This window comes from Cupressus sempervirens, chromosome 7 (assembly GCF_028749045.1).
Source record: "Cupressus sempervirens isolate cs-2001-9-10 chromosome 7, ASM2874904v1, whole genome shotgun sequence".
In the NCBI taxonomy this organism is placed as follows: domain Eukaryota; kingdom Viridiplantae; phylum Streptophyta; class Pinopsida; order Cupressales; family Cupressaceae; genus Cupressus; species Cupressus sempervirens.
The window spans coordinates 604,538,647-604,682,825 of record NC_143124.1 but is presented as its reverse complement, the minus strand read 5'-3'; the positions used below and the strand labels follow the sequence as shown (position 1 = coordinate 604,682,825).

The window sequence follows — 144,179 nt, the reverse complement described above, 5'->3', positions numbered from 1 at the left end:
ACCATTTTGATTTTTTGAATAGAAGGAAAGTCTATCAAAGTTTCAAAATTCTACACTTCTTACAAGTTCAAAAAAAATTTATGAGTTTTTGAAAAATTAAGGTGTGTTGCTATGCTAAATTCTAAGCTATGCCTTACTTGTGAGAAAGTGTGCTTCTACAGAGGTGCACTTTTTCTAAAATTGATGCAAACTAGAGGATCTTGATCCAAAATCCCCATTTTAGTGAGCTTTGAGATCTTCCCCAACTGAACACAAGTTTCTCGAGCTTAACCAATTCTGCAAGCCTCGCACCGATAAAGGAATACCTCAAATTCAACCACTTCCCTTCAACATCTCATCATCTTCTTCAACTCCACCTCCACAGCAACCACACTTAGGTCCAACAAATATTCCAATGGACTTTTTTGAAAATGTTGTAGACTCACCAATTAACTTGAGAGGTGCACTCCATGACCTCCCTAAGAATCCCAAGAATTTTTTCCCAAGGTTCAATTATGGACAAACACGAACTACTAAAGACCACATTAAGGTATTCAAAGAAATTTGTAACTAAAAATAGATTCCCAACAAGGATGTGCTCCTTCATTTATTCCCTACTCTTTGGGGGAAATTTCCTACAATTGGTACATCAGTTTTCCACCTGGATGTATGGAGATTGGGATACCTTTGAAAAATTATTCTTAGAACAATTCAAAACTTTTCTCAACCCAGAGGTGATAGATCAACAATTCATATCAATCAAAAGGGATCCAATAGAGATAGTTTCACGCTTCAATCATCACTTTCATATGGCACATCACAAATTGGAAACATCATAAACTATACCAGTTGAAGTAGCTATTCAAATTTGCCTAAATGCTATAGACCCTCTTACTGCTATCTTTCTAAGAAGACTTCCCACAAAAAATATTGATACATTGGAAAAGGTTTTTGCAGAAGCAGTACTTTTACTAAGCAAGCCAATCCTAACAAAGAAGGATTGATGCTTCCAACCCAAGCTATCACGGCAATGCCAACATACCCTATTGGAGTACCTATGTTGCCTTGCCCATTCATACCTATGAATCTAGTTCCATTACAATAGGCACCTACTCTATAGAACCCCACTCTAACATATCTAGGGTATGAACCTTTGAAAGTTGTCTTCTTTGATCAAAAGGCAGCAGTACCCACTGAAGCACACAATAGCTTTATTTTTTAATTTGGTCAGATGAAAAAGACTGTTACAAATGAACAATGAGCTGACTTGTCTAAGGTTGTCACAAAGATAGAATAATAGTTTTCAAAGGAACAACATTGATCCCTACAAAAACAATTATGGTCAAAATCATAACAAGAACTTCAGTGGGAACAACAACAATGGGAACAACACTACAGGAAACAATAATGGAGGGAATAACTTCAATCCTCCTGATCGCAATAATGGCTTCCAAAGATAGAACTGACAGTGGAATACCCGTCTGAATAATGGAAGAATTCTTGCAAACAATAACAACAACAATATTTAGTTCACAGATATCAATCAATATGATGATGGTCAAAATGCATCTAACAACGATGGTTTATATTATGATGGAAATCAAGAAATGACTCAAAATCCACAAGTAAACAACAATGTTCCTCCTGTGCAATTCAATGCTATGTTATTAGAATCCTATGATTCTGCACAAAGTACATAGGTACAGCAACCAATCAACAAAGAATTCTCATTCCCATTTAGCCAAGAACCTGACCTTCACCATGAAGAGATGTTTTCTTTTCACAATGACAGTCATAATACATACAACTTGAGAAGTAGAAAGGAACCTCTAACAGATGGAATTCCCCTAGCACTACAACCAACTCCTTCCAATCCAAGAGTGAGTAACAATCTAGCACCAATTAAGCCACTGTATGGAGGACAACAAAATCAAAACCAAGGAAGTGTACCAACAATATTGAAAAACCCTACTTGGTCTACTAGAAAGTATAGTGTTGTAGAAGACCTAAAACAAACAAAGGCCAACATGTCCATGTTTGACATGTAAAATTATCCACAATAACGAGAAGTGATCATGAAGACCCTACATCATACCAAGGCACCCCACAATATGAATACTACCTCTCAAAAGACAACATCCCAACAAGTTAATGTTCTTGAGGCATTTCCCACTATGTTTAAAGACAAGGTTGAGGTGCCCCCATTTTTGCTTAGTATCAAAATATATGGGAAGAATCTTCACAATTTTTTGATTGATTCGGGAGCTTCATGTAACATCATGCCATTTTCCATAGCTCAAAATTTGCAAGTCAGCCCTCAACCTACCAAACAAATAGTGATATAGTTGGACAAAATAGAGGTGAAGGTCATTAACATATTAAAGGATGTTCAGATACAATTAATAGTCGACCCATGGATTCAAGATGTCATTGATATACATGTGGTTGATATCCTTGAAACATATGGATTACTCCTAAGTAGGGAATGGACAAAGTACCTAAGGGGATGGTTTTCCATAGATTTCACCCAGCTATGGTTACCATGGAAAGGGTTGAACAATCAAATCAAAATGGATGCAGAGCCAAAGTTAAAAAAGAAGATTATAGAATATAATGGTCCTAATGAGGTAGCCTTCTTACAAATAGATTCAGGCTCCTACAAGGTAATGGTTTTTGATACGACTTCAACTAAAACATCAGTGGATCAAGATATGGACTCCCTAATTTCAACCCCAAAATCTAAGGTTGTAATGTAATTCATAGACCATATGATAGCTAATTTACAATGTTTAGGAGAAGAAGCTAACCCTAATATCCTTCTCCTCCTAGCATTTTGTTGGTTACATAAAGTTAGCTAGTCAGAGTTTGAATGTTCATCATGTCAAGAAGTAGTTGCTAAGGTGTTAACACAAATGATGGGAGTAGAGAAAGTCAATGATTTACAAAATGAACCCACATGAAACCAAAGTCATACAAATATGTCTGATGTTGTCAAAAAGATATAAGAGGAAACCAAAGATCTAAACGTGTCATACAATGATACTTCTTCAGATGGCGAAGGTTTGTCTTCTCCTGCACCCAAAATGATCAAAGTAAAAGAAGAAGATGATACATAAAAGGCGAAGGATTGACTTTGGCAGTCATCCATCCTAAACCCAAACTGGATGAAATCAAAGAATTGATAGATGAAATTTAAGTCAAATAGGAAAAACATGCTCTCCCATTTTCAAAGAACGACAATGGAAAATCAATAAGCCCACCCTGTGGAAGATTACAATGGGTACCCAAGAGACAACCCTTCCAATCTTAGGTAAAGGAATAAGCATAAGGTTAGAAAACCCAAGGAACGCCCAATTTGGATGCTTCCAAATGCAAATCAGGAGTCAATGTAGGTATTGATTTGATCAATCAAAAAGGTAAGTCTTTCTATGCAGCATATCAATTGCAATTTAGATGTACTAACAATGTTGCAGGATACAAACCATTGATTTGAGGACTTCTTTTTGCACTTGAGAAAGTAGTCATAGCTCTAATAGTCAAAGGAGATTCTCAGTTGGTTATTAGACAAGTGAAATCATTATATTCTTGTAATGATAAGATATTTCTTGCTTATAGGAAAAGGGTATGGGATCTACTAGATGATTTTGAAGCTTTGAACATAAAGTCTATCCCCAAGAAGGAAAAACATGGTAGCAGATGCCCTTGCTATTTTAGCAAGTGCATTACAACCATTTGAAAGAAAAAAATTAAAATAATTTTTTTGTCGAATTGGTTGTTGCTCCATTTATTCCTGACAATATCACAAACTTTCAAGTTTTTCAGGATGATCAACATATTCTTGAATTTATTATGTGTAGTAGCCACTTTAAGGGACAAGAAATAAATGAAAGTCTAGACAACACACCTAAAGATAGTGCAACTCAAGATGAAGATGGAATCTTGAATTTGAAAACTAATACTATTCCTAAGGGGATGATCAAGTTGGAGTGCATTTTTTATCACGATGAATCAGCATTTAATAAAAGAACCATCAAAGAGAAAGGAACCAAGGAATGTGATTCATACAATTTGGGAACAGAAGATGATCCCAAGATGGTAAGGATTTGCAAAGTGTGCAGTCCACAAGAAAGGGAAGATATGCTCAAACTACGTATAGAATATAAGGATGTCATTGCCTAGAGCTATGAAGAACTGAAGACATATGACACTGAGATTATTACACACGATATTCCACTCAAATATGACACCAAACCTTTCCAAAAAAGGAAAAGACATGTCAATCCTATCCTAGAACCTTTGATAATGAAGGAATTCAAGAAGTTACTAGATGCCAAGATTATTTTCCCTAGGTGTGTGGCTAATTTGGTTCATGTACAGAAGAAGACCGAGAAGATACAACTTTGCATGGATTTTTGTAATTTGAACCTAGCATCTCAAAAGGACAACTACCCATTTCCCTCACTGGATAAGGTCTTACAAATTGTCAATGGTTCAAAAATGATGTCTTTCTTGGATGGATATTCAAGATATAATCAAGTAATAGTAGAAGAAGAAGATAGGCTAAAAGTAGCCTTTATGACAAAATGGGAAACCTTTGCCTATAGGAGAATGCCATTTGGATTGATTAATGTAGGGGCTACATTTTAGTGAGCCATGGATGAAGCTTGCAAAAGATTGATTATTCAATGTATAGTTATCTATATGGATGACTTGACTATCTTTTCAAAGGATCGAACTACCCACATTATCGATCTGAGATAGGTATTCAATAGATGTTGCAAATATGACATATCTCTCAATCCCAAGAAATATTCATTTGGGATCACTAAGGGGAAGCTCCTAGGTCATGTCATTTCTGAAGCTAGCATCTCCATTGATCCTGATAGAGTTGAAGCCATTTTGAAGCTATCACCCCCCAACATTCGAAAGGAACTCAAGTCTTTCTTTGGAAAGATAAATTTTGTACAAAAATTCATAAGCAGATTTGCAAAGATAGTGCATCCCCTTAATGATTTTTTCAAAAAGTGGGCTAAAACAGAATGGGTTCCTAAGGTAAAGAAATCATTCAAAGATATCAAGGTAGCCATTTCCATGGCTCCAATACTAGTAAGTCCTGATTACAACCTTCCCTTTAAGATATATTCCTTTGCTTCAAAACATTCATGCACTGGGATCCTAACCTAGAAGAATGAGAAGAAAGATGAAAGATCTATTTCTTTAATGAGCTACCCTCTAAGAAATGTTGAGTTGAACTATTCTAACCTCGATAAATAGTCTTTTGCCTTGATTAAAGTGGTAAATAAGTTCCACCATTACATACTAAGGAGCAAGGTGTATGCTATTGTACCAAATCTAGCAGTAAAGATGTTATTGATGCAAAATGAACTTGGTGAAAGATGAGGTAAATGGATGGCAATATTGCAAGAATTTGACTTAGAGATCCAACCCATAAAATTAGTTAGGGGTCAAGGATTATCAAGAATGATAGTTGATAACCAAATTGGCAATGAAAAGAAATTTAAGTTTCAGAATGAAACAAATACAGAAGATCAAAAGAAAATGATAGTATCTCAACTTGACATTGGTCAAGGAGTAGTGACAGATGTCTAGTACTAGGATATTGTTTACTACCTTCTACAAAACTGGTGCCCCAGTTGGATGAATAGTTCACAACATAGAGGACTTAAAATGAAGTGTGAATCCTATATGTTGCATGATAACAAGTTGTATAAAAGGAAATATGAAGGAATCTACCTAAAATGCTTAGGACGTGATGAAGGTTCTAGAAAAATTTCACAATAAGTATGGTACAGGGCATGGTTCAGTAGAAGTGACTGCTCATATGATTTTAAGATCGAGTTATTTTTGGCCCACGATATTGAAGGAAACTTTTGAACATGTTTTTTCTTGTCATGTTTGTCAGACTAGTGCTAACAGATAAAGGCATCTAGGAATGCCATTACAACCAGTCTACAAGGTACACCCTTCGCAAAGTGGGGGTTGGATTTTATTGGGTCAGTCAATCCACCATCATCTACTGGACACACTTATATCCTCACAGCCATGGATTATTGCACGAGATGGACAGAAGTAGAAACTTTCAGGAATTGTACTGCTAAGGTGGTAATGGACTTCTTAGAGGAACACATTGTTACTAGATTCAAGATGTCATTCACTTTAGTGTGCAATAATTGGTCAGATTTTGCATTAGTATTCTTAACTTAGTGGGCATTTGAAAATTAGGTTATTATCAAGTTCTCTTTGAATTATTACCCATAGGGAAATGGTGTAGCAAAATCTACAAACAAGAACTTGATTTTAGTAATAAGATGGTTATTAAAGGAGAATCCTAAATATTGGCATACGTAACTCAAATATGCTCTATGGAAGGATCGATTAAGGATCAACAATGCTTTGGGGACTTCTCCATATTTTCTTGTCTACAAACAAGAGCCAGTATTTCCACTCAAGCTCACAATTCCTATTTTGAAATTCATGAGTGGGTATGCTGAAGATACTAACAAGTACAGATGAGATTGATGAATCTTTTAGAGATGGATGAGAAATGAACAACTACATTGGAGCACATGGCCAAACATCAAGCTATTGTGAAGAGATGGTTCAACAAAAGGGCCATGAAAAAATCCTTCAGGATTTTTGACCTTGTTCTACTATGGGATAAGGAAAAAGAAAAATTAGGTAACCACACCAAGTTTCAACACTTGTGGATTGGCCCTTATCAGATAGTACAAATTCTCGAAGAAAATACTTTTAGGCTCAGTTCCTTACAGGGGGAATTAGTTCCATTTCTAGTCAATGGGAAATTTCAAAAATATTATTTTGAAGCCTAGAAGGTCTTATATATATATAATTTTATTTTTACAAGTGTGTTTATTTTCTACAAGTGTGTTTTCTTTTAGTCAAGTATTTTCTTTCAAAGTTGTGTCAATCTAGGGGGTAAGGTGAACTCAAGATTTTATCTTGACATATCTTACTAACTACTCTTTTGGTTCTAATTTCAGGAAGAGGTATTTCTTTGTCAAAACATTTGGACGATTGTGTGTCTTATACCAATTGAGGAACAGATGTTACTCGCAATAATAAGGTGATTTTTAGTCTTGAATTCAAGATTCTAGACCAACAAGTTCTCAACACTTTAAAAATTTAAAGATTGATCATCTTAGATGTTGTCAAAACAAGGTTGAAAGAAGCAAGGGATGATCCAAACCCCTATTGATTCAAATAGAGGAGTCTTCTCAAAGGAATGCTAAGATCATTGTTTGGCATGAGAGTTTCTAGAAAGTTCTAAAAGAGGAACACAAGGGATTTTCACAAAAGGATTGAATCCAAGAAATGACATTGATGTCCTGGCTACACAGTCTAAGCGTAGTCAGGATACAGAAGAAAATAAAATAAAATGAAAGAGAGAAAAAGAAAATAAAAAAGGAAAGAACGGTGCTAAGACTGAAGGATTCTAAAGGATCTAAAAGGGGTAATCTGATCAAATGGTGATATTATGAATTACATGGAGCAATTACCCAAGGGATTACCAAGAAATTTAAAAGAAAAAGTGACATCACTAAGAGCCCTCAAACTAATTCTCTCATCTGGTCAAGCGAAGGATTGACAAATGACTTTTGTGAAGATTCTTGATGGATGTGCTAAGAAGGGGTGGAAGATTGTTTTTGAGTTGTTGGAAGATTTTGATAGACCATATCCTAAGATGTTGAAGGGAATGAATACATGAAGCACACACTGAGCTTGGAGGTTTTGGATCTTAAAATTTTGATTGTGAAGTCATTCAAAATTTTCTTGCAATCTTAGGGATTCAATTAGTGTTTGACACACGTTGAAAGAATGTTTGTTGATGAAGAAATGCCTTTGTCATTTCTTCCTTTTGTCGGGTCTATTTGTTGTGGGTTACACAACACATGCCCCATTTCTTAAAGGAAATGGGGACCCCCTACTATATTTTATGTTTTTAAGAGCCTTTTTCTAGGGTCCAAGTCCTTTTGGGTATTTTTCTAGTGTTTCAATTCATGATCAGATCCTGATTCAAAGATTCAAATCCCAAAACAAAAGTCCTGGAGGGAAAATAAAAAGGCACACCAGTGCACAAAATCAGGTGCGCTAGTGTGTCAAAAAACAAAGAAGTAATTTTCTATGCAACTACGCAAAACCCTATTGAGTCGGGGTCTATAAGAACCCCCACCATCCTCTTCACTCCTTAATTTGTTTTCATTTTCCATTATCGAAGCCTCCTATGCTACAACTCTCAACAAACTTGAGGTCCAAAGAAGACACCTTTTTTGTGCAAATGCCACACCTCCAAGGTGCACTCTTCTAGCTCCTCTTGCTCTAACTTTCAAAACCCAAGTACGAGGTGCACACTAATCCCCCATGCGCACCAATCCCCCAAAATACATTGAAAAAACTTTTTTAACTCAAAAAAAAGAGGGGTCTTAAAACATTAAGGTGCGCACTAGTGCACTTGATTTGGTGCACTAGTGCACACCTTAGAATTAGAACTTTATTATGGAAATATGTGCATCTGGCGCACCTATCAGGTGTGCCTAGTGTGCTAATTTTATTTTATTTTCATTTTAGGACTTTTAAGCCAATTTTTTTGTGTTTTCAAATAATTTAACATTCTAGGTTTTGTGCATGACAGTCTTTAGGGTTTAATTGATTCATTTTTCTCCAATTCCAAACTCATTGGCATCCTTTTTATGCAAAATATAATGGCATCTTCATCAGGTGAGAAAATAGCTCCAAATCCTGTAGTTTTCAAGTTCCAAGGCATTCCTCCAGCAAAATCAAGGTTTCATGATGATTACTCTGAAATAAAAGATACAAAGTTGGGGCACACAGATTTCGGAGAATTCTTGAAGATAAGTAAAAAACCCACTGAGAGATCTGCGATGATTTCCACTTTGATTCATTCAGGTTTAGTGAATGCAGCATCTCACTCGATGTCAATGCAATCCTTAGAGATCTTTATGACATGTGCACAATATTTTTCCCTAGAAGAAAGGGTGGTGAAGAGTTTGATAAGAGAGATCATTCTCGATCTATGACCCAACAACATTGGGAAAGTATTCCATCTCCCGAGGGCAAATCAATTTATTAGGTTAACTTATGAGGCGGTAGAGAGATGGTATAGAGATCACTTAAAAGAGGCTTTTGAGATCATCCAATCCTCTTATCTTATAGAGAAGACTCCTTTAGGCAAGACAACGAGTAAAGTGGACATGACAAGGAGATATATGAAGGAAGATATCAGGTACTCAATCATACTTTTGAGTAGAGTAATGGGTTTTCCGGCAGCCAGACACCTAAATATCTTCATGGTACATTTTATTAAGACTATCAAGACGGCTAAGATGCCACTTGAATGGGCCACCGCTTTGAGTGAAAACTTGTGTGAACAATTGGAGGCAGTTAAGGACAAAAGGAAGTTCTACATGACATCCTACCTGGTGTACTTATTACCCACAAGGGCAATAGACTACCCAAGGCTATACAAAAGAGGTAGCATGCAGGATCCCAATGCTTGGTCATATATTTTTTATCCATAATTGATGAAGAAGAGAATCTCAAGGCAAAGCAAGGAATACAAAATTGTCAATGATGCCTTCATATTTGCCATAATTAGATTCATAGAAGGAGATTATACAAAGAGGTTATTAGAGGAGGCAGTGGCACAAATAATAGCACTTGGTGCATATTACATTCAATTAAAAACATTCGCATATCTAAGGGTAGATGGTACCATGGTCAATTCGAAGAAGCTCCCAAGATATCCTAGTGATAGACTTGTTCTCTTAGAGATTGTTCGACAACTCTCATCAACATATGACCTCGATAGAAAATAGTGTAAATAGTGTTGGGCATGGCCTCTAATCATAGGGCCTTTTCAAGTAAAATGAAAGTAAGATATTCCTTCTTTTGAGTATGAATGGGATCAGTATCCCTTGGAAGAATACAATTCTCCACAACCATGTTTTGATAATATTAGGAGAATAAAGTATCTAGCAGGAAAAACATTCACATATGAAGAAGATATCGAAGACCATTGGATGAATGCAACAAATGACTATGATGTCTGTATCAGGGATTATTGTAGGATGACTTTTTATTTGGAAGAAAAGGCTTTAAAGATAAATATTTCATTGTAGATATTGCAACAACACTTAGGGGAGCTACTCGACCCTTTGCTCAATGAAGATAAATTTGGGGAATAGCCCATTATGAATGTAGAGGTTGACATGGAAGAGAAAGATAATATTAATCATCAGGCATGGCACGTCATCAAAATGAAGCAAGATTGGATCAGGAAACCATTTAAACTTGATCCAATACCTAAGACAATGGTTTTTCATGCACAGGCCCACCCAGCCAAAGGTAGAGGGAAGAAGGTCACTATCCCTACCTTTGCAACTCAATTGTCCATTAGGCCCTAAATAGTATACCAACTGGACAGACCAGTTGGATACTATCACCCTAAGGAGAGAAAAGGAAAGGGAAAAATAAAAAGGAGTTCTCCTTAAAGAGTTGAACTAGAGGAGGGTGAAATCCCAACACCTCCACAAAAACAAGAAGAAAATATACAAGGGTTGAAAGATACTAGAGCTTCCCAAGTCTAGGTAGACCCACAAGTGTCACCAGCTACACTCATCCAAGTAGAAATAGAGGTTGAAATTTAAGAGGTTTCTCCTCCTCGGAAGGCAAAAAAAGTATCCCCTTTCGTGCCTAAAAATGGAAAAAGGATTAAGACTCCTATCAAGAAAAGGAAAGCGATGATCAGGAGGGTAATGCCTTTCTCATCAGTCTTAGAATCCATTCCTGAAGAGGAAGAAGAGGAGGATGAGGAGGATGATGTACCTTTGAAAAGAAGAACATGGCTAGCTAGAGCCACAAAACAAGAAAGAAGAAGAAGTTCCACTATTACACTACCATCAATTCCAGAAGAACCTCTGTAGACAACTACATCCAAGGATGAAATCCAACAATGGATTGATGAGAAGGATGTAGAGGGAAAAAGGATTAAGACTCCTATCAAGAAAAGGAAAAGGGTGATTGGGAGGGTAGTGCCTTTCCCATCAGTCCTAAAATCTATTCCTGAAGAGGAAGAAGAGGAGGATGAGGAGGATTATCTACCTTTGAAAAGAAGAACATGGATAGCTAGAGCCACAAAACAAGAAAGAAGAAGAAGTTCCACTATTACACTGCCATCAATTCCAGAAGAACCTCTACAAACAACTACATCCAAGGATGAAATGCAACAATGAATTGATGAGCAAGATGCAGAGGACACTGACATATTTAAAATTTTAGATTTTGATTTTATGCCTATAGGGACAGAATTGGTGGGAGACAAGATCTGGGATACCCTGACAAAAGAGCCCCAACAGAAAGATTGGACACAAACACCACCAGAATCATAGGGTCCAAATATGACTCCTTCATCCCCATTGTAGATCATAGTTGTTGATAAAGGCTCTGGTACTCCCTTTCCTCTAGGTATTGAAGAAGAACAAATTCAAAAGGAACATGAAGAAGAACAATAGTAAATATCAATCGATGAAGTGTTTGGGGAAGGGAAAATGGTTCAATATCCTCAACAAGCTTCCCAAGACACCAAGGTAAGAATTGTGGACTCCACAGAAATAGAAACTATGAAGGAAGAACCTTCACAAAGGGAGAAAACTCCAGAAAGGAGGGATAAGGGAAAAGGGGTGGAAGAACAAACTCCTTCAACCTAAAGAGGTAGGCCTTCAATGGAACGAGTCTCAAGGTGGTTACATAAGAAAATGTTCAGAAGTAAAAGGCCACAATTCGATGCCAATGAAGATAAGATGACTGAGTTGATTGACATTCTAAGGAAACCTGAGTCCCCTTCAAGAGAAGCAAGAGCATTGGCATTCATCAACAGTGACTGAAATCAAGATTTATTCTCGCAAGTGGCTATCTCTCCTCTTGATTTAGAAATAGAAGATCTGGATCCCCAAGATTATCAGATCGGAGAGGTTATGCTTAGAAGGCCCACACTAGATATAGCCAAGTTGATGGTTACAATGGGAATAAAGGAGGTGTTTAGGAATTTGAAGCAAGAGGGGGTAGAACTAATGACACTTTGTAGGAAAAATAAAATCCTGAAAGGATATTTGGCCAAAGTTATTGGTCTCTTGGATCTCGAACATCCCAAAGATTCTTTAACTGCAAAAATTGAAAGGAGATATAAGGGAGGAGTGTGTTTGGATCCATTTTTGAATGCTTTTCAGTAATGGTGGGAAAATTTTGAGGAAAGGGGTGTGCTTATTATCCAAGGAAACCTAAAGCTACTACATGCTATGCAAGAAAATGTAGATAAAATGGTAGCAATTTTGAAGCAGGATTTTAGTATCATGGATGAAGTACATGCATGGGGCAAAGATTTACAGGTACTATAGTCCATAAAGGGGTAGAGGTATAGATTGCTTATAGATCTATATTCAATAGAGGAGCTGGATTTAATTGATGATTAGATTGAAAAGATAGTAGATAGTAATAAAGTAATGGAAACACTACATGCAGAGATCTACTGGCTCAAGGACCAAGCCCAAGAGCAGATTTTGTAGGCAAAGAAATATTATAGGGATGCATTTCTCAACATATTCAAAGATAATTCATTGGAGAAATTGATGCTAGTAGAGGTAGTAGTACAAAAATTCAGGAAGATTTTTGAAGAAGCTTCTAGTGATGAGGATATTTGGCAAGTATTTAGAATAGAAGAAGCCTTGTTAGAGCTAGATACCAAACTCGAGGATTTTGTTGAAACCCAAATAGAGGTAGATAACTATAGACAAAAGGTCAAGGACAAGTATAATGCCTTAGACCTACTAGATGTAGCCAAGGTCTCCGAGATTATTAAGAAATTCAAGAACAAGCATCCAAACATAGCTTTGGTATGAAGGGGAACAAAACCTAGAAGCCAGAATTTCAGTTTTGACACTTCGTGAAATTTTTGCATTTTTGACCTTCGAGGTGAGTAGGTGTGTTGGTGAGTTGGTGAGCTAGTGCGCTAGTGTGTTGGTGCATCAGTGCACTTTTTGGCATAAAGTGTTGGAGTATTTTTGGAGAGGTGAGTTTTACTATTTAAGTGTGTGTGTAAATGGCACATGGCCATTTCTTTAACACGTGATTCTAGTATTGAGAAATATCATACAATCTTAGACTATAGGTAGACTATCCTAAAAGTGTTGAGAAACACTTGATGTTAAGGGGGTAGTGTCAAGAAACAATTTTTTGAATGAGTTTCTAAAGAAACCCTAACACACAAGAAGACCCTTATAAGCTAAGTAATTGTGCCCTTGAGATGAGGACAAAAGACAATTCCAAGCAAGGAAATTTTTTGTGGAGTAAATGAGTGAGACTGATAAACATAGGTGCAAGGGTCTCAAGTAGTGTTTTTTTTTACATTTTCACAACTTCGTAAATTATTTTTTATGGTGAAACATCAAAGAACCTATTGCTAGGTTTTCACTGAGATGATCATTTTTCCAATTTCTGATTTTTGGGATTTTTTCAAGATCAATAGATATATACAAATAGCTTAGTTGTGAGCCTTAAGCATAGAATTTCTTCAAATGTAGAATGTTGATAGGCTCAACAAGTTGTTCCCCTTCAGGAGTAGAAAGTTAATATGCACCAAATCCAAATGTTGTTGTGACAATGTAAGGACACAACTAGTTAGGCTCAAATTTCCCTTTCTGGTCTCTATTTTGCTAACTTTTGGGATTTTCTTCAAGCACAAGCTCACCCACTTGGAACTCATGAGGATGAACCTTTTTTGTTCTAGGTCATAGACATTCATTTTTGATATGCCCTCATCTGATCAAAAGCATCCTTGTCGCACTCATCAAGGGTTTCTAGCTCTTGTATCCTCATAGCCCTATGGTCTTCATCAGTTATCAACCCAGATAGTGAGACTCATAGTGATGGAAAATTGACTTCTAAGGGTAAGACAGCCTCATAACCATAGACTAAATAAAATGGTGTAGCCCCTAAAGTACATATGGTGGTCATGAAGGCCCATAGAATCGGATTGATCTATAGGTGTCAATCTTTACCTAATTTGTGAACCATCCTATGTAGGATTTTGAACAATGTCTTATTAGAGGCCTAAGCTTGGTCATTCCATTGGGGATAGTAGATTGAGGATCGATGTTGTTTGATTTTGAATTTCTTACATAGTTGTTTTAGGTCCTTATTTTTTAACTATCCTCCATTATTAGTAACGATGGAGGATGGGATGTCATAGCAATAGATAATTTGGCTAAGAATAAATAAGGAAACATATTTTATTGAAGTAGCAAATAAAGGTACAACTTCAACCCATTTTGTGAAATATTTTTTTGCTATAATGATAAGCTTGTGACCACTAGACAAACTCAAATGAATCTTTCCTACCAAGTCAATGGCACATTGTTGAAATGGCTAATATGTAACAAAAGGTATGAGCTCATGTCTAGGAGCATGAATCAAGTTACCATGAAGCTGATATTTCTTAAAAGATTTAGCATATTGAGCAGTGTCATCCTACATGATTGGCCAATAGTAGACCCCCTTAAGTAGCTTCCTAACAATTGCAAGGTCATTGGAGTGTGCCCCACAAATGTCATCGTGGACTTTGAATAATGTCTTTTTGGACTCTTCTAGTTCTAGAGATATTAGGAGTGTTCCATCTAGACCCTTCCTATACAAGTTACCAAAGACCATGGTGTAATGTGTGGCATTGTGAAGGAGTTGGCATTTTCGATTTCATGTGAGATTTTCAAGAATGACCTAATCATGCAGGTATTAGAAAATGTTGGAGTAACATGAGGATTCATGGCCGAAAAGAGTGCAGATCACATGATTGTTGGAGAAGTCATATAGGGGTGACATTATTCTTCCACCATGAACTTAAAACATGATTCATGTTCTTGTAACTGAAGAATAGATGCTAGGGTGACCATAGCATCTCTAACCTTATTTTTTGCTCTCAAGTTTTGTCGAGATGTCACAAATGTGAAATAGTTTCATAGAGCATCAATCAATTTCTTATAGGGTACCAACTTGTCATCTTTGGTTTGATAATCATTATTTACTTGGTTTATAATAAGTTAGGAATCTCCATAGATATGCATCCATGTGATCCTCCATTCTAAACCCATTTTAATCTTGTTTGTTAAGGCTTCATACTCTGCTATATTATTAGTGCAAGGAAACAAGAGTTTGTAGGACTTACAGATTTTGTAACCATGAGGTGTGAAAAATAAGATGCCTGCACTAGCCCCATTTTGGGTCTGAGAACCGTCAAAGAACATCTTCTGGGTTCTTTCAGTGATATACATGATGCAAGCATCAGGAAATTCAATCTGCATAGGAATTGTATCTTGCAATGGAAAATCAGCAAGTTGGTCCACTATGGCTTGATCCTTGATAGCTTTGTGTTTGACGTATTGGATGTCATATTCAAAGAGAAACATCATCCATTTTTCCAGATGACTGGTAAGCATAGATTTACTCAATAGATATTTGAGGGGATCTATTTTTGTAATTAGATGCATTGTGTGAGCCAACATGTAGTGTCTAAGATTTTGGGAGGCAATTACCACTACAATGCAAGCCTTCTCAATTTTTTTGTAGTTCATCTTATAAGCCACCAAAGTGTGACTGATATAGTAAATACAATGATCTTTTCCAATTTCATCACTTTGTGCGAAGAGTGCTCCTAGGGAAGAATCTGTAGCTAAGATTATAGAATCAAAGGTTTTCCTAGGATAGGTGGCATTAATATTCAAGGTTTTGTCAAATACCCTTTGATCTGATCTAATCATTTTTGAAAATATTCATTCCAAACATATGTGGAGCCTTTATGCAAGTTCTTATTGAAAGATTGAGCTTTATCAACTAGTTGAGAAATGCACCACCTACTGGATTACAGACGTCCATTAAGACTTATTAATTGACTAATATTTCTACAAGGAGGCATTTCCATGATGGCTTGCACCTTTTTGGGATCAACTTTAATGTCATTTGTTGATATAATGTATTCTAACAATTTTCCTGACATGATACCAAAGGCACACTTTTTTGGATTTATCCTAAGCTAAAATTGTTCCATATAGTCCAATATCAAACTAAGGTCATCAACATGTGTATTTCTTTTTTTAGATTTGGCCAATGTGTCATCAACATAGTCTTCCATATTTTTGTGCATCATGTCATGGAATATGGTGGCCATGGCTCATTGATAGGTAGCTCCTACATTTTTTAACCCAAAGGGCATGACATTCCAACAAAAGGTACCCCATGCACATGTAAAAGCTAGTTTTTTCCTAATCTCCAAGGGAAATTTTGACTTGATTTTAACCTAAGAAGTTTTCCATTAAATAATACATTTCATATCCCGCAGTCATATCCACTATCACATCTATGTTAGGTAGTGGAAAATTATCCTTAGGGCATGCTTTGTTTAGGTCTCTAAAATTAGTGCACACTCGAATGGACTTGTCATGTTTAGACATAGGTACAATGTTAGAGATCCATTCTGCATAACCAATAGCTTTGATAAAGTTTACATCAAGAGTTTTTATAGTTCTACCTTGACCAAAAGAGCCACATGTGGATGCATTTTTCTCAAATATCCAAGTAGGTCCAGGAAAAATTGATTTTCTTGTCCTGAAATAATTTAGTAAAGTTCTTCTTTTCTTTAGCTAATAAAGACTAGGCCACGTGAATGATTTTAGAAGAATCTTTTGTACCCAGGTTAGCAGGCTGTGTGGGTTTAATGAGGACATAAGATCTATCCTAAAAATAGTTTGGCAGACTACCAAGTACCTCATCTACAAGTGCCTCAAGGAGGTTTTCACCCTTAGATACATCTTTACTATTTTTAGGTTCAAACACCACCAAAAAGTGGTTTTCACCATTTAAATGTTCATTTTTTCTTTTCTTTTGATTTTATGACTGAGGTACTTGATATCTATTTATGTCATGTTAACTGTGGGTTCATTGGTGGAAGATATCTGTCATGTCCCCTTTTCAAATAATTAAAAATAATAATCTTTGTTAAGGCAGGCAGACCCAAAAAGGTGAAGTTTTGGAAAAAGGGGATAATCTTTGGAAGCTAATGGACTAAAATATGAAGATTATTATTAAAATATGTTTTATTAACCCCTCTTGGAAGTGAGTTAGGGTTATGCCCTCTTTTAAGGGGTTTGGAGGCATTTTGGGCTGATTCCAGAACTTGATTTTTGTGCATTGCTTTGTTGTTCTTCAGAGGTTGCCAAACCTATGGAGAAGGAGACCCAAGAATGGGAGTTTTTAGGTTTCCAAAAAGGCTAAGGATGGGAGTTTGAAGCCATTCCATGTGCATGCTCATGTAGAGTTTTCCTTTGTGCTGAACAGTGCAGATTTGTGAGTTTTTGGTTGTGTTTTTTGTAAGAGTTTGGTGTTTCCAGTTGAGTATTTCATATCAGTTTGGGTTGCTGCTGTATTTCTGACTTTTAGATGTTAAAATAGAGCTGAATATATGTATTTGGTCGTTATTATACTTCTGTGATAGATTATTAGTGTTTTTGTGGTGTTTTCAGGCTATTTTGTGTTGTTTTTGGGAGCCCAATGAGCATTGTTTTTATCCTCTATTTGGGAGTTGTTGTATAAATTTTATACAGATCTGAAAATTTCATTTTGTAGGCTATTATGCTGCTGAAATTTTTATAAAAAATTTCCACTTTCAGATTTATTAATAATATGTGAAGCTGTGAAGTTTTTGGCACTATTTTCGGCATACCCGATTTGGGGTTTATTGAGAAATTGGTGGATCTTTGAAATATTGGTTGTTTGATCTTAAAGATTTGATTAGAGGCTTGAGAAATCATATAAAATCAGAAAAGGGACATTTCAGTGGTATCAGAGCTATGATCTTGCCAGCCTGAGGGTTTGTAGAAGTTTGCATGTCAGTTTTGACAACTACCCAAATCTTGCATGTCAAAATTTATGGTTGCATGCTACTTCTAATCATTTGCATGTTAGTTCTTGGTGAATTTGGTGGTTGCATGTTGCTTCTAATCAGTTGCATGTCAAAATCTATGGTTGCATGCTACTTCTAATCATTTTCATGTTAGTTCTTGGTGAATTTGGTGGTTGCATGTTGCTTCTAATCAGCTGTATGTCGAAATCTATGGTTGCATGCTACTTCTAATCAATTGCATGTTAGTTCTTGGTGTTTGAAGAAGTTATAACCTATTTGGGTTACACTCTACTTTATCTAGAATGGACAAGTATAGTACAGAGTCTCAGAGGACACGATATTGGACAATTGATATCCAGAGTCAGAATAGTAGAAAGGATGGTTATTTAGACATTCGAGATAAACTTAGGAAAATAAGCCATAACATGTCTGAACAGGTGGTTGAGCACCACCATATAATGAATGACATGTTGTCCAACCCAGCTAAGGTGGATAAGTTGACTGGATTTCTATTTGGAAAATTTTCTCACAAGGCAGATGACACAATTACCAAGAACTTGCATGAGGAGTTTGAGAAACTAGCTTATAGCCAGGTAGAGGTCTCAGATTCTACTCCACCACAGGAGGTAGTGAGAAAGGATATTACGCAGATTGATAGTAATGGTCAACTTGATACTCAAATTGAGAGAATTGTATATAGGTCGTTAAAGGGTGATATCACAGGTATTCAGGATGGTATAGTTACAATAGGTAGTGACTACAGCGTAGTGGGTTCAGATGATGATTATGAAGATGTTGTTGTGCATGATGGTGAGATACCTGGTAGAGATGAGCAGACATTGAGCATTCATGACTTTGCTGAGAAAGAGTACCAGGCACAGTTAGATGCTTCGACACATGAGGTTGAGGCTGGTAGTACTTCACATGATTTGTCCAGTCGGTTGAAAGTGAACAAAGACAGTGTTGTGACTTCATTATCTCATCATGATAGGTATGTGGAGTTAGTTGGTATTGGTCATATTACTCAGGTAAGGAGTTTTCTTGAGTTATCAGTTGATTCTAGTTTACAGATATGGACTCGAGATTGTTATATTGGCGTTTGGGATTCAGTTGACTGGAGATCTTTAACACTTTTTGGTAGCAGTTTTTTTTTGGGTGCTATCATGGATTTGATTAGCAGATTGCACGGTGTTGTCTTTTCTTGTGCCAGTAGCTTGTCTGATGTTGGTATTAGTTTTTATACACCGGTGTTGGGCTTTGTTCATATATCCATTCGACCATACTTGCTGGAATGTGTTGATGATCTTTCATATTTGGTAGTGTGTACAGATGAGTCCCAAGATCATATTGGCATTGATGACATCCAGGAGGATGCAGTGGGCAGTTTTGAAGACTTAGTTTCCTTGGGTAAAAAGGAGTTAGATAGCAGTTCTACAATTTTTGATACTATGTATGTTGATATGAGCTTTAGAGTTGATTCACAGGATATGGATGGTAATACTCTAAAGACTAGTAACTTTGAGGATACTCCTTTAGACAGTGCATCAGAGGAGGTTTGTAGGAGACAGTCAAGCCAGTGCCATCATGTGTCTAATCAGTTGAGAGTTAGTGAGTGAGACATTGCTATCACTTGCCAACATTTTGATGCTGCTCGTCAATTGTTAGCAGTTTATGGATGGGGTTCTCCTACTAGTGATGAGCGGGGAGGCAGTTATCTTTCCTTGATAGAGTTCCACTTTATGGGAGGCTATCTAGATTCTGAGACAGGATTATATGCAATTGGTAGCTGACAGAGATTATCTTATGGAGTGGGGCAATACAACATATGATGCATTGTTGGCCAAGGAAGATGAGGTAAGTGAGCTTACTGAGCAGCTTGAGGTGACTTCTGAGATTCTTGAGAGTACACAATTTGCTTTCAAGGAGTCGCAGTTTCATTTGGCTAAGGTGACCATGGAGTTAGAGCAACTACAGTCTTTACTAGATTCTGTACAGTCACAAGCTGTAGTGTCTGATGATCTGAGGATGTCCATGGTTGAGATTGTCAAATATAGTGGAGATGGGGATGCATCCATCCTTGATACAAACATTGGCATATCGGGTTCATCCCCACTAGAGTCAGGTTTAGTTGAGTTGGGTGTTGTAGTAGATTGTTGTGGTATGCCTAACATGGTGGTGACCTCTAGCACTAATGGAACGAAGACTAGAGATGTTGTATCAAAGACCATGTGTGATGTTGGTGAGCCGATAGTTGGCATGGTTCCTGCTAGTAATACTACTCCCTTGGCGATGTCTTTAGAGCTAGTAGTCAGTTCCAACTTGGTTAGTGATCAATTGCAGTCTGATCCATTGATTGAGATTGGCGCATTCTATCCAAATTACATTGTGAGGTATGCTCATCAATTTACCTTTGATGACCATGTTGATGAGATGATGATACAGAGATGTACTTTGGTTCCTAGTGCTTATCATCAGTTATGGGATAGTTTGATGCCTCAAGATGAAAGTTGTGATGGGCACGACATGGTGATAGGTTCTGTAGTTGACAGCTTGATAATACGTGACTTAGAGCAGGAGTTTCGGAGTGATGCTTCAGCGGGTGTTGTTATTGATTCTACTCATTTGGCTATGACATCTCCTGACTTAGCTGGTGATCAGTCACAGTGGGTTGTATCACTTGTTCATGGTGAGCTGTTGACTGAGGTTGGTTTTTTTTATCAACATTATATTGCAAGGTATGTACATCTGTTAGCATTTGATCCTTGTGTTGAGGAGTTGATGGCAGGAAAATTTGGTTTGGGTTCCAATTCTTGTTGTTTATCTTGTGATGGTTTTTTACCATCAGGGGTGCATGGGATTTATGGTTATGAGATAGTGGTTGGTGATCTACAGAGTTGTGTTGACTGCAGGAGTTGTACAGTGTGTGGATTCTCCATACTTGGTATAGTTTCATTCAAGAGCATTCACCATTGTTGCAGAGTTGGATTGTACATTCCGTATAGGCCAGTGGAATGCGTTGATGGTATTTACTATGTTGGTAGTTTGATTTGTCCACTTTACTTGGGTTTTGATGTTCTAAGAGTTTGTGTCTCATGGGTTTTTGACTGTGGAAGTTGTGACTTTGGAGTTTGGTTGAGCAGTAATTGTCAGTTTGATTATGGATTCCTCTTGGTTATATTGCAGAGGATATTGCAGGAGCCTGTGTTAATTGAAAATAGTATAGTTCATGACTACATTTGGGATCCAGGTGGATTGATTGGTTTATTGTTCAGCCATTTCTTGAGGACAAGCAATATTTGGAAGGGGAGGACTTGTCATGTCCCCTTTTCAAATAATTAAAAATAATAATCTTTGCTAAGGCAGGCAGGCCCAAAAAGGTGAAGTTTTGGAAAAAGAGGATAATCTTTGGAAGCTAATGGACTAATAAATGAATATTATTATTAAAATATGTTTTATTAACCCCTCTTGGACATGAGTTAGGGTTATGCCCTCTTTTAAGGGGTTTGGAGGCATTTTGGGCTGATTCCAGAACTTGATTTTTGTGTATTGCTTTGTTGTTCTTTAGAGGCTGCCAAACCTATGGAGAAGGAGACCCAAGAATGAGAGTTTGAAGGTTTCCAGGAAGGCTAAGGATGGGAGTTTGAAGCCATTCTATGTGCATGCTCATGCAGAGTTTGCCTTTGTGCTGAATAGTGCAGATTTGTGAGTTTTCGGCTGTGTTTTTTGTAAGAGTTTGGTGTTTCCAGTTGAGTATTTCATATCAGTTTGGGTTTCTGCTGTATTTTAGACTTTTAGATGTTAAAATAGAGCTTAATATATGTATTTTGTCATGATTATACTTCTGTGATAGATTATTAGTGTTTTTGTGGTATTTTCGGGCTATTCTGTGTTGTTTTCGGGAGCCCGATGAGCATTGTTTTTATCCTCTGTTTGGGAGCTGTTGTGTAAATGTTATACAGATCTGGAAATGTCATTTTGTAGGTTGTTATGCTGCTGAAATTTCTATAAAAAATTTCCACTTTCAGATTTATTAATAATATGTGAAGCTGTGAAGTTTTTGGCACTATTTTCGGCATACCCGATTTGGGGTTAAAGATCTGATTAGAGGCTTGAGAAATCATATAAAATCAGAAAAGGGACATTTCAATATCATGGGTTCGATGGCATTGAGGTAGTAGGTGATCTCATAGTCATTTTGGAAAGAAGGTATTTCAGGTCTTTGAGTAGACCAATCTATGAGATCAGGATGGATTAATGAGAGGGACGTAGAGACTTCAAGGTTGTTGATAGGATAGGAGTCATCTCTAGTGACATGAGAAGTCAAGCCTATAGTGAAAGTTCCAAAAAAGAATCCAAATCAAGAATAGTTTGAGAGGGATAAATCAAGAATAGTTTGAGAGGGATCAACACGATCCATTGAAGAAGTTTTTGAACCAAACTTGTCAAACCCTAAACTAGACTCTTCAACCATGTTTGGTTGGGTAGCATAGGCATGGATGAAATCCAGTCCTAATTCACAGGATGCATTTGAGGGACTTTCTCATTCATACTCACCAGAATCTGTACTCTAGTTCCTAGCAATCAAGCAAGCAATGTTCTCTATTATCCTTCCTCTATTTGGATCTTCATGATTAAGTTCATCAAATTGGTGTTGTCAAGAGGTGGAATCCTCAACATTATTAGAGGTAACCATATGTTCTTCTCCCTAAAGGAGGGATGTAGGAGGCATAAAATCCTCTTCTTGTAGAACAGTTGTAGCAAATGATTGTCCATCATCCTCTGATTCACTAAATATGGGAGCTCTTCTATCAAATCTTGGTAATTCATCTTCTAGCCCAAAGCCTAGGCCAGCAGCATCTCTATTTTTGTGACCCTTGGTATGACTTAGGCATTCTATGAGAGCTTTCTTGTTACTAGTTAAGGATTTGTGGCCCTGATAGCCCATAATTTTTAGAAATTTGTATCCTTTGACATAACACTTAGGAGAGATAGGAGTAGTGACTGTGACTTCCTCCATATCTTCCTCTTCCCTATATATCCAATATCTGATAGCTTGGTCTTCTTTTTTTGCTTCTAAGGGAATCGAGGACTGAACAAAAGTGCCAAAAATGGTCATAGTGGAAGCTGAGGGTTTCAATTTTTAAAAAAGGTTTCCCATAAGATCGAGGAGAAACCAGTAGAGAAGCAATAAAATATAGAGTGTACTCACCCATAACTAGGCTCATCATTTTCAATTTTTGTTCCCACTCTTAGAGGGACGGTTTGAGCTCATGAGAAGATTGATTGTGAGGGATGAGTGTTTCGGCAGTAGAGTGTATTGAGAGACATAAAATTGTCTCCAAGAATGACTATTTTAGTACCATTGAAGGGAAACTTTATGCATTGATGGTACCTAGAAAACATTGCCTCCAAGTCATCAATCCAAGGTCTTCTAAGTAACAAATTATATGCTAGTGGGATGTCTAGAACTTGGAAGACAAAATATTTTTCAATAGGACCAACGTGGATTGGTAGCACAATAAGACCTTTAGAAGGCCTTTCAACCTCATCATAGGCTTTGATGGTGATCTTTCGCCTAGGTTCAGTAGCGAATTCATACATGTCAAGTTGTTGAATAACATTGAAAAAGATAATGTTTAACCTTGCACCATTGTCTATAAAGACTCGGCAAATACGAGTACGAAAGTTTTGGACTTCTATGTGTAGGGCTAGATTATGGGGATGACTAAGGGATCTATCATCTTCTTCAAAGAATGTGACATAATATGGTGAAGAAATATGATTCACCGGAATCACTTAGCATCAATATATGTAGGAACGTTGCCTATGCATAAAGATTTCTCAAGGATCTCGTTGTGCAAGGGAGATAGTTCTAACTCAAAGATTCATATTTGTGATGGGATTCTTTGCAACTAACCGACAAGGTCATAGTTAGAGATGGATGAGGTAGCTTCTTGTTTAGATGATGAGGCATTCTTAGGATCATTGGAAACTTTAAGGATGACTCTAGATTACCCCCTAGTGACAGTGTTAAGTGTCTCACCGTGTGAGGAGGAAGATTCTATGACTCTAAGAACTACCTTAGGTCGATTGTCCCTATGTTGTTGTGAAACATTGTATGTTTTGAGGACTACCTTAGGTCTTCCATCATTTGTATCGTAATTGGGTTGTTTGTCAAACTTAGGACCCATCATGCAAAGATATCCAATAGGTTTGATCATGTTTATGACATTGTCAGTGTCAATGTATGTATAGTTGATCTTTGTATCATGATTTTTCTTATTAGTCTCAGATGACTCCCCTTTTTCATATTTCAGTAACAATTGTTTAAAGGCTTTGTGATCAGATTTTTTGATTAAGCCATCTGTTATGACTTTTCCAGCATTGATGAGATCTTGGATAACATATTTGAGCTTGAATCAGTTTTTAGTGTTATGGCCTTTGCTCCTATGGTAACTTTAGACATGATCCTCTCTCCACCAAGTAGGTCTAATGGGTGGGTCAAAGGGTCGGGAGTTATCTAGAAGCATGACTAGTTTATTTGCAAGTAGAGCCTCAAGACCACTTCGTAAGATTCTACCATGGGTCTGTAAACACATCCTGGCTTAGAATTTTTTTTGTTTTTATCAAATGTTCGAGACTTTGAAGTCTCTTGTTGTTTCACAGAATAAATAACATTAGAAAGGTTAAAGGCATACTCTTTGGTTTTAGGGGCATCCACTACTCCATCATTGACAACATATTTCTTCTTATTCCAAGGCTTGTTCTTGTCTTTGCTATTCCCATCACCCTTTTTGTCCTTATTCAAGACAATGTCACCTTTTCTAATAGCAACATCCTCAATGTGGTATGCTCTTTCAACCATAGCATTGAAGGATGTGAACATTTTTCTTCTAAGGTTGAAGTAGAGTTCTAGTACAAGTGTATTGACAAAAATGTCAATCTTCTCAGCCTCATGAATTTGCCTAAGTATCTAGAATATAAAGATCGCAATCATTGGAGATACGTTGCAAAGGACTCACCTTGTTTTTGTTTAATGTTGCACAAATCCAACATAGTAATGGGATGTTGAATGTCGTAAGAATACTGTTGGATGAAGTGTTGTGCAAGTTCATCAAATGTTTTGAGAGGAGATGAGAGTTATTTGAACCATTACATGGCTTGGCCTCTCAAGCTCTTAGGAAATAACCTCATTAGGTACGTGTCTTCATTCATGAAATCCACAATACAAGTGTAGAAGTGTCTCACATGGTCATGAGGATCACCATTTCCATCATATTATCATATTTGGGAACCTCTATATACCTAGGAAATGGAAGCATGTAAAGACTCCTATCTAAAGGAAGAGCACATATAGATTCAACAAAGGTTGTTTTCAGTTTCTCTTTGGAAACTTGTAGTTTTCTATGTTGATTTCTAAGTTCTTGAACTTCTTCCCTCAAGATCTCACCTTAGGTAGGTTCTCATTTTGGATTATCCCTTGCATGCCAAAGTCTTCAGGGAGTTTCCTTCCCTTTGTTATCATGTATTGAAAGTCTTGGTCCCCATTTTGTTCCAAGGCTTTGAGCATTATCCTATGGGCGACCTCGTCTTGTTGAAATCTCATCAAGTCTTCAATAGTGATTTCATCATCACTTTTGTGATTTCATTGTGAACATCTGGGTGGTGATGGGAATGATCACGTGTTGTCTCTAGGAGTCCTAGGAGGCATATTGTTCCCATCATTGCCACCCAGAGGGATGTTATCAAATGGGTTGTTGTAGTAGCCTTTCCTATTTTCATCATTGTGTGCATGAGCATCAAACTCAACTTCATGATAAGCTTTTTCTCTAGTGGTCATGTGTATGGCCTCTTTGAGTCTTTCTTTTTCTCACACTTGTTCTTCTAAGCGATGTTTTATCTCCTTGGGATTCATGGTGATCGAGATGGTTTCTTCACCCCTAGGTGTATTAAAGGGTGTACCAAATGGATTCTTAAATCTATAGAGTGGGTTATGCTAAATATTAGCTTCTTGTGGCTTATCAAAGACAAGATCCTCCACACAAGGTTATCCAGGAAGGCACCTAGTTGGAGTTTTCAATTGTTCAAAGGTGAAAGAAGGATGACTACCTTTACCAACTTTGAACCTAATCACAACTGGCATGTAAGGAAATGTCCTCATTTAATATGATGAGAGAATCATTTCAGATTTGAATCTTGTAAGGCCAAGAACAATCACTTTTCAAAGATGGAATAAGTGAGTGGCTTGTCAAGAGTGCTCAAGCATTTATAGCACTAGTGACTCGAGCCATGAGAGTGATCAAGAAGCTCAATAGAAAGTAGCTAGCATAGAAAGCTAAATGGATTTTGAAAAGTGACCATTAGTGATTATTTTTAGATTACATCTGATAGACTAAACCCATCTTTTCAACTTAGAACAATACCTAACACGGAGATTTTTTACAAAATTCAAGTAGGATGAAGTGACGACACCCCTAGACTAGCTAAGACACAATTTTGACTCTATCTTACAAGAAGCAAAAACCAGAGACATTTCTCTAAGAGCCAAGTGATATTAGGACAGCGAACAGTGTCATATGATAGAGCTGACAATGGTGAGGCGATACTTTTCTTTCAGGTGATAATTTTCCTTGAGGACAACAGACTTCACTAGTATCAGGAGATAGACTTTATAGTAGGCAGGTAATATAATTTTAGCAAAAAAAATTTGCACGATATTTCTCAAGAGGTCGTACAATAGAGTGATAATGAAGTGCGAAAAAAGGTAATTTTGAGCAAAAAAACTTAAGTTTCAAGTTTACCGTCAATTTTTTTTAAACCAAAGTGTTATGCAGACAGTATAGGACCTTAGTTTTCATTAGAAAACATAGCTTGCAAACAATAAGGGCAATTTGCATGTCTCAAACAATTGAGCAAGGGACAAAACAACCTTTCCAACATGCAATTGTGATAGCAAAGCAAATTCCTACCAATGCTAATGATATGTTTGATTTGCAAGAATGTTTACACATGTCTAACATATTCAAAAACACTTGCCATGCAGATCTACCTAAGAGTCAAGTTTCATTAGTCAACATTGGCCCACACTAAGTGTCCCTTTGCCTCACACCAAGTGGTTGCCCACAACAGATATTGGCTTTGTCATGGAGATGTCATTAGCATAACGAAGGGGACACAAATGGTGAGTGTAAAATTTTGGGGTGGTTTGGGTAATCCACTAGGATCGATCCTTGCACCAAGAAGTTGAGCAGAAAAATAAGGTAGTTACTAACCTAGAGTGTTTATATTGGGCTTTCATTCATAATGCTCCTCTTGCACCCAATTATGGGACCCCTTTCCTTGAGGCAAGTAACAGACCTCACAGTCACAAGAGAACCTTAAGCATTTTCCCCATGGTCCCAATCCCACAAGTACTCACACTAAGTGAAGACAAGCACTACGTCTACCAAGGTTTTGTGTCCTTGGTAGCCTTGATTTTATATTGGGTCAGAATAGTCAGGTTTGCTTGTCCCCATTTGAGTCATTCCTCTTGATTGCTCAAGAGAAGGCCCTCTAAAGGATGCTAGACTAAACAGATTGGAACCACTCTTGGGGGTCAAGATTTTTTATTCACCGCGAGGGTGAAGAGAATATTCTCATATCCCTATTATTTCCCCCAAACATGTCAAACAAGTTCAATTAACCCTCTTGCTTTTGAAATCTAAAGGTGGGTCAAGATTTCTGATTCACTACAAGGGTGAAAAGCATACTTTCCTACCACCAAGAGACCACAATCACAAGTCTTATGTGCCTATGAAAAATAAACAATTAGTAAGATAGTTGAGCACAAAATAAGGGAAATACAAGAACTTGTTTGGGTTTTATGCTTTTAGGCTTCCTTGCAAATAATTGTTAGTAGCATTTTTGTATTTTAAGCTTTGGCATGTGTTCTTTTAAGGCAATTTTTCAAGCGTTTAGGGAAAACCTACAAGTACAACCATTAGTCCAACAAGAGTTAGTCCCAAAAACAATATGAAAACTTGCAATAAGACCTCTTTCAAATTGTAATGAACCTTAAAAACCTAACAAACAAACTGCTAAAGACTAAAAAATTGATCAAAGAACCCAAACAACAATCACTTTCAGGTTGGGCGATATTTCTTGCTAACAGAGTATTGTACAATACTTTTTAGTATAGTGGTACGATACTTCTGTCTCCTGGGATTTCAAATATACTTGAGTATTATCATTCCTAATCGGTTCGATTACATAGTTGTATAAACATGAAATTGAAATGAAAAATGCATTAAAGAATATGACTTGGCAAGTAGTTAGTGCAAGTAGGTGAGTCTAAATCCCCAAACTATAGGGTACAATTGTTGGTTACTGGCCTTGGATGGCACCTCAAAGTATGTTGCAAAATATTTACTATCACTGATTATGTCCATCGAGCATAGAAGGAAAAAAATGCAAATTCTTGAGTGACTAAATATTTTTTTCTTTTTCCAAGCAATGCTTGTTTTAAAGCTATAATGGCATCCAAGAGGAGTTGCATACATGGACGAATTGAAAGGTGGTGGTGTACACTAGAAATGTACACCACTCTAAACCCTTCTATCCAAGTTATTCCATGAATTGGAATGCTTGAATGTCGGCTTAGAGCTCCCTATACATGGAGTGCAAAGGAGTTTTTTTGAGCATATGAATAGCTCTCAGTTGAGCCTTAGAGACACGACCCTTGCTAGTAAACCATGGAATGGGAGGTTCTTGAGACAAGAGAAAGAATGCAAGTGTCCAAAAGAACTCTCAAATATGCAATGCAAGTATGATCTATGATAAAATGATATGCACAATGTAACTAGATTAATCAAAATGAGAGTGTTGTAATAGTCATTGTAGTTAAGCTAGGTGATTTAAACTATTATGCACATGAATCTAAGCTAATATGAGAGTGGTGATGAGAGAATTATACAATAAATGAGAAGTTCTCCACAAAGCTCCAAGAAATCTATGAAGAAACCTGAAACATAACAATACTCAAGAATATGGATCCTTTGAGGAGAGAGCTCTCTCTTTTAAACGTAGACGGATGGTTGAGATCAAGATCAAGGAAGTGGACAATCAATGGTAGGGGTTGACTTTTTGCATGATCCATGTGTAAGAGAAAGTCAACCAATGAAAAGGAGTTGACTTTTCATGTGAGACAAAAGCCTTTTCTTTAAATTTATAAATAAAAAAGAACTTTTTGTGTGCACATTGACTGCATTAGAAGAATGGGGTCTTTTATTTATTTAAAAGAGAACATTTTCTTTTAATCAAATATGGACTTAGGATACTATATTCAAACTATAGGTTAAAATCAAATTAATTGATTTTTAACATATTGACCTAGGCAAATAATTAATTAATTTGGCCAAAATGCTGAGAAGGGGGCTAATAGTCTAGATGACCATTTTAGGTGATTATAGGTGGCATGAGTTACAATCTTAATTTTTAAATGCAAAGGTCAAAAATGTGAGGCTGATGGACTCAAGGTAGTAATTCATTTTTGATAGAAGTTAATAGAATATAAAGTCCTTCTCATGATTCATTATAATATGCTTATATTAATTACACATGTTTGTACATCTTAATTTTATATATATATATATATATATATATATATATATATATATATATATATATATATATATATATATATATATATATATATATATATATATATATATATATATATATACACGCACACACACACACACACACACGTTATATTTTAAACATTATAATATGCTTATATTAATTACACATGTTTGTACATCTTAATTTTATATATATATACACGTTATATTTTAAATATGTGCATTTTGCACATATGCTATAATTAAATATGTGCATACATATACATAGATGTATCACGTACAAATGTGTGTAAATAATTATGGGTATCATTATCATTAATCATGTCCATGTAATAAGAAGGATTGTAGAGTCTTCCAATTCGCAATCAAGGTAATATTTTTTTTTTACTTTTTTTTAATGTTTAGTTAATATTTATGTATCTTATCAAACTTGATGACCTAGTTAGGTCATGGTGGACACCAGGTATACCCTTGCTTGCCTAGCTTTCTTTCTCGTGACCATGGTGGTTTGAACTCATATTGGTTTTCTTAGTGGTAGGATGGTGCCCTATTCCCTATCTAGCAATGCTTCCCCCTTCGTCACGCCACTACAAGAAGAATTAACATGGTGAAAGCATACATCATTCAAAAGAAAATATAGTTCATAGCTAATAACCAATTTGATTAACCATTTCCAAATCATGTAATAGCATAACAACTAACCTACATCTTCCATTTCACATTAACATAACAAAAAACCATTGTTCTCATTCATATGAAATCAAAATGAGTAACATATTTTAACCAGCCATTCTAAATTAGCTTGAAACATTAACAGGTAGATAATTTTTTTCAAAATCATAAAATAGGGGATGTAACGTACCCCATACCCCTGTGTTTCATTTTCCCTGATGAATATTGAAAATACACAAGAAAATATCCTTAATAGCTTATATAAAATTGTCATATAAACTTAATAACATTATACCACAATGTCTCTATTTCAAACACAAATTATAGTTCATGTTCTGAGAAAAAGATGAGGAATTTTCTAGAAGATTTCATCTTAATCTTCCCAAGTAGCTTTCACTTCAACATATTGGTCCCACTAGACTATGCATTGGGTGACATCCTGATTTTGTAAGCAAAGCTTATGCACCTCGAGTATTCTGAGTGGTTCCTTTTCCACCACCCCTAGGTCTTGCACTTGGGGTTTCTATGGGGCCTAGTGGATGTTCTTCTCGCCAATTGTCTAAGGTTGCATGGATCCTCATGCTGGAAAATGGTTTGTTGTGGTGGTAAGGGAGGTCGTGTTTATTGATTGTATGTGCCCTTACTAGGAGACCAGTTAGGACAGTGGCCTCCACCAAAAATGAAATAGCCTTTAGCTTATCACTTTTTTTCATTCCTATTAATGTCGTTGCTACTGTTAATGTTGCTTTTGAAATCCTTACTATTATTCCCCTTGAAATTTGGTTTTCTTTCCTTAAGGTTCTTGGAATTATTTTTATGAACCCCCGGTTCAAAACTAGATGAACTCCAATTGGCCTTTCTCTTATTATTGTGGATGGAATCATCCTTATTTACCTTTTGTTCTTGTCAGATAGTCTTTTCAAGGGTCTCCTCCATGGTTCTGAGTGTTAACAAAATTATGGCTCCTTCTATCCTATTATTCAATCCCATGACAAATTTTCAGACCTTGAATTCCCATGAAAATCTAACACCTTCTGATCATAGAAGGATTGAGGTAACCATCACTTCCTAAAGATAGTGACAAACTTATCTCATGTGATGTTAGTGATCTTCATATTCGACTCCATTTTGTTGTTTTCCCACCAGGTAGCAACTTCTCTAGTAAGTTGATAAATTCCCCAAACAGCCTTTGAGGATTTTGAGAAGCATCTTATGTCAAAATATTTCTCCATTTAGGTCAACGATGCCTCAACGGCATCACTGGACTTGAATCTTGAAAACTTAGGAGGCTTAATCTTCTATAGTCAACATATAACTCAATGATATTTGCTTTTTCTTTTGGATCTCCAACTATATTGGAGGGGGCATTTTTTTTGTTCACTATGAGCTAATGGGTCTGGCTCAATTCTAGGATGAGGTGAAGAGTCAATGTCTTCCTGCCTTACCCTAGTTGGGTTACTAAATCATTCATTTTCTTTTCTATTTTCTCCATTCTAGTTTGTCTGTCAAGTAAAACTTGGACCAACTGGTCCTTGGAACCCCAAGAGTTAACCTCCCTAGACATTCCATTTTGCACACGATGGTGGTTGTTTTTAGTGTTTTACATATCATTTGATTAAGGCTTCCTCAAATATAGTTGATTCATTTGTTAATAACACATTTAAATGCATATGTTTATCATTTGAAAGAAAGATAACAATTATCTGCTAAGAGAAGACAAGAATGAGTAAGTGCATAATGTCATTAGCTCTCACTAATCTCAATAATTAGGATAAGGAGTTTATGTTGCAATTGCAACTACATTTATTTAGAAAACTTCCCATCTATTGTGGGTACAAAATTGTCTAACATAACTCCTTAAGGAAATTGAACACCCTATCCCTAGGTATCTTGTATCTTTCCTTCCTTTGGCTTTTACTGCCCTTTACAAGGTGCATGATATATCATAAGTGGATCAATTTTTTTTGCATTCCAAGTTTGTATGAGATTACTTCTCATGATTTACTTCCTAGTAGGAGTCCATCTAACTCTTTCCCTCCTATTTTTGAATAAAGCATGGGCTAGTGTCTCGTCGTCTTTGGGCATGGAGCAATATGAGTAGTCATACTTAGGCATATTCTTAATTATAAAGAAATGAATGGCGTGGCATGATTTCTTTTGAGGTGTCGTATGGGTTTTCATCCTATTCCCATTCAAACATTACATTTCATTCTTGAAGACAATGATAAGCCCAAGGTTTAGTATCCAACCTAGAGCTCTAATACCATATGTAACATCCAATTTTTCCCTAACCCTAAGTTCCCTCTTATTTTAACAATCAAATAGGCTATAAATCATGTTCACATGCATGGGATTAACAATTATAACATAATAATTGATTCCCGTGAAATTCCTTAACTAACAAATGAAGATTACTTACTTTATTTGATTAAAAACACAAATAAATAGTCTGAATGAGAGATCATTAACAAACTGAAACATTAACTATCATTTCATATAGCTGAAAGGAGCAAATGAAACTACATATCTATATTTACATATATCTAATTGATCTTGAATTGAAGTATAAAGGAAAAGTAAATACCAGCTAAGTCTAAACCATATCAAAATAAGAAAATGCAACCCGAACTATCTTGTGCAAGTCTTGGATTTGGAGGAGAGGAGAAGCATTGTCAAAGGCTTAACCTCTCAACCATGGACCTAGTGTATCCCCTCTCACTCTCAGCTAAGAATGGTCCTACACTGCACAAGATAAGGCATGGGAATACCATCTCGTCCTACCACCTAACCATCTTGGTGTTAGAGTGTCAACTATACAACCAATTAGATTGTGGAATCCTTCCATCAGCCATCCAAATGACTATAAGCTATCCTGGCCTCTAGTGATCACAATAGCAACTTTTGCCACTAAACCTACTTTGGTCAAGGATTTACATGGACATTATGTACCTGATCACTGACCACTCGACTTAACAAACCAGACTATACCATATTGCTCGCCATGAGCTTACATGGTTTACAAATTTTGTTGTTGTTTTCTAATGCTTGATTGATCACTGATATCACTTCTTGACTTGTAGGGATATTACGCATTTCATTGTTCTCAGCCTAGACCTTTCATCTTGACCTTGCTTGGTCATCCTTGATGATCCTTGGTGTGACTATTTGTTTTTCACAAATAATTCTTCACGGTGGTATATTTTCTACCCAACCAAGGTCTTCCATTGATATTAAGGAATAGCATGGCTTACAAGTACATCATTATCGTATTGTATTGGTACTTCATCTTGTCTCAGGGGCATATAATGTCACACTTTTGTACAAGTGTGTACAACTTGTGCCATTTTAGAATTGTTTAAACATTGGAAGAGTATTAAAGATTGATAGAAAACATATATATCAACTTTGTACCAAACAAATTGCATGCATTCTCAATCATTTGAGTTTGGCGCTAAAATCCATCAAGTTGAAATGCTTATGAAAACATTTAGAAATCAAAGGTTTATGGTTTTAATTTTGACTAGCATAGATTTCAAATATGTTTAAGTATTATCATTCCTAATCAAATTGGTTACAAAGTTAAAATGCATTAAAGAATACGACCTGGCAAGCTTTTGGTGCAAGCAGGTGCGTCCAAATCCTCAAACTACAAGCTACAATTCCTAGTTACTAGCCTTGGATGGAACCTCTAAAAGTATGTTGCAAAATATTCACTATCATTGATTATGTCTATCCAGCATAGAAGGAAAAAATGTAGATCCTTGGGCGACTGTATATATTTTTCTTTTTTAGAGCAATGCTTGTTTTAAAATTATAATGTTGTCCAAAAAGAGTTACGTGCATGGACGACTTGAAAGGTGGTAGCATGAGTTACAATCGTGATCTATGAATGCAAGGGTCGAAAACGTGAGGCCAATGGACTCTAGGTAATAATTCTTTTTTTTACAAAAGGAAAAAGAATATAAAGTCTTTCCCATGATTCATTATAATAATGCTTACATTAACTACACATGTTTGTACATTTTAATTGTATATATACATACATACATATTATATTTCAAATATGTGTATTTTGCACATATGTTATAATTAAATATACGCACACATACATATACATTGATGTAACACGTACAAATGTGCGTAAATAATTATGTGTATCATATAATAAATCATGTCCATGTAATAAGAAGGATTGCAGAGTCCTCCAATTCACAATCATGGTAACAATCATTTTTAGTTTGCTTTAATGTTCAGTGAAAATTTATGTATCTTATCAAACTTGACGATCCTATGACCATGGTGATTTGAACTCATACATGTTCGCTTAGTGGTAGGATGGCGTCGTGGTGCCCTATTCCCTCTCTAGCAATGCTTCCCCCTTTCATCGCGCTACTACAAGAAGAATTAACATGGTGACAATATACACCATTCAAAAGAAAATTTAGTTATCATAGCTAATAACCAATTTGATTATCCATTTCTAAATTATGTAATTGCATAACGACTAACCAACATCTTCCATTTCACATGAACATAACAAATAACCAGTATTCACATTCATATGAAATCAAAATGAGTAACAAATTTTGACCAACCATTTCAGATTGGCTTGAGACATTAATAGCTAACTAATGTTTTTCAAAATTGCAAAATAAGGGATGTAACAAGGCAATTTCATCCAAGAGACTAATGATCACAAGTCCTATAGGGTTAGAAGAAGTTGTGCTTATGAGGGATGAAGAAATGACACAAGCGAACCACTAGAATTTTGATTTTTATATCAGCAGCAATATACCTTCACAATGTCATGAGGATAATGAGGAATCAAGAGAAATTAGTTTAAAGATTTCACTTCATGTTGAGCTCTTTTGTTGATGGAGGGGGAGATTTGATTGATAACATTTATGGTGAATCAAAAATTTCGTAGTTGTCATTAATGAACAATGAAAACTTCCACAATTCATGTAGAGATTTGTCAAGAGTCTTTATGGTATGGGAGTAGTTAATCTATTGGTTGGTGTTTTTTTCTTCATCCATGCTACAATCACTAGTGGTTGTCTTGCTTGGTCTACTAGTGCATTTTTAGATTTGGTTTTTCTTACAAGGGTTAATGAGTCACAGGTGCTACATACCTTATGAGATTATTATCTTTCTAGCATAGAGGCACAGTGACAACGATGTTGTCATTCTTATAGCTGACCTAAATTATGATAGTGTAATTTGGAGAGCTAATGAGTTATTTTTTGTGCATACTAGAGTTGTTTTTCACACCTTGTGGTGATCTACTTGTTATGTTGGCTAATACAGTAAGACAATGGATTAATGGGCACTTTTTCCTACTCCTAGGATCATGTCTCTAATTTGGATCTAGGAGTTGACATGATGAGAGTCTTGCGTTTTTGGATTGCTTAACTATTCGAGAAATGGAACATCTATGTTTAGAGTAATGCAGAAGGAAAATGCAACAGCTTTTCTTAGGTTGACATGGGATCTAAGGATCTTACTAATGAATAATTTGTAGTCATATTTTTTGTTTCCCGACATGATGTATTATAATATCACGAATACCAGTATGAGCTCTAGAGTGGCTTGCATATTGATATGGGATTCTGGTATTGATTTACTATTCATGATTGCTCGAGGGCAAGCAATTTCAAGGAGAGAATATTGTAATGTTCTCTTTTTGGGACATTGGGAAACTATAAAACAGTGAATAAAAATATTTTTATAATGACTTATGGGAGCTGATTGCAAACTCCTAAAAGACATTTTAATATTAAACAGAGAAAAATGTGACAAAAGGTAGAAAGAGGGAAGTTGAAGTCACTACTTGGGCATTAAAAGGAGCTGACTTGACTCATTTTCAGTATGCTTGGATATTGGATTAGATTTTCATATTCTTCTCTTGAAGAATTGGAAGCTCAACTCATATCAACTTTGAAGATGTAGACCCTCTCGTCGAAAGATTGTAGAAAAAAACCCATTGTCCGTGGAGACATCATATCAAGTGTCTCCTTTTGTGTAAACTCTATTGCTTATCCTCCAATATGAGAATTGTTTTATGTATATACAATTAGAGTTTATTGTTATTCTAATAAAGAATTTGATGATTATAATCATATTGTTATTCATCATTAATTTGTATTGTTATTCATAATTAATTTGTACCACTGAAATTTGAAATGCAATTACATATTTGGGTCCATTTTAATATGGTATTTATATTGCCTTTGTTGGTTAAAACCAAAAATTGTTGCATTATTTAGCTGTTGGTATTTTCTGAGAGTGTTTGTGTGAGAAAATGAAAAAAAACATCCAACTGGGATAATGTGGAATTGTTGCATCCCCTATTTTGTTCAATTTTAAATATTCTATATAGTCATTGAGACCTCAAGCAAATTTGAAACGGCTCGTTAAATTGGTTATTCAATTTCGATTTCATGTGATTTGAAAATATTGGTTATTCGTTTAGTTTCATGTGAAATAGAAAATATTGGTTAATCATTGTGATTTTACATGAACTCAAAATGGATGGTTAATATGGTTATTAGTTATGGCAACGAAATTGTACTTGAATGATTTGGATATATGCTTTCACCGTGTTATTTTCTCCTTGTAGGAGTACAGCAAAGAGGGGGAAGCATTGGTAGAGAGGAATACGGCACAAGTACCCACCCACTATTGAGTTACCAAGCATTCGTTAAAGTACCTTGGTCAAGCAAACACAATTTGAGATAAATTAGATAATACCAAGTGTCCATCATGAGTTGACTAGGTCATCAAATCTAAAAAGATACATATTGATATATTCATGTGAACATTAAGCAAAATAAAAATTGTAACCTTTGATTTGGAATGTGGATGCCTTGCATTTTTCTTGTGTCGATAGTTACGACTTATTATATCAATGATACCTATAATACTTATGTGCATTTGTACACGTTACATATATGTATGTATGCATATATTCAAATATAGCGTACATGTATGTATACGTAAATTTGAAATGCAATGTATATGTATATCTACGTATAATTGAAATATGACGAATGTGTATGTATAAGTAACATGTAAACATGTGTAAATAGCGTGTATTATTAATATAATAATAAATTATAGGGTAGGGTTCTATTTCTCTCTCTCATCAATTTAGCCTTATGCATGAAAGTCTATAGGCCTCTTGTAAAGTTTGATATTTCGGCCTTTTGCAACATTTCTATTATTTCCAAGATAGTAACACTCAACGCATGTCTTGTCACCTTGTAATTTCTCATGTAATTGGTAACTCCTTTTTTGTCCATTCGGTAACCAAACTTGAAGCTATATCCTACCCGAGCCAATAGCTCACTGTAAACAATCTCTCTTATCATGTTGTCGAAAAATGTTCATGTTATTCCATAGCGGATCTTTAAAACTTTTGTTCCAAATTTATTCTTCAAGCCTTTTAAGTCATACAACTATGATGGGACAGTCATTTCTTTTATTTTGTTGCTTAGTCGATAGTAGATTATTGTGCATAAGCTTTTTCACTGTTTTTATGGGCCAATTGGACCTAAATATTTATGCCAACAAGTACGAATGAATGAGGAATTGTCATGTCAGCCATGCATAAAGTCATGACTTGCAATATGCTACCAGTTCTTATTTTTTTTAAAACAAAAGAGGCTTAAATATCGTATTACGATGAATACCATGTATAAGTTGTATGCCCCCTAGTACACAGGGATCAATCTTACATCTCTGAGATAATGGAGGCGTACCAATTTACTGTATGGTGTTTAATTACTTAAAACTCATATCTTTTCTTACCCTCATCCACAAAAACTCCTTTAAAACAAAGAAACACTTTATTATACCATCTAGCTTGAGCACAATGGGAGATGGACAATTACACCAGGGATCATCAAGGATGGCCAAGAATGGCAGAGATGAGTGGTGTAGCCCACGAACATTGGATTGAGAGAACAACCTGTAGAAAATAGAAAGATGTGTCAGTATTAAAATAAGATTAAAGTCTAGAATTAGAAACTAAGTCAACTCTTGGTGGAGATTTGTTTTTGTTTGATCTGTCAATCCAAGCGATGGGTGATCGACCACAGTGTCCTTGAAATCCCTCTAAGGTAGGTTTAGTGGCGAGTGATGTTACTATGATCACTAGAGGTCGAGGTAACTCACAGTCAGATGGATAGTCTATTATGAGGATTTTGCAATCTAGCCAATTTTGTAGTTGACACTCTAACACTAGGATGCTCAAGCAACGAGATGGGATGGTGTACCCATGCCTTATCCCATGTAGGGTAAGGCCATTCTCATTTGAGAGTGAGTGATTAGGTCCACAATTGGAAGGTTAAGCAAGTGTTAATGCTTCTCTCCTCCCATGCCAAGACTTGCACAAGACAAATTGGGACTACTTCCCTTCACATGGAGTGGTTCAAACTTAACTGGTATTTTCATTTTCTTTCATATCTTATTTCAATTTAAGCTATATGTTATGCATTTATTTTCACTTCTTTCAATTATATTAAAATGGTAGTTTAAATATTTCAGTTAGATAATGGTCACTCATCATGTGTATATATTTGATTATTTTTAATTGAACAAAGGCAATAAATCTTCATATGGTAGTTAAGGCATATCGTGTGAATGCAGTTTAATTAGTTACAACCATTAACCCCATGCATGTGATCAAGTAGATAGCTTATTTTAACCGGTAGATTAAAGTGCATTCAAGGATTAGAAAATTTGGTTGTTACAAGAGTCCCACAAGATGCCGGATTGCAGAAAAAAACAAAGCACCAATAAATATAAGTAGAATCACTTTGGACAAGAAAAAAGTGTGCTATGACTCATACTACTCCAGGATCACACATTTGTACATTGAAAAACACCGAAGGATATAATAATGTCCTTCGAGTTTTGATCACAATGGCCTATGGTGAAACCTCCTATCAAAGCCCAAATGGATCAATTAGAGCTACAGATACTTCAAATGGATACCACATACGATGTTCTCTAGGATATAGATGCACAAACTCTCAAGTGTGAATTGAAGCATTGCGCATACTAATCCATAAATTCCAAGACCTACGGTATCAGACAAGGCATATATTCCAACAATTAAGGGAGGTATTAAGCTTGTGCTTAGCTCACATCATTGGAGTCCTTCAAGAGACACAAAAGTTGAGTCAACAAATTGAAACTTCTGACACCCTTACGCAGGCAGAGTGCTTGCCCATGCAGACTCAAGTGCAAAGTCAGCGGCTACAAGCTAACATACAATGGGGCAACATTTTTGCTAATCTCAAAGGAGATTTACAAGGATATTCTCCCAGAACAATCAACTTGAGGAAAGGCCAAAGTTTTGAAATACATGATGTTGGCAGGATTAGAGTAAGTTCAAACAGAGTCAATGCAGATCCTACAGCCCTAGGAATAGAAAATGCTTGCAGAATTTGATATTTAAAAGACATCGAATAGATGGATCACGTCCCATTAACTAGATATCTATATAGTGAAAGATGCAACTGAAGATGTGGGCGTAGATAGGAATTGTATAATGTATGTGTGTAAAATGTATACAGTCTAAGAAAGACAAAGATAGAACAAAGATATATAATGTTGTAGTCGGAGATTTAAGGACAAGATAGATGTACATGCTTGATCTTGATAATATCAATATACCAGAATTATATTCAATATCCATGCTTACATATTTTGAAAACTACTTGAGAGTGTTTTGTTCGGATTAACTTCACTCACTTTGTATTACTGAATCTGGGGTATAAATACAGAACACACAAATTACTTGAACTCACAACTTCGATCTGTGTTACTCATTTTCCTTGCTATCAACATGCAAACTAACAAATAAGAACCATGTCTAGGAAAGGTGTGAATGTAGATAATATGAAATTTTAAAAAGTGGGATGAAAATAGAAATCACAATTCAATCCAAGGGATGAAACCGTAGCTGCAAATCTATCTAGCAAAAAAATAAAAAAGTTTGGTAAGCGTATCAAGGATATTTTGATTTTAAAAAATGAGGTATACACTATAACCAGAAGTGTTGGAATGGGTCTTGCATTAGTGAGTGCATTAGAGGAACCCAAACTGAAGTCATCAACACAAGTGATATAAAACAAAAAGGGAAAAGCAAAACTGTACGAAATTCTCTCTTCCATACATCAACATCACTAGATTAACCCAGCTGCCAAACAATAAGACCTCAAACATCATCAATTTCCAATATAATTCAATGTCCTTTCTTACCATAGACATCGTGAAACTTTTTAAAATATTACTCCTAGCATAAAAGTTCAGGAAACCTTCTGCTGCTTTGAGAATAACTTTAAAATATATAGACTTTGAAAAGCTCGAAGTACTCTTTGAAAAGCTTGGGTTAGTCTTTGGTCAGAATCTGTGTTCTACATTTTGTGTTGGCACTATGCTGTCTTTCTGCTTGGGGGGTGGCTGGGTCTGTCTTGTTTAGTCTTTGTCCCTGTCCTTTGCTTTTTGTCTGGTTCTTGGTGATGAGCTTTATTGATTTTGTAAGTTCTTTGTAAAAGGTTTCGGGTCCCTTCAAAACCTGTTTTAGCCTTAATCAAAAGCTTTAACATATATAGACAAAAAACCATTGTGAAAAATCCTTGACATATCCTAAATATTAAGTCTTGTTTTTATATGCCTGATGATACTACTTTGAGTCTCAAAAAGCACCGAACATGGATAAGCCTCTAAACAACCTAGATTGTTAAAAGAACACCTTGCGTATGAAGACAAATCTAATTTTGAAAACCTCTAGCTAAAATTCCCAGAGTTAAACACATTAATCTTGACCCAGACAAATTACATGCAGAGCATGAAACATGAATGGTTTGTATGATGATGGTTCCTTGCTCCAATCAGAAGCTTTTTCCCCAACCTCACCACTCCTGAGATTTGTCCATTTGACTTTCATGGATGACATGTAATGTGTGTGGGCCCTTTCTATGCTTAATCTAATCAAAACGTCATATATCCTATCATAGATTTGATGCATTAAACATCAACCAAAAACAAAAGATCTCAAGAACAAAATGAAACTAGTATGATTGCATATCTACTAAAAATGCCATAAGTATAATTGTATCAAGCCAAACCAGAAGATACAATTGAATTTTCATTTAGGAATGTCAAGCATTTAAGATCCAACAGTGGCATACATTTACATATTTAAAAATCATGAAATATAAGAAAGAATTATCACATCAACATGGAGAAACATTTGAAAAACTTGAGTTGGTTGATATTCTTGGAGCACCATTCATTTGAAAACTGCACTTTTTTCTGAAGCATGTGATTGGAAAATAACAAAGAATGATCACATCAACATGGCGAAAAACATTTCAAAACCTTGAGTTGGTAGGTATTCTTGTTCCACCAGTCACCACAAAACTGTGTTTTCTTCTGTAGTACATAATTGGAGAACATATCAGCAGCAAGCATAAAACAATACCCTGTCAAAATGAAAATTGTTAAAAGTGGTCCTGTCATTAATTTCAGAAATGTACATCAACTCACTTCTTTGCAAGAGAACGTAAGAAGCAAAAAGAACTAGAGACCAAATTTTTGCCTTCTTTTGATTCACTTAGTGACACATGCTTACTTGACATTCAAAGAAAACATATCCCAGTACATGCACACATATACTGTTTTTATTCTCAAATTCAAAACAAATTGTAAGCACGCACTCATCTAATGTCTTGTAAAGAAGAATATACAGAAAACAATTATCTCTATAAACTATATTTTCTTAGAAAGGCCCATCACCTTCAAGAGAACAGCTATTGAAGTAATTACAAACAAGCAATTTGAAATTGATATGAGCAGAGTATTTTCACATTTAAAGGCCCAAAAATATACCAAAAGAATTTAAAATTTGTGAAACATATAACCTCAAAACAGTAAGAAGACCTTATTCCAACCACAATAACAGATAAAACCACGGGTTATGGGCATTGTTGGCCACTGCCCCAACAGTCCAAAATTCTCTAAGTTTGGAGAGGGTCGAGTGCTATTGCCAAGATTCTCACTACTGATAACCAGTCAAAGAATTCTTTCAATGGGTCCACTGGTCAAAACTCCATACATGTCACGTGTTTTGCACTCCCTTATATCTAGGTCATGTGCCCAAAGTTGCAAAAATTCAAAAAAGGGGTTGTCTAGGTCAATTTCTGCCTATAGACAAGTTTTTGAGGTTTTCCATATCATGATAACATTTCCTATATGTTTCACAGCCCCACTTTGCCTAGCCAAAGTTTCTTCTGGTAGTTTTCCTCTTTATCATTTCCCTATGCATCCATTATCCCTACTTCTCACTGGTCTTCTACCATTTCAAACCAAAACTTTTGCAGATTCATTTAAGCACAAAAACTGAACTCCAAAGTAGTGCCCCTATTTTTCACATCATCTTGTTTTGTGAACGTTGGCCAATTTTGGGTGTCTTCTTTGAATTCCCAGGTGTCTTAAGTGTTCCAATGTTCTTACCCAGCTCAGTTTACAGTCTTTTGGTTTCCAACAGCAGTTTGCATGCCACTTAGTGATAACTGGGCATGTTCTCCTCAGACCTCAAAGAACGCTGTAATTTATAGTAACTACTTGTCTGGTATCAATCTTTCTACTTATTTTTGGGTTTGTTCTCCTCAATCTTCAAAGAACATTGCTATTTACAGTAAGTTTTCATCTAGCACCAACCTTTCTAGGTTTGTTCTCGTCAATCCTCGAAGAAATGGTATTTGTCATGTTTCTAATATTTTGTGCTGCCATTAATGATGCTCACACGAGGAAAGGCATAGCCTCTATACACTCCATGTCCTTCATTTTGACTGAATCTGAAGTTTTCAAATGGGATAGTATGCTGCATGAAACTTTCATCATCTTGAAGACACCACCACTACATAACAGATGAAACAAAATCATACTATGCTATATGATGGATTTAGCTTAGTCATTGTGGAGCATTTGTGCAAAGGTCACCAGCTAGGCATATTGGCTATGATGACAAAAATACTATTCAATGGACATCAATGGCACAAATTCTCAAATTTGGTACAGCTGTCATCCTTTCAATAAGCTGCTACGCCCTTAATATTGGTGTATATAGGGTTATGAATAGTCAACTTGTGGCTATCTTAATCCTTAATTAAGTCATATTATAATTATTATATTATTATTTAGGGAGGTAGGTCGGCCTAGGTGTTATGTAGGGTTGTGTCTATTCAACCTAAGCATAATTAGGTATATATAGGAGGTTGTGAGTCTTATTTCAACATCATATTGTGTAGTGTGTTCTCATTGGAGATATTTGGAGGTTGCCCCCCTCGAAGTGGCCTATTACTCTCAGTTATTATCAAGTACTTATATAATATTATTTATTTTATTGTGCAAGTTATTTCATTACAAGTGGTATCAGAGCATGATCTTGGCACCATAGAGGCAAGATTTTTTCTCAACTTTGGGGCGATTTTGGGAAGAGCATAACTTTCAGATTTTAATGAATTTTTCAAAGATTTTTTAAGGGTTGTTGAAGACCATATTAAAAAAGATATAGTCCAAAATTTAAAGGAATTGGAGCAAATTTAAGAGAATTATTGCAAAATTACTATTTCTACACAATTTATTGAGATCTTCATATCTCTCACATCCTACCAAATTGGAGTATAACTTGTATTGCGTTTTTTAATACATAGTAGAGGAGCCTAAATTCAAAGCTTGGAGAACTTGAAAAACAAAAATAAGCAAGATATTGCAAAGTTAGGAAAATTCTTTCTCAAGGTAGCAAATTTGCTCAAAAAAATTTTGGGATTTTTTCCAAGGGTATCTTGGCCCTAGTAAGCTACAGTGAAAAATAAATAAATAAATCAGAGAATTTACATTTCATTTGTGTGATTTATTTCAAAAACATTGGTTTCCATCATGACGGGGACTTCAACAAGAGGCAAAAAGAATGCTACCACACTGGGAAAATCCTCTGATCAAGATTGGGAAGCAACAGAGGATAGTAATCCCAATGAGGAACTTAGTAAGTTCAAGGATGAGGTTAAGAGGGATATGTGTGACCTACAAGGAGATATATCAGATATACGAAGCATGTTAAGCACCTATATGAATGAAACAAGGAAGGAGCTCTCAAGCAATCAAGGTGAAGCCTTCAAGTCAACTAATAATGACACAAATTTTATTAATCCTACGGGATCTAGAAAAAAATTTCCAAAGGTGGATATGTGCAAATTTGATGGCAAGGATCATCTAACATGGATAAATCAAATGGAGAAGTTTTTTGAAGTACATCAAATCCCATATGGACAAAAGGTCATGATGGCTTTCTTATATCTAGAACCAGATCAATTCATTTGGTACCGTTGGCTTTGTACTCATAGGAGGAAAAAGGGACTCATTGTATCATGGTCAATTTTTACAAAAGAACTCCAAGCACAATATGGCAATAGTGTGATGGAAAACTTCTTTCGCCAACTTGCTGAGCTTCAACAAATAGGATCAGTTAAGGATTATATTCAAAAATTCCAAAATCTATCCTTAAGAGTGGATACAATTATAGAGGAGAACTTGCATGATTTATTCTTGGGTGGTCTCAAGGATCACATTTAACATGAGGTACGCATGTTTTGTCCCAACTCAATAAATGAGTCTTTTATATTGGCACGCAAGGTAGAGAAGTTCTTGATTCCTAGAAAGCAAGGGGATAATGTGACAAGAGAAGAAGGATATTCAACACCTTCTCTTCCTCAACCTACTAGGTTGACTCCACAACAAATTGAGAAGAAAAGAGCAAAAGGGTTGTGTTTCAATTGTGATAGCAAATTTAGTCAAGGACATAAATGTAGTGAAAAGAAATTGTTCTATATTGAAAGTCCAAGTGAGGAAGAAGAGGATGAACCCGTATCAGAGGAGAATAGGGAGTCAGGTAAGGAATCACGTGATTCTCAACCAATCATTTTTTGTCATGCACTTTCAGGTTTCAGTGCACCACAAACTCTCAAGGTAGTGGGCTTCTTAAAGAAGCAGAAAGTAACAGGGTTGATTGACTTAGGTAGTACTCATAATTTCATCAACAAAAAGTTGGCAACTCTTCTAAATTGTTTTATATATCCAGCCCCAGAGTTTCAAGTTTTGATTGTAGATGGGGGCACAATTACTTGTTCGAGGAAGTGTCATAGCATCAAATTATCCATCAGAGATTATCAACTTGATACCCCAATGTATGCGATATCCATGGGTGCAGCAGATATTGTTTTGGGAGTACAATGGCTTACTATACTGGGAACAATTGAGATGAACTTCCAAGAACTATTCATGTGATTTCAATCAAAAGGAAAGGTAGTGGAGCTAAGGAGATTGAAGGCAAAATCTGCACAGATGGTAAGCTCTCATCAAATGCAAAAGCTTCTTAAGAAAGGTGCGGATGGATTTGTGGCCCAACTATGTTCATTAGAAGTCTCTCAATCTAATGCTCTTACTCATCCAGATTTACTAGCAATAATTGATCGTCACTCAATGATTCTTGGAGATATGCCTAAAGGACTTCCTCCTAAGAGGGATCATGACCATGCCATACAACTAGTTCCAGGGAGCCAGCCACCAAACATCAGGCCTTATAGGTACCCACACATACAAAATAGTGAGATAGAAAAAATTGTTGAGGTATTGCTAGAGGCAAGAATTATCGGACATAGCCAAAGTGCTTACTCCTCACCTGTTGTGATGGTGTGTAAAAAGGATGAAACTCAACGCATGTATCTAGATTATAGAGTGCCCAACAAGTACACCATTAAACATAAGTTTCCTATTCCAGTCATCGATGATCTTCTAGATGAATTATCTCACCAAGTTAGATCTTAGATCGGGTTATCACCAAATTCAAATTGAGGAAGATATTTGTAAGACAGCATTTTGAACTCATGAGGGTCATTATGAATTTTTGGTGATGCCATTCGGTCTTGCCAATGCACCATCTACATTCCAAAGTTTGATGAATTCCATTTTTAAGTTCTTGAGAAAGCTTGTGTTAGTGTTTCTTGATGATATATTAATTTATAGCCAAACTTGGGAAGAACATTTGCAGCATGTAGATCAAGCATTACAATTACTCGAAGATCATCAACTCTATGCTAAGCCATCCAAGTGTAATTTTGGTCTTAAGGAGGTGGAGTATTTGGGACACATAGTTTCACATGAAGGAGTAAAGGTGGACCCTTACAAAATAAGGCTATCATGGAATGTCCTATTCCAAAAACTATTAAGAAGTTGAGGGGTTTCTTGGGATTCAAAGGATACTATAGAAGATTTGTGAAGAATTATGGGCGTATAGCAGCACCCCTTACCACTCTATTGAAGAAGGATTATTTTCATTAGAATGAATCTGCTAATGTATCATTTGAGCAATTGAAAAACGCTATGTGTACAACTCCAGTGCTTGCCACTCCAGACTTCACCAAGGAATTAATTGTGGAATGTAATGCTTCTAGAAATGGGATAGGAGGAGTTCTCATGCAAGAAGGTCAACCAATTGCTTTTGAGAGTTGTCAATTAAAAGTTAAAAATCAACTCAAACCTATTTACGAGAAGGAAATGCTAGCAATCCTTCATGCAATTAAAAAATAAAGGCCTGATTTAATGGGTCGACACTTCAAGGTTAAGACAGATCATGATAGCCTAAAATGTTTTTTGGAACAAAGACTATCGTCAAAAACGCAGCAAAAATGGGTCACTAAGATGTTAGGATGACTTTGAAATTGTATACAAGAAAAGGAAGGAAAATATTGTGGCCGATGCACTTTCCAAGAAGGATGAAAAAGATGAAGCCTTGTTGTGTGCCCTTTCAATATCACAAGAAAATTGGGTGGTACAAGCCAAAGAAGAGTGGCAAAATGATGTTGCAACAAGTAATCTCATCAAGCAAATAAAAAGTGACCCTAGTAGTTCAAATAAGTTTTGTTTAAAGGGGGATATTCTTTGGTATAAAGAGGGCTTGTATCTCTACACGAATTCCACTCTTAAATACAAGATTCTCAAAGAACTACATGAGTCCCCAATTGGTGGTCATTCAGGATTTTTGAAGACATATCATCGGGTCAAGCAAGATTTTTTTTGGGAAGGGCTAAAAGGTGATGTTCAAAAATTTGTGACTGAATGTTTGGTTTGTCAAAGAAATAAGGGGGAAACAATTAAGACACCGGGTCTCTTGCAGCCTTTATCTATTCCTAGCCAAAGTTGGGAAGAGGTATCCATGGACTTCATCACAGGGCTTCCCAAATCTAAAAGTCATAATGTTATCATGATAGTAGTTGATTTGCCTCACTAAATATGCACATTTCATTGCATTATCACATCCTTTTACAGCAAGTATAGTGGCAAAAGTTTTCTTGGAGAATATCCAAAAGCTACATGGTACACCTAAGGTTATTGTTAGTGATCGTGATCCTATCTTTACTAGTCACTTTTGAAAAGATTTATTCTCATGTTTGGGTACTCAATTGACTCATAGTTCTTCATACCATCCTCAATCAAATGGGCAAACTGAGGTTGTTAATAAATGTTTCGAAGGATATATACATTGTTTCACTTTAGAAAAGCAATCTCAATGGATAGATTGGCTACCTCTTGTAGAGTGGTGGTACAATACCTCTTTTCATAGCTCATCAAAAATGTCTCCACTTTTGGCACTTTATGGATATCATCCTCCTTCCATCACATCATCATTAAAGGTGTCACGTTCAAGCAATGGAGGACCACTTGCTTCATCAACAATAGGTACTTTCAAGACTGAAGGAGAATTTAGCTATGGCGCAAAATCAAATGGAACAACAAGTAGACCAACATCGTAGTGAAAGATATTTTGAAGTTGCGGACTAGGTCTTCTTGAGATTGCAGCCTTATAAACAAATCTCAACAAAGCAACAAAAAAAGAATAATAAATTGTCTCCAAGATATTATGGACCATACCAAATCATGGAAAAGATTGGTAGTGTTGCCTACAAGCTTGAGTTGCCACCAACAACAAAGATACATCCAGTTTTTCATGTTTCTTGTTTGAAGAAGGTAATTGGGCAAAATATTCCTACTCAAACAGTACTACCAGAACTTGATGAAGAAGGAAGAATAATTTTGGAACCAGAGTGCATTCTTCAAACACGCATGAAGAAGCTGAGGAACAGAACCCTGACTCAGTATCTCATCCAATGGAAGAAGTTACTAGTTGAAGAGGCCACATAGGAGGATGAGAAGTTCATTCAAAAGAATCCACACTTGGTTAGCAATGAGGACAATGCTTCTTTCAAGAGAGGGGGCAGGCTACGCCCTTAATATTGGTGTATATAGGGTATGAATAGTCAACTTGTGGCTGTCTTAATCTTTAATTAAGTCATGTTATCATTATTATATTATTATTTACCTAGGTAGGTCGGCCTAGGTGTTATGTAGGGTTGTGTCTATTCAACCTAAGCATAATTAGGTATATATAGGAGGTTGTGAGTCTTATTTCAACATCATATTGTGAAGTGTGTTCTCATTGGAGATATTTGGAGGTTGCCCCTTTGAAGTGGCCTATTGCTCTCAGTTATTATCAAGTATTTATATAATATTATTTATTCTATTGTGCAAGTTATTTCATTACATAAGCCATCAAACGATTTTAGTTGCTTGCATACAAAATGATTGGAAAAAAAAATTCAGTCAGGGAATGCACAATTTTTTGGTTGCAGTTTAATGATAAAGTGTATCCTATCTTTGAAGGAGCATTTTCGATCATTTCTATGTTCACATCTCATATACAAAGGTTCATTATTGCAGTTCCCATCCCAATTTCACATTGCTGATTTTGATAAAATCAGCTAATGATTTTGATTTGTTTTGAGGACTTACATGTAACATTGAAGACATTGGTTGACAAGGTAAGGTGTAAATGTTAGAAGGTGGTTGATGAGTCTTCTGAGAATGTCAATAGTAGGAGGCATTACCTTGTTGATACACTCATAACTAGGCATGAGATGGTGTTTATAGAACCAAGCTACAAACAAGCCCATGATAGTCCTACCATACCTTGCATCATGAAGACATCACTTCTTGTTATCTCATTGGCAGAACACAATGGATGTAGGGACTTTGAGATGCTTGATGACAATTTAGTGGAAGAATACGTTCCTATTGATTGCAATGTCCCCTTTCTAGTCTTATCAAATCTGGGACTAATTTCCTTAAAATTCAATTGCAAGTGACCCCTTTTTATCTACAAATTCGCTAAGTTTCTATGTCGCTTAAATGCATTATGGATGGTACATAAAATGGCAATGCCTAAACTTCTTCTTATCTCATTGGCAGAACACAATGGACGTAGGGACTTTGAGATGCTTGATGACAATTTCGTGGAAGAATACATTCCTATTGATTGTGATGTCCCCTTTCTAGTCCTATCAAATCTTGGACTAATTTCTTTAAATTTCAATTGCAAGGGACCCCTTTTTATCTAAAGACTTGTACACAACTCTTTTATTTGCTAAGTTTCTATCTGGCTTAAATGCATGATGAATGGTACATAAAATGACAATGCCTAACCTTCTTGTTATCTCATTGGCCGAACACAATGGATGTAGGGACTTTGAGATGCTTGATGACAATTTAGTGGAAGAATACGTTCCTATTGATTGCAGCGTCCCCTTTTGTAGTCCTATCAAAACTGGGACTAATTTCTTTAAATTTCAATTGCAAGGGACCCCTTCTTATCTAAGACTTGTACACAACTCTTTTATTTGCTAAGTTTCTATCTGGCTTAAATGCATGACGGATGGTACATAAAATGACAATGCCTAACCATTATATAGTTTCTTTGAATCCGCTCCAACAGTTCTAGTTCATAATTTGCTTGTTAAATAGTTTTCAGATCATATAATGGTTTCAGATTTATATTTATTCCAACAGAGCTTTTGTGTTTATGCAAACTCCTGTTTACAGATATGGTAGACTGTGATTCTAAATCAATAAGGATGGCTCTAACCACTCTTTTGGGTGAGGATTGAGTCTGCCTGTTGATTAAATGACCTTTTCCTCACAGACTGCTCTGCTAGGGTTCCAACCGAATTCTTGTATGACTTGATACAACTGCACACATGGACCAAATTAGCCATATTCACATAGAGTTTACTGGCTGATCTAATACTATCGATGATAAGATCCTCTTGTTCTTATCTGCTGTTGACTGAATTGGTATTGACTCTCCAATTATTATACATTTGTTGATTGTAATGTTTTCTCCTCAAAATAATTCACACTTAACAATAATTAATTCTGATCTACTCAAAGATTTCATACCGCTGCTATGCATATAAGATGAATTTAAGAAAAATAAGGCACTGGAGACCAAAAACTTGTTTGCACAACTATAACACTCAGAAATTATTATTGCAGCAAGTACAATTGATCCGCTGGCATTTATACATAGAATGCTCATAAGTAATAAAAATCACTCACAGACAGTAACCACCTCCCGGCCAATGATATAGAATGTGCCCAATATTGTAGCCATGGACAGGAAAGCGCACAAATCGTAAATGAGTTGCACCTGCAATGTCTTAGAACTGTTTGATTATTAAATTCTCTGTACCATGGATCCTTACGAGGATTCCCATGATAATAAACATGGTCAGGACTTTAGATTAGCTATTGCCAATCTTGACTGTAAGCCTCAATCATATTAGGCTTTAATATTAAAACTTATGATGCCCTTAGTGAATTGGCTCATTAAATATGGAGCCTTATAATATCAATCGCTGATGGAAGCAATCAATGTTTGAAGTTGAACACACAGGTATTCTGTAATCTCTACCTGCTCTGTTCTTATTTTTATTTCCTGCAGCCTAGAGCATAGATAAAGCACACCCAAATAAGAAGGAATAAATCACACATAACATGCAAGCTTAGAAAGTGGATCCTAAAAGAATATATATTTTTGTCTTTTAAAGAGTTCAAGCATAATTCTAATTACTCGTGAGGTTCAAACCCTGAATCAGGGTTAAGCTAAAGAAGGAAGGCAAACATTCTCCGGAATGATTTTGATTACTCATGAGGCTCCTATGATGAACAACTATTCCCAGTAAATGGTAGCTCGAACTATAGAGGCTACCGTTGGAGGAGAGGTCCTAGCTTAGCGCCCATAGCAAAAGGAAGGACATAATTGTCGTTGTTGAAACACATGAGCATGAAGGCTGTATGGAGTTCCGAATTTTGAAGGATACCCAAAGATATCAATATGGACTGAGATAACTAAAAACGGAAAAGGTCACAGAGGGGTAACAATTCCAATAAAAGAATCCTATGAAAAACTCATACAAGTTGAAAAAGTACATATGGATAAAAATAACGGTTAAAGAGCTCATATTTTATCTGGCAGCATGTTATTTTTCCCCTCATGAATCAAATTCTATAAAAATAAGTGTAGATAAAGAGGATTGATAAGCAGCACTGAAAAAGGATATATTTGTGTACCGCAGCAAAGGATAAATCATTCTAAGCGATTTAAATGCTAGAACAGAAAATAACCAAACTCTTTACCTTAACACAGAAGTGGGGATAAGTAACAACCCTTTAGGGCTCGTTGAGTTCCCGGCATAGTAACCCAAGGACACATCCCCCCCCCCTCTTTTTGCCGGACGCACCAGGGAGTTGGGGACTCTGTTCCCCGTCCCCAGTGATGCCACCAGATTCCACCACCTCCACCAAGGATGGGGGGATGTCCCGGTGTTAACTATTTGCTGATTTGACTATTTGTGTTCAATGTTTGATGTTCCCATTCAATGAAATGTTCAAGTATTTACTCTTTTACATCTTTATATCATATATTGCAATACATCTTTTCATAACTAGCATTTGAAGTACCATATTGATGCAAGAGCATTGAGCTTGGATTTTGGTGGAGTTATGCTTTTTATGGTTAGGGATGTGTTGGAGATACATTGGAGAACCTTTCCTCATGATTGCATAGAGATTGGATGGATTGAGTTGAAGTTTGAGTCGTTTTACCTTTCTATTGGAGATGTGTTTTTAGCAAGGTCACCGGGAAACAGGGAGACTTGGAGGTCTCTGGTACTGGTACTGGTACTGGTACGGCAATTTTTTTTAATTAATTTAAAGAGTCTCATACAAAATACACAATAGTAATACAATAAAACTAGAAGACTAAAGTAAATAATAATAATAATGTTACATTAATATAGAGTCAAATATTTCAAAACTTACATAATCACATTATTGTATCTCATAGTCATACTTGTGAATGTTAAGACTGCAAATAGGCAAATGTTGGTGGCCTAATTTAGTAGGAGTTGCTCAGGTTAGGCAAGGCCTATAGCAATATAAGGCAGGTCACTTCTCATTTTGATTATGTTATTAGGATTTGACAGAATGTTACCTTTTAATGATCTTAGTCTCTTTTTAATTGATAGTGTAGATAGTTCTCAATACCGATAATGAATTTTGGCATGTTCTTGATATGGATTGGAAAGCCTAATATGCTAATTTCTTCATATATCTATACAATATCTTGAGGGATGTGTTAGCACAACTTGCATTTCTATCAAAATATATTAGAATATCAGATATGATGCAAAAAGTCTACAGAAATCTTAATCTGAAAGTGCAGATTGGATTGCCGATGGAGAAGAAACACATTCATTTGATACTCAATTGTTTTGCTTATAGTGGCATATTTTATTTGATTGATAAAGTTTACGGTGACAGGCATAAGTTGATCTGTAGCTGGTTTTTTGTTTTCAAGTAGTGGTCTTCTGTTATGTAGAGTCTGAAAATACTTTATAGTGATTGAAATCTTATACATAAACCTGTTCTTAATCAGTTTGATATGTTTTTGTTGTGACAATAGACCTATTTGTGAAGTTTTGTGTTCAGAATGGCTAGGAATGAATGCATCAATTTGGTTACCAAAATGGCACCAAATGAATCCATCAGTCTACATATAGTGGTTGTATTAGACCGGTTTAAATTCTGGCTATACAATTAGAACTGTTACAACTGTCTTTACAATAAGTTGCAATTACTGTTTAATTCTACCATCTCATTCTTCAGCAATTAAAGGTTAGTTTTTGTTTATAATAATATGGTTGAAACTATCAACCGATTCCTATATGGTTAAAACTGAGAACTATCCAAACAGTTATTAACCAATTTGGACACCATACAAACAATGGATAAAAAAGACTGGTCTTACTTTTTGCATTAAAAAACATTAAAATGAGGGCTAAAACACAAAATAATTTGATATTATATTTTACATTTATTTTTTATAAGGAGACTTCGAGGAGACTTCACTTTTTGGATTAGGAGACTCCGAGACTTCAAGAGACTCCATTATGAAGTCTCAACCTTTTTTTAGGTCTCGGGAGACGCGAAAAGTCTCCGAGATGCATCTTTTAGGGGGGAGACGGGTCTCCCCGTAACCATGGTTTTTAGGTTCCTGTTGCAGGCCATATAACTAATTTTCCACAATGAGTTAGAGGATGCAAATTTCAAGGATTAAGGAGAGGGCCTAGAGTACTAACTACAATTCGGAGCGCGAGCTCTAATTCAATCAGAGCTAGGAGATATTGCGATTTTACTCGGATATCGATTTTGGGCATTTAATTGGTGTTGCAGGCCGACTTGTGGCATTTAATTTGAGTATTTGTATTTAATTTGTGTTCTGGGCCGACTTGTGGCTTAGATTGGTATAAGTAAGGGTTTTGGGGAAGTCTTTAGTCATTATTTCATCCATCGTGAAGAAGAGGAGTAGCCGAAGAGCAAGTTTTCCTGAGTCTGTGAACAGAGTGTCGAATGTGAGGCAGTTTACAGCAGGATTGTGATGGAGTTGTGAATGTATGGACAGAGCGCCGAATGTGAGGTAGTTTACACTTGGATCTTGGATGAAGTTGGAGCAGAGCTAGTAGCTACGGCTTGTAAAACAAGGAGATTGTTTGGTGGGCTTGCGAGCACAAGTTGAGATCTTCCTTGGAGGTTTTTACCAGAGTGTGGACCTGGACTAGCTAGTGTTTGGATTAGATCTTGAGGGATCTTGCAGAACTATTACTTGCTTTGTATTTGGCCGTAACCGGGAAGGCCTTACAGCCCAGCACATTGCATGTAATCAGTTATATTTTATGAATATATTATTGTAATTTGGTATCAGATCTTGCATTATTGCTTCTTCTTGTTGTGTTTCCGCAGCATGGTTGTATAGTTGGGGGCTAGGACATCTCCTTTGGGGATACTCCTGCCTTGCGCTGCATCACATATGTATAGTATATACAACCCGCCACCATTCCTTGCCCTCCCCATGTCCTCCCCAAATTAAGGCCCCTTTGTCCCCCTGTCCTAGAAACTTGTCTCCCCGTCCCCCAGAGTGGTGTTACTATGGTTGCCAGAATTAGAGATGCCAGAATTGTCTAAATTTGGAATTTGAACAATTCTGGAATTTTAAATCCGGATTACAGTTTTTGGAATATGGTTGGGAATGTTTGGTTCACCTAGAATTCATAATGAGAAGATACATTCCCTGTGTTTGGTTCCATAAACTTGAGTTAGAATACCAATTGAATAAGCATTACACTTCTCCAAGAATCCATTAATCTTTAAGATTTTGAACCTCAAAAAAACTCATATATCAAAATAATATAAAATAAAAATCTTTTCATAAGATTAGTATGGAAAGAAGAAAAAGAGAAGCAGTAAAAATGCAGTAGAAAATAAGACAACGGAAGATCCAAGATACCTATATTTATCATAGAAAATACAGTGAACATAATGAATGAAAAGCGAAGTACTTTTTCTTTTTTCTGTTACATCAATTTTGGTTATAAATGAAGATATCATCTTCATTGTCAGAAGATTTAAAACATAGCATTTTAAGTTCTCAAACTATCACTCATATTTGAATTGTTTTCATACCCATGATGAATCGAACTATTAATCATAAAAATTTCATACAAAATCAAATTCAAAACACAAAAATCTACATTTATCAAATAATAATTCTCCACCCAGAACAGTCAATTGTAAATATGTGATTTGGATCTTTCCTCACAAAATTGCTGCAAAAGAATAATTGGCTGTCCAAATCCAGGAATCTTCTACTGTCCATAACACTCGCTCTTGAAGCCAAATGGAACGTGCAGGCTCAAACCGAGGTTTCTCTGCTTAGATTGGAGTCTTCTCTTTGGAAGAAATCCCTGCAGAAAGGTATGATCCATTGTAAAAAAAAAGAAATTTTCAGTCCATTCAAACAGTGGAGAACACAGTAAATATATTGCAGGAGACATGGTAGACATGACTGTGATCTGGTCAAGGAAGGATGAAAGCAATGTTGCGAAGACAAGGTCAGGGATTGAAACAATCAACAATGTTGCCACCTCAAATCACTGCTCTCCAGACCAATAAAAGAAAAGAGAGATGCACAAAGCAGTGTGGTTTCCAATTTGGCAATCACACTAAAAAAATCAAACCAAACCTTGCCAGATTCAACAGTGAAAAATCCCTCCTTAATCTCTCTTTCATCCTAGCGATCTACACCATCTTGTATGAGAATGAAATCACCAAAGATTTGTCAAAACTGAAATTGAAAAAGATGAAAAAGTAAGGCAAACTTCAAAAAAGCTTACATTTCATTTCATTCTTCAATGCTCATTTTTGTGAAACTGGAATTAGAATGGGAATTTGTCCAATTCCACCTATTTAGATGGAAGATTGAATTCCAGTATTTGAGGTAAATGGGGATACCAAATCCAAATTAATCCAAATTCCAATTTCGGTTTGGCGCGTCCAAACTGCAGATTATAAATTTTAAGAATTAGTGATGCCAATTCCTGTCCTGATTTCGGCAACCAAACAAGCCCTTATGGTTGGAAGAAGAGGGCAATCAAAGTTCGGAAAGAATATCTCAAGATGAGGGAGGAGCTATTACACTATGAGGCAGAACTGTTAGAGATGTGCATCCTATATGACTGTATTATATGTAATGGTTTAAAAGCTTGGCAAAGCTCAGGGAACATTACATGACAAATTTAAAATGGTCAAAGCATAGTGGATTATGTTATAAGCTCAAAGAAACTTACATCGCAAACCTAACAAATTTAGAGGTACCTCCCCATGGAAATGAAATCAGACCACTATCCAATACATGTAAAGATAAATATTCAAAAAGATAATCAGCACTAAAAGAAAACACAACAAAATGAAAAGAGAGATGTTGTTCAAGGCACAATCCTTTTGACACAAGAAAACAAAGAAACTTTACAAATAATGCTTCAAAAGCAGCTTCAAGAAGTAGAAAACAGTGAGGGTACCTTGTCAAGCAAGAAAATCATAGACTGCACTAAAAGATAATCAGCACTAAAAGAAACACAACAAAATGAAAAGAGAGATGTTGTTCAAGGCACAATCCTTTTGACACAAGAAAACAAAGAAACTTTTCAAATAATGCTTCAAAAGCAGCTTCAAGAAGTAGAAAACAGTGAGGGTACCTTGTCAAGCAAGAAAATCATAGACTGCATCAATTTTAAAGGCTCTTAGCTCATGCAAAAATTTAAATGCTAAGCTAGCAACTAAAACAGTATGATGAAGAATGTAAAGCAGCAGACAAAATAAGCAAAACATGGGGGGAATAACAGGGAGTATGCAAAGATTGTAAAACTGAAAAAAGAAGAGTATATGCAAACTAGAAGGAAGGAATTGATTTTGCTTGGGAGGACCAACCCAAAAGGTATTTGGAAAGAATTGCAGCAAAGAAGCATAAATAAAAGGAATTATACCACAATTTCTCAATGGATAGAGTATGCAAAACAGTTGTATGAGAGGAAGCAAGATACAGACATCCACCCAATAATCACCCTGAGAACTAATCTCTCCTCTTCCAAAAACATTAGAGAAGGAATTATAAAACTTGCGACACGTAAGGCTCGTGATTTTGAGGGTCTACAAGTGGAATACTTAAAATGGGGTATTGAAGCCCTCACACCTCACATCAAAAGAATATTTAATGGAGTCATAAAAATGGGTTTAAAGCAAATTGGACAACTAGTGTTGTCATCCCATTGCACAAAAGTGGCGACATCAACAACCCTTCAAATTACCACACTATAATGACAAAAACCTCTTTTCGGTAAAAAATTTGGGAGCATGACAGAAAGGCAAATCGGCACTTGGACTGAAAAGAAAGGAAAGAGAGCCAAAGGACAAGCCAATTTTTGGCCAAACCACTCTATAATAGACCGTTGCATCTTACTCGGGCACTTGATCGAGAAAGTTTGGGGTACGCAAGGTGGAGAGGATTTTTGCTTCTTTGTTGACTTCACAAAATCTTTTGACATGGTACCAATAAGAAAATTTCGGAATAAAATGGAAGATTGAAAATCTCGAAGCATTATAAGGCAGTTGTTCATAGGTTATATGACCAAGTTTGGGCCAAAATCAAAACTAAACAAAGCTTATAAAAATGTTTCAGGAGTGAAAATAAAGTCAAGTAAGGCTGCTCTCAATCCCCTACTCTTTCGGGATGTACATTGATAGATTAGAGCAATGGCTAGAAAAGTTTGGTGGTGGTGGGTTCATTTAACCAGCTATGTAATTAAGCTGCTCCTATACGTGGATGGTCTTATTCTAATGGCAAAAACAGCACAAGATTTGAACAAACACTTGAAAGCCTTAGAATTATTTTTTCATGAGGTTGGGATTCAAGTGAACACCAACAAAACTAAGGTCATGATCTTTAGCTTGGAGAGAAAAGGCTCATAGAGAGTACCTCTTTGAAGGTAGCCCTTTGCAAGTGGTCAATGAATATAAATACTTGGGTCTTGATTTCCACAATAAACTTAGTTGGGAAACTTACAGAACAAAAAAGTTACACAAGGGACGGAAAGCATTTCTCACTACAAAATAGATGTAGAAGTGCCAAATATGGGATTGGAAAACTACAAAAACTCTTTTTGGGCTTCTAGTAGTGCCGATTGTGCTATATGGCTATGAAATATGGTTAGTTACACTTCGGCAAGTAAATGGAGACGGATAGAAAAGCGGCAAAAACATTTGATCACAAGTAGCCTTAAGATGAAATTGTCTATTCCGTATGAGATTTTCTTAGCAGAAGTTCGATTTTTTCCTATTAAAACGGCAACTATGTGATCATTGCTAAGAGAAACACCGTTGGCCAAAAATAACAATATATGATAAATTAGTATTTAGAAAGAACACATGGATGAACAAAAAAACGAATGGATGGATTAATGGGGTATTATAATTAGTCAATGCCCATGCAGCAACAAGGAAATTAAAAAGTGTGTTCAAGGCAAATTCACAAAAAGCATGTGGACTAGGCCAATCAAAAAAAATTATTTATTATTTAATAATTAGACAAATATTATGTATTATAATATTATTATATAAGTATAATATTGTTATTTATATTTATATTAATAATATTATATAATATAATATTATGAATTTATATTATGATTATATCATTTATTTTTATTTTATTTTTAACATAATTACTTGCTATGAAATCTTTATTTCAAAAGAGGGCATTATAATTAGGGATAAGAAATGAAGGGACATGACATTGATGGCTTGCTTTCTATGATGGGTTGTGATGAATGTGATCCAAGTATGGCACAATGAACGACTTGTGCATTAACCATAAAGTGAGGAGTACTGTTGTAACCTAGAAGGTGATGGGCATTGATGAATCCTCTGGCTCTACATCCCATCGTGCTATAGGGATCTTTTTGTACACACATGGCTTGCGATCATTCATACACAAGACACTATGTACAACCATTAGCTTCTCTGTTTTCTGAGAGGAAAGCATGTTGCTCTTAATAGAGTGGATGAAGCTATATGTAGACCAATTTCTCTCAAAAGATGAAGAACTAAATACCTGACATAGCAATCAAATGACTAGTGGGAGAAAAACTAAATAGTAAAACTCTTTAAGTTCCCTTAAAGTTAAAAAATAAAAACTTCAAACATTTCTTGAATTCAAATTGAAATATTATTAAATAGCTTCTAAATTTGAAGAACTAGATACCTAAGATGAAAAACGTATAGTTAGTGTGGTGGTTGTTGATTTCAGTCCATGACAAGTCCACAAAATCGAATCTTCATGTGCCATAGTTTTTAGGTCTGCCTTTTCTACAAACCTATAACCTCTAAGAGTAGCAAATTTGGTCCACTCAAGGCAAACCTTCCCAACAGTCTCAGAGTCAAACATCCTAAATGCACTTGAAGAACCCTTCCTTCACCTAGAAAAAAAATTCAAAAATTCAAAATATTGGCAAATAGAAGATGTTGGTTACGAAAAGGTTCATCGATTGAACCATTCAAGTACCAACATGTATAACAATATAGGACATAAAGATGGTTAAAATAAGTATCATAATATCGTTCACCTCATCATCCTGAATCGATGTGAATGTACCAGGCCTAGGCAAGTACCACTTTGGATTTAATGCATAAGCAACCATATATAGGGGAGTTTTTATGGTGTCCCATCCGCACTAAATGATAGGCCATGTGTGCTCATGGTAGAATGCTAAACTAGGATCAAAACTTATGTTTTAAGTTTAATTTTTCCAACTTCATTAAAAATACTAATTTTCTAAAATTTTAATACTTGAACATTGCATTGTGATTGAACATTGAACTATAAATATTAGAATTCCAAATACTTGAATCCACAAAGCCAAATAATAATAGTAATCAATATCAAATTTTCATAAGTATGAGTATTTCATCATTCACCATAGAGATGATTACATATAATCATAATGTCAACTCAATATATGATATTCAAAATCAATGTTCAATGTTCATATATAAAAATCAAAATGCCAAGGGCCAAGGTCCCAAATGTAGTGGAGGCCTCTAATCATCCCTCAAGAGGGCAGCAAGATCATCATCATCAGAACTATCACTCTGAAAGGGTAAGAGCCACAAGAGGAACACCAAACAGCCTTGCATCTACAGTATCCTCATCATCATCAATCTGTGATGACTCTTCTGCCTCTACATCCCATCGTGTCGCGGGGCTCTTCTTGTACACACATGTCTTGCGATCATTCATACGCAAGACACTATGTACAACCACTAGCTTCTCTACTCTTTAAGAGGTAAGCATGTTCTTCTCAATAGAGTGGATAAAGCTACATGTAGACCAATTCCTCTCAGAAGTTGAAGAACTAGATACCTAACATAGAAAATCAAATGACTAGTGTATGAAAAGCTGAAAAGTAAAACTCTTTAAAGTTCCCTTAAAGTTAAAAAATAAAAACTTGAAGTTAAAACATTTGTCAAATACAAATTGAAATTATTATTAAATAGCTTCAGAATTTGAAGAACTAGATACCTGAGACAAGAAACATATAGCTAGTGTGGTGGTTGTTGATTTCGGTCCATGACAAGTCTACCACAAAAACTGCCCTCATCTGGCCAAGTATAGAATCAATGCACTTTTACATCTCTCCAAGGCTAGGCACATCCCCATCCTCATATTTGATGACTTGGAAAACTGGAGTGATGATAGAGACTATGTATTTTGCATCACTCAAAAATACATCACCCTTCACTATCTCCTTCACCATCCTCCCCTACTCTGTCTTCAACCCGTCCCACCTATTCCACTCATTCGTCATCACCATGAGCTATAGTGGCTCTTGCAACTCAAACATTCTCTCCAAAAGAATGAAGTAGGATGCATATATGGTCTTTGTTAAAGTGTAGCTTCAATAGAAGTGAAGTACACTAGTATAAATCTATGAATATTATATATATATTCTCACTATTTTTATATATAATATACTTTGATAAGATTTGGTACATATATATATATATATAAAATTATAATGTTGCATATGTTATCAGGTCTCTTAATAAATTGATGCCTTTTATTCAAAATGAAATCATGCCCCGTAGGAACATGAACCTATGTGGCCAATGACCACGTAGGGTCATGTCCCTACATGATATGACTTCCCTTGCACATATAAGTATTGTGATCGCTACCTAGGTTAAATATCAAATAATAGCAGTAATATTCTAATCTTCAGCAGCAATTCAAGCTTGGACATTAATATAGATTGTTTACAAGAAACATTTTCAGAATACTTATACTAATATATAGATATATATACTTGCTCAATCTGGTATATATTCATCTATTATTATATATTCAGTCTGGACTGAATTATACATGTTTTAGTTCAGACTTATTAGTATTTCAAATACATTGTAATATTCTCTATCAGAGATCCTTATTTCTTTAGTCTCAACTAGTTTTAGGAACTCCTCTATGAAACTCCTAAAGGGGGTGCATGTGAAGTGTGGTGGTTGCAGATATACATCTGCACATCTCTAGAATCGTTCACCACTCCCTTTATCCAGCCATCCTCCCCATGTCCTTAAGTGCATTGTTTATGACATGCATACAACCTGGAGTCCAAATATGCCTATAGGCTGCCTCAACAAGCTTCCCTCTTGCTCTACACATAAGTGTTGCATCAGTCACCACTTGGAGAAACAATCAACCGCCGTGAGAAACAATGGGCCATCTGCACATGTAACAATGATATTGATCAGTGGACGGTTCCTTATGTTTGTCCACCCATCCATGATAATGCTACAGTCTGACTACTCCCAAACAACCCTCATGGTCTCCATCATTTGACTAATCTTGACATACTCATTATCCAAGATAGTAGTCCTCAATTTGTGCTCACCGGGGGGCACAAATGATGGTCCTCCCCCTTCGCAACCTTCTAAAACATCTCTTTATCATAAGGAGATCGAGCTATGTGAAGTGGTACGCTATTAGAGAAAAACAATCTATCAATGGCTTCCTCTATCTCCTCTTTCACGTGAGCGTTAAATAAATCTGCTACGGGGATGCTTTCAGTCGTAACCTTTTGTTTCCCCTTGCTCAGTCCTACTTCAAGCATATCGCTAGAAGTAGAAGGAGGCCCTAAGGGTGCCCCTATAAATGATGATGCTCTCAGCTGCGATCTAGGAGAAAAAACATGTGGCTGTCCATGTAATTGCTGCTCCTATGTCTGTTGAATAGATTGAATGTGTTGCCTACCAGAGAAGGTAGTAGGCATTGCAAACCCCAAGTCATTTGGAATGCCACAAAGCTTTTTGAATTTAATCCTATAATTCAAGTTTTTACTGCAGCTCAAAAACTCACATGGTCCCATACCTTTTTCTGCCCAAAAGAGGAAGTGTGCATTCCCCTAGTGATGCTACCAAACCATTTTGTACCACATATATTGTATTTCTACTTCCTTGTGCCGCCACCTTCTTGTGTAAGGAGCATCTATAGCATTTCCACTTCCTTGTATCGCCACCTACTTGTGTAGGAGCATCTATCCTCGCAAAAAATTGTCTAAAAGGTGATTTAGGATCATATTTACCCCTAGCCCACCTTGTCAAAAGTGTGGAGGGGCAATTAGTGGATGGAGGACCAAGTGGCCAAGTATCTATGGATCGAGACTCAGTTTGCTCACCCCCCTCATTGCTCTCGTGCGCAGCCTCAGGTACATATTCTTGGCTACTATGAGAATGAATTTCCATTTCCATCTCATCATCACTGCCACTTGTTTCATGATTGTGGGAACTCAGTTTGACACTACATTTCGCCAAATGAAAACAAACAAACAATATATTTATGGTTTGAGCCTATGCCCTTCTTTAAAATAACAAGATTTAAGTCAAAATTTAAGCAACAATAATTTATAATTGAAACAATAATCTACTTCAATCTAGAAATGAAATTCAAATAACTATAACAAAAATAAATATAAAACTAAAACATTGAAAAATCTATGAGAAACCCTTCCTTTTGCTTGAAAAAGTTCTTCAACAAGGTGAAGAATCTTCTTCCTCCTCTTCTTCTTGCTCCTTGTCACTCCTCTTTCCCTGGCAATGATTCTTTCAACCCTCACAAGCACCCTTTTCTCAACCCTTCACTCTTCTTCTTGCTGTTGTTGCAAACAATACCAAACCCAAATTGAATACAAATGAAGCCACATATTGAATGCAAGCAATCTAAGACATTTTATGGGTCCCACATGTCTTTTGTTGGAAAACGACCCTTTAAAACTAAAAGTTATTAAAAAATATTTAAAAAAAAATTCTAATGAACTTTTTGAGTGTCGCGGGAGACATATAGATGTCCCCTATAGGGGTTAGGGACATGTCTTGTTGCCTTGCTCCCTTAGGATATGCCAAGACCGTCTCCCCACCTCCTAGGGGATGACGACCACTTGGTGGCACTGCTGGAGATGTCGGAACGACGTCCCCCCACCCAAGGTGTGTCTTTGTCTCCAAGATGGGGAAATTTGGGGGAGGCACGTCCCCGGCTTTCTTTGAGAACAAATCTAGAAAAATTTAGAGAGATAGGTGCCAGACAAACACTTACTATAAATAGCAATGTTCTTTGAGAAATGAGGAGAACAAACCTATAAAGAATGGTGCCAAATAAGCACCTACAAGCTGTTTTCTATGAGAACGGAGGAGAGCAAACCTAGAAAACCCAAAAAGATCGATGCAAGACAAGCACTTACTATAAATAGCAGTGTTTTCCAATGACTGAGGAGAACAAGTCTAAAGAAACCCAAAAGATTTATAAAAACCTAGAACATTACAAAAAGTATTGTCACCAGTTGACACCCAAGAGTGTATAACTTGAACTCTCCAAGAACATTAGAACACTTCTTGCACACTTGGGAACTTAAGGAAAATCCTGAACCCTGATAAATTCTAGCAGAACAAGATGGTCTAAAATTGAGGGCATTACAGTCCTATTTTTGATATTGCTTGCCCTCAAGCAATGTTACTTCATAAACTGATTGATGCGGAATACATTCCAATGAGACAAGATCCCAAAAAGTTCAAGTCTGTAGCTCCACCTGCTTAGAATATTGTATTAATAAACACCTGCAAATCTTCTTCTGAACTCCTCCTGTGAGAAGAGAAAACATTGCAAAATCTTGGTCAAATCCTCTGCAAATTGCTCTCCATAATCACAAATATGTGGCACCATAGGGAAAAACTCGAGAAAGCTAATTCTGACTTCCTTATTGTCAACACCCTGTGCTCTAGCCTAATGGCTGTCACTGAGATGTAATCTGCTGTCTAAATCATAAGTGCAAGCTGAAAACAAGGAACAACCGCTAATTGATGCACAAATACCCATCCAACAAAGACCCTGGTTAGTTGCTACACCTTTTTGTTTTAGGTGAAACCAAGTAGCAACCCAATCAAGAGGTTTAATGGTTTGAACATGCTTAGACCTGCAGCTGTTCAAGTTTGATATTTTGAATTCCATTACCCAGAAAAGACAGTCAGTACAACATTGAAAATCGTTAGCCAAATAAAATTTTGATTATTCCTTTGGCTAAAGAAGCCTTCTCAACAGTAACTAACTTAAAAAGTTTACAATTTTTTTCTCAAAATTGCTCTCCAATCCACTTGTATGAATACAAATGGACTCATAAGATTTATTGTAAAGAGAGGCAACAACATCATTCTTTTCACCCTGTGTTTTTTTGTTTCACTGGTTGTTGAGTGTCTGCTGTTTTCTAGCGCCGTTTTGTCTTGGGAATCTTATTGATTATCTTTTTTATCTATGATGTAAAGGGTTTTGGGTCCCTTCACATCCTGTTTTTTCCATTAATCGAAAACATCATTCCTCTCACCTTTTTGATCCTTAATCCCCTATGGTATGTCTCTTCCATCATTTTCAATTCCTAACAACCCATGAATATGATCCTAGATACAGACTCACTTTCAAGGTGGTAAACCATGTTGAGATTGATGATGATGAGGACACTACAGATGCAGGGCAGGTTGGTATTCTTTTTGCTGCTCTTACCCTTGGAGAGTCTGATAGTTTCGATGATGACGAGCTTGCTGCCCTCCTAGGGAATAATTAGAGGCCTCCTTCGCTACATTTGAGACCTTGGCCCTTGGCATTTTGATTTTGATATATGAACACTGAACATTGATTTTGAATATCATATTGAGTTGACATTATGATTATATGTAATCATCTCTATGATGATTAATGAAACACTCATACTTTTGAATATTGATATCTATGACCATTATTATTTGGCTTTGCTGATTCAAGTATTTAGAATTCTAATATTTATAGTTCAATGTTCAATCAAAATGCAATGTTCAAGTTTTAAATCTTAAGAGAATTAGTATTTTTAATTTTACATCTGTATGCCTTATATTGTCAATGTTAAACATCTTTTCACAACTAGCATATAGTATATAAAACCCCCCACCCTCTTGTCCCCTGTCGCCATCTCCAACTTTAGGCCCCACTCTCCCCCTTGCTCGAAAACTTGTACCGACGTCTACTCGTCCCCCGGGGTGGTGTAACTATGGAACTTCTCCTCCGTCCTAGGAGAGCACTACTTTTATAGTAAGTGCTTATGTCGGCACCAATCAACATGTTTCAGCATCATTTATGTTCCAGCATTATTGACTTTTCCTTTATGGTCTCTTAGCAAGTTTCCATTAGGTGATGCATATTATTTTAGTATTTGCACTAAAGTAAATAAGTGGCATTTAAATATTAAAGTGTTATGTTTTGACTCCCAAAGTTGGAGGGTTGGATGATGTGAGTGGAGACTTGACATGGTTTTTATAACATATTGAGAGCTTTTAGAGGGAAAATTAAACATTTCAATTCTTAAAGTGTCCTAGTTTTCTCATAACTCTAAGAATTAGAGTTTTTGCCATTTCTACATTTAGAGTTTGCATACATGGAAAGATGTTCAAATAACTAGAGTTCTTATGAGTGTTGTTGAGGACGAAAATCCTCTCCAATCTTGTTGGCTTGTCTGGTGAGCTAGCATGTCCCCTTCTTGCACCTACCTTAGCATGAGTTTTCCATTAGCCAATACTCACATTACAGTAGGCTAAGTGGATGTGGTTTAGGGACTCGGTGTCCTAAGGTGAGCTCTAAAGTGATTTTTCAGAGCTTTCCAACAAGCTTTATATTTTTGGCATGTTGCTATTTTAAGCAAGTGCTACTTTTAGCACTTTTCATGGCCTCAATTCCTTCTCATTTTAATGCAATTGTTTCCAATTTTAACCTTATTGAATTCTATTGTCTTCAAAGAGATATTTGATTTTAATCGCCATGTCTTTAATAAAGTTGCTTTAAAACAGAAGTGACAACTTAAGTTGTTTTTAAAAGAGGGCCAGTTAGACATACTAAGGTGACACCAAGGAGGATATGTTATGTTTTATATATTATTTAAGCTTCCCCAAAATATGATGCTATGAGATAAGGAAAAGTGAATTTTAAATGTTAATTTTGAGAGATCCCAAAAAGCTCGACCCTTTTGGGGTTATTTTCATGAGCTATAGAGATACAATTTAGGAGGGAGAGATTTCAAAGTGAAGAGTGGCTACCCTAGTTTCTCTCACTCCTTACATTCATGTTTTGAGCTCTCATTGGGCATGCTTGCTTTTGACAACTCAAGGTTACATTGCTGGAATGCTTCCAGAATTTTATGATAATAGATAAGCTTCTACTATTAGTTAATGGTTATCTATTGTAAATATTAGAATGTTTCTAATATTAGATAGTCTGTAGTTATCTATTAGATTTCTTTTCGCTAGAATAGAATGTTTCTATTCTTTACGATCGTATCCTAAGGAAACTGTAATGTCCCCTTCTCCGTGCTAGACCTTATGGCGCCATGTTGGTCTATCTTTCCCTCTGGATAGGCTAACGACACTTATTCTAACGATGCCAGTCAGTCACAGGAGTCTTTGGTTTCGACAAGGAGATATTTAAGTGGGAACTTCCTATAGTTAAGTCACTTTATTTTATAAAGTTTTAGATTAAGGTAAAAACAAGTTTTGAAGGGGACCCAAAACTCTTAACAAGAAATCAAAAGATAAACCATTAAGTTCCACCAGGTTTTACAAGGACCTGAAACCTGCAATTTTTAAAAGACTTAAAATCAAGTTTTACAGGGACCTGAAACCACAACATAAAACCATAACACGAGACCAGGTTTTACAAGGACTTGGAACCTAGTTTTTAAAACAACAAAACCAAATAAAATACCTAGACAATCGACCAAAAACCAAGACAACTACCCAGACAGAGACCAAAAACCAGAAACACAGAAGAACTGCTATTGCAGTTCTTTGACCATTTGGACCACCTCTTTTCCAGCCTCTACGGTACTTTGGATGGTGTTAATTACAGATCCCACCGTGCCGTCAACAACTTTTTTCCTGGAGCTCTGTCTGGTTCTTTTACTTGGACCACCTGGAGATATGATTTCTTCGTTAGTTCTCTTCCCTAAGTTGGCAGCAACAGCGCAAATGCTGGAAGTAACTTGCTCCATCTTATTTCCGCTTTCTTTGATCAATAACCAAAGGTTGTTTTCATATTCCTTTAGTTTATCTAGTATGTTACCAATCAGAATTTCCATCTGGGTGGTCTTAGCACAATCAGTTTCTTGGTTCTGCTCAATTGTGGTGACTTTCCTTTTCAAGTTCATTAATTCGTTATACACCCAGGAGTCGGTTTGAAGAGAAGAGTCTGACTTTAGCTTAGTAGTATGCAAGAAAGAAAGCCTAGAATCTCTACCAGCATAATCATCCTTATCCTCTCCCATATCTTCCTTACTCCTAGAGTCATTTTTCTCTTTCCTTATGTCTTCCTTCACATTTTCAGCATCCTTATTCAAGAGTTCCTCCTTTCCCTTCTCCATTTCTTCTTCTTCATCCCTCTCTCCTAGGGAATGTTCACTCTAATTAGTTTCCTCTTCACCCATATTATCTGACCCAGTGTTTTTGTCATTGCCTTCATCCATTTCCTCCTTACCAGATTCACCCTTATCACCCGAGTAACCTTCCAAATTAGAGCTGAAATCTCCCACATCCATGTTTTCCTCCTCATCCACATTTTTTTCTTCATTATTTTCCGAGTTATCAGACTTAGTAATCTCTTCCACATTTTTCTGAGGGGTTTCTTGCTTTAGATTTCGTCTTTTGCCACAAACCCCTTCCGCACCTTTACTCTTCCTAGAGTAGGTTTCACTCACAGATCCCTTCTTTTTCTTAGGAGGGGAAGACACAATTGCCTTGTTCTTACAATAATTCTCAATCAGTAAAATTAACCCTTCATGAAGAAGTGGGCGGGAATTTTTTTTCCTATGAGCTTGGAGACTATGGAGTAAAGAAAATCTCAAATAAAAAGGAAATGAGATTCTATCTTCGTACCTAAAGTGGTTCAAAAACACAAAATAAAATTTGTGAACATGTTTAGCTCTACCATCAAGGATAAAGTACTCACAAATGCATGAAAGCACATCTTGCCAAATGACCTTGATTTGGCCTAATTCATAGAAATCACCATTCTTCTCCAAGTTCTTTTCCTCCTCATCAGTTTTCGGGAACTTCTTAAATGCTACATTTGAAATACTCGTTTCCTTACTAAATTTTATGCAAACCTTTGGCAATCTCATCACCTCAGCAATAAAGTCTTTCGTCAAATGCACCGTCACTCCATGTAGAGAAACCCTATCCTCCACCCATTTTTTGAAGAAAGCCATAGTGACATGAGGTTTACATCCATGAAGACGCTCCAGATAATTGGTGACCTTTCCCTTCTGCAGAATTTGCCATACAGAATTTTTGGCTTTCCAAGCCTTGCAATTGTTAGGCTCCTATTTACGTGGCTCTCCGCCCATTTCAGAAGACTTAGTTATGCTACGGAAAACCAGAGTCAAATGCAAAAAGAGGAATCAAGGAAAAGCAAGAACCAAGGTATTCATAATAACAGCTAAGGCGCTCATAAAAACAAATACATGCGACGCCAGGATTGAAGTCACATTAATGTACATTCTCGGGAAAATAATTCTGACATCTGTATCTACACCTCCAAATTTCATTATATTTATAATCTTGGCAAATCTTTCCCTCCATCGCGTGAGCTCTATCATAATTAATGAGAGATTTCAAATCCATATCCCTGCTTAAATCATCATGCCATATCATCTTGCATTCACGTTGGACTGCTTTGTTGGCAATCCAATCGGCCACAGCATTACCTTCACGGTAAGAATGGGAAATAAAAACTTTCTCAAAATTATTCATTAATGATTTAATTTCCTTTACACAACCTTCAATTGCCCACATGACCAAACTTTTACCATTTAGCATATTTACAATGTTTAAAGAATCTACTTCCAGCCAGAGATTCCAGAAACCAGTTTCCACTGCATTCCTCATAGTATATAGAGCTGGAGTAGCCTCTGCTTTATGGCTATTAGATATTCCAATAGGTATGGCTATAGCGTCTATAATATTTCCTGCATGATCTCTTAAGACTCCACCACACCCACTTTACCTGGATTTCCCTTAGCAGCACCATCAATGTTCCCTTTAAGCCATCCCGTAGGTGGAGCCTTCAATCTAGTCTTTAGTCTACAGTCTTCTTTCTTCATATTTGAATTAGTAGAAAGCATTGGGTTGTCAATTTGAAAATCTTTATTACAGTTCTTCCGAGCCTTAAAATTTTCCTTTATTGCCTTGGCAATGTTTTGTCCAAGTACCCAATCTAGCATTTTTTTATTTCGAAAGATTTTGTTATTTCTTTCTTTCCAAATGCCCCACCAAAGATGGGGGAGGGTAATTTTCATAGGAAAACAACATCAGTATCCTTAGAGGGACAGATCCAACTTTTAAAACATAGATCAGCATTGTTTTGATGGACCCAGGAAATATTCCAATAGTTAAGGATAGAGCTCCAAACTTCTTGACTGTAAGTGCAATTCAAAAACAAGTGATCTCTGTCTCCAAAACCTTCTTTACAAAGACTGCACTTATTAACCACATTAATGCCTCTCTTTTGCAAATTGTCCAGAGTCAGAATTTTATTTTGAAGCAGGATCCAATATAAGATATTTATTTTAGGTATAAGACCCTTAATCGATGCTTTTGTCCAAAAAGGTTGATTACCTTTCTCTTTTCAGTTGAAAACAGAGGAAACTTTGAACTATCCACTAGGATCAGCACTCCATATCATCTTATCCTCCTGAAGGGGATGCAACGAAAAGGCATTCAATATAATCTGGATATTGTGAAAAACCTAGTTTACATCAACAAGGTTGACCCAATTATTATTATGCCAATAGTGTTCCACAAGAGTCCGAAACAAATGTTTACATCTATCAATTTGTGTTCTATCCTCAAAGTCCTCAATCAGGGGGTGATCCTTTATCCAAGTATCATCCCAAAATCTGACTTTTAACCCATTTCCAATTTTCCAAGAGCAATCTTTACTAAGGGTTTCTTAGTTCCCTGAACAGCCCCCCAAATAGCAAAAGGGGAGAGAACATCAGGAGAAGATAAAAGTTTAAAATCAGGTAAAGAACGAGCATAAAAGAGATATTTATGTTTCCATATCGTACTCCATTCCTTATCATCATGATAAACTCTCCATCCCTGTTTAGCCAAAAGGGCTCTATTAATACTTCGCATTGATCTGATTCCCAAGCCTCCTTCCTGAATAGGTTGACAGATTTGAACCCAAGCTATCAAAGCCATTCTCTTTCTTTCCTCAGTTCTAGACCATAGAAAATTTCTTTGGATTTTATCAATAGTATCTGCAAATTTTGCTGGAATTCTAAAAAGACTCAAAGCATAAGTAGGAATACTTTGAAGACAAGCTTTAAGGAGGATTATTTTACCTGCTTGACTGAAAAGGTTGCCCTTCCAGCCTGCCAATTTCTTGTTAAACTTCTTTATGAGATCTTCCCACAAAGAGTCTGTAACTTTAGGTCCCAAAGGGAGACCCAAATAAATACAAGGAAAAGATCCTATTGAACACCCTAGAATTTCAGCAATTTTGTTCTGTCTTAGAACAAGGGTGTTAATAAAAAACAAGGAGCTCTTATTCCAATTAATCAATTGACCTAAAGCAGAGGAGTACAAATTAAGGGCTTTCTTAAGGTTCCTAGCTTCCTTGACATCAGCTTTTCCCATAAATAAAGTCTCATCAACAAATTGACCATGAGAACAAGTAAGAGGTTGAGAAGAGGGCTGCAAACCTTTAATATTCCCTTGCACAACCAGTTTCCCAATGTATCTTCCCAAGCAATCAGCCAAAATAATACAGAGGATAGGGGAGGATCACCCTATCTTAATCCTCTAGAGGTGCTGAAAACTTCAGAAGAGCAACCATTCACCAAGACAGCAATAGAAGAAGTGGAGATCAGCTGAGATATGACTCTAACAATCTTATGGTTAAACCCAAAAGCTTGCAAAATCTTAACAAGAAAACCCCATTCTACTCTATCATAGGCTTTGGCAATATCAACTTTCATGATGAATCCTTGTTTGTTAGAGCAAGATAAGGAATGAATAATCTTATGAGCAGTTATAACAAAATTAAGAATTTGCGTTCCTAGGACAAAACCATTTAGTTGATCAGCAATAAGAGAAGAAAGCACCAATAGCAACCTGGCTGTGAGAACCTTTGAAATAATCTTATAAAAGGAATTATAAAGACTAATAGATCTGAATTGGTCAGGAGAATCAGCCCCAATCTTTTTAGGAATAAGACACAAGAAGGTAGAGTTGATCTCCTCAAGCATTCTCTTAGCCCCAAAGAATTCCTTTACAGCATCAAATACATCTCTTCCAACCAAATACCATAACTTCTGAAAAAACAACATAGGAAAACCATCCAACCCAGGAGACTTATCCCCTCCTAATGAGCTAACAGCATTAAAAATTTCTTCTTCCTTAGAAATAGATCCTAGCAATTTGTTTTGTTCTTCAATAATTCAAGAAGGAATCACCTTTAAGAGATCTTCTTGATTGCCTACATGAATATTAGGATCAACTGTCATTAACGAAGAGAAAAAAAGGACCATCTCTTTTGAGATATACTTTTCGTCAGTTATCTTTAGATCACCCTTTTTAAGATATGCAATATGAGTTTTAGCTTTGTGCTTTAAGGTGGAAAGATGAAAAAACCTAGTGTTCTTATCTCCTTCATTCAGCCAAATCGATCTAGATCTTTCTCCAATAGATTTCCTCCTTAGTGACAATGTCATGAAGCTCAACCAATTTTTCATTCTCTACTCTAACAAGGTCAAAAGAATAGCCTTCCTTCTGAATCTTGCTCTGAATACTTCGGAGATCCTCCTTTAAAGTAGCTTTATTTTCAAAAATATTACCAAAACATCTTTTATTCCATATTTTAACCTCCTTTTTAACATTTCTTAATTTAAGAGCCACTCTGAAAAGAGCAGTACCCTCAACATCTATATTCCACCATTCAGCCAGTTTACTCTCAAACTGTGGATGTTGCATCCACATTTTTTCAAACCTAAAAGGAAAGTTTTTTTTGAAATTGATCTTATCCGCAATAAATATCAAAGGGAAATGATCAGAACCAAACTTCTGTAAAGCCTCCAATTTACAAGAAAACTCTTTGGACCAATCAGGGGAAATATGGGCTCTATCCAATCGGGCCTAAATACAATCATTACCAATCCTCTTATTACTCCAAGTAAACTCAATTCCATGAAGATCTAGATCCATTAAACCCTCTTTATTGATGAACTCCATAAGATCCAATCTACCATCCAGTTGACTCGCATTACCTCCCTTTTTTTCATGGTCATAGAGAGGGACATTAAAGTCTCCCAAAAAAATCCATCTCCCAAAGTAATCTTTACTCTTTATATGAGAAAGAGTCTCCCAAACCTTTTTCCTGGAATTCTTTAAATTTGGAGCATACATATTAGCAATATACCAAACATTTTTCTGGTCAATGCTAGTAAATTTGACCACCATAAAATGTTTACTAGCATTTAAGACAATACCTGAGTAAAAGAATTTCTTCCATAGCATCAAAGTATCTCCTGACGCTCCTTCTGAACTACTTGTTTTTATACAATAATCTTTAAAAGACTTAATTTCTTCAGCGTTCTCCTTTTCCATTTTGGTTTCTTGAAGCAACTGAAAATCCAGTTTATGCTCTCTTACAAAATTCCTAACAACGTAAGCTTATGACTACTATTCAAACCCCTTATATTCCAAGTAATAATTTTCATATTTGTTTTTTGGGGGTACAATCTAGAATTTTTGCTTGTCGTCCATCAGCAATATTCTGCATACTTTCCATTTCTCTAGTTTTCCTTGAAGATTTCCTTCCAGTTTTCTCTGGAGTTCCAAAATTTGGTTTCACCTTGGATTGCTGTTCCAATTTACTGCTACGAGTCTCCACTCTTTCAGGAACTGAGTTATTCTTCTTTTCTAGCTTTTTCCTTTGGTTCATTTTTTGTTTCAAGTCCTTGCCTTCCTCTTTTTTCTCCTCAGAATCATCATCATTCTTAAAGAGAACCATTTCTTTTCATAAAGTTGTCTCAAGGCATTTAGGGGAAGCAATGTGATTTTCAATCACATGAAGATTCTGGTCTTCTTCTTGCACCATTGGTTTGCAACTATCCAATAGAATTTCACCCTCCTCTAAATCCTCCATCTCTACTAGATCTTCCCAATTAGTCTCAGTTTTCTGATAAATAACTATTTGCTTCATCGTATCCATCAAGATTTATGTATTTTGCTCAGGTGAGGCAAAAACCAGTATTTCCCCAATCTCCTGATTTTCACTGCTCAAATTTTCCTTCAAAGCCGATTTTTGCATTTTACCAGATCCCAGAGAATCTGAGTTCAAGTTATCCTTCGCATCTTTAGCATGAATAACTTTAGGCTTCCACACTTTCTTCTGGACTTTGGCTTCTTTCTTTTTATCTTCCTTTTCAATCTTAAAGGTGTTCTTTCCTTTGTTAGGACAGTTTTTCACCCAATGTCCCTGTTTTTTATAGGCAAAACATGTATTTGGGAGATCTTCATAAATGACTTTCTGCATTCTTCTCCCCAATTTTGAAATGAGTTCCACTTTTTCAGGGAGGTGATTCAAGTTTGCCACTTTCACATATAACCTAGCGCTCTGAAGTTTAGTTTTCGAAGCCGTTGCCTAATCCATTGCAATAAGATCCGCAAAGGATCCAGCAATTCCTCTAAAGATATCTTCATGCCAAAACTCTAAGGGAAGGCCAGGAAGTCTTACCCAGATCAGAGTAGTTAAGAAGAAGGTATCGGATAAATCCATATTTGGCTCCCATTTTTTAATAGTGAGAGTACTTTTGCCGAATGCCCATGGACCTCCACAAAGAACCATACTCATATCTTCTTTGCAATTATGGGATCTGGAATAAAAATTTGAAACTCACCTTTCTCCCAGCAAGCATTCGATGTTACCAGAGGGAAGGATGATTTTCCACTTGGTTTCCTGCCAAACAGCGATGACCAAGTCTTTTGATCATCAACTCCTTTCCATGAGTCATGTGCATTCCTTTCAATAATAGCCTCCACACTGTCCAAAGGATTTTTCTCTTTCTTGAATACCTGGCCCGTCACGTGATTTGTAGAAGAATCCAAAGAAAGATCCCAGAGCCCACAACTAGTGGAACCAACATCCGTAGATTTTTCAAAAAAGGTCAGATTTTCCTCAAGTTGCCCTTTTGTCCCATTAGAACTTGGCAGATTTCCCTGAATTCGCCCTTATGTCCCGCTTGGATCAGTTCCTCCCGCAAGATTCTCTCCTACCAGTTTCCCGCCCAAAAGTGCACCAAACAATTCAAAAACGGTCAAAGTGCCAGCCATCCTGTTTCAATTTCCACTTATTTGCATATACTACTTTATTTTATAAAGTTGATTTATAAAGTACTTTATCATTTAAAGTCACTTTATGATAAAAATGACTTAACTAACTAAAAGACAAAATAGGCTTTTTATCCCACATTGCCCAGTTGTTTGCATCTTCCCTCGCATCGAGGTTACAAAACCAAGTATCTAGATTGGGATTTGCACCATGAGATATGTTATTAGGTTGCTTAAATGTGACTATGCTTCCTTAAGGACGAAACCCCTTAAGAAGTTTGGGAAGTTGGACATAGCCTCGATATTCCTTGTGAGATTACATTAGGTTCATGTATGGAAGGAGTTGAATAATAGTATTCCATCAATTTTCTCATTCAATTGAAATCGGTTGACAGTTTTGTTACATTATTTCTCTAGTAATCAGTGGGCAGTATTGTGCATTTGTTTCAATCAATATCCTTAATGTTAGTTGTAAGGAATCTTTGGGGAAGTTAGTGCTCATTAGCAAGAAGCCGCAAGACCAGGATCACGCTAGATGCAGCAAGGAGGAGTTGACATATCAGACGTGGTCCATATAATCCCTATCTACACATGCGTATTTTAGTATAAGAGAAGGTAGAAGCTCAGTTGCAGGAGGACAACAATAGTGTTGGAATACAATTACAAGAGGTCGGCAATAGTACTATTGCGGCAATCAACTACAAGCAATGCGGAGTTAAGTGTAGAGCACGGGTAGCTTCAGATACCAACTAGAAGCAAGCACCATCTTCGCACTCTAATGTATCAATGACAGAGGTTTGAACGTTATACAGCAAGATTGCTAGAGGGACATTGCGAGTCTTAACCACTGTCTGCAAGGTTGGTACATGTATGATGCAAGTGAGGCGACCGTAGGAAGTGCAGGGAGGCCGCAAACCCAGTTCACGACGCAAGGGCAGGTTCCAGAAGCAAGCGTGAATACAGGGTGATGATGTTGATAGTTTTAGAACCTATGACTGTAAAGAGCATGCCAAAATGAACAGTACAGGCTGCTAATCAACAACAGTTATCCAGGTTCTGTTATTATTTTGCTTTGTGATTGTAAACCAATATGTTAGTAATTCGAGCATGAATAAGCATGTATGATTTCCGTTCAGTAATTATCCCTCCATATTCATTAGTAAACAAAACGTTGTACTAGGTCCGTTGTAATTGGAAAATATTATGAATTCAGTACTGCGTCCTTTCGAGTTTTCACATTACATACAATTTCTTTAGTCATATTTGTTGTATTTTCTGGAGTCGTAATATTTCAGTGGTATCAAAGCCACAAGTCCTACCAACTTGTGGGGAAATTATTATGTTGCAGGTTGGATTTAATAGGAATAATGTCAAACAGCATGAATAGGAAACCATACAGGTTTAGTCACATCCATCCTAAACAGGTAGGATCTTTAGATCAGATTGACATTGAGGACAGTTTTACAGTTGATGAGGAGTTAACATTTGGGACAAACTTACATTGAACAGGGTGAACAAGTTGAACAAGTACAGGACACCCAAATGGCACATGAAGGGAATGAACAGGAACAAGAAGTGAGGGAAACCTTGCGGGCTATTAGAGATGGGCAAAATAACATCACTACTGCACTTCAGTAGCTTACAGGTGCTATGCAACAATTAGCTTTGACTCAAAGGAGAGCACTGAGTCATCACAGTGGAGGTGGTAGTGTGGCAGGATCACCCCGGGTTGCTAGGGCCCCCACACGAAACACTGATAGACCATTGATGCCTATTTTTAATGAAGAGGAGAAAGTAGCACAACTCGCGGCACCAAGTTTGCTTGTGGATAATGTTATGGCCATGTACGATGAATGGGATTTATCCCCTGATCAAATTAAACAAAATCTAACTTTTGTTCAATACATGAATCAGAAAAGGGAGACAGAGACCACAGGAAGACAGGAGGCTGAGGGCACATAACAAGGATTTGAAGCACACCATGAACAAATTATCTCTCCCCATTTTTTATGGCAGCAATAAGACATCCGCGAGAGCTTGGATTCACAAGCTAGACACCTACCTAACACTTAAGCCCATGTTAGAGACAAAATCCATTAGATTCCCCACAATGCATTTAGAGGGAGCAGCATATGATTGGTGGCATCATGGGTTGGTCACCCAAGATCATGGTCTTATTGTGTCTTACGAGACTTTCAGCTCTAAGCTGATCACCCATTTTGTCAAGAAGGACATTGAAATCTACTACAGGGATTTGGCACAGTTGCGATAGGGTGGATCTCTAAATGACTTCATTGATGAGTTTCAATGGATTTCGGTGATGGTCTCAGATATGTCGGAACAGAATAAGGTAATGTTCTCTACTAAGGGTTTATAGGATAGAGATAAAGGTTTGGTTAAGGTCCTTAAATCAAACACTTTGGATGATGCTATTAAGATCGCACATGATCTAGACTCACCTTCTTTGATACTACAGCCCCCTAAGAAACCTTACAAGGGATCTACTTCGTTCCAAAAGAACAAGAACCAACATAAGGCTACCCCTCCCAGGTTGGACTCTGAGACACGAAATGAACTCAGGATGAAGAAGCTATGTTTCACTTGGAGGGAGCCATGGACACCGAATCACAAATGCCTTGGCAAAGGCAAAATACATTATGTCGAGGTACTCTTAGAAGAGGAGGATGAGTAGCAGGAGGGCAGACATGTTGATGGCAGCAATGAGGAAGAAAGTGAGGAGCAACCGCCTAGAGAGAGAAAGAAGGGATTCACTCCGAGACAATCTCCTATCATAGCTGCCCTTTCTAGTAATCCCACAGGTCACCCCTTTTGCTTGAAGGGTGTAGTTAGAGAACAGTGTATTGTGTGTCTCTTAGATACAGGTGCATCACATAACTTCATAAGCACGCACTAGGTCTCAAAGAGAAAGTTACAGATTGATGACATTCTCGAGTTTGAGGTTAGAGTGACAAGAGGTGAGAGATTGAGGTGTACAAGGAAAGTGTCAGGACTTCAATTTGGCAGATTTTTATGCGGTCGATTTGGATGGATTAGCCATGTTGGGAAGACAATGGTTGCAAAATATTGGCAGGTACACAGTTGATCATAATAAGATGCAGTTGGAATTCTTACAGGATGGCCGACTAGGGATCCTCAAGGCTATGCCAAAGGGTGAACTCAAGTTGATTTCATCCCATAGGATGGAGGCTATTATGAGGCATGATGACATGGAGTGGGCAGCACACTGTTTCATTTCCTCTAAGGCTACTTTAGACTCCGGGCAGCAGATTCATACCGACATTCAGTTGGTGCTTGATAAGCACAAGAGGGTTTTTGAGGACATGCCTTTGGGCATTCCCCCAGATAGAGGGTTTGAGCATATCATTGAGTTAGAGGAGGGCGCCAAACCTGTCATCACCACACCTTATCGTCATCCCAAGCACTATAAAAAGGAAATAGAAAAGACGACTAAGGAACTCTTGAACATGGGACACATCAGACCTAGCTCCAGTCCCTTCGCTTCTTCAATTGTTTTGGTGAAGAAGGATGGCACTCTTTGCATGTGTATTGATTAACATGCTCTAACAAGAGGACCACTAAGAACAGGCACCCTACTCCTCGCATTGATGAGTTATTTGATGAACTACATGGGGCAGTTTATTTCTCAAAGATAGATCTTAGATCTGGGTACCATCAGATACGGGTTCGCGAGGAGGATGTGCATAAAACAACTTTCCGATGTCACTATGGAAACTATGAGTTCTTGGTTATGCCATTTGGACTCACCAATGCACTAGCCACATTTCAATCATGTATGAATCATATCTTTAGAAAGCAACTGCACAAGAGTGTGTTGGTCTTTTTTGATGATATCCTAGTTTTCAGTAGAACTTGGGAGGAGCATCTGCAGTACCTAGATGAGGTACTTAGTATTATGAAGGAGCACTCATTATTTGCGAAGGAGTCAAAATGTGAGTTCGAATTGACCAAGATTCTTTATCTTGGTCACGTGATTGGTGCAGATGGGGTGAAGGTACACCAGAAAAAGATACAGGCAATCCTAGATTGGCCACCACCAAGGAACATATCATATTTGAGGGGCTTCCTTGGTCTTTGTTCTTGTTACAGGAGGTTCACTAGAGGCTTCTCACAAACAACGGCTTCCCTCACCGATCTCACATAGAAGGGAGCATTCAGGTGGATAGATGATGCAGAGGTGACCTTTGATAAGCTCAAATGAGCACATGCACAATTTTGGCACTGCCTGATTTCTTTTGCCCTTTTGTACCAGAGTGTGATGCTTCAAGGAGCGGAATTGGCACAGTTCTGATGCAGAATAGGCATCCAATAGCTTATGAGAGCAAGAAGCTCAAGGACAGTGAGTGGCTGTACTCCACCTATGATAAGGAAAGGTTAGCCATCATGCACGCTTGGTGGGTGGCAGATTCACAGTTAAAGCGGACCACAACAGTTTGCGCTATTTTTAGAACAGAAGAATCTAAATGAAAGACAACAAAAGTGGGTAAGCAAGATTCAAGCCTATGATTTAGATATTGAGTATGTCAAGGGTAAGAACAATGTAGTTGCTGACACACTTTCCAAGAGACCTTCAATAGTAGAATGTTGTGCAATTTTCAAGGTATCGGCAAATTGGAAGTCCCAATTGTTGGTTGAGTATTCTAAAAATACTCAAGTGTGTCAGATTATGGATGGACAGCTTCAAGATGGCAAGTACAAGGTAATCGATGATGTGATTTTTTATAAGGATAAGATCTACCTCGTACCAGAATCTAAACAAGGAAAGATTATGGAGACTCTTCATGATGCACCATCAGCCGGACACCCAAGTTTCTTCAAAACCCATAGACTGGTCAAGGAAAGGTTTTCATGGAAGGGCCTCAAGGAAGATGTCCTCCAGCATATTAGAGAATGCTGGACTTGTCAACAAAACAAGTTAGAGCACGATTTTCTAGCCGGATTATTACATCCTCTTCCTATTCTAGCGCAAAAATGAAAGAGCATCTCCATGAACTTTATTACAGGGTTGCAGAGGGTGCAGGGTAGACATTCCATTTTTTGTGGTTGTTGACAGATTGACCAAGTTTGCTCACTTTTTTGCTATAGCGGCAAATTGGTTGGCCTCTCAGGTAGCTAAGTTATTTTTTCGAGAGGTTTTCCATCTACATGGTCTTCCTCGAACCATTGTGAGCGACAGGGATAGCAAGGTTCTCAGCACCTTTTGGCAAGAACTATTTAGATTTGCAGGTACAAAGTTGACACCCAGCATGAGTTAACATCCACAAACGGACAAGTAGACCGAGATAATAAACAAATGGGTGGAGGGTTATCTTTGGAACTATATATCGAGGCAGCAGAGAGCTTGGGTTAAATGGTTATATGAGAGTATTGCTACAACTCTTCCTATCACATGTCCATCCTGATGACTCCATTTCGAGCTCTCTGTGGCAGCAAACCACTATTGCTTGTAGATCTAGCTTCGCAGGACAGCAGGGCACCACTAGCTGGAGATTGGATACAGGATCAGGAAGACATTCTCAGATCTCTTCGGAAGAACATTCTATAGGCTCAAAATCAGCAGAAGATGTATGTTGATCGCCGTTGGATAGAGCGGAGTTTTGAGTTGGGTGACATGGTTTACCTTCGTCTCCAACCTTACAGGCAGAGCTCCTTGAAGAAGACTAGGTCTGTAAAACTTCAGCCTAGATTTAATGGTCCCTATTGCATTATGCGGAGGATTGGGGAGGTCACTTATCAATTGGACTTGCCAAATGAAAGCAAAATTCATAACGTTTTCCACGTTTCTTGCCTCAAGAAAGCAGTTGGTCAGCATGTAGGACCCTCTATTGGATTGCCCCCACTTGATGTGGAAGGGAAGCTAGTATTGGTCCCAGTAGAAGTGATTGAGGTCAAAGAAAGGAAGTTGCGTAACAGGTCCATCAAGGAGTATCTAATTCGCTAGAAGGATTTTCCATATGAAGATGCGACTTGGGAAGGCGAATCAATCCTACAGCATCCGGCTCTGAGATTGCTTGAGGGCAAGTAATCCCGGGAAGGGAGGACTATAATGTCCCCTTCTCCATGCTAGACCTTATGGTGCCATGTTTGTCTATCTTTCCATCCGGATAGAATAACGACACTTATTCTGAGGATGTCAGCCAGTCACAGGAGTCTTTGGTTTCGATAGGGAGATATTTAAGTGGGAACTTCCTATAGTTAAATCACTTTATTTTATAAAATTGATTTATGAAGTACTTCATCATTTAAAGTCACTTTATGAAAAAAATGACTTAAGTGACTAAAAGACAAAATAGGCTTATTATCCCACATTACCTAGTTGTTTGCATCATCCCTCACATTGAGGTTATAAAAGCATCTACATTGGGATTTGCACCATAAGATATGTTATTGTTGAAATACAAACAGGTTGCTTAAATGTGACTGTGCTTCCTTAAGGACAAAACCCCTTAAGAAGTTTGGGAAGCTGGATGTAGTCCCGGTATTCCTTGTGAGATTACATCAGGTTCAGGTATGGAAGGAGAAGAATAATAGTATTCCATCAATTCTCTCATTCAATTGAAATCGGTTGATAGTTTTGTTACATTATTTCTCTAGTAATCAATGGGCAATATAGTGCATTTCAATCAATATCCTTCATCTTAGCTGTAAGGAATCTTTGGGGAAGTTAGTGCGTATTAGCAAGAAAAGGCCGTAAGACCAAGATCATAATATGTGCAGCAAGGAGGAGTTGGCATATTAGACATGGCCCATATAATCCCTATCTACACATACATATTGCAATATAAGAGAAGGTAGAAGCTCGGTTGCAAGAGGATGGCAATAGTGTTGGATTACGATTACAGGAGGCTAGCAATAGTAGTGTTGTGGCAATCAATCATAAGCAGTGCGGAGTTAAATGTGGAGCATGGGTATCTTCAGATACTGATTGGAAGCAAGCACCATCCTCGCAATCTAATGTATCAATGACGGAGGTATGAACACTATACAACGAGGTTGCCAGAGGGACATTGCAAGTCTTAACCATTGTCCGCAAGGTTCGTATATATCTGATGCAAGTGAGGAGACCATAGGGAGTACAGGGAGGCCGCACAGCCAATTCACCACGCAAGGGCAGGTTCCAACAACAGGCGTGAATACAGGTGTGAACCTATACCCATGAAGAACACACCAAAATGAATAGTACAGGCTACTAGTCAACAACGGTTATCCAAGTTCCGCTCTTATTTTGCTTTGTGATTGTAAATCAATATGTAAGTGATTCGAGCATGAATAAGCATGTATGATTTTAGTTCAGTAATTATCCCTCCATATTCATTAGTAGACAAAACGTTATACTAGGTTTGTTGTAATTGGAAAATATTATGAGTTCAATATTGCGACCTTTCGAGTTTTCACATTACATACAATTTCTTTAGTCATTTTTGTTGTATTTTCTAGAGTCCAAATATTTTAGAAACATCGCTTTATTCTTTTGTATATATTGACCTCTCAATTTTTTGTTAATATCAAGCAAATATTTACCATTTACGTTGTAATATGGTATCAAAGCCAATACTCTAAAAAAAATTGAAAATTATTACAATTTCTTGGTTGGAATTATCTACCTTTTATTTTCATGCATATTTGCTTCCAAAACCTCTGGTACGACTAGGGTTTTCTGCCAAGAAATTGTGTCATTTTGTCTGTGGCTCCCACAATTATTTTTGTTCTGCAAACTCGCACCCTTCTATCTACAACTTGTGATTGAATCCTCTGAAAATCAAGGGTTAATCTCTATTGTTCAAGTGGAGGTATGTTGGGCGTCATTTCTCTACAACTCGAGCCCCAATTTTTCTGCCACTCGCATCCAAATTTCTCTGAAAATCTCACGTCTATTTTGTGGCCTATTTTTCCCATTTTAAAAAAAAAAAAGTGGTTGTTTTTTGCCTTTTTGAAGTTGTTTGCCTAGTATATTGATTCAGGTGCCTCTCGTCATTTCACCCACCACAAAGCCTAGGTCACTGACTACCAGCCTTACTCGGATTATACAATTTTCTCTACAAATTCGTCATTTTTCTAAGCTTTTTTGAAGCTTTTTTGCAGCCAGGGCCGTTTTTGTTTGAAACCCTAAATTTGTGTACTAGATCAAAAAAAATTGCATATTTTTGATGGGTTTTTTGAGAGCTCAATTGGGTTGTCGTTCATTTTTTTAGGGTGCCTCAATTTTTAAGCTAGCAAATCCAAAATCCAACGACATTCGTTTTGGATTTTTTGAGCTCTCTTCAGGGTACCTCTTCTTTTTTTTTTGGTCTTCTATTTTTTGCCTCAAAGTACATGCCTTCACAGATTTTCAAGCTTTTTCACTACAAAACATGTTATGACATCTCTAACAAATATTTTGCTCGAGGGAAATCAGAAATTCAACAATCGCAATTATGGCACGTGGAAACAACAGATGCTAAGCATTTTCGAATATCGCAACAACGATAAGGTGGTTTTGGTTCACAACAGTCTTCTCAGCAAAGGTCCTCTACTTTAGCTTTAGAAGGCTCCAGGAGAAAAGACATTCAACGCAACTATTGCCACAAGTATGGGCACCTAAAGGTTGAATATTGGAAGCACTTAGCTGCCGTATCTAAGAATTTGGTTCGCAGCCCACAACGAACAATGTGGAGCACTTTGAACAGGCAAAATCTGTCTTTTACACTTTTGGATAGATTAACCATCAAGGGAGGGTATTACGATAATAGATAAGCTTCTATTATTAGTTAATGGTTATCTATTTGTAATCTATTGTAAATATTAGAATGTTTCTAATAATAGTTAGTCTGTAGTTATTTGTTAGCTTTCTTAAGCTTTCTTTTAGCTAGAATAGAATGTTTGTTTCTATTCTTTACAATCGTTTACTAAGGAAACATCACTTTATTCTTTTGTATATATTGATCTCTCGGTCTCTATTAATATCAAGCAAATATTTACCAATTACTTTGTAATACAAAATTCATCTTTACCAGTTTGAGAACAAAAACCTTCTACTAGATAGCTGGTTTCAATGGTGAAAGACCCACCCTAGTTGGTTGGCTTTCAGGTTATCAGTTCTTTCAGTGATCTTTGGCTTGTTGGGGAGTTGAATAAAAACAAATATATTCAATATTTTGAAGGGGGTTTTTGGGTTTGGGTGTGGTGTTTGGATTTTGGTAGTGTGGTCCGAATACAGAACAGATCAGAGATACAATTTCTGAGTGCTGGTGGAGATTTTGAGTTATAAAACTATTTTTTCCGAGTAGCTAGAATCATAGTTTTGCTATTATCTGTCATTTTTGGTATCATCTCATTGGTTTTCACTCTTCCCTATGCTGAGTGCCTCCTTTGAGCTATCACACGTGGTTTTTTATGAAGGTTTGATTTATAGAGCAAATTGTTCCTTTCAGGGAGGTCGTACCATTTCCTTGGCCCTTGACTATGGGTCTGAGTTCTGATCTGCACTTGCTAGTGGCCTGCAATATCCTATTTGAGGTGCCCTTGCATTATTAAGTGTTCTACTAAAAAGAACAGTTAAGGTGCTCATTGATACTTGTTCTATGGCTTTTCTGAAGAGTTGAATATGTTTTCTGCTCCCCAGGAAGACTGGGCGTCTGTTGTTTGGACTTATATCAAGTCTGCAATTTAATATTAAGTCTGATTTTTAGAATACTGTTCATTGAAATGATAAATCTGATTTGTAATTTTTGGCAATGTTCTATACAATCTGATTTAGGTCTAGATACAACCTACTCTAGCTATTCTATATTGTCGTACCATTGGGTGGTGAAGACATCGCCCTGCCCCCTTCATATAGTGTGCTACTAAGTTTGTCTTTGTATATGTTAGATTACTGTCATGAATACAATCTGAAGCAAACAAACAGAAATCTCTCTTCAATGGTTTCAAGTTTCGTATTTAGCATCACATGTTTCAAAATAAGAAAATCAGGGCTGGTCATTACATGAAAGAACCTGCCTAGCTGGTTTGGGTGCGTTTCTACTTAATGAAACAACATTGCTTTCACAATTACAGATCAGGGTTTCAAAAAGAATGAAAATATTTAAGGTATCTTTGATTGCAAATTTTCTTTTTGGTGTTTTCTGCAGAGATTTTGCAGTGTTTTGGAGGTGTTTCAAGTGTTCTGTGTTCACATGCAACTGAAGGTTTTAGGCAACGCCCAAGTTGGCGAAACATATTTTTATGCTAATAAGAACTAGAACAAAATTATAAATTTGGAATATTTCTCCTATTTGTTGGGCAAACAGATTGGAGCATTTAAACTTTAAAGAGAGATTTTTCTGTAATTATTTTGTTGAAAGGGTTTGCCAATGGGTTTGTTGCAAGGCGCAAGGGGACATGTCCCAAGGCGTTTTGGCCCCTATCCCCACTCTAAGGATGTCTAAGAAAACAGAAAACACAATGTCCCTGATTGACAGGGACATTTGGAAAGGCCATGAGGACAGCTAGCTGTTGAGGGGATGCAAAGGGGGCATCTAGACATCCCTCAGCTGCCCTAAGGACAACCAGCTGGCCGATTTTTTCCCAATAAATTTTTAAAACAAAAATACATTCAAAAAGTTTTTTTTTTTGTGGACCCTACATCCCTCTAACCCTAAAATGCAAACTTAAAACTTTATTTCTTAGGTATTTGACTTCATTTTTACATTCAAAAAAATATGCAGTTAGTGCTGGTGTGTGTTTTATGACACGAACAACTCATAATATAATACCAAGGGTACTCTATCATGTCTTGAGTAAAATTTTCTAATGTGATAAACAGACAAACTATGTGATCACAAAAACAACTCCAAGGTTACAAATGCATTTGCTATGGTTTAATACCCCTGCCATCTGGTTTGGCATCACAGCATATCCTAAATGAGAGGTCCAGCAATATTGATGCATATATCAGCATTTACCTTGACAACTTCTGCATAAGCCTATTTTAGATTGGTAGGAGCTGGTTAGCTCTTCTTACAAACATAGACATGAGACCATCCAAGGCTGCATAGTAAACTGGCAATGCTGCAGCATTATCCAGGTGATATGGGTTACGTAATCGTGTGTAAGCCTCATAAAATCTATTGTTAAAAGGTGCTGATTGGCTCATGCTCTTGTCTCTTCACTTCAACGAATTGCTAGTATTATTCGGCTGGCCTGGTTGGCAATCTGAACTTTGCTAGAAAGGCATCCTTCATTTGTTGTCAGTTTTAAATGTAATTTACCAATAAGTTGGCATACCAATAATATGCTTCTCCTAAAGAGCAAGGAAAAAATTGGCAACATCTTCATACTAAATATCTCTGTTTTTGAGTGTATCTCCAAGTTGGAACTTAGAACACAAATGTTCCAATTCTTGGGCCTGCATGATAAATGGTAAATGTTGTGAAAGAGTGCATTTGTGGATGCCACTCTGCCATTGTTACGTTTGCTTGAGGTGCTACACTTGCTTGTCTATTTTTTGAATAGCTGATTGTGTAGATACTTGGACTGGAACTCTAGGTGGTGGAGTTGAAAATAAACTAAAAAAAACCTTATCAACTTGATGTCTCTTCACTGGATGAAACTATTTCCTTGATTGGAGGAAATGTCTTCTTCCTTTGCTTAACCTGGTAGCAAATTCTACTTCTACAAATTCCTTTGATGAATTTGGAGTTGATCTGGTGAATTTACAAAAAAAAATCGGTGAGAATAAACTGAGATGATCGAGTGCTTTCTTCAATACTAACTGAGGAGCCTGATTTACCTGTAAAACAAGTACCCTAAGAAGGGTGTCTTAATGAAGTTGTTCTCTCTTTTCTTTTCTACGACGATGTCTACTCAGGTGTATTCAAGAGCACTTCTTTTAACTTCCCAAGCAAGAGAATTCAATATATTGATGATGCTCTCCTAATCATCGTTGGATCACAAATTTGGTTAATAACTGAAATAAACCTTCATACGGCAAAACCATTTTGACTCATTGGTTCAAATTTCGTTTTGATTCTCTCTTAATCGGATTTTTCTTAAAAGGTGATCTATCCATTCATCTTGAATTCTCATGTGGGCTACTCTCTCATGTTCTATTCTTTCTGATCTTTCTCTTTCAATTCTTTCTCCAATTTGTCTTTCAATTCTAGATCTCTCTTTCTTGCTCCAAAGCTACCTCTTCTTCTTCCAATATAGCCCGAGCAACTATGTTGTGTGTGTGTGTGTGTCATCCGTTCTTTCTTTCCAATTAAAGGCACCCAAATCTAAGATAATATCTTCTTGCCTCACTTCAAAATCTAGGCCTAGCTGATAGAAAGCTTAGTTGGGCAATCCCATTTCAAATCATCTTCCACTTGTTGACACCTTCTCATAAAAACTTTGTTTAAGCCTTCCTCGCACAAAATTATGTTGGTGTGTGTTTTATGACATAGACAACATGGAATAAAATCCAAAGGTACCCTAACCTCTCTAGGAAGTTTCCAATGTGCTAAATAGACGAACTGTGTGATCATAAATTTGACTCCAAGGTTCCAGTGGATGTCATTTTGTTGTTCAACATAGACTCTTGTGGTAGGATGACTTGTTGAAAACCTCCAAGGGCACTTACATTGTTACTCATTGTTGTCTTCTAACTTTCCGGATGATGAATTTTCTTTTCTATTTTTCTTATTTTTGGGGGAATTTTTTGGGTTTAGCACTATTGAAACCCTCCAAGGGGACTTACATTGTTACTCAACATTGTCTTCCAACTTTTCGGATAATGAATTTTCTTTTCTATTTTTCTTTTTCCTTTTTTTTCAATTTCTTGGGTGTAACACTTACGAAAGTTCTATAATTAAGTACAAAAGAGGAGGGTTTAAGAAGATAATTCTAACCCTAAACTAATTTTATGAACTAATCTTATCAAGTCATGAGACAAGAACACAAAAAAATGGAATCTGAAACCTATCCTTGTTTTGCCAAATTCAACACCTCCAAAGAACGTTACTATCTTCTAAAAGATATTCTAAGGATTTTTGCATCATAGATATTCAACAACATCCGAACAATGAATATAGCAATGGAAGTTAGGTTTTCTATCACAAGTTCAAATTAACTTTGCACCATAGTTGAAAATCATCCAACTATCAAAAGTATGAACATGTTGATTCCACAATGAACATTCCTTTCAAATCCTTCATTCAATTTAACAACTTGAAAATAAAATCTACTTTAAGTGAAAGACACGAAAGAAAGAAACTTGCAAACAATATCAAATTTACCAATAATTGGACAATGAATGTTACTTACAAAGTGTTTACACAACAACTTCTAAGAATCTCCCTTACAAATGAAGCGAGAGGGGTGTTGGTTCCCAAAATCGTAGATTGGAATCCTACGAGCCTTACATGCTCGATGCTTGGATATCCAACCAATTAAGGCCAACTCGACAGGATTGATTGATGCGATCCAAATCCCTTGCGCTTCTGGCTCTGCAAAACCAAAGCGAGTGTACCTGATCCTAAACAATGCACTCAAGTCCAAGATCCTTATAGCAAATCAATTAGAACACGAATACAATGAAAGTTTTCCAAATGGCAAGAATTATAGGAAAACTCCAAATTTGCAAATTATGAATTAAGAATAAAAGTAAATGATTGTATTAATGTTTTTTAAGATAAGAATAAATTAAAGCAACAAATGAATAAATTAATTCTCCAAAGGAAAGATATGAAATAATTGCCAGCATATGGATTACGAATTATGAAAAATATAAAGACCAATGTCGAAGGGCGATAGAGTCAATATTATAAGGTTAAAACATACAAATTTATAAAATGCTACTCACATTAATTATAAACAATTTAGTAATCAAGATGCGACAGATCAAATATATGGATGCAATTTTAAAACAGTCTGGAATGTATTTTAACTCCTGTGGTTCAGAGACAAACCAAACATAGATTCAGAAACAATTAAATATTTCTCAATATCTATGATGCTCGATTTTAAAATGCTATAATTGATCTTGTCCACTTACCTATCATATAAATTATTTATAAAATTAAAATAATAATTATAAAGGACGAAACTATATAATATCTTAACTCTAAAGCTTCAAGCAAATAAAATAAATAAGTATTTCTTACTGATCATGCTAGAAATGAAATTGAATTGGAGACACTCCTTACGAATGATCTATCCAATTCAGTTTGACCCCAGAATCGCATAAATATATTTATTCAATAATCCAGAATTCACAACCTTAGTTCAAAAATCCATTCATTTGCCAATGAAATAATATAATACATCAAATGGCATATAGTATATTTGGGAATATAAAATTTAGGAATATCTAATTGTCTCTTGCACTTGCGGTTTATATAGAAATGAAAAGATATGAAATGAATTGACATGCCTCGTCACACCACCTAATCACAACCGCTTGCTAATAAAGTTGTGAGCTTAATTATTCTAATGAATCATAATATGACTCGAAACTAGCAGAGATATATATTTGCCTTGTAAAATTTATGGAATGGTTCGAACAAAATGATTTTGAGTTGAGTATGCTCCCGCACGGCACCAAGGATGGAAATATCGGTTCTACTCCTGCATTTCTTCATGACGGATAATCTCCTAGAGGCTATGTGTGTCTTGAAGAATATATGTTCTCTACTGCTTTCACGGTGGTTCTCCATTATCTTCATGCCTATGACTGCCATTTCAAATAACCATGTGAGATACAGGTGCTGAAGTCTCATCTATTGAGCATTTCTGGACTTCCATCTTATACGCATAAGCTTCCTCCTTCTCCATCTATCTTCTTTAATTCTGCAAAATGAAGAGAAATTATTAAAAGAAACCCAATGAATACAATCGGCTATTCGCAAAGGAGCGATTTTGTAAATGTGAGAAAATCATTTCCATGCAACTTTGATGAATTTTTCAGGTTATCTCATTGGCTTCTTCATGCATATTTGATTCATCATAACCAATGTGGGAGCAAGAATCTCATTTCAACCTCTGTATGCATATCTGGAACTTATTGCCATCAAACTCTTTATACACGGCATCTATTCCTGTATCGGACTTGGTGGTCTGAAATGGATCCATGTCTGTAGAGACTCATGGAACTTTGTGTGTCTAAACCGAAATGGGACTTCAGCCAGCATCTATAGTCCTTTTGTGAAAAAAAAACATCTATTTATGTGCCATAGATTGTTTATACAATATTTTAATACTGGCTGTGTAGATGCTCATACGCATGCAATTCTAGAGATGGAGAACGTGGGAAAATGCTCTATCTGAAAAAGATCATATTGCACCACGACTATGGTATCTGTGTAGGGAATCCGCATGTATCTTAGGTACTCATTTTCTGTTAGCCATTTCTGTGAATACTAATCATGATTTCATTGGCGTAGAATCCCTTAATCATTGCCGGATATAAAAGTAAAATTGACTGCCATGCATATCTGCTATATAATTACTTCATGTGTTGCTTTTAAAATATGCCATAGAATTGTTCCTTGACCATGTAGTACAATGATTAATGCACAACCTTTCCATTGTTAGTTTGAAATGAATTTGAAGCTACATTGAAAGATTTTCTGGTTACTGTAATCAACACCTTCATATTTAAAATCCTAATTAAGGATATGCAAAAATGAACAGTGAAATATAGATATATCAGGTCCAGAATATACTAATTAGACCATATATGCAAGTGAATTTGAGATTTTATCATTCAAAACTATCTCTGTCCAGCGAGCCCTGCATATGAACATAAATATCTGAACCCCTTCTTTTTCCGGATTCATATTTGTTCATTCTTCAAGATCGAAAAATGGAGACTATAGTTTTGGGCTCCATCAGTGGCTCTTGGTGGGGACACATGCCCCTTGTGGGCATAGTGAGAATTCCAACTGTCTCTGGAGGAGCAAACCAAACATCCATGCTTAACATGGTGCACGGTGAAATTGGGTGGCCCCCGGCCTCCCAAAAAGTGAACATCACTTCTTTGCTCTATCAAACACCTTATTCTAATCATTCAACACTTTGGATTTCCTAAATATAATATCATATCACTCATTAGTAAAATCTGATCCGTTAGTAAATAAAAAACAATCATCACGTCATATGCATCTCTTGTTCAAGATTAGAATTTACATTTGCCTTACCAATAGGATCCTTTGAGGGAAAATAAATTTCATCATCATTTAATCCAAACATCTTATCTCTTACTTCTTTGATTTGATTAGTATACATGAAAGAAAAATAAAAGAAAAATGATGAAAATTTGAAAGCAATTCCTTAAGCATATTATTAACAAATGTTATCACAGAGTCTTCAGGGATACTTACCTTGGTATGCTGCTCATACTTCTTACCTGTAATAAATGCATCATCCTCATAGTAAATACTCACTATCTCTACTTCGTGAGTGTAATCCTTGGCATATAACTTTTGTGTTGCTGTTGAGAAGTCATTAAGTGTGTTGTGATCCTTGCTGAATGGAAGCTTCGTATGTATGTAATCAGTCATACTTGCATCAGAACAAGTCACCTTTGTTTGATTTTCCTTTTGCACACAATCTGCCCCATATTCTGAATGATTCTCCTCACAAGAAAATTTTGAATATAACCCACATTTAAGCATTATTACTTCCGTTTTGTCAAGAATCTGATCAATTGAGATACTTGAAAAAATTTCAGAACTAACTTCCAACACGTCCTCCTTATTATGTACATTCGATTCCATCTCTTCTTCACATTTTAAATGCAAATATTGACCATAAAATGGATTGGAAAATGGCTCTTCCTCTGAATATTTTTCTCCACATATGCTATGATTTTCATTATTTTCAGAATCATCCTTAGGAATGTTATCATAGTGCTGATATAAAAAATCTTCCTCAAACAATAGACTCGAGAATAAAGAGTGCTCGGGAATATTTCCATGAGATCCTTCTCTACAGTTTCTCATGCTGTTCTACTTCACTTTCACAAAATATTACGTCCGGATTCTCTATTATTTCACTGCATAGGGTGTCTGAAATGATTTTGAAATCACTCTCAGATGCATTTTCTTTCTTTTCACAAATGTTCACATTGTCTTCAAAATCTAGAAGTATATAAGAACTATATTCTTCATTCCCTTGTGTTAATTCATCACATATGGGATCTAAAAATTCTTTGAAATTGTATCCAAATTGATCTCTTTCTATACTCAAATCACAATGCACATCTTCAACAAATATATTATCCTCTTGAGAATTGTATGCTCTTTGTGGTTCACTTGTTTCCTCCTCATGAAAATAATATGGATTTGACGAGATGAATGGATTTTGTTCATTGAATGTTTCATAGGACACATTTATTGTTTCATTAGTTTGTTTTGCTTTGTGTACGAGAAAAAGAATTTGACCACCCTTTTCGACATACCTTTCATACTCCATGTCTAGCAAGGTCGAAATCTCATCCAAACTGAGGGAATCCTCTTCATCATTTCCATGATCTTCACAATCTAATTCCTTATTGGTCTCATCATGATAGGATTCTTCAATTTCTTCTAAATTTGGATCTGAAACATCATTATGTTTTTGGATTACTTTAGTATCTTTTGCTTCATCTTTAATAGCTTGATCCCATATCTGAAGAAGAAGCTTCACTTCAGGGTCCTTTGGCAAGATTCTCAACTTAACAATTTTGTTTAGAAATTCCATGTAAGGAGGTTTGAGGTTCGACGGAATCTCATGATAAGTGTTCATCATCCTCAAAAACAAATGTGCTGAAGTTTTGCCTTCATATCTTTCTATATTGAAAAAGGCATCAAGCAGAGACATGTCAGGCTCCTCTTCCATGTTGCAGCCTTGGTCTTCATATTGTTCATAACACATCTCATCTTCCTCACTTGTATCATGAAATTCATATACTAAACATTGTCCAAACCCCTTCCAAGATGAGATACACTGTGTGGGTAATGATTCGTATGCTTGTCACGTATCGTTCTTTAATGTTCTGGCAAACAACTTCATCACTTGATCTTTCGTACAAATCTCATAATGAATTTTATCAAGTTTCCACAATCCATTTTTATAGTTGATTTGTTTATGGCTTTGATTGTGTGTGTAATTTTTAGCATCAACGTTTCGGATCACACTCTGTGATCCATCATCAGTATGAGAGAAATGCAAGAATAGATAGGTAATTCTCTCATACTGATGATGGATCACAGAGTGTGATCCGAAACGTTGATGCTAAAAATTACACACACAATCGAAGCCAGAAACAAATCAGCTATAAATCTCATAATCTTCTATAAATGTGTAGAATGCATCCAAATGTCGAATCGCCAATTCATCCCATTCTCCATGGAACTTTGGTACCAGTTGTGAAAGCTTTGGAGATAACCTACTAGGTTCATAGTCAAAATTGCTAAAATCCAATGCCCTGATGCAATCTAGAATAAAAGGCCTTCTTTGAAATGATCGATGCATTTGAAAAAACTGTATAGCACTTCCTTTTGTGTTCTCTCCCTCAGAAGAGTCACTATGATTCAGGCACTTCTTTTTTTAAAGTACCAATCAAAATAGAATAGAATCGCCACCCTCCAAATGGAGGAAATGAATAATCTTCAAGAATCTGAGTTCTTCCTTCCAGCAAAGTATATGTTACCAAAGATTGAATCTGTAGAAAAATGCTTAAAGAAAAACATGCAGTACTTCTACAAGATCAAATCTTCATAAAGCAATTTAAGATTTATAAAATAATTATGGGAGATTGAAATCTTCAAGGAAATTAAACGCACTGTAAAAAACTTATCAATTTAGAATTTCAAATATATCAAAATGTTTCAACAAATTAAATAGAACCTAACTCTTACTGATCTTGAAATCAAAAACTCTTAAGGTTTGTTTTGCAACTCTCCCCAATAGAGTCGCCAATCTATTGGTTCCCAAAACCGCAGATTGAAATCCTACGAGCCTTGCCTGCTCGATGTTGGAATATCCAACCGGTTAAGGCCAACTTGATGGGATTGATTGATGTGATCCAAATCCCCTGCGCTTTTGGCTCTGCAGAACCAAGGTGGATGTACTTGATCCTGAACAACACACTCAAGTCCAAGATCCTTATAGCAGATCAATTAGAACACGAATAAAATGAAAGTTTTCCAAACGGCAAGAATTATAGGAAAACTCCAAATTTCCAAATTATGAATTAAGAATAAAAGTAAATGATTATATGAATGTTACTTAAGATAAGAATAAGTATAAATTAATTCTTCAAAGGAAAGATATGAAATAATTGCCAGTAATGGATTACGAATTATGAAAAATATAAAGACCAGTGCCAAAGGTAAATAGAGTCAATATTATAAGTTTAAAACATACAACTTTATAAAATTCTACGCACGTTAATTATAAACAATTTAGTAATCAAGATGTGACAGATCAAATATATGGATGCAATTTTAAAACAATCTAGAATGTATTTTAACTCCTGTGGTTCAGAGACAAACCAGACATAGATTTAGAAACAATTAAATTTTTCTAAATATCTATGATGTTCAATTTTAAAATGTTGTAATTGATCTTGTCCACTTATCTATCATATCAATTATTTATCATAAATAAAATAAATAAGTATTTCAAACTGATCATGTCGGAAATGAAATTGAACTGGAGAAACTCCTTACGGATGATCTATCCAATACAGTTTGACTCCAAAATTGCATAAATATATTTATTCAATAATCTGGAATTCACAAGCTTAGTTCAAAAATCCATTCATTTGCCAATGAAATAATATAATACATTAAATAGCATATAGTATATTTGGGAATATAAAATTTAGGAATATCTAATTGTCTCTTGCATCTGCGGTTTATATATAAGTGAAAAGATATGAAATGAATTGACACGCATCTTCACGCCACCTAATCACAAACGCTTGCTAATAAAGTTGAGCTTAATTATTCTAATGAATCATAATATGACTCAAAACTATCGGAGACATTTTCCTTGTTAAATTTATGGAATGGCCTGAACAAAATGATCTTTAGTTGAGTAAGCTCCCACGCGGCACCAAGGATGTAAATATTCGTTCTACTCCTGCATTTCTTCATAACGGATGATCTCCTAGAGGCTATGCGTGTCTTGAAGAATATATGTTCTGTACTGCTTCCACGGTGGTTCTCCATTATCTTCATGCCTATGACTGTCGTTTCAAATAACCATGTGAGATACAGGTGTTGAAGTCTCATCTATCGAGCATTTTTGGACTTCCATCTTATACACATAAGCTCCCTCCTTCTCCGTCTATCTTCTTTAATTCTGCAAAAAGAAGAGAAATTATTAAAAGAAAACCAATGAACACAATCTGAAAAGAAGACAAAGGCTTCTCATGGCTATTCCCAAAGAAGGAACGATTTTGTAAATGTGAGAAAATCATTTCTGTGCAACTTTGATGAATTTGTCAGGTTATCTCATTGGCTTCTTCATGCATATTTGATTCTTCATATTCAACGTGGGAGCAAGAATCTCATTTCAACCTCTGTATGCATATCTGGAACTTATTGCCATCAAACTCTTTATACACGGCATCTATTCCTGTATCGTACTTGGTGGTCCGAAATGGATTCATGTCTGTAGAGACTCATGGAACTTTGTGTGTCTAAACCGAAATGGATCCATGTCTGTAGAGACTCATGGAACTTTGTGTGTCTAAACCGAAATGGATCCATGTCTGTAGAGACTCATGGAACTTTGTGTGTCTAAACCGAATGGGACTCCAGCCAACATATACAATCTTTTTGGGAAAAAAAAAACATCTATTTATGTGCCATAGATTGTTTAAACAATATTTTAATACTGGCTGTGTAGATGCTCATACGCATGCAATTCTGGAGATGGAGAACGTGGGAAAATGCTCTATCTGAAAAAGATCATATTGCACCACGATTATGGTGTCTGTGTAGGGAATCCGCATGTACCTTAGGTACTCATTTTCTGTTAGCCATTTCTTTGAATGCTAATCATGATTTCCTTGGCGTAGAATCCCTTGATCGTTGCCGGATATAAAAGTAAAATTGACTGCTGTGCATATCTGCTATATAATTACTTCATGTATTGTTTCTAAAATATGCCATAGAATCGTTCCTTGACCATGTAGTACAATGATTATTGCAGAACCTTTCCATTGTTAGTCTGAAATGAATTCGAAGCTACATTGAAAGATTTTCTGGTTACTGTAATCAACACCTTCATATTTAAAATCCTGATTAAGGATATGCAAGAATGAACAGTGAAATATAGATATATCAGGCCCAGAATATACTAATTAGACCATATATGCAAGTGAATTTGAGATCTTATCATTCAAAACTATCTCTGTCCAGCGAGCCCTGCATATGAATATAAATATCCAAACCCCTTCTTTTTCCAGATTCATATTTGTTCATTCTTCAAGATCAAAAAATGGAGACTATAGTTTTGGGCTCCAAGGGGTTCATATAGAAGATTAGAGACAAACGAAGGGCCAGGATTAATTTAAGATTGATGGCCAAGATTTAAACAACCATATCCTAATTAGGGTTTACAATAATTATCCAAAAGAGGTCAATGAAAAATGAACATGTGTCACATGAAGCTTTCTAGAAGAATGTAACCCTTATCTTTTTATTTAACAGCAACTGCAATGAACCTAGACACCACAAGATTGAGCTCATCCATCATGACACTTGGCATGATGTCCATCTTGTACTCAATTACATCCAACTCCTCTGCATATTGGCAAACAAATTTGTCCAATCTGATCCTTGTTTTGAAAAAAATTCTTCAATGGATAGGAATGTGGAAACTATGCTCAAATGTTGCCCAAGGATCGGACCTGCAAAAGCGAAGAAGTTGCTTTTGACTTTGGCCTTCAAATTTTCTATTCTTACATCACTTTCCTGGATTTCTTCTTGCTCAAGCATATTTATGACTACATTGAGGACTTTGTCTTGGATTTCTTTAATTGTCTCTTCTATCTCATCACAAACACCTTTTACATTCTCCAAGACCTCAGACTTAGACATTAGCACCCTGTACCACCTGTTGAAATCATATGCATTTCCAGCCTCTAATACCTTTCCATCCACCAATACTTGTTTCAAAATTCCCCTTAATGCTTTTAAAGTTTTAAGCATGCGATTGTTTTATTTTGAACTTTGAAATCCTCCCATAACTCTATTATATCTTGGATCCTGTACAAGAAAAGGAAGTTTGATTATATACTGGTGACAATTGTTCCACAAATCTGATAGCTCCATCAGTGTTCTGCAATCCATTTCTTTGTTTCATCAACTATTATTTTCACTTCTTCAAGATTCTCAACTGATTCCTGAGGAAGAACCAGAGGTTGAGTAAATATTGTATCTCTTCTGCTCATGGGATTCACCAAATCCCGAATATACTTTTGGAACTGTTCATTTTCAGCTTTAAGTTTGTCTTTCTTTTCTTCTTCTTTCCTCAATCTTTCCTTTGTTGTCCTGACTGAATCATCCAATTCTTGAACCTCCTGCTCCTTGGTGGTTGGACCTATGTCAATAGCTGTTCTATCTTCCTTTTCCTTCCTGACTCTTGGTACTGCCACATGAACTGAACGAGATTCTACAACATTTATTTCAATCACAAAATGTTTCTTAGTCATCTTCTTTTCTTTGGTTTGGGTCAATTTAGCTAAAGATTCCTCTGTACCAACTTCTTTCTCAACTTGCACTTTTGCTTTCATCTTGTCTTTCAACCCATCTGAAACTGTGGATTCTAGGGTGTCATTATCTTCCCTTTCTACCTCAACTCCTCTGAACGCAAATATGATCCCTTCCTAGAATCCTCCTCCTAGAATATCAATTTCAATATTTTTCAACTCCATACCGGAGGCGAATGATTGCTCCTGAATTTCTTGTTCAATACAATCTGCAACCTATTTCTCCTAAATTGGAGAAGGAATTTTCATCTGCAGTTGTGGTTCATTTTCAACAATTGGTATCCTATTTTGATCGTTCTCTCTCATGGATGAACCGGTATAATAATGAGCCTGATTTGACTTCTTTTTCTCATATACAACATTTCTTCTGCTCTAAGTGAAATTTCAGCTATATCTTTTCTTTTCTTCGAGTTTCTACTCTCAGGTTTCCCAGAACTGTGGGTTACTTCATTAGATTGGAGGAATATTCTTCCATGTCTCCCATCAAATCATAAGTAAAGTCAACATTCCTTTCCTTCAGTCTGTGGACTTGTTGATCTACTCACCAATTGGCATATTAGGTAACTGGTCTCATTAATGTTATCAAATCTGCAAGTTCCTAACCAGACCACTTTATTGGAAGAAGATCCTCATATTTTTCTTCTTCATAGTGTGGTCGGGTGCATTCTCCATAATCTTCTAGCTAGTCACGTACAAGGAAAAGTTCAGATGTCCTTGTTAAATTACTAATATCCTTGACCACATTCTCCTCCTCGTATCAAATTCATTTGCTGAATTGACCCAAAAATCTTCAATATCCACTTTGTGCTTGTATTTCTTCTCATTTATCATTGCCATGTGTGATAGGGATCTAAGTTGGCTCTGGATATACAAAATTGAAGGGGATATCATTGAAATTCTAGATCACCTTTATCTGCTGCTTGTGCCAGTTGACATGAATCCAACATTTTTCCTATAAAAAGATGAATGGAAATTCCAAGCTTCTTGGCTTTTTGACTTTTGTCAAACGTTTCTGACTCACTTATGACTTCAAGCAATATTATCTTATTGGTGGGATAGACTAGCAGTTGATAAGGACATCCTGCAAATCCATGGATTCTCAAATAGGTGAACCTGGGGAACTGGATATACCAAGACCCAAATCTGCTTATCAACTTATTGGCCTCCAATGACAACCACTGACAAGTGCCTCCCTACAATTTCATAGTGATATGCATTAAGCATGCATCATTAACTTGTTGAAGTGGATTTCTCTAAATGCAATTGTGGGTAGCAATCCAGTACTTTGATTTGACCTTTCTTACGTCCACTTCACCTATGCAATTCAATCCCGAATACTTATCTTTGGCATTTGCCCATATGTTGATAAGGTAGGAACTCATATTGAAAGCTTTCGTATGTTCCAACCCTCTTAGATACTCATCTAAAGTATAACAAATGTTTCTGGCCCAGTTGATCATCTTAACTCCACTTGTCATTTCCTCGACAAAATAAAACATTCACGGTTCCAAGGGAGATGCCTGAGGGCTGCCCATGACTCAGTTAAGGCAAGAAGACAAGGTCTCCATACTTTTCCTTGAAATCTATCTGAAAAAAATTCTTGGGCATTTTGCTGTGATGAGCTCTTGGTTTTCTAACCATTTCTTGTTGGTAATTCTCCAAAGTGATCAGGCTCTACTTGATAAATTTTTGTAGCCTCTTCTTGAGTCGTGTACACTGGAATTGTAATCTGGAATACCGAAGGCTTCTTTGATGGCTACTTCTCTGAGATAGGCCAAGACTTTTCCACCAGGTCCTATGATTTGTCTTTCAATGATGTTGTAATGTTCGGCACATTCTACAATCAACTCACTGCACTGTACTGCTAGCAGAAATCCAGCTGCTTAAACAATTACATTCCTCATCATTCTGTTCTTGAAAATCTACAAGCTTTTTCCATTTCAATGATATCGTGGAATTGAACTGTGCTCCTTAAACTGATATTCCATCTGCACTTTTCTCAAGATTCCCCTTTGAGTTGTCATCTACCCCCTGTGAAAATAGTCTAAGTAGGGAAAGAGGTATGCTATTGAAAATACAATGTATTAATTTTATACTTTGCGTAATTCTGATTTTGATTTTACTTTACATTCGATGTCCTTTTGAATTTTCAATCGGGACTGTAACATAAAACAAAAGCAATAATGAATTTGTCCAAAATCTGTCCTAAATTAATGATTTCTGCACAAACTGTATTGAAATCATGAATTTGGATTGGAAATCTCTTCAAATCTGCACAAAAATCATTAGAGCCTGTAAACAATATTAGAAAACCTTTTGAAAATCAGGAAAGTTAGTGTATGAAATGCATCTGATCCAAAAAGAATAAAGAAATTCTTGAATGGAAACCTTCAGCAATCATGAAAATTTCACAGGTATATTTGATCTGTGCCAAGGAATTTTTAAGAGTTTTCGTAGCTGCAAGACTATCATTCTTACCTGTGATGGTTGTGACTATTATACATTGCTATTTCTCCCATGTTGACGTTACTCTTGTTTGTTAGTTTGCTCATAACAGATATGTTTAACAGTTCTTCCATTCTCTGTTACCTGCTGTGTCTATGCTGAACAATGTTATCATGCTCAGTGTCTTTTGATGGTGTTGCTGGTCGGTCCTATCCTTCTCTGCTTCTTTCATTGCTACCATAATTGATTATGCCTTCATGTTTATGTTTATGGAGCGGCTGTGCTACCATTATCAGAGCCAAGTTTGTGTTCCTTGTGGAATTGAATCATGTTGTGAACCCTAGTTTGATTTGTTAAGTGTGGATCTGACCTGCAATTGCAGAGGATATGCACAGGGGATTCAAAGGAATTGAGATGCCTCCAAATAGAGTCAGAGGTATTGCTGATGAAAGTTTTAGGGCTTTGCAGAGGCGAGTGCAAGCTTTACAAGATGAACTGTGAACGAGTATTGTATCACAAGTTGATTCAGATAGTGATGAAGATTCTCAGGAAGAACACTTAGAAGTTGTTGAAGATGACAGAGATCCAAAGGAAGCCAGACTTCTGAAAGTTATGTCCAAGATAGGGAAAAGACCTAAAGTTGAACTTTCAACTTTTGTTGGTAGCCTTACGCCAGAAGATCCACTTAATTGGATTAATGAGATGGAAGAATACTTCGAGTATGAAGAGTAGAGGATCCTGATCAGGTCCATTTTGCGAGCACCAAGTTGAAAGGTTGCGTGAGTATTTGGTGGAGAAAAGTCCTACTAGAAAGGAACAAGAGAGGTAAGGAAAAGATTGCTAAGTGGAATAGATGGTTGAAAAGTTGAAAAGACAATTCATATCAGTTGATTATGAGTTGGAAATGTTCAAGAAGATGCAAGGATTGAAGCATGCTGACAAATCAATAGAGGAGTATACTGAGGAATTATATAGGATCATAATTAGGGTTGGTCATTCTGAAGCTGATAATGAAAAGGTAGCTAGGTATATCTTTGGTTCCAGACCTAGTATTCAAGAGGAGTTACTTACAGTTTGAATGGCGAAAATTGGTGATGCTTATTAGATAGCATTAAGGATTGAAGAGAAGCCGAATAAGAGGTTTGAAAGTAGATAGAGTAACCGGACTAAAGGTGGTAAGGCTAGTTCATGATTGTTAGTGTATCAGACTGTAAGTGAAATAATCTTCTGAATTATCCTGAAGATAAGAAATGATATATAATACTGAATTGTTATCAAGGAATGCAGAGAAGTAATATCTATATTGTATATGCTGAAGGCACTGAAGACTTGTGTATTTCTGTGTTCATTGTGCTTGACAATCAGTAGGGATTAAGTTTTATATGCGGGAGGGCAGACAATAAGTCACAACCAATAGGCGTGACTCATGCTTGAGTCATGTCTATCAAACGTGACTCAATATCAACCCCGATACCCTTTTAAAGCCGACGATACAATAATGAACCGGCATAAAGATTAACAAGGCTGTTGATCACATTGTTTTTATTCAAATACTTTTGCAATTTAAATCTGCATATGTATGTATATATGTATGTATGTATGTATAATTATATTTGAATATCTAAACATATAATAATAACATAAATATTCACAAGATTCATTAATAAATCTTTATAATTTATGTTTAACTAATCTATACAGTAACACTCCCTCTTAGATTAGTAAGAAAAATACATAGAAGAAGTCTTTAATCAGAAGACTTCTTAATGTCAGATAAGGGTTGATTCATCAACGAAATATCATCAACTTATATTTGACATCATATAACATGAGAGTTGGCGTATCAGAATATCAACAATATGATATTCACCAAGCTCTCTAGAGTGTAATGGCCTATCAGAAACATCAACTAAATGATGATCACCAAGTACTCAGTGTGGTATTAGCCTATCAGAATATTAGGGCAAGACATTCACCAAGTACCGAAAAATATATCTATACAAGTAACTTGTAGATAATCAAATTAATGATATCTAATGCCTAGTTGTTGATTTATAAGATAAAGCCTTTACATGAAACAATTTCACAAAATGAATCATGCTACAAGTTATTGTAAGGACGTCACTTTACAACAACTTCTCCTAATACAAGTGAAATCATTTTTCAGTCATCACTTCTTAATGATTAACATAGGTTTTATAAATTTATAATATATAGAATGTACAATAATCAATTTCTCTGAGACATTTCCTCATATTTTACAATCATACCAAGTTCTTTACGAAAATGCTCCACTTTTGTCTTAGCAAGTGGTTTGGTAAGAGTGTCTACAATTTGATCCTCTGTACTAATATATTCTAACTTGATTACATCCTTCTCAACCATGTCTCTAACATAGTGGTATCGTATCTCGATGTGTTTTGATCTGTTATGAAACACTAGATTAAGAGAAAGCTTGATGCAGCTCTACTTATCACAATAAATAGTAGTAGGTGGAAGTGGCTTCCCAAATAATCCAAATAGAAGATTTCTCAACCATACAGCTCCTCTTGCTCCCATAGATGCAGCTATTTACTCAGCTTTTGTAGAACTCTGTGCTACTGAAGACTATTTCTAACTAAACCAAGATATCATTGTTAAACCCAAGGTAAAACAACATCCTGAAGTGCTCTTACGATTCTTTGAATTTCTTGCCCAATTAGAATCTGTATATCCTCTTAGATTCAGTTCAGTTTTAGTGTATTTGAGACGATATCCAATTGTACCACTGAGATACCTAAGAATGTGTTTTGCTGCTACTAAATGAGTTTGTTTAGGTTCGCACATGAACTGACTGAGAACATTTACAACATAACAAATGCTAGGTCTTGTGTTTACCAAATACATTATAGAACCAATTATCTGTCGATTATAGAGTAGGATCAACACTTTCAGAATCTTTAGTTGCTTCTTTTAGTTTCTTGAGGTTTGTTTCCATAGGAGTTTTCATTGCCTTGCTGTCCAACATGCCAAATCTTTTGAGTAGGTCCAGTGTATACTTCCCTTGATTTAAGAAGATTCCTGTTGAATGCTGCCACACTTCTAGTCCCAAGAAGTAGTGCAGTATTCCTATGTCTTCATTTTCAAATTCAGATATGAGATCTTGTTTATATTTTTCAATTAGATGATCTTCTCCTGTAATCAAAAGATCATCAACATATAGAACCATAATTAACATATTCCCCTGTATTATTACGTTGTAATATAAATTTGGATCTGTAATGTTTTTAGAGAAATCAAGTTTAGTTAGATGATGATCTATCCGTTCATACCAAGCTCGGGGAGCTTGTTTTAATCCATATAAAGCCTTTTTTTATTTGCATACATGAGATTGTTTATTGTGTACTTCAAATCCTTCTAGTTATTCAAGATAAACTTCCTCTTCTATAACACCATTCAAAAATGCAGTCTTTACATCCATTCGATGAATTTTCCATCCCTTGGATGTAGGAATGGCTAAAACAGTTCTGACTGAAGTATACCTGGCTACTAGGGCAAAAGTTTCCTCATAGTCTATTCCTTCCTTTTGAGAAAATCCTCTCACTACAAACCTTGCTTTGTACTCGTCAATACTTTCATCTGCAGCATGTTTAATTTTAAACAGCCATTTTGAGGAGACAACTAATTTATTTTTGGGTCTAGGAACAATATCCCAAACATCATTTTTAAGTATGGAGTTATATTATTCTATCATCGCATCTTTCCAATTTTGATGTTTTATTGGTTCTTTTACATCGGATGGTTCAGATTTGGAGATTTCACTCATTAATGCAATGTAACTTGAGTATATGTTAGGACATTTTCTTTCCCTAATGAAATCTGAGGGAATGGAATTGTTCTCTTCAATTAGCTTTCTGGCCCATAGTGGTCTTTTCTTTTTCTCAGAAGTGTGAGTAATGTCCATGGGTTCAATTGATTTATCTTCCTCCATTAGAAACTCCCTCTCATTATTAAAGTTTTGTTCTTGTAGAGTTTCTTCTAGAGTTTCTTCTGAATTTGATTCATTTTCATCCTTAGATCTTTTGAAGGCCAAATCTTCGTCAAATATTACATCTCAACTTAGTTCAATATTTCTTTGTCCAAGGATACAGATACAATAAGCTTTGGAAATTTCACTGTAACCTACAAAGATTTCTTTCTTTCCTAAGGACTCTAGTTTGGTTCTCTTCTCTTTAGGAATGTGTACATAGACAGGGCAACCAAAAATTCTTAGGTATTTAAGATCAGGTTTCTTCCTAGTAAGTGCCTCTTCAGGGGTCTTGAATTCAAGATGAGAGTGTGGACATCTATTTTGAAGGAAAATAGATGTATTTGAGGCTTCTCCCCAAAGAAAAGTTTCAAGATTTTGATCATGAGGCATTGCTTTAGCAGATTCAACTATGGATCTATTCTTTCTCTCAACTATTCCATTTTGTTGAGGATTATAGGGAACAGAACACTCCCTCTTGATCCCAACAGTTTTACAATAATTTATAAAGATATAAAAAATGTACTCTTTACCATTGTTTGTTCTTAAGACTTTTATTTTCTTTCCACATAGATTTTCTACAAGGGCTTTAAACTCTTTAAATTTTTTTAGGATTTCTTCAGATTCTTTACTTTTAAGAAAATAGATCCAAGTCTTCCTAGAGAAATCATCCACAAATATGATATAGTATAGAAAACCTCCTAGTGAAGGAACTGACATAGGACCACATAAGTCTAAATGAATAAATTCTAGAACTTCTTTGGATTTGGTTTGACTATTTTGAAATGTAGCTTTAATATTCTTCCCCACAGCACAACCTTTACAGGTTCCTTCATGGTACGGATGAAGTTTAGGTAGACCCGTTACCATTTTTATAGAGAAGGTAATCCTCGAAAATGAAGATGACCTAGTCTCCTATGCCAAATTTCATTTTCTTTGAAAGAATCATGAAGTAGAGCTAAATGAGGGAGAGAGTTTATTTGACAAAGACATCCATGTCTGGAGTCAATCTTGTATGCATTTTTTATGTTAGAATTCTTAGGCCAAGCTATGACCTTTCCTTCCATAAATGTAACTCTGAATCCTTCATCTTCAAGAGCAGAGATTGAAAGCGAATTTCTTTTTATACCAGGTACATATAGTAACTTAGTAAGTTCAATTGTTTTCCCTAATTTCAGATGACTAGTACATGTTCCTATTCCCTTTACGGGATAGCTTGTATCATCTCCAATGATTACTTCATCAACATAGTCAAGTCCAAATGTTCTTTAAAACCTATAATATGTCGAGAGGCTCCGCTATCAATTACCCAAGTACTTGACCTGGTTGATGCTTCACTGGGGAGAGCTGAATAGAAGGCATTGTGTTCAGAATTTCCAATTGAGTTTAGAGTGGTTGCAAATGAAGCTTGTGGCTTAATTCTATAAGGACATCTAGATGCTGGATGTCCAATTTTATCACATCTAAAACATTGCATTTTGGAGAAGTCAAGTTGCTTTCTTTTTCCTTTGAATTTTCTTTTCTTCTTATTTACTTGAGTAGAGAGAACTTGTAAATCTCCTTTTGAGGAGGAAACATTTTGGTCTCGAGCTACTTGCATACACTCTTGTTGTATACAATCAGCTTTAAGTCTTTCAAATTTTGAAAGTTTTGACCGAGAGCATACCCCTTGTCTGAAAGTATCCCATGATAATGGAAGGCCTTTTAGAGCCATTATTGTTAACTCTTTTCCATCACAGATGTGTCCTATGGAAGAGAGTTGATTTCGAAGTTTAGTTATTCTCATAAAGTATGAGGAAATTTTCTCTCCTTTATTCATTTTAATATTTGACATTTTGTCCTTTAATGTAATAATCCGAACAGCATTATTTATCTCAAACATATTTCCAAGAGCATTGTACATCTCATGTGCAGTGTTTAGTTCTGAGATTACAGGAAGTAGATGAGTTTTAACACCGTCCACAATAAGTTTCATATTATCACTCTCCCATTTTTCCAGTTCATCATTTCCTTTGGGTGGTGCGGCAGAATTTTCAATGAACTTATTTAGGCCATGTTCTTTCTGTATGAGTTTTAGTCATAATTTCCAGCCTACAAAATCTGAATCACCTTCTAATCTGTCTTCCAGCCTCGTGCCGTTCACCATTTTTGAATAATATTTGACTAAAGTCTGATTTTAGGATCACTTCTTTAAACCTGCTATGATACCATGTTAGTGTATCAGACTGTAAGTAAAATAATTTATGAATTATCCTCAAGATAAGAAATGATATATAATACTGAATTGTTATCAAGAAATGCAGAGAAATAATATCTATATTGCCTACGCTGAAGGCACTGAAGACTTGTGTACTTCTGTGTTCGTTGTGCTTGACAATTAGCGGGGATTAAGTTTTATATGCGGGAGGGCGGACAATAAGTCATGACTGATAGGCGTAACTCATGCTTGAGTCACATCTATCGGGCGTGACTCAATATCAACCCCAATACCCTTTTAAAGCCAACGATACAATAATGAACTGGCATAAAGATTATCAAGGCTGTCGATCACATCGTTTTTATTCAAATACGTTTGCAATTTAAATCTGCATATATATATATATATATATATATTTGAATATCTAAACATATAATAATAACATAAATATTCACAAGATTAATTAATAAATCTTTATAATTTATGTTTAACTAATCTATACATTAACAATCATCTTCTGGGGGTAATGTGATAGATATTCCTAAAGAGACTGGTCAAGGATCTAGCAGCAATCAGACCACTAAAGGTTACAATGGTGGACAAAGAAGAAGAGGTGAATTCAAAGGTACCTGTTTTCAGTGTGGTGAAACAGGTCATAGGGCTTTTTAGGGCTTGTGCAATGTCTCTTTTTGGGATATTCCTCATTTTTGCCCTACACCAATAATTCCAACCTGAGATGGTAATTAAATATACTTATACAGTTATAAATATACTATATGAAAACTGATTAAATTTTATTATGTTGTTCAATTTACAATTCTGAGTAATTCTGAAAATAGAGCATATCTTGATTTTCTGCAATAGCTCTCCTTCAAACTGTCCTGCCAAAGATCAATTAATCATAGCAATACTCAGTTGTTCAAATTGCTGATTTCCTGTAGATGCCCTGTAAATCAGCTAAGCCAAAAGACCCCGTCCCTAACTCAACATTCAAGAAACCAAGGATCCTGTCCCTAGTTTGTCAAAGGTAGAAATAGATCTGGTCCCCTCCAAACTATTTCTCACCCCATGAACCTGAACCCCATCTCTAGCTTGCCAAAGGTTAGGAAAGACCATGTCTTCCCGACCTTAGCCCAACCCATGGGAGCTCGGCTCCTGTCCGAATTGCAAGTACTGACTAGAATGCAAAATCAATATCTCGATGTATTTTCTAGATTATTGTTGATTGCTTGATCTTTCCTTTATTGGCATTTCTTGTAGGATTGACGAGTGGAAGCTTGAATCTTGCTTGAATGAATTGATGCATAACTATTTGGTGTTTGAGTGATTGATATTTCCATAATTGATTGATTAGATGATTTTATAAATTGATTCTTGAATGGATTTCTAATTTTGTAAATAGCTGAAAGAATTGATATTTGACAATGAATTCCTGAATCGATGATTACTCCTTGATTCATCCTTCATTCTTTGCTTGGAGGATTGATTTGCACTTTATACCCATTTCTTGAAGTAGTCGCCACCCTTCACTGCTGCCTTTGAAAATAAATTTACTTTCAAATTGATTTCCTTCATTCCCCATTGATGATTTATGATTATCCTTCTCCAATGAAATGATCTCCTCATTTTATCTCCTGCTCAAGGGAGTCACAACTCTTCACTTCATGCATTTTGATCATTCATCAAACATAATTATTTTTTAATTATATTTATGGTGAATACTAATTTATTTTTAATACTTTAATTGATTATTGTTGATTATTAAATCCAATTTGAAAAAGGGATACTACACCTCATGTGGAATGGTAGATCTAAAAATAAGGGTAAACATGAGGCGTTTGAAGCCTAATCAGTGTGAACTTATCAAGTTCTTAACAAATGTAATCGAAACACATTTTATCTAAAGGGTTTTTGGATAGAGAGTTCATGAAGCTAACAGTCCAAGATCAACACCTCAAGCAATACTTCTTTTGACAAATTGCAGTCACTAATGGCCAGTGTACATATTTTCTTTTCGTCCAAGTTTGTGTTTTGCCTCGTTTGCAGTTGTTTTATGATGACCCTACTAGCCCGTTTGTTATCTTAGTCTACACCCCAATGATAGCCAGATTGTGCATGCAAGAAGTAGTTGACACTAATGAGAGCCAATGTCGACAACTACCTCAACAACCTAAAATCTCCTAAGTTTGATTACCTTGGTGTTTTGGCCTAACTTTTCTCCTCATCAATCGTAGATTTCTTCCTAATCATTTTTTGTGCTTTGCACTCCCTCATAACTTCATCATGTTCCCAATGTTGCAAAAGTTCAAAACAAGAAAATAATCCTAAGAGGTTTCCTAAGTCAACTTCTACTTCAATAGGTTTCTAAAGTTTTCTATAGCATATTATATTTTTCTTTGATTTATTCAATTCCCTGAAACACCATTGTGCCTTACATGACAAAGTTTTAGAGTTTCCTCTCTCTGTTTCCTTTTTTTTACATTTTCCCACACATCAATTTCTCCCCTTCCAATAGCCTTCTTCCCTTTTCAAGTCCACACTTTTAGAGGTTACCTTTGTATTCTATAGTCTATAAGCCCAAACTCCAAACCTTGACATTTTTTCAAGCCCTCAAACTAATCCCATATTACCATCTATAAAATTTTGCCCTTCATCAATCTCCCACAAATTTCTTAACCACTTTCTCTTGAAGGTTGCAACATCTACAAATCTCAAATCACAATGAGTTTTTTTTTCCCTTTTGCGTCCTATGCATCCAGTATACAAATTCTCCAATCCCTACTACTTCATTCACACATCCTCCATGAGCCTCTTGGATTTTCCACCTCTTCCACACTTCTTCGACACCATTTAGTATCCATACTTCCAAACTTATGCCCCTGACCATGCTTCCTCACACAAATTTGGACCATTTTATGCAAGCATGGCTAATAAAAATCCTCAAATTGTGATAAAATTCTTGATTCCCAAAAGCTCATTCTCCTACCCTCCAACAAGTCTTACTTTCAATTTTTCAAAAGCTTTCATTGCTTAACTTGGTATCCATTGTCATGATTTCTCATGCTCCTACTTGCTTCCTTCACTACCAAGCTTGGACCTTTGGGATTTCTCCAAACATCATGCTTGAAGACCTTGTTATCACACATTACTAATCTTGATTCCCCAATAGGCTCCAATTCCTCTTCTCTTATCCGTGATCTTACGTATCAAATTTCTCCAAGTCCAATGTTACTGAACCTTCCTTATATCGAGTAATCATTTTCCACAATCTCTAACTACTTCCACTTTTGTTGTCGTTTTTCTAGGTCTTTTTTTCCTTTCTTACATAAGGTGCATCAAGTACCTAGCAGTACCAAAACCCAACCTCCACAACTCTAATCATGCATTTTCTTTTGCCTTTAAGACCTCTCTTTTATGGAAGCAAGTATTGAAATTCCCTAATTCATGTTCCTCTGCACACTTGCCTCTTTTGAACCCTTGATATTCTGTATGCCCTCATACCTAAACTTGTCATGTGGCAACCCAAACACTCGGCTCTTGATCTCCTCCATCCATCTTGCATTCTCTAGGTATCCGAATCTCCAATTCTGAACCTGCAATGTGATATTTCCTTGCCCACTCTCTTTAGCATGAAACTTCTTGAATCCTTACTGTTCAAGATGAAAAGCCTTCCTACCTCCTTGCATAGTCAAGAACACCATTAATGGTGTCAAATGAAAGTAGTATGGTAGCACATGTATCTCCAACACCTCTAAATACTCGTGGACCCCATCGAATACAGGCTTCTTCTAAAAATGGACATGATTTGCTAATGCAAAGTTAGGATTTCTCGGACATTGCACCACATTAAGCTAATGCAAGTAGATACAAGTGACATGTACGCCACCAAGCAACCATGATTCTTCCCCGAAAAGAATTTGCAATAAATGAAAGACGTATGTTGATTTTCAATGGCATAAAGGAGGATGGCAAGAATGTTGCAGAAAAGAAAATGAGGAAGGATTGCAGGTTGTTGTTTTCCTGTGACTAAGGGCATTCCAACTATAATTTTTCCGAGTTTTTTTCCATAGATGAAATATGACACATAATCCTTATTTAATAAGCAGATTTGGCATCTTTTTGAATGTCACCAATAACATTGTCTGGATTTTTGACAATCTTTCGGATCCTCCTCATCATATTTGCTGATTTGACTGTTAGATGTGACTAGTTTATCAACAAGAGAACAATTAAGTCCTTTGAAAAGCTTAACAATGTAAAGCAAGCAATTTGTAGGTTCATTCATGAATAAGTAAGGTATGTTCAAACAGCTGCACTGCAATTTCATATGCTTGTCAGTTCACATCCGTAGAGCCCGACTTCTGTATGGAATTGAGAGTTATAATCCTTATTGCTGCCTTCATTAATGTATCTCATAATGGGTTATCTTCATGTTATCTTATTTTCTTTAAAACATAACTCGGCTGCTTGAACTGGATGAAGACACTTGTCTACAATATGTTCAACCACCATCACAGTTGAAAATAAAAGGAATAAATTTCTAACAGAAATAGTGTTAAAGTTCCACCAAGATTGTTTAATATGGCAATTTTTGTAAACTATCTTGAGAGAGGCGTTTTTTGTTATCTTTGCATCCATGTATGAGTGTGTATGTATCTAAAGGTGAGCATCATCAGGGGTTAAGAAGGTTCCTTACATGGTGGTTTATTGGCTTGGTGAGATTGTAAAGTCCTTGTATGAGCAAACCAGCATATAGGTGCTTACTGGCAGTTAATTTAAAGCTTCCTATGCAATAGGCATGATTTGTTTGAAGGTCTATTTTTATGTCAGACTTCTTTGATTATCTTCAAGATAACACCTCAGAGAATACCCTCCACTGCCCACCACCCACCCCTGGCCTATCAAAGTCTAAAGAAGAAGAAGTACCCATATCAATTGGTTATTGGTTGTCCCTACTTCATCATAAGTTGCAAACTTGCGAGCTATTTGTTTTGAGTTTGACATCCCTAGCAGTCGAGGATAGCCTAAAATTTTGGGACTTGGGAGCATACAACACTGAGTACCAACAGACATTTAGCATAACCTTCTTAACAAGCTCAAAAACAATATCTACACTAATCTGATAGAAAACTGACAGTTGACATAATTACTTCAGTATTGTCAGCTGACATACACATTGACATGAGAAAAAAGACCTTGAAAATATGCCAGAACAGTGACACATCTCTACACTGCTTCTTGGAGGATTTTCTAAAGAAACACTTTTAACTCACACCACAATTTCTCCTTAGAGCTCCAGATTCACTATATACGAGGGTCTGCTTATATATATTTTCAATTTAAACAACTTTATATGCTTTATAAAGAAAGCCATTCTGTAGTGTTTATACACAATCCCAGCCTCTTCCCTATAGAGAAATACACAGATCTAATAATAGTAGTCACTAACAACCAAACTTAAAACAGAGAGAAACACAACCAGATACCATCAGGATTACAAAACTGGGTTAAGTCCTTTTTAACAAAAAATCAGTAAATAAAGAGTCTATCATCTTAACACAAAAGTTTTATTGTACCGTCATATGTAATTAATGCTATCAAGGTCTGAGAAGTACCTCAAAACCAAAAACGCTTAATATTTCTTCAGATGCTGGTGGTACACAGCTCCTAAAAATATAGTAAAACTGTTTGGTATCTTCTATAGCATGTGAAGTTACAGATAATCTTCTTGAGTTTCCATCTTTGTTTCCATTATCACTGGATTGACCCTCCATGTTTTGAGTTTGTGGATTTTGTAATTTTGTGTCTTTATATCCACTAGTAATTTCTTTCTGAGGCTCATCTTTCATGCTGTAACTATCCTTTCTAACTTGTTCCCTATTGACTTCCTTGAAGTTGCTTCGAACTTCTACACATTTATAAGACATGCGATGGCCAGTTTCACTACAATGGTACTTTTCATCAATCTGTTATGAGAAAGTAAAGACAAAACTTAATAACATGGAAAATGAGTAACTCTACCAATAGAACTAGAAAAATCACATCTACCAGCCCTAAATTTTGACAACCATTGCAATTCACTAGTAGCTATGAATCCACAAACACATTATGCACCGAATAATTTGAGATGAAACATCACAATCATCCAAGACCATTTTATACGTTGGATGAGAATTTATTTGTAGTGATTCAAAATACAAGAGAAAGTAACATAAAAGATAATAAAGGGAAAATTGTGTGGTGTTAGTGCTACTAAAGCAGAAATTTACATGGATATTTCATATTCCCTTAACTAAGCAAATGCAGTGGAGAAAAATTTAAATAAACAATTGTGCTCATGGTTAAGAAACACACTTTAACAGTTGGAACTTACACATACTATGAGCAGAAGAAATTAATTGCACAGTTGGAACTTAGACATGTTATGAGCAGAGGCAATTAATTGCACAGTTGGAACTTAGACTTGTTATAAGCAGAAGGAAATGAATGCAACAATTATAGCATAGAATATGCTCTAAGACTATAACTAAATCTACTACGAATGAAAGAGGATGACAATATGTACCGAGACAATTTATTAATAATGGAGCTACTTATTTTATTTTTATTTAAGAAGGGTGTACAGATATCCTTGAGAAGATATGTAAGCTATTAATCTCTGATTATTACAAAGCAGTAGCAAAGATTGAGAAGATATGTGAACCTACTACATTATTTTCTCTATAATTCTTACCTAGGGAAAGACTACAGACCCCTCTCTTCAGTATCCCCTGCTCTTCTTTGCATAATGTGTAGATGCTTAGAGAAGATTAGACGAAGCAATTCCTATGTAGAATCTGAGTCATTGAGGAATGACTTGTATTCTACGAGAGGATTTCAATTCCAAGTAATTGAGTAGAAACTAAAACCCCAACATGGTTACTATTTTAAGGTGATTCTACATCTGATTGCCATCTAGATCAATTTGCTCTCATTAAGAATAAGCCAGTTGGCCATCTTTGAAAGTGGCATAAATTATGTTTTCTACTTTTAAACTAAAAGAACTTCTTAGTGTCAAAGTGATTCTCTTCAACTTGCGTGAGGTTATAGAACCAAAGTTCACATTAGATAATTGCATCACTTCCTGAGTATGAATTACAACAATCTAACATATATAATTGTTGTGACTGCACTTCTCGCCTTATTCCCAAGGATGAAGATCCTAGCAATGGATCAACATTCCATCCACTAAAGCAATTAGAGTGTCTCACCTTACAAACCCTCATAAGTCCAAATTGCTTATATCATTGAAACAAGGATATCACACCCTCTAAAATCCATCAACTGCTCCCTTTCATAGGTAGCAGCACACTCCACATCTGGAGGATTTCAGATAACAAGCTTTGATGCAATGTTACTATACTATGGTAAATAGATCTTGGACTCAAAAAATAAACCCTAACTGCAAAGTAGCTCAAAACAAACCCTCCAATCAAAAGCACGCATCTAATTATGTTAAGTTGAAAATATGAACAGCAGGTACTCACAAATCTTAACTCTCAAAATTGCTCCCATATTTCTGATATCCAATCTTCCTGTAATTTTTGTAACTACAATTGGATTTTGTCATTGTTCTGAACATCTAAGTCGCAATATACATTTCTGAGACCATATTTTCATCAAGGTATTTTCTGGTTTTTTTTTAGTTTATTTGAAATATTTTGCAGGAAATTATCTATTTAAATTTTTGAGATATCTTTTGAGAAATTTGGGGGAAAATATACATTGGGGATTTCATAGCGGTATCAGAGCCAGGTATCCTGCCAGCCTTAAGGGGTCAAAATTTGCAGAAACAAAAATAACAACAGATATATGCTAATCAGGCATGTTGAGTCATGCGACATTATTATCTATTACTCCTTGAAATTTTACAGCTACCTTATACAATAAGATATTACGACAAAACTATGATAACTGAGCGAAAAAAAATTCTGAGATTCATGGGATGCTAGTAATATTTCTAAAGCATTAGTCACAAGGAATTAAGGTGGAGTTAGTCGACTTTTACCATCCTGTAATTACTTGGGCCTCTATTTTAATTATTGGGTCCTTGTATCGAATTGGCTAAGTCTAGAGGGATCTTTAAAACAATGTTTTAACCGCACTTTAAGATGGTATTCAAATTAATTCTATGGTGGAGAGTTTTCTAAGGTTCACCGAAATATTTGTATCATTGCCTAATGTTTGATTTTGGGTGAATATAGCTAGCAAAACAGCTATTGTTCAAGTCCAACACACCAAGTATTTACTCATTCCAATTACTAGATGTGTGGGACCAGAACTTGTTTCTGACGATCATAAAGATTTAATCAACAGAGGTGATTAATGTTCTGTCAATTTATCATCAAATATATTTCAAGCGGGCCCTGGCCAATTATATTAAGTGAAATATTTTATTGATCCTTATGTTCACCGTGAATGAAATATTGAACAATATTTCATCAAGGCTAATAAAGAGCCAATGTTTGATAAATTCATAGTGCCAATCAAATGATTAATTAATTGTCAGACTATAGTATTGCAGATAAATACTATTGCCAAAGTATATTGTAATAGTTTCCCATGAATCCTAACTGGTGCATATAATTATTTTTATTTCTTGAGGAGAACATTTGAGTAGCTATTTGCAGAAGTCACCAAGTCTTTCTGTGCCTGTGCCTGTCTATCTCCATGCTCTGGATGTTGGATGATACATCTTCTGATTATTATGAGGAGGATTTATTTGGTGTCGTGAACAATACAGATTGAAGATAAGATTTGCAACCGATACCTTTCTATGTAAAGAGAAAACAAAGAGCTTCATTTGTGTGTGGTTGGCATGAGTCAAAAACTTTACAGTTGGCAGGAGGCTTACGATATTCTTTCAGGAACTCAGCTACTTCTAATAAAGACTGGAATAGTGAATCTTCAGGTGCACAAAATATGTAATGTCCCTCTCTAAAGTTCGTAACACCGGAAAAAAATTATCAAATGCTTCTTGCTCCTTTCTTTGCATTTGAGAGGGGATCAATGGTGATTGGAGGGAGACCCTGGACCTTCAGGTTAAGTTCACAGGCTCGCCTCCAACGCTCCTCATCGAGCTTCCCTTGTACACTCTTCTCCACCCCAGCAAGAGGTGGACCATTGTTGTTGCAGATGGCGGCCCAGGTTTTAACTAGTTCAATTTCAGAAAGCAGAGAAATATGTTTAGCCACAATTTCACTTTGTTTGCCTTTGATGGTATCTAATTTGCCAAGTTGTCCAATGACAGTCGAATTGAATCTTTATAGTATATACCTGTTGTTTTAGTGTTGAAAGTGGCAGAGGAACAGGTGAGAAGTTATGAGTTTGATTCAGCTTGCAGCTTGTTTGATACTGGCAATAGTCTCAGATAGAGAAGAGATGGTGTCCCTCAGGCTCTGATTTTCCACTTCCAGCTTGAGAAGTGTGCCACGAAGTCTCTAGTAGGTCAAAGACGGAGGCTGTGATGACAGAGTGGTTTCCATTTAAAGGAATGGGCAAGGCACAATCACAATCCAGGTAGCGGGAGTGAACAGCATAAAAGTCTGCACACTTAAGAGAGACCACAAAGTGAGGGCTTGGCCAGACAGCAAGCGGACTACACCTGTAAACAACAGTCAAACATACAGAAGCCACTGAAAAAGGCAGCCCGAACAGAGACAGAGATGGCGGACAGCACCACCAAGCAGAAGAAAACGAAAGAACAGAAGCCAAAGCTAGGTACAGGCAAGCCAGAACCGCACACCACAAACGAACAAGGCACACAGGTGGAACACCCAGGATCACATGCAGGCAAGAGCTTAAATGGAGGAAACACGGCAAGAGAAGTAAAGAAGCCAAGAAACAGGAGGTAACATAGCAAAGACAACACAAAGCACCACATTGAATGGATCTCCCAAGCCACAGGAAAGCACAACAAACAAAAAGACTGGAGCCGAAACATGCCACAAGGCACACCAGCAGGAAACGGCGGGAGCAACGCACACGACACTAAAGAAAAAACCCCACGGAAGGCAACAACCAAAAGAAGCATAAATGAAACACAACAGAGTGCAAGGGAAACTGATTGCAGGCAGCACAAGGTAAAACGAACGACGGGAACAGGCATGCAGACACATGACGCCACAGGCAGCAGGAGGAGGAATGAAGGTGCAGAAGCAATGATTGCAAAGGGCATGACAGAAAACTCAGCCCATGCGAATCATGCACAAGTGGAGCACAGCAGGAGCACATCACAGTTAAATGACAAATGCAAATTTGGATCACCCAATGTGGAAAGATGAAAAAGATTCAAATTAGCAAGTGTGGAAAGATGCCATAATGTAGAAGTACCGATCCATCATAAAAAATGATGTATAACATTGTTCCAAGGCCTCAAAATTAAACTGTTGTTTCTTCGAAGTGTTTGTTCAAAATCAAACATGCAGTTGATCGAAGTGTGGAAAAATACAAGGCCAGTTTTTATAGCTAGAGGTTTTTCACAAAAGGAAGGCATAGACTATGAAGATGCTTTTGCACCTGTAGCACACTACACTTCCATCAGAACTATCATAGTTATTGCAGTAATTAAGGGTTGGAAGCTTCATCAAATGGATGTGAAAACAGTATTCTTAAATAGTATAATTGAAGAAATAGTATGCATTGAATGTTGAGAGGGCTTTGTGATTCATGATAAAGACTCCCATGTATGCAGGCAGGAAAAGGCATTGCATGGCCTTAAACACGCCCCCCATGCTTGGGGCCAGCTTATGACGCCCTTTCAGCTTTAGGGAGGATTGTTTGTATGGCTGTAGACGAAGAAAAACCATATCCCCAACTTGAAATGAGCGCTCAGAACGGTGTTGATCTGCTTGCTGTTTCATCCGATTACGGGCCATGTGAAGATTATCCTGTAAGGTACGAAGAATCTGATCCCTGCTGCGGAGAACTATGTCAACTGCCTGGACTGGTGAGCTGTTGGGAGTGTAGGGAAGGAGCACTGGAGGTGCCTGACCATAGACTGCTTCATATGGAGTCATTTTAGAGGCAGTGTGGTAAGAGGTATTGTACCACCATTCAGCTAAAGGGAGCCACTTGGCCCACTGATGTTGTTGTTCGGAAGTGAAGCAACGAAGATAAGTTTCCAAGCATTTATTGACAATTTCAGTTTGACCATCAGTTTGTGGGTGATAGCCCGAACTCATCTTCAGTTTGGTGCCAGTTTTCTGAAACAGTTCAGTCCAAAAATGACTGGTAAAAGTTGCATCACGATCAGAGACAATGGAAGAAGGGAGTCCATGAAGACGAAATATCTGGTCCATGAAGATTTGTGCAACAGAGGAGGCAGTATAGGGGTGGCTGAGGGCACAAAAATGACTATATTTTGAGAGACGATCAACCACAACCAAGATCACTGTCTTGCCACCGGATTTAGGAAGCCCTTCAATGAAATCCATAGAAATATCAGTCCAAATCCGTGTAGGGATGGGCAATGGTTCGAGCAAGCCAGGAAGGAGGGTCGTTTCACCCTTGTGGCGTTGGCAAGTATCACATTCAGCCACCATCTGTTGAATCGTCTGTTTCATCCCTTTCCAAAAGAAGTTTCTCCTTGCTCGCTCATAAGTTTTGAGGAAGCCTGAGTGCCCTGCTGAAGGAGAAGCATGGAGTTCATAAAAAATAGCCTGATGTAGAGCTGGGTTCTGAGGAAGCACTAGCCGACCCTTGTATCGAAGAGAAGCACCATCCCAAGAGTAATGTGGTATAGCAGAAGGATTATTGGCTAGCTGGTGAATGATTTGAGATAAAGAAGAGTCACTGTCATAGCCCTGCTGAACAGACGCTAACCAATTGGGAATGGGCATAGAAATAGCGGAAAGGGAAGCTTGATTATCAAATGTGCGAGAAAGAGCATCTGCCACAATATTCTCCTTACCCTTCTTGTAGGTGATCTCATAATCATACCCCATGAGTTTGCTGACCCATTTCTGTTGTGTAGGAGAGGATACCCGTTGTTCCAGGAAGTATTTCAGACTTTGGTGATCGGTTCTGATGCAAAAATGACTCCCTAAGAGGTATGGCCGCCACTTCTGTACAGCATGCAAAATAGCCATCATTTCTTTTTCATAAGTAGAGAGGGCTAGATTCTTACCAGAGAGGGCTTTGCTAGTGAACGCAATAGGATGGTCATCTTGCAGGAGAACAGCACCCAATCCATTGCCGCAAGCATCACTCTCAATAGTGAAGGGTTTGGAAAAATCTGGCATCGCGAGAACAGGTGTACTGCACATAGCCTGTTTCAGTTGTTCAAATGCAGTCTCAGCAACAGGGGTCCAGGAGAAGGCATCCTTTTTTAACAGAGCTGTCAATGGTGCTGCAATTTTCCCGTAATCTTTGACAAACTTGCGGTAGTAGCCAGTCAACCCCAAAAAACCCCGAAGGCTCTTGAGAGTTTTAGGATGCGGCCAAGTTTTCATGGCATCTATTTTTGTAGGATCCACCCGCACGCCATGGTGTGCAACAATATGCCCGAGATACTCCACTTCCTCCTGGCCAAACACACATTTAGATAGTTTTGCACAGAGTTGATGATCAGAGAGAAGTTGCAAGACAAGCTCCAGATGATGGAGATGCTCAGCCCAAGTTTTGCTATATATGAGGATATCATCAAAGAAGACCAGAATGAATTTCCGGAGGTATGGTCGAAATATGTTATTCATCACTGCCTGAAATGTTGAAGGAGCATTCGTGAGGCCAAAGGGCATGACTAAAAATTCATAGTGACCATCATGTGTGCGGAAGGCAGTTTTAGGTATATCCTCCTCATTAACCCGAATTTGATGATACCCAGAACGAAGATCTAACTTGGAGAAAAAATGAGCCCCATGAAGTTCATCAAGAAGTTCATCAACAACTGGAATGGGAAACTTGTCCTTTATAGTGAGATGATTAAGTGCTCGGAAATCAATGCAGAGTCGCCATGACCCATCTTTTTTGCGAACAAGCAGAACTGGAGAAGAAAAGGAACTGGTACTAGGGCGAATAATACCTTGCTTCAGTAAGTCACGGACAAGTATCTCGATTTCGGTCTTCTGATGAAATGGGTAGCGGTAGGGCCTGATGTTGGGCGGAACACTGCCAGGAAGGAGCTGAATACGGTGGTCCTCTGGACGAGAAGGAGGTAATCACACAGGTTCAGCAAATATACCAGAATACTTGTCCAAAATGTGTTGGAGATCGGCAGGAGTGCTAGAGACTGCTGATGGTTGCATCTGAATGGAATGGAGCTGAGCGATGACACCATGTGAATTTTTCTTAAGAAGTTTTTCCATACGGTGTGAACTGATGATGCTGAGAGACCCTGGTTGTAAGCCTTTCAAAGTGTGTTGGTGCCCCTCGGCTGAAAACTGCATCCAAAGTTCAGCAAAATCCCAGAGAATGGGGCCAAGAGTGCGTAACCATTGGGCACCCAAAACCACATCACAGCCACCTAAGGGTAAGGCAAACATGTCAGAGCGCATGTTATAATCTCCAATAGAGAGACGCACATTGCGACATTTCCCTTTACAAGGTAAAGTGCCCCCATTGGCAATCATGACTTCAAAGCTAGAGCAGGGATGGATAAAGCAATCAGCCTGTTTGGCTATTCGTGGATCAATGAAGTTATGAGTGCTACCAGAATCAATGAGTATAGTAAGAGGGATCTTCTTGAAGAAACCCTGGACCCGCATGGTTTGTGGAGTAGTGACTCCTGCCAAAGCATGGACAGATATCTCTGGTGGAGCTTCTGGTGAAGGAGGTTCAGGCTGGTGAGGCTCAACCTCATCATCCACTGTTTCCTGAGCATCTACATATTCTTCCAGTTCCGGTGGAGAATCCACATCCAAGAGATAGAGCTTTTGTTGAACACATCTATGGCCCCGAGACCATTTCTCATCACAATTATAACAAAGCCCTTTGTCTCGCCTGACTCGCATCTCTGTTTCAGACAAGTGCTTGATCGGAGTAGTTCTGGGAGCTGGTATGACTGGAGGGTTGTGAGAACCTGTATTTCTGAATGGAACAAAATTAGATCTGGAGCGTTGTAGAGCACTAATCTTGTCTTCCGCTAACTTAGCCAACCCAAGGGCTTCCATCATTGTAGTAGGTCGAAACATTTTGACTTCTGAGCGAAGTGCATCCTTCAGACCACTGACAAAACAACTACGGAAGAATTCATCAGACAAGCCCTCTGTGTGATTAGCTAATTTTTCAAACTCTGTCTGGTATTCTCTTACAGTGCCTGTTTGACGCAGTTTAGTGAGTGCTCCTGTGAAATCATCAAAGGAACTAGGGCCAAAGCGCTCCAAAATGAGGGTGCACAATTCTCTCCACGTTGGGCCTACATTAGCCTTGATGTACCAAGGGAACCATTGAAGAGCTTCATGTTCCAAATGAAAAGATGCAAGGGAAACTTTGTGGTTATCCAAAGTATTATGCAAGCTGAAATACTGCTCTGCCCTATAGATCCATCCAGTCGGATCAGAACCATCGAAGCACGGAAAATCAAGCTTTGGTCCACGGAAATTGCCAGAAGAGGACCCAGTATCTCCTGAATGGTTTCGGCTCATGGCTGACTGCTGAAAGTTAAGACCCAGAATTTTGTCATCCAGATCTTGAAGTTTGGTTTTGAGGGATGCAATTTCCTCTTCCATGATTTTTGCTCCTGTACGCGTAACAACCATAAAACAAGGGTTTTTTTTTTTTTTTTTTTTTTTTTTTTTGGGAATGGGTAGAAGATGAGAAACAAAAACTTTTTTAGTTACGGCAAACTTGGATTTGGGTAAAACTCATATAGGAAATGGGTGTTCGACGGGTGGTGGGAGACTATCTGGGGACAAGGGAAAAAGAAAAATGAGGGTTTCAAGGGTAGGGAGGCGAAATGAGGCGAACAGTCCAAGAGGGATAAGGGAGCAAAATGAGGAATTGAATCTTGTGGCTCAGTTTGGTGGCGATCGGATGAGAGGTGAAAAAGATAGGGCAAACCCTAAAATTAGATAAATGAGGGATTTAGGGCTTTGATATGTAAAATTTGGGGTTGGGTCGCCAAAGAAGGAAGTATGCGAAATGATATTGCAGACGTTCTGCGGAAGTATGAGCAGAAACAGAAAGCAAACAAGGAAGCTACGACTAAAAAACAGAAAAATTTTTACTCGTTTTTTTTTTTTTTTTTTTTTTTTTTTTTTTTTTTGAGAACAGTCGACTTAGAAAAATTCACTCACAGACAGAACAACTGAAAAGAGTTATTGCAATAACAAGAGATATTAGAAGTGAGAGGAACCTGAAGGCCACGACAGAAAAAAAAAAATTTGATGTAATTTCCACCCAGCGAGCCCAAGAGAGTGCTCTGATACCAGATGTGATGAACCTCCTTATAGCAATATCGTGAGAATGCTCGAAATAACAGAATACAAAGTGATAGCAGAACTCAGAATGAATCTACTGATCGCAGGCCACTTCGAGGGGGTAACCTCCTTTGAGCAAGCTCAATACAATAAATTCGTCCGTGCCCATCAAGGGCCTCAACCTATTCTTATATACTGGGTACGATCTAGAAAAGTAATACTACCTATGCATGTGGGATAATAAAATATACTCGCGGGACGACTTACAAAGCATATGCGTCCAACAACACTACTCTAACAAAATAAACAGAAGGAACACACAGGTTCCTAACAAGTATGCATTGAATGTTGAGAGGGCTTTGTGATTCATGATAAAGACTCCCATGTATGCAGGCAGGAAAAGGCATTGCATGGCCTTAAACACGCCCCCCATGCTTGGTATGAGAGGATAGACCATTATCTTTTGAGCTTGGACTTCCTAAAGAATGATGTTGATCCAAATCTATACATTAAGGTATATGATGACAAAAGTGTTGATTTTAGTGTTGTATATTGATGATTTATTTCCCACTGGTAATGATGATCTCATTGTTAAATATAAGGAGAAGTTAGCTTCTAAATTTGAAATTAAAGATGTTGGTTTGTTGCATTATTTACTTGAGCCTGAGGTATGGTAAAGACCAAATGAAATCATATTGAGTCAAGGAAAATATGCAATTGATATTCTGAATAGATTGGGCAAGTTAGTGTGTAAATCTATGGTGACTCCTATGAAAGCAAATCAAAAAACGTTACATGAAGATGCAGCCACTTCAGATTTAGTTGATCCTACTATGTACAGGCAGTCAATTGGCTCTTTGAAATATTTGGTAAAGATAGGGCCTCACATATACTATGCATTGAATACCTTAAGTCAGTTCATGTGTGAACCAAGGCAAATCCATCTTGTGGCGGAAAAACACATATTGATATATGTTTGTAGTACAGTGGGAATTGGATCGAAATATTCTTCATGTGTAGAGTTGAACTTGTTGAACTTGAAAGGGCTCTTTGATTCAGATTGGGCAAGGTGTGTGCCTGACAGGAAGAGTACTTCAGATGTTGTTTCAGCCTAGGTTCAGCCATGATTTCCTAGTGCAGCAGGATACAATCTTGTTTTGCTCAAAGTACAACTAAAACAGAATATGTTGCAGCCTATGTAGCTGCAAGAGAAGTTGTGTGGCTTCGAAAATTGCTTGCAAGTTCGTTTGGGCAACCTTTAGGACCTACAGTGATTATGTGTGAAACCAAAGTTGTGTGAAGCTTTCGGTTAGTCCAATAGCATTACTTGACAAATATGGTTCAACAGAAAGAAGTTGAACTCGAGAACATTTTTACAAAGGAGCAAACTATGGACATTCCCAAACCACTTCCGAGAGTGAAGTTTTGTTACTTCTGGAATAAGCTTGGTATAGTGGAGAATGATGCTCTTGCTGAGAGAGAATCTTAGTTCCAGTAATCCTCTTGCATGTGTTAATGAGTTCTTTATGAGGGAAGTACGAGGAGCAATCCCTTGTTAATAAGTTTTTCTTTGCGAGAGAAGTTTGAGGAGCAATAGCTTGTTAATGAATTCTTCTCTGTGAGAGAAGTTCGAGGTGAGGTCCCTTGTTAATGAGTTGTTCTTTGCAAGAGACGTTCGAGGTGAAATCCCAGGTTAATGAGTTCTTCTCTTTGAGAGAAGATCGAGGTGAAATCTCGTGTTGATGAGTTCTTCTCTGTGAGAGAAGTTCAAGGTGAAATCCCTTGTTCCACCCTCTGGGAATAGCTATAGTGGATCCACCCTCTGGGAGTAGCTATGGTCCCTTGTTAATGAGTTCTTCTCTATAAGAGAAGTTTGAGGTGAAATCCCTTGTTCCACCCTCTGAGAGTAGCCATGTGTGTGACTCCATGTGTAACATGTTCATTTCCAGTAACCAATTAATTCATTACTTAAATGTAATACCTTTACAATTTTAACCGAATGAAAGGAGTGACAGATATAATAGTTACTCTACATTTTCACAAGGGGAAATACGAGTTAAACTATAACTTACAAATCATAAAACTGAAAATTAAAATAACATTTCAGATCTAGGTTCACATGAAATACAATTAAAACTACCGCATCCATTCTATTTCCAACTCATGATTATTTAGTGGAACTGAATCCTAACATCTAATGTAAAGAAATAACAGAATTTAACCAAGTATCTACATATATCAAATGAAATACAAGAACATAAAGTAAGTACACGAGAATATGCAAATAATGTCCCTATGTTGTGCAAGCCTTGGCATCTAGAAGAGAGAAGAAGCATTGTCATGGGCTTAACCACCCAACCATGGACCCTTAAGTATCCCCACACAATCTCTACCGAAAAAGGCCCTCCCTACCCTGGAATTAGGCTTGGGTTGCCATTGAGCATCTTGGTGTTAGGGAGTTGGCTAGTCAGCTGATGAGGCAATGAACACCTTCCATCAACCTATCTTCTATCCGCAAGCACTCTGACCTCTAGTGATCACAATAGCAATCATGAAACTAATCTACCTTGGCCAAGGATTTTGAATGGGCATTATATAAGCCCAATCACGCACCACTCGACTTCATGAGATGACTTAGTTGTTTAGATATGATTATTGTTACTGATTTGTGTTTACTTTTTCTTATACGGGTATTCCCATTCACACCCTTCATCTCAACCATGCTGGTCCTCGTGCATGAATTTTTGAGTGATTCCTTAGGTGAAATATGGCCTTTGAATATACACCACCATCTCATTATGCCAAATCTGGCCTATGGCATTACAAATGAAAAACATAATTCTTTTTTGATTGTTCCAATATCATACAAGGGTTGTACTCATCTTAGAGGTATATTGACAATACCCCGGTACGAGCTGGCACTCTTGATAGAGATTCATTAACTAAGCTTAATCATAGTCAAAATGTTTTCATGGACATATTCTTTCCATCAACATGACGGCTCTTTCTTATATCGATACAAAAGAAAACAAAAGAATAAATACATAGGTTGTGGATCATTCCAAACTCTAAATTAAAGAAAGATCTCGATGCCTTCTTTGATAAGCCAATCAAATAATTATGTTGTTTGATTTCGGAAAAACATAAAGACGAAGAGAGTATAAATCATGAACTAAGAATTTCAAGCTTGACTTGAGCACTGTATGAAAACAATCAATGCTGAATATGGTCGGCACTCCCATCCAAAAATAATCGCAAGGCTTCATCCTGTAGATGGACGCTAGTAGTCTTGGCCAATAACCGGCTCACTCAAAGCAATTGATGGCAATGAATGTACACTAGCTTTGGAATAAGAACAGAAGCTATGGGCAAACAGATGATTCACGGCAAGGAGCAGAAAGTAGAAATCAAACTACTAAGCGAAAATGGAGAAGCAATAATAACAACCCATCCTTGAGAGGTGAGCATAGAATGCAAAGGCTCCAAATGCATGCTCAATTACGCAAGAAGTCTAAGGTGGCAAGGTGCTCAACAAGGCCATCAATTCAAAAATATAAATAAATTATGATGAACCATTTAACAATTATAAGGCCCGATGCAAAGAATTATGAAAGGTGGCCATGCATGAAACAATATTAATCCTTAGCCAAGGTGAAAGAATAATAATACCTTCACTCTCTTAATGAATTAGCATAAGGACATCATTGTACTTACCTATACTCATAAGTGTATGTACACATACATGCATATAAGCATACATCCTAAACATAAGTAATTAATGTATACGTTCAAAAATAGGCATATGCATCTAATTCACAAATGCATAAATACATATGTATGTATGTACACATATGAGTATATATAGGTATCATGGTGTCGTATTAAAACATGCTTTACATAACAAAAGCTTCTCAAATTATAAAGGTAACAAATTTGTTAATGCTTGATGGTTTTCCTTTATTATTTATGATTATGATCACTGGTTAGCTCATGGTAGTCCAAGGTTCTCTCTTGCTCGCCAAGCTGTCTACCCATAGTCAAGGTAGTGAGATTCCATACCTGATGGTTCGTCAGTGGATTTGGTGCCCCATTCGTAACTCCCATTTTGGCAATACTTCCCCCCTTCATCATGCTCCTACAAAAAGGAACATCGTAGAGTAATAACATATTCCCATGATTTCAAAATATCACATAATCGTTTTCAATTTCCATGCTATTCATTTTCAATTTCAAGTATAACAATTAACTAACATGTTATATAAAATAACTATGTTCCCCAAGGACGCGTACCCGGCCTAAAACCAGGAGTTTCGGAAACAAGGACTTCCCGAGGACGAGGGGACGGGTATGGGACATCCCCCAGCCATCCCCAAAAAGGGCAAATTATCAGGGGATGTCCCTGAAACTTGGGGACGGCTGGCCATCCCTGGTACAGAAAGGGGACGCCTAGACGTCCCCCAACTGTACCGGGTACGGCCAGCTGTCCCCAATTTTTTTTTTTTAATTTAATTTTTTTTTTAAATGAAAAACAAAAAATTAATAATTTTAAGGCTCCTTACTAGGTTGCTGAGGTGGGCCCCACCCCTCCAAATCCGGTAGAGGCAAAATTGGAGTAGTAGTCTACTTCATTTTTCTATGTTATGTTTTTTATGTTGAATGTCAAGGTACTTATGATACATTGATACTTATTACTTTATAGCAGCCCTCTAGCCTTTGGACGTATAGCTTTAGGTATATTTAGATTTAGATTTTCAGATTTATCATGCTTATCATTATGATATTGTTCACTGATATTGATATGTATTTTGACAATTGAGTATTGAAATCGGATATTATTTCCTAGATGGCATTCAAATGTTGTATGTTATGGTTCTATAGTGTTTAAATGACATGCTTTCTGCTTAGTTTCATATGAATGACATGTATATTTGCAAATTTCAATGTATATTTTAAAATTTCCCTATATACATAGTCGTCCCCAAAATCACCAAAAAAATTTGCCGTCCTGGAAACCCGTCCTGCCATCCCCGTACCGAAAACTCGAGGGAACATAGTACAATAATAACGAACAACCAAAATTTCCATTTCACATGATCAAATATTTCAAAAATTTTACCAGTCAGCTGACTTCACATGAACTCTCAAGGGCTATGAGATCATTTTTTTTAAAGGCAAAAATTTGGGATGTAACACCATGACTTTACTTACTGTTATTGCTTCACCATCTAGGAGTAGCTATGGTGAATATCGTTATGCTGAGTTAACAATTTATATTAAGAAAATATATGATGAGATTTTCTTGTTGACATTCATTTTGCATACAACTTTGTGCACTTGTCATGAGATGACATAATGAAGATCTCTCTTGCTAAGAGGGGGTGATGACTATTGTAGCAGTGATAGAAATTGTTCTACCCCTGATGATTGCTGATAGTTCTCTAAGATTCATATGCAGTTCACTCTTTGAATTTACTGGTTGTGCCTCCTTCAGTTTTGGTCTTCAGCATTCCTCGGAGCTGATGTTGTTTTATCTCTGCAGTTCCTGTGTTGTTTGGGCTTTTGTCTATGCACATATCTTTTCCTTTTGGCAGCTCGTTCATTGTCTTATGTGCTTTGGCTTCCATGACTTATGACTCAGCTGTCGAGTTAGTCTTGTTTTGCTTATGTGTGGCGTTTCTATTACAATAATAGATAGTCGTCAATTATTAGTTAATGGTTATCTATTGTAAATATCTAGTTAGCTTTAATTTGCTTTCGTTTTTTAGCTTTCTCTATTAGAATAGAATGTTCCTATTCTTTACAATCATTTCCTAAGGAAACACCCTTTTATTCTTTTGTATAAATTGACCTTTCAATCTCTGTTAATAACAAGCAAGTATTTTACCAATTACTTCCGTAATATGGTATCAAAGCCTGGACTTTAAATTTTTTGAAATTTTTAATTTCTTTCGAAATTATCTGCTCTTAAAATTTTGAAATTCTTTCTAAAGTCTTTCATGGTTTTTTAAGTGCTTCAAAATACTTGACATTGGCTAGGGTTTTTAAGAAACTAGTGTCTACAAAATTGCGTCTTTTCTTCTAGTTCAGAACTAGACACGCCTACAACTAGCGATTTTTTATCTCCTCTGCAAAATTGCAACTTCAATCTCAGAAATCATGGGTTTTCGTCCTTAGACATCACAAGTTTCCAAAGTTTTGTTTGAAAGTTCACGTCTGCTATTGCTGAGGCCATTTTTTAACAAATCATGGCATCCATTCACGTTTTTTCAAGCATCAGTCAAATCACGATTTTAAGGGTGAAAATTTTGCTCATTTAGTGTCCATTCTTCCTCGTATGTATCGTCCCTGCAAAAACGCCTCAATTCTGACCAAAAAAAAAAGGCTTTTTTTTGACTTGCAAATACCATTTTTCTACTATTTTTGACCTCCATGGCTGCCGACCTGGTTTTTTGCTCGAAACCCTAATTTTTTGAGCTCGAAAAAATATTTTGATTTTAGATTCTTGGTGGGTTTTTCAAGAGCTCAATAGGGTTGTCGTTAAATTTTTCTAGGTGCTTTGATTTGCGTGTCTCAATTTTTGATCCAACGTATCCAAAAAACAACATATTCCTTTCGAGTTTTTCGAGCTCTCTTCTGGGTCACTCTCCGTTTTTTCTGAGTCTTCCTTTTTTAGCCTCAAAGAATGTGCATAGATTTTCACAATTTTTCATTGGAAAACATGCCATGGCATCTTTGACTGTTACATCCCGGAATTTTGGCCTAATTTTAAATTGTTCATAACTATTGGATTTAATAGATTATCCTTTCATGATAATGTGAAATAGGTAGTTATTTATATACGTTGTATTAATTGTTAACGAAGATGGTCGTTAACCATTAACTATTATTAGATGATTAGCAGTTGTTTGATTTAAAATAACGATTATTATGTTTTTATGAATTATTATAGAATTATTATTATGGCGGAAAGTGTTTTTATGGGTGATTGCAGGAGAAGATGAAGAGGAGGGAAGCATTGCTAAACAGGATCATCGGAATGGGATGTTCACATAGTTCAGTCATCAGGATCCACAAGTATGACCTTAAACTTCTTTGGAAAGGACGCAACGACTTGATCATAGGATACATTTTTGGGACCTACATGAGCTATTAACAAAATAATCTAAGAAAACATAAAATAATCTAATTTAAAATATAAAACATACCTTGAGATTTTTTAATTGATCTTCATCATATTATTATAATAAATATTTACATACATACATATAAATATAAAAATGAAATGGCACCAATAAATTATAATAACGTAATTTAATGATGTCACCCCATTGATATACTTACATGAACGTATATAAGTAAACATTATAATAACAATTGTAAATTGTAATCTTTCCAACTTTTTATTTTATTTTTCTTTCCCTCTCTTTTCATTATCGATTTAACACTTGGAAATTCGAATTGACACAAAATCTTTTAAAAATCGATGGAAGCCAAGAAGTCACAGCTTGGTTCTCTATTTGAAAGCCGTGAGAGGGGTCGGGATCTTTCATTCCTCACTCGGCCACATATCTTATTATCTTTGTCACCTTTAGCACCCGGTTACACCCATTTCCAAGAGTCGAAAATCCCTTCTTTTACCAATCTAATCGTCCATTACAAGTAAACAATCTTGTCGAGTACACCCAGTCATTGGGGATTAAGTCCTCTGTAGTAGATACGTCTGCAATATCTTAAGGAGAACAGACTTCCAAATCAAATGCCAAGTTTTCAAACTTCATTACCACCACACACCCATTATATCTTCCATATCGCCCATTTAAACCTTGTCAAGCAGTTTAATTTATGCTCCTTGCCGTGCAATAATCTGGCGAAAGATCTATGATCATATGTTTTGCAAGTAACGCGTCAACGCAACTAGAGAGGACCAGACAGAGTTCGAGTTCTTCAGTACAATATCAAATACTTAACAGGTCATGAGTTATCCTTCCAAGTTTTTAAAAGCAATTCTATAGCAGCCAGCTAGGATCAAAACTTCCTCTTATGTCCATATTCATGTTACTTTAACTTGTTGAATGAACCCTGAAGATTTAAAGAGAACTTCTTCTTAATTTCTTTTAACCAATTGAATAGTATTCCATACCAAAGAGAGTTTCTAAATACAATAAGAACTTGTATGAATATTGTTGATCTCAAAAATAAGATGTCACAAATCTTGATGGAAGAAATCAAGGGCGGGATGCTCATAATCTTTTAATACACTTGGGATTCACCGGCATTGTAGCCATGAAGGGGTGAAGAGGTGTAAAAGGGCAAAAAGCTCATATTCTTTAATACACTTGGGAATCACCAGCTGTGTAGCGAAGTATGGTGAAGAAGTGGAATAAATCTGCAAGAAAATTAAAGAGAATTCAGACATGAATAACTTAAATGAAGAATACTTAATAGCTCATGCTCATCCCTATAATGAATCTTGTTGTCAAGTCGAGCAGTGGTGATCAGGTCGTTGAACCCATCGGAAATCCTTGGCCAAGGTAGTTTATAGGCATGTTTTTCATCTAATGATCACTTGATGTCAGTAGCCCCAATTATGTAAGCATGTTCGTTTCATAACTGAACAAACATTCAAAACACTAAGATGCTCAGGTGGCTGGACTAAAGAACATCCCAAGTCCGATCCCAAAGTAGGGAGGGTCTTTCTAATTTTAATAGAATGTGTGGGGATAAGTATGGTCTGAGGTTGGGAGGTTAAGCCTATGACAATGCTTCTCCTCTCACCAAAGCAGAGGCTTGCACAACCAATTAAAGTTCCTCCAATGACACTTGTACGTTCCTTCTTTTTTTGTTAAGTATTTACTTTAGTTGTTAATCAGTTGATCATGAATACAGTTATGCTAGTTAATCGTTAATCTATTAATTTAAGTTGATCGTGAATACAGTTGTGAATAGTTAATTGTTGATCTAGTTATTACAGTTGATCATGGATACAATTATGCTAGTTAATCGTTAATCTATTTATTTCAGCTAAACATGAAAACAGTTGTGAATAGTTAATCGTTGATCTAGTTATTTCAATTGAATATGATTACAGTTTTTTTTGTTAATTGATAAAAGCAGTTAATGTCATGTGAAAAGGATTTAGTTATCTATTTATAAACACTAGGAGTTTTTAGTTTAAATCGTCTTTGATTTAGATATGAAAATCTGTTTGTTACACTGACAAACATTCTGCTTGAGCACAACTCCAAATTCAATGGTCGAATTTATAGCACTGGGAAGCAGCAAATCATTGCAAATTTTGAATATCGGAACACCGATCAACTTGTTATGGGTGTTACGAAACATCTGACTGCTCCTAGTTCTGATCAGGATACATAGGATCTGAATAATCAGGAGGTAGTGATGCTTCTTAAATTATCCGTGGCTAATGATCAGCTTTCTCAGATTCCATCCGGCAAGACAGCTGCCAAGATATGGACACATCTTAAAGATCTTCATGAGACCTCTAACAAAAGCAGAGCCTTCTTTCTAAAAAAACACTTTGTTTTCTATTGTTATGGATGAGCACACCAGAAACGGATTCAGGAAATCCATGATCAATTACTTGCCATCAGTCGCAAGATGGAGGAAGAGGATATTGCGGTAATCACTCTTCAGAGATTACCAAAGTCCTATGAGCATTTTATCGAGACTCTCAATATCACATCTTCTCATGTTGATTTGAAGTTCACTAATCTTTGCACCCTACTGCTTCAACAAGATCGATGGAAACAACAATTTGGTAGCAACTCCAGTTCCAACTCCACAAAGCAAGCCTATGCTGCAAAATCCTTTCAGAAGGATAAAGGCAAGTTTCAACAGCCATCTCAACAGAAGTCTTTTACTCTAGCATCAAATGGTTCTTGAAAGAAGAACATTCAATGCAACTAATACCACAAGTTTGGACGCATGAAGGTTGAATGTCGGAAACGCTTAGCTGCCCAATCTAAGCAATCAGGTTCGCAGCCCAAAGCGAACAGTGCAGAGCACATTGAGCAAGCGGAATCTACCTTTTACGCCTTTATGGCTAAAAGACCTGTAGATCATGTGAAGTCGTCTGCCTGGTACATTGATTCAAATGCCTCTCGTTATTTCACTCACCGCAAAGACTGGTTTATTGACTACCAACCTTATTCAAACTCTGTTATTTTTGGTGGCAAAGAAGAGTACACAGTAGTCGGAAAAAGCAACATTTAGATTCAATCTGTTAAGAGGAATCTCATATTCCTTGATGTGTACTACGTTCCAGGGATGGAACTAAATCTACTCTCAGTCAATTAGTTGTTGCAACATTCTCCACACTTGGCAGTCACCTTCAATTCACATCAGTGCACCATCACTGATCGAGCCACTAAGTCTACTGTTGCAGTGGGTCTTGAGGATCATGGTCTTTTCAAACTTACTAATTCTAATGATTCTCAGGACTTAGCTATGGCTGCTCGACGGTCTTCTGTCAACACACTTTGGCATCAGCAATATGGGCACTTCAATGTGCATTATCTCTCACAGCTTACTCGAGATGAGCTTGTTCTTCGATTGCCAGAGATTCAGACTCAACAGCTTGGAGTTTGTGATGCATGCCAGGCTAAGAAGCAACATCGCACACTTTCCACCAATGGCGATTCATGACAAGATTCTCAGGTACTTCAGCTTGTTCATGCCGATATCTACGGCCCTGGCCACTCCTTCTATTCTTGGGTCTAGGTACTTTCTGTTGTTTGTTGATGATTTCAGTAGAAAAATGTGGGTGTATTTCCTTAAAAAGAAATCAAATGCATTTCCTGTATTTCAGAAGTTTAACACTTTAATTGAAAAAGAGTCTAGGAAATCTATTATTACTCTTAGATCAGACAATCGGGTGGAATTTTGTTCTAATGTTTTCTCCAACTTCTTCGATACACGTGGCATCAAACGACAGTTAACCACACCCCACACACCACAACAAAACAAGGTAGTTGAACATCGGAATAGGACAATCATTGAGATGGCTTGAACACAAACATGTTCCGAAGCAATTTTTGGCAAAAGCAGTTAACACTGCAATTTATCTATCAAACCGGTCACCCGCAGTGGCAATGAAAGGTAAAACTCCAAAAGAGGCTTGGTCAAGTCGCAAGCCCAGAATTAGTCACCTGAAGGTTTTTGGCTCCCTTGCTTTTGTTTGGATCCCTAATGTGTCACGCACCAAGTTGGATGCCAAGAGTCAAAAACTCATGCTTGCTAGATATAGCAGTCTTCACAAAGCCTATCACCTAATCAATGTTGAGACATCTCGTCTCATTGACAATCATGATGTAGTCTTTGATAAGCAGCAAGGACCTTTCATGCATGTTTCTCCTGTTCTTGATCCAACAAACCAGCCTATGCAGGCTCATGATTTGGGAGTTCGGCTTCCATTAGGTCCACCTGATGGGAGGGCTCTAGTAGCACCTACAGCTCCAGTTATACCAATGATACCTATACAGAAAGCTTCGGCTTCTCCTGCAGGATCATCTCGGTTTGTAGATGCTTCACTTGACTTTGATCTAGATTCTTCTGATGAGGAACCTGCTGATCAAGCATCTCTTGGTACTAATGTTGGTCATTCTCCTATCCGGCCTAAGTGGTGGGCTGTCACTTGTTGATCTTCGTGATAATGAGCTCATTGATGGGAGAACTACTCAAAAAAAGAGCAAAACTACAGATTCTGTTAACTTTGCTCTCATGGCCAACATTCACAATGTTTAAACCTCAAACATATTCCAAGGCTAAAGGAATTCTAGAGTGGGAACAGGCCATGACATCTAAACACTAGAGCCTGTTGAAGAACAACACCTGGGTCCTTTTTGATCTTCCACCAAGGAAGAAACCCATTGGTTGCAAATGAGTTTACAAAATCAAATACAAATCGGATGGTAATTTAGATAAGTACAAAGCTCATTTAGTGGCGAAGGGCTTTTCTCAACGTCAGGGCATTGATTATGAGGAGACCTTTGCTCCTACTACAAAGATGAGCACCATCATATTAGTCCTAGCCATAGCAGCACAGTTTGGCTGGAAGGTCCATCAAATGGATATCAAGAGTGCTTTCCTGAATGGTGATCTCCATGAAGAGGTCTACACGACGCAGCCTCCTAGTTTCAAGGTTGTTGGTAAAGACCATCAGGTTATCAGATTGGTAAAAGCCCTCTATGGCTTGAAGCAGGCCCCTCGGGCATGGTACATAAAAATTGATAAGTACCTCAGTGATCAAGGCTTCAAGAGGAGTTCTTCAGACTCAAATCTGTACATCAAGACTACTGACAGTAACATCATCCTTCTGGTTATTTATGTGGATGATCTGATCATCACTTGCAATTCGACATCTTTGATTCAAGGAATCAAACAAAATTTATGCCAGTCTTTTGATATGACTGACCTTGAGCTCATGCATTATTGCCTAAGTGTTGAAGTTTGGCAATAGTCTTCTGGTATATTCATCTCCCAGTCCAAATATGCCTCGGCCCTGTTAGACAAATTCCGCATGCAGGATTGCAAGCCTACATCTACACCTATGGAGAAAGGTCCCACAAAGTTTGATTCTCCTTCCGTTGATGAAACTACATACAAGCAACTAGTAGGTAGCCTCATCTACCTCTTTGCCACTAGGCCTGATATCAGCTTCACAGGCAGCTATATTTCACGCTTTATGACAGCTCCTAAGGCTAATCATTGGATGACAGCAAAGCGTGTGCTTAGTTATGTGAAGGGCACTTCAGATTATGGACTTCTATACTCTTGAAGTTCTAATCCTAAACTCAGTGGGTTCATAGATTCAGATTGGCCAGGCTCTATTGATGATAAAAAGTCAACTTCTGGATATCTATTCAGTTTGGGATCCGATGCAGTCACATGGACCAATAAGAAATAGCAGGCAGTTTCTCTCTCCTCTACAGAGGCCAAATACGGAGGGACTGTTAAGGCAAGATGTGAAGCTGTTTGGCTTCGTCGGATGCTTGGGGATATGCAGATGTCACCAGTAGGACCGACTACTCTATTTGTTGATAATAAAGGCATTATCAAGTTCACACGAAATCCAGTTTTTCATGAACGAACCAAGCATGTAGATGTTCACTATCACTACACAAAATAGCTGGTTGAAGACGGGACTATAGATTTGCAATATGTTCCTACCATAGATCAAACTGTAGACATTCTCACCAAGCCTCTTGGTCCTGATAAGTTTGTCAAATTCAAAGGACAGCTTGGTGTTCTAGATAGATTAACCATTAAGGGAGGGTATTACAATTATAGATAGTTGTCTATTATTAATTAATAGTTATCTATTGTAAATATCTAGTTAACTTTAGTTTGCTTTTTTTTTTTAGCTTTCTCTGTTATAATAGAATGTTTCTATTATTTACGATCGTTTCCTAAGGAAACATCATTTTATTCTTTTGTATATACTATAAATTGACCTTTCAGTCTCTGTTAATAACAAGCAAGTATTTTACCAATTACTTCCATAATAGTTTCAACATCATTGAGGCACCGTCGGCTTTGCCAAGCTTACGTGATCAGTTATATGTCCTGGCTGTTTTTGTTATGAAGCTCTTTGCCTTCTTCACAATATTGTCGGATCACTTAGTGTCTTCATGCGACAACCCTAATGAGTGTAACCATTGAAGACCTTTCGTCTTCCTATCTCCTTCATCGAGATACTAGTTTCGTTGGGTATTCTGAAAAGAATCATTCTTGGACAAGAAGTATTACTCGTAGTATTCTGGTGATGATCAATTCTATAGAGAATCACATTATTTCTGTGTATCATTATTCATCATGATCAGTTTGTATTAGATAATATATATTCTGTATGGTGTAATTTTTCTGAGATTACTCTGTGGTTACTTGTATTTGATCATTGAGTTTTTTATCAGAATCGTTGAAGCTTGTGATGAGATTTGTTCTAGGATTATTGACTGTCAATCTGTGACATCAATAAGTAGCAAAGTATAGTGATTGGCAATGAATCTGAATTAAGGTATCATCATTCTTGTTGGCTGGGTTGTTTCCTTGAAAGAGTAGGGTTTTTCCTAGGATAAGATTGTATTTTAGTTTTCTGTTTATTTGAGTTTAACTGTTGCATTCATATATATATTTCAGGTTCATATTTTAACAAGGCTCACAAAAAGAGCATGTATTATACCCTTACGTTCTGTCATTTTTTCATTTTATCTTCAGCAATTTAGATCTCAGCAGCATGAACATGTTGTTACACAATTGAAAGTATTTATTGACAATTGATTGAAAACTTAAAACTGATAAAATCATGAAAAAATTGCACGCTACAAGTCAATCCTGTGGGGGCTATCACCCCCATGCTCCACTCTAGCTTTAAAAGGTAAAAAAATAAAAAAGAATTTTGAAATGCACAGGATGACAAAGCAAAATTATTTTCCCTTCATTTGTCCTGAATTAAAAAAACCGCATTTTTCCCCCTTTTTCCCAAACATTTTTTGAGTAATTGAATTCCATTCATACTTTTAGTTTGCCAGGTCAAACCTAATTACAAGTATGCTACTATGATCAAAATAGACACATTTTCTAAATTCAACCTTTCTGTTTCTCATACATTATTAATTTATTAGAGTTTACTTTGTGTATTTATATAGTTTATTTCATTTGCTGACATTTTCACCAAGTCCACTGAACTGTGAAAGAGAGATTGCTTGCAGCTTTGTTACTCATATTTTCTCTGACATGAGCAAAACTACCACATACATCAAGACAAAATTGAAAGTTGTCAAAACACATATGTAATCAATGCTAACACAAACCAAACGGCCACCCTGCTGCTTCTAGTGGTTTTGACACTAAGAAAATTGTTCTTTATTTATGTTCTATTTCTTTGGAACCTAGTTCAAACATGTTTGACAATAGTGTTTTCAGATCACCTCAGAACCATCTGCCACTATGCAGTCCGCCCTCAAACTTGGATAATTCATTCTTGTTAAAAATCATCGTAAAAGAATCATCTAGAGTGTTTCAAGTTACATAGTTACTTCGACTAATCAATAAATCTTTTTATGTATCAATTTAGATCAAATATGGAGAGAGCCTGTTGTGCATACAACGGAAACAGACTACTTGTGTCTGATCTCTTTGCTTCTGAATATTAGTGGAGAGTTGGACACATGAGGAGATTGAGACTTGTGATTCCACTATCTTCCTAAAGCACTTTCAATCAAATACAGGGACTGTAAATTCTAGGAGATTCACTTTTTGCATTTGTTAAGCTGCTGAATAGATTTCAACAGTTGAAAGTGCATGCGGACCTCCTTACCCATTTCCTAACAATGGAATAGTTTTCACCTTAGATACTGAATCTTTCCCCAGACCACTGGATGCTGATGCTGATGCATCCTGGTGTGCAAGTGCTTTTGGACAGCACCACCACAAGCATCCACGGGCCTGGAATGAGCTTCCTGGGCGCATCCAAGCAGCATCATGGCATGTGTTGCATCTGGCACAAGTGCAACCATTTTTGGGTCAAATGATCTTGAACTTGCAAATCTTGAAGCAGCTGGAGATGATGAGAATGTGGATTTTTTGAGAATCCTTATGAGTCGGAATGACTGAATCTGATTAGTGAATCTTGAGTCTTGACTCTTGATTGATCAACATCATCATGAACTAAGTTTTGATTTTGTAATTCAAATTGCATTGGAATCTTGAACTTGAGTAATTTACTAATTAGTTATTCTAATTTATACATTTGTGTTTGTAAGGTAAATGTTGAACTATCAATGGTGAAGCATCATAATATGGATGTTAAGTTTTGTCCAGAAATAAAGATAGACAGCAATAAGAAAAGTAAATAAAATGCACAAAAGACACAAGATTATCCTGAGAAAACCTTCCACTTGAAGGGGAAAACCCAGCCATACCAGCACAAAAAATCTCTTTTCTTGATAATAAAAATGTTCAAGTGTACAATGTCTTTTGCTTGATACAATATATATAAAGAATAGAAAGACTCTTCGTTACACAACACAAGGTCTCTTCAGTTTCCAAATATACAACATTTCATATTTCCATACATATGCCTCTTCACATGACACTTTTTTTCTAAATATTATTACAAAAGTTTCAGCTAAAGATGACCATAACGGTCATATTTCTATTTCATAAAAAAAGAGATAAATATCTCTATTGTAGCTACAATCTTCAACAATGGAATAGTTTATTTTTGTATATTTCTTGTATTTCTTTGCACATACATATATACATATACATGTGTGTGTGTGTGTGTGAATTGCACATCTGTGCACCCAATTCTCGCATCTGCATCAGCATCAGCAACTTTGGTTTTTACTATATTTATTATTGCTGAATTGACAGCATCCTCAGCATATTGGGGGATAAGATTTAATGAAGCATTTGGTGATCTAAAGCAGTTAAAATAATAACAGGGGCTTCTTCTGTTGATTGACCATCACCCGTGGCACAGGTGTACACTAGAAGTGTTCCTCAGATGATGACAAATGTCATATAGATGAATGGTGACTTTGGCCATCGATTTTGAGTGTTGCATCAAGTTTGCAACTGTCGTATGCTTTATAAATCTATCCTTTCTCACTTCCTGTATAGTTGAGAGTAATTGGAAGAAAGTTTCCCTGTCAGATATGTATTCAGAAATAGAAACAATCAGACTATTGTTGAGGAACAATAATCTAGAACTGCTGAATGTTCTTTTGTATCATTCTTATTGCAGAGTAATGTGACTGTTGAGTCTACAAGCCCCATTGCGTGTGTTCATTTCTTTAGTCCATGTAAAGGATACTGGTAAGAAAAATGTTATAATTTGCATCTATATTTCTTTTCTCACCTGAATAGTGTAAGTCAGTAATGTAATTGTACTTCTCTCAGACTATATGTGATGCACATGATGAAGATTTATACGCATAGTTGCAGTTCACCATCACTTTGGTCGATTTACAATGGGACTCCATTGAGTGGCTTACTCACACACCCAAGATGGTATCATATGGAGTGTTTATTTGTGACTATCAAGTGCCTTGTTCGTGACCAATAAAAAAAGCATGTGAAGTCGTAAACATTATCTGCTTAAAAAAATATTCCATTTGCAGAACGCTACAACTTGTAAGCTCTGAAAGAATAAGTTGCATCTTATATGTCTAGAAGGGCATAGCTGCTTCTATCTCATATTCTTCCAATAAGTGACCATACCCCTAATGAAAATAGAATAATAAGGGAGCATCACGGGAATGTAAAGGAGCATGTGGCATGTGGCATGTGAATTTAAAACGAGTTCTCAGCCTCTGTTTGTCTGACTTTCTGGTGGTGGTGATGAGGGATCGTGGCGTAATTATTTTTAAGATCAAAAAAAAAAAAAACTTGAATTTTTGGGAAGGCAAAATAAGAAGCTATTAAATAATTGAAACAAATTAAAATTATTTTAACTGTCAAAAAGCAAACACATTGTGTTGAATTTGCAACAATAATCTCCCGCCTTTAATATTTTTTCAGGAACTAATCTGTGTTTTTCTAAACCAACCTTTTCTATTTTTATGTACTAATGGAACTGTCAATCTAACCCCAATAAAATGAGTTGTCCCCTCTAAATCCCAAAAATGAACGAGCGCTGCTTGGCCTAAACCTTGTGTCTACTAAATCATCTATAATGTTCCACCAAGATCCTGCCACCCAAAAAAATACATCCATACAAAATCTTGAGAAAGTTTACACGTCCCAGTGCTATTTAACATTCTCCAACTGTTTCTTGTTAAAATTTAGTTATAAGGCTGATAAATCCTTCAAATTTCCATGAGAGAAACTCTGATCCTAATATTTCAATTTGGACAAGATAACATTTAAAACTCTGTAAATTTAGGACTATAAAACCTTAGGATGGATTATTTTCATTGTAAACAGTTTTAAAATTCGGGTGAAGAAACAGGTAAAAGAATATAATAATGGATAGCTTATCTTGCCTTCTCCGAATAAGAGCATGGGGAACAGCCCGTCGAGGGCGAACATTCAAAACTTTTGTTGCTAGGCAAAATCCTCTCCCGGAGCTCTCGCTTTTGTGGTCTGCAAGGCAAAGTTACGTACATGTAATGTCTAGTCCTGTCTACTTCATCGCTAAATATTAAAACAGGGAAGAAAGAGTGACCTGAAACCTTGCGTTGCGGAGCATGTTTTCAGCAACAAGAGCAGGACCAGAAGGATTGTTATCGCTGACCTACTCGCAGAGGCTGCCATTCTCTACTTCGTGGCTATTCAGACATCTCTCATTCGTGCGTAATTTACTTTTTAAGCCCAATCAATCAATGCTGAAAGCAAAGTTCTATACGGTTATAGGTCAGCAGGCACGGTTCGGTTGGCACTCTTCTCTTTTCTTCTTCTCTTAGGGCCCGTTTGGCAACGGGAATACCGTTGGAATAGGGATTTGTGAATCCCGATTCTTTGTTTGGGTGCAAAACATTAAAATGAGAATAGGAATACGATTGGAATTAGTATTATAATTTTATCCAAAAAATGGGCTTATACAAATCCACCAAAATAGATGGAATAGGATTACTTATTCCTATTCCATATATTACTATGTTACAAAATATAAAATTTCGGGTCCGTGTCTTCAACTTTTCATTTCATGCATTTGTCGCTTGTCGCATTTTTCCAACTTCTTGTTGTTGGTGTTGTCGATGTTGTCGATGCTCCATGAGCAGTGTTCCATTTTTTGTCTTCATTCTTTCGTCGATGCTTCAGGTGTCGAGCAGTGTTTTTTTCCTACATTTTGGTTTTTGTTTTTATTATTCCATGTTGAATATCTGTGTTCGAATGGTTGTGTAGGGTTTTAGGGCAAGAAGCTTCTACAGAGGGTTTGGTCTTGCGGCATTGGTGGATTTGGTCTCACGCATCGACGATTGTTCACAAGTATTCATTTTATGTTGAAGATTTGAAATCATTTTTAGTTTCTATTTGCTACAATCCAGCTGCAGCGTTTTGTTTGAAGATTTTAGTTTGTAACTTTGTGGAGGATTTGATAGATTGTAAATGCCAGAAAATTTACCAAATTTAGTTAACATCATTAAATCAATTGTGATTGGCGTCTCAGTTTATATGTTGCCGCACCACATGTATGCTTCATTCCATGCTTGAAATTAGTGATTTGTGAACAGTTTGGCAGGGTTTCAGTCATTTTTCAGTTCATAATAGCTATGACCATATTGTCCCAAGGTTGCCATATAGATTGGACACTATTGTTGACTGTGCCAGCAGTTTCTATCAGCTTGTATTGCGGCACCCCCATATTATTATGCTTGCAATATTAAATAAGAATTTTGTAATCAAACTATATTTCTGCATATTTGTTTGTTGTGTGTTAATCTCTAACATATATGCTGTACACTTCACATGGTTTTCTGGATTACCTTACAACATCAAATTGATCAGATCAGGAGAGCAGAAAATTCCTTCAGACTTTGTCAGGATAGTATATTGTTGTGTTAATATCTTAATAGTCAATATAGGCCGGAGAAGGATTTTACTAGGGACATACACATCAAGATATTTCACTTCAAGTATCAAAGCTGTTGTTTAGTATTATAATCTGCAGTTAAGCAGTCTGTACAAGAGGAATTTGTGGACTATTTCAGTGTTAGGGGATTATTATCATTTGTCACCAGTCCATACAGTAGGGTTTGATTATTGCATTAGACTGTACAGCGACTGTTGTTAGTGGTTTCCAGCTTGTCATCAGACTATACAGTCCAATTTGGTTGTTGTTTATCTACAGTAGGTACATTAAAATTAAAGTTAAATCTAACAACATCATTTCATTTCTATATCTTGGCCTGGGAATAACTGGTATTTCTCTCTGTATCACTTGCATGAGTGCAGATTTGAGGTCTTATGCCAACCCTCTCATTCGCTAGGACATTGGTATTTGATTCACAAGAGGCAAAGATGGGAGGATTTCAGGTTTAGTATTATAATACTAAACAACAACAATGATCAAAAACTAGGTTTCTAATGTCATCCTCAGTTAGTTTAACATTATAATCCTAGTATTAGAAACATTAGAAACATTAGAAACCTAGTATCATTGTTGTTGTTTAGTATTATAATCTGCAGTTAAGCAGTCTGTACAAGAGGAATTTGTGGACTATTTCAGTGTTAGGGGATTATTATCATTTGTCACTAGTCCATACAGTAGGGTTTGATTATTGCATTAGACTGTACAGCGATTGTTGTTAGTGGTTTCCAGCTTGTCATCAGACTATACAGTCCAATTTCATTGATGTTTATCTATAGTAGGTACATTAAAATTAAAGTTAAATCTAACAACATCATTTCATTTCTATATCTTGGCCTGAAAATAACTGGTATTTCTCTTTGTATCAGTTGCATGAGTGCAGATTTGAGGTCTTATGCCAACCCTCTCATTCGCTAGGACATTGGTATTTGATTCACTTTGCACATGCTCTCTTTTTTCTATTTCTTAAGGCTATCTCTTTGGGGACAGTATAGTGGTATTAGAGCTAGCTAGTGAACCATGACAAGAAATCAGGGAGAAAAGTCTACAGAACATCTTATGAGTTTGGTAAAGCAATTGCAAGATGTAAGGGAACAGTGTCAAAAAGCATCTACCATTAATCAAAATATGGAGCTCATTTTGCACACAAGACAATTCTCAGCCTTGTGGGAGTTTGAGGGTTTACTTAAGCCTCGGGGAGAAAATATCATTTGTTATTAAATGTCACATGAGCATATGGAGTTGGTTGCATTCCTTGCTTAATCTTAAGCTAAAAGTGGAAAGGTAAGATCATGGATCTAGTCACAACCTCAAAACGTTGAGAATGAGTTAAGTCATTGATTTAGTATTATTGCTCTCAATAACTTGAATACATTCCCATGTTGATTGTTTCTAAGAAGAAAGATGTAAACTGGATCTGGGAAAAGTTTAAGTTAAACTTCATATTGAAAATCCTGAATTAAAATTGATAGCTTTGAGCAGATCATGTGAAGAAACATTTAGTGGGAAATAGAAGAAATGTAATAAGCCATTACTAGCTTATTTGTCTTCTAGTGAGTTTTTTTCCAGTAATCATTAGAAACTATAAGCATTAGGTTTTCATTTTCCTAGTATCCCCTTATGTGCAATAAGTTTTGTCGTGTATTCAAAGATTGATGTATTCAAACCACAGGGATTGCTACAGTGAAGTAACCATTAAGGCTACTATTACTAATTAAGAACTTGCAATCTCTATAAATAATGTGACGAAGATTTCATTTTCTCATGACAGGTTATTACAGACAAGAAGATAATGAGAAGTTTTTGTGCTTTATTTGCCAATATCAATTCTTATGTCTGAGCAGTTGAATGTGAAGAAATTTTCAAAGATTTAGAAACCACTGTGATGAAATATTCCATAAATTGTTTTGTAGTGAGTTTTGTGCTCTGTAATGATTGGAAATTCTATTAATAGGAAAGTTCTTTGGGCTCAATTTCCCACTATCATTGCCACCTTACCCTTGAGAAGCATTAATCTTATCATATTTGCAAGATTCTGAACCAAACCACCTGTTCCGAATTGAATCTAGCTCTGTTTTGTTCTGAGTAATATTTAGGACTGCAGATGTCATTTTCGAAACGATTGGAGACCCTTTCGCAAATACCTACAAGACAGCATACTTGGGGTTAGAGTGCATTTCAATCCAAGAGAAATAAAAATGCACAATCTCTTGGAATAAATACTTACAAATCCAAATCCTCCCCTGTAGAATGGCTGACTTACAATCTCAAACTCACCACAATTTTTTGACATGAGCATGTTAATGTATAAAATCTCATCAACAATAGCACCAATAGAACCATTCCTGAGAGAATCAATATAGTTTTTTGCCTTGGAAAAAGCTCTTAATCTGCTCTCATCAATTTTTAGTTCATCCATTAGGTAATTTTTAACAAAGGAGCCATCCATATGGTCTATGAAGATATTGCTTACTCTCAATTAGAATGACTGGCAGTTGGGCTATGATTAATTGTTGTTTCATATTCCTAGATCTGTCAATGAGTTTGTGGGTATTTCTGAAAAACAACTTGAACAGCTGTAGATTGTCTTGGAGATTTCTACGTTGTGTTGGAGATTATAGTTGGTGTAGGGATCACTAGATTGAAATTCATATGAACTTTTTGTTTTGAATGGTTCCATTTAATGTGGTGTGGTGGAATGTATTTTTAGTTGGATACAAATAAAAGGATGCAGCTATCCTAATTGTCAACATGTGTTCTTC

General features: G+C 36.6%; 1 protein-coding gene across 4 annotated transcripts; it reads right to left on the bottom strand.

Moving 5' to 3' along the window:
• Nucleotides 1-41,410: 41,410 nt before the first annotated feature.
• LOC149548175 (structural polyprotein) lies at nucleotides 41,411-140,297 on the bottom strand. 4 transcript variants are annotated; one of them, XR_016353998.1, is made up of 5 exons: nucleotides 140,053-140,297; nucleotides 139,871-139,970; nucleotides 112,080-112,430; nucleotides 88,375-88,556; nucleotides 41,411-41,765 (listed from the first exon to the last, which is right to left on the bottom strand). XR_016353998.1 is itself a non-coding variant. In XM_089792216.1 (4 exons), exons 1-4 carry the CDS (start codon nucleotides 140,139-140,141, stop codon nucleotides 41,655-41,657), a joined length of 651 nt encoding a protein of 216 aa, XP_089648342.1. In that variant the 5' UTR covers nucleotides 140,142-140,297; the 3' UTR covers nucleotides 41,411-41,654. The 4 variants fall into 4 exon arrangements, 3 of the variants coding, with proteins under 3 accessions (XP_089648342.1, XP_089648343.1, XP_089648344.1); XM_089792216.1 differs by lacking the exon at nucleotides 88,375-88,556; XM_089792217.1 differs by lacking the exons at nucleotides 41,411-41,765; nucleotides 88,375-88,556 and adding an exon at nucleotides 55,396-55,535.
• Between the last annotated feature and the right edge of the window lie 3,882 nt (nucleotides 140,298-144,179).

Coding starts and splice junctions, on each gene's coding strand:
- LOC149548175 (XM_089792216.1), bottom strand. CDS start 140,141: ATGGCAGCCTCTGCGAGTAGGTCAGCGATAACAATCCTTCTGGTCCTG. Junction 139,971..140,052: donor TCCGCAACGCAAGGTTTCAG/GTCACTCTTTCT, acceptor TTTGCCTTGCAG/ACCACAAAAGCGAGAGCTCC. Junction 41,766..112,079: donor TAAGCGTTTTTGGTTTTGAG/GTACTTCTCAGA, acceptor TCATTTTGACAG/GGTATTGTTTTATGCTTGCT.